This window comes from Pogona vitticeps, chromosome 5 (assembly GCF_051106095.1).
Source record: "Pogona vitticeps strain Pit_001003342236 chromosome 5, PviZW2.1, whole genome shotgun sequence".
NCBI classification, from domain to species: Eukaryota; Metazoa; Chordata; class Lepidosauria; order Squamata; family Agamidae; genus Pogona; species Pogona vitticeps.
The window spans coordinates 83,175,398-83,277,124 of NC_135787.1; the positions used below are offsets into that span (position 1 = coordinate 83,175,398).

The window sequence follows — 101,727 nt, forward strand, 5'->3', positions numbered from 1 at the left end:
GACTCAATGAGTCTTCTATCTTATTGCTACGAAACTTTATAGGTGCAGTTTGTAAAATAAAACCCTTTAAGGACTGAACGAGTGTGTACAAACACAAGATACACAAACACAGAGCTTTAAAATGCATTATAACTAGAGGCCAACATCCGTTTTGTCCAGAATATGCCTCATCACTATTACACCAGAACCAACCACATACTAGTTTACTCAGAAGTAACTGCATCCAGTGAGACTTGCTTCCATGTAATATTTGCAGCCTTGATTGTTTACCTGGGGCTGCTGGTGCACCTGTTCTCCTCACTGCATCTGTCTTCCCTTCAGCCTTTATACTACCTTCTTAAGGAAGCCATTTGTCATTTATACTGGAAGCAGCAGACTTAGCCGATATCGCCACCAGGATAAATAATTAATCTGTAACTATGGGTACAACATGAGAGGTTGACTGAGCAGAAGGTGTACTGAAACAGCCTTTTTCCACCTGGAGAATTTGTGAGGTAGCCATTGAACATGGTTCTTTGGGAGGAAACCCACCAAATTCCATACAACTTGCTTCCAAATAAATATAAGATTGGGATGTAAACACATTTCTCTCCCCCTTCCCAATCTCCTCCCAGGCTAATCTTTCTACTGCCAAGGCTTCACCTCCACAGGCGCAACAGAATAAAAGGAATATAATCTAAGGCCAAAATAGGAACTTCATCTGGGGATGGGTGGGCTCACAGAACATTCACAATGCTGTTGTAGCTCCTCAATATTGCAGTTTCCATGGAGAGAGAGAAACATTTCAGTTCCAGAAAAGGTTAGAGAGAGAAACCTGACTTCTGTTTCCGACACAAAGCTGCCACTCAGTCCCACATTTACAGTGTCTGAAAACAAGTTAAAACATCTGACATAGGAAAATACAAATATTCTAGACTCATCATATGCACAGCTTTTGAAAGGAAATAAAATCCCAGTAAATAGCATGATTAATAATTAAGTATTTTGTTTCAGAATGGAAGCAACTATGAAGCCATTTGGTCTGAAACATGTTGTAAGGTTGTCAGAGATGTATTTTAAAAATTCTACTCACTGAGACACATGTCTACACACTGACCTGTAGAAAGTATACACCAGAAAGTTTAACATTTACTAAACTGTAAGAGCAGTAATTAAATTTTAATCTTCTCCAGTCCAAACAGAGCATATCACTTATTCTAATTGAAAATAAAGCAAATCAGGCAGTGTGATCCCAGTCAGAATAGGAGGAACCCTCAACATTTCCCAGAAAAGACCAGGTTACATGATCAGCAGAATCAAGTGGTAAAAGTTCTTCCTAAATTGTACCATTGATGATGGCATACAGCCTGCTTCCTAGAAAGAAGGGCCCTCTTCCTTTACATAGTAATCTACCATGACTAGGCTTAACAAAATCTTTTCTCCAAACATGCTAGCCTTCTACAGGCTTGAAGATTCTGAATCTTCAAACATGCACTCCTTCCCACTTGCAGTCCAAAGCAATTTGCTGCCCAGAAAAATAATTATTCAGCCAATTGTACTGGATAGCCCTACACAAGGAAACAAGAGCTATGAGAGGACACTGTTTCAAATTCTGCTGGCTACAATTGTGAAGCTAGAATTGTCTTCCTGGTTATTTTGAGGCTGCCCATTTGGGCTGACAGGCTTATTCTAGAGGCAGACAATTTCAGAATGGTAGTTTTTTCATCTCCAGAATTATTTGAAAAAGGATTGAAAAGTTAGCTAGATGATTTAGATTACCAGGGCTCCTAATATAAGAGGTGAACGGAATACCCCTCTATTAAAGTGGGTAACAGGAAAAGGTTCAAAAGGAAATGTTTCTTCATTGAGAACCTCTTCAGCTGGAACACTACCGTCAATCTCCTAATTTTGCTCAGAAGGAAATCGAATTGTGAAAAATCTACAAGAATGATGCATTTGAAGCTTCCAAGCTACTGCTGACCATTGAATTTATGCCCCCTTTCCCAACATTCTCTCACTCTGTAGTGTAAAAAAGGAAGAACAAACTTAGATGTGATCTGCTAGATTCCTTAAAAGATACAAACACGAAATATATATACCAATGCAAGGCAAAGAGATATGCACAAAGTCAACTTGGGATGTTGAAATACATCGGGAAAAGTCTGAACAATTTCCTGACAGAGGGATCAATCCAAATTTTAGTCACTATTAGAATGCATCCATTGAATCAATCAATGGAACATATGTGAAAACTTAAGAAATCCTATTCTTTCAATGGGTCTACTCTCAGTAGTACAAACAATCAGACAGCCTATGTTCTGTGAAAGCTGAAAGGCTTGTAACAATTTAAAATTTTGATACTTATTTTCTCTGAAGTTACAGAACACCTGGAATATTATTTTGTGATCCCAAAGGTAGTTGAGTAAAACAAGTTGAACAGTACTGCACAACACTTAATATATCTTCAACATACACTGTGAAGCAATTTCTGTCATATACAGGGAAAATATTAAACACAGACAAGTATACAGGCTTGCAAGTAAATGCCAGTAAACAGCTTAAACTAGAGATAAGGCCACAATGATTCCTGCCCTTGGCTCACTGAAAAGCGAGATGAGGCCAGGCAGTAAAATATTAAGAATCAGCTGTATGCAAAAATGTTGTCCAAAAAAGTTTAAGCAGTATAAAAAAGTGGAGGAGCACAGAGAAAGGCCTACAATGGAAGAAAACATGCTTTAATACAGTGGCAGTGTTCAAACCAAATGTGTTTAGCAGCTGCACTCCTTTAACTATACAGTCTTCAAATGGGGAAAATATACTTCAGAGACACTAAACAAGAGTGCCAATAATTAAAATTGATAACTGTATAGAAGCAATGAATTATTTTCACCTTGTAACGAGGCATGGGTTCATATTACCCACTGCCAAGTGTCTTCTTCAAAGAACAATAAAGATTTACATAGAATTCAAACTTTTCATTTAAGAGTAAAGGGAAAGAGAAAGGGAGACAGAGGACTAATGTTTACTACTGAGCTGATCACAGTGCTGTACTGGTGAACAAACTGAAAATTTACCATTCTGAATGCAAAAAAAAACAGAGTAGATGATGAAGGGAAGATGAATTCCAAATTAAAAGTACCAATGATAGGCATGTAGTGCAACTCAAAGCCCATATTAACCACTTTTTCTCTTCCACTAGTGGGGTTTGGCAATCAGGTCCCTGGCAAGACTGATGTGAATATGTAGCCTTGTAACTAGGCCTAATGTTTGTGGAGTTTCGGCAGCATATAGCAGCCTATGAAGTTGGATCATTAAGGTAGTCAGAATTATAATGGCAGGGGAAGGTAACAACCAGAATCCAAAAAGTGATGCACCATTCAGACATGCACTAGACTTTTTCATGAATGTACTACAGTAAGTTGGGTCCTGTGAAAAGTGATGCCTGAAATTTCGAGGACCCTCCACAGTGGCTTCTGGTGTAGCCTGAAAGAATATATAGTAAGAGAATTTATCAGCTGAATATCTATGAAGAAGCATAGACATTATTGTATGTATATTCTCTTGGAGATTCTGGTCACCATGAATTGGACCCATTCACAAAAACTTCTCACAAGGAGGTTTCAAAAAGCACTTTGGAAAAGAGAAGCAAGCAGTGGTGTAAACTGACTATCTCTTAGCATGCATTTTGAAGATCTGAGCATTGCACTAGACTGTTGGCAAGGAAGAGAGAGAGGAAAAGTATAATCCACTTCAGTGCTTTTGTGATCAGCTATTACTAAATACTATCATTTAACTGTACAATCACTTTACACTCAAAGAAAACATACCATATAGAGGACTAGTTCATGAGTTTGGCCTAATGCCAGAGGACAGCCATGGTAGTTTCTGACGGGCCTCAATTCACAATGAAGAAGTGCACCTATCAATCCTGTTTGTGGCCAATATTTTTAAAATGTCATGTGCTGAAACAAAAAAAACATGCTGCCAAATGAAGTTTTGGAAACAGTCCACTCAAAGAAAAAGAAATCACACGCACATTTAACTTACACTTGATAGCAAATTATGTACACGATTAGCAACAACAAAAAGCCAACTTGAAGAAATCCTGAAAATATTTTCTGATGCAGGTACTGACTATGAAAGGGGAAAAGGCCCTTTTAAAACATCAACATATGCCAGTAGGAGGAGCAGTTTGATAAACTGCACAAGAGGCCACATTTGTAATGTAAAAAACCTCATGATTCAACACTATAAATACTTTTAAAAGAAACATACAAAAAGAACTATCCACAATGACAGAAATAGGAGCTCTAAACATACATTGCATGTATTGCGGGCAAGGCAGAGGCATTTTAAAGCTTTTGCACAAACTTCATATAATCTTAAAAAAAATATGCTGGCCTTTACAAGGTTCTACTTGCTGAAAATAAAAACAAAAAATTCAGTTCATAAAAAGTCACAAGACTTCAGTTTAAAAAAATGCAACAGTTCCAGCCACAGACCAAAAATATATATATATATATATTTTAAAAACTGGAAGAGTATGGTAATTAGATTATACAAGCATGGTCAGGCTTGGAACCTGAATATACTTCAGAGCAAATGCTCAGAGAAAAAAAATATATAAACTATTTGGTAACAAAAGTGTACTATATGTTGTGATACAAAAAGGCATGGTGAAAATGTACCTTTTATACTAAAGTGTTTCTTGGTCCATAAAAACTATGTTAATATCCATGTGTTCTAGTTCAACTCGAATCCCAGCCACTTTTGTTTTGTTTTTAATATCATGCCCATTTTTAAGAGACAACTGAAAACAGGTTTCGAATGTAGGGGCTTTTCTCTCCCCATGCACTGTTTTTTTTTTATTGTGGCTTCTACTGAGATCAGCACTTATAGGTGATAAATGTTCAAAGAGCAGTGAGGAGGTTTCCCCCATGAAACCACAAAAGTTGTTTAGTTTCATTCTTTGAAGCACTTGAATGTCAATATCAATTAAGAAGTTCCACACAAAGAGCAGTGGTTAGGAAACGACTGTTGCTGCTGCTGATGTGACATTGGTTGGGTTTGTGCTGACGTTTGTGTAACTTCCCTCGCTGTTTGTGTTTGTTTCACTGGATGCCAGGAGACTTGAATTGGCTCTGAGGATTGCTCCAGCAGCGCTGCAGTGGGGTCGTGGTCCTGGCTCTGGTGTGTATGTAAATGTAAGGCTGGTAGAGTAGATTATGCCATCATTGCGGACCAATGTGACTGGAACCTGGACTGGCTGACGGACCCACCTCCAGCCTTCCCGGAATGCAGAAATGTCAGGAACGACACACAGCATGCTCTCTGCACATCTGGGGAAAAGGGGGGGGGGGAGGGGAATGAATTAGTTTCATTCTAACGTCAAAAAAGGAACTGTGCAAATCCTGGCTGTCCCACAGGAAAAAACAAATCTAAACCTTGGCAACTTAAATTCTGCAACAAGAAAGGATGGTATTTTTAATCAGAGAAATAAAGGAAGTGGATATTAGCTTTATTACTTATGTGGCACCTTTCTTAGTCTCCAATAGCAAAAACAAAGAGTCTTGTAGCACTTTCAAGAATAACAGTTTTATTTGGCGTCCATTTTCATGGATTGTAGCCCATTTCCTCACACATTTGAAGAAGTAGTTTACTGTTCATGAAAGCTTATGCTAAATAAATCTTGTTCATATGTAAGATGTCACAATATGTCTTCCAGTTTTTATTGTTTTCATTATCAAAAACTTCAGAACAACATACATTTCTTCTTATTTTGCTCCAAATGGGGTGGGCAAATAAGAATTACCCCCATCAGGTTGCAATCACCAGTCATCTCGATGTTAAATTTCAGCAGCTATTAACTGAAATAAATTGTCACATCCCTTTGCAGCCAATAAGCACAAAAAATCAGTTTAAAAACATATTTTAACAGCTAAGATATTCAAGAACCTGTATGCTACTTCCCTTAACTCCATTCTATACTTCGCTGTTGTTCCACAAAAGCAAAGCATACATAAAACTAGTAATTATGTTTTAGGCCTCTTAGAGCTACTAGCTTTTTCAATTTTACACTGTAATATTGTGCTGTTTCCTATGAATTAAATCAAATTGGTAAACAAAATCACAACCATTTATTTTCTTAGGCTAGTTGGAGACTTCTTTTTGTAAAACAGAAATCCCCCCCAACATTTTAAAGACAAACTCCTGAATTACAATTCCAAAGAGTATTCATATACAGGTTTTGCAAACATGCAAATATTAAAATTCAATTATCCAGACTTAGTGATCAAAAAGCTTAAAATTATATAGTTCAGATTCTGCTTTAATCCAAAGGCAATCCACACCAGCATTTTGTGAACTATTACATGAAGGTTGCAAGGACAATACCACACCTGTACATTGTTTCAGCTTCCACATCCCCAAACCAGACACGTAAATTTGGAGTGAAGTTTTGCCCAGTTAGTTCCAGCATTGCTACATCACCACCACCATTCAACTGACAAAGGAAAGAAAATATAAAATTAAACAAAATTAAGAAAATATAAAATTAAACAATTTCATGAGCATTTTCAGGGTTTTCTACCTACTTGGAAGTAGGTTACTAAATCCTCCTACTGGGTGCCCTATAACAGTGGTCCCTAACCTTGGGCCTCCAGATGTTCTTGGACTGCACCTCCCAGAAATCCTGGCCAGCAGAGGTGATGGTGATGGCTCCTAGGAGTTATAGTCCAAGAATATCTGGAGGCCCAAGGTTGGGGACCGCTGACCTATAGGACCATGTAACTTGTCTACAATTATATAGGCTGGCCCTTCTCTTACGAGACACAGTGGGAAACTGAACTCCAAATTTCAAAGACATTGGTTTGGAAATAGGCTCATTTCAAATAAGCAATAGCAAGGTTAACTGCAATTCATAATTTGAAGATATACCTAACTAATCTAATTAATCTAAGAACTTCCAATATCCCCCTTGTAACTGAACTGCTCCTCCTTGTAACTACACTGCTCAAAGAGGAGAAAAAATTGCACAAGCCCAAGATTGACTGCAGTTTATTCCTATAATACTACACTATGGTCCAAACCAGTGGTTCCCAACTGTTCTTGGACTGCAACTCCCAGAAGTCTTCACCACTAACTGTGCTAATTGGAGTTTCTGGGAGTTGCAGTCCAAGAACACTGGGCTTCGGAACCACTGCTCTAGAGCATAAGACTCAGACTAAAGAAATCCAAGCTTGGCTGTGTAGCTTACCGGAGAGCCTGGGACAAATGATACACACTCTAACTAATCTCACAGAGTTGAGGATATCTGGAAGAGAAACCATTATGCCAGATGCATATATATTTCTTTGAAATATCTACAATACTTCTCAAATATTTTACCATAAACAATCTGAAACAAGGGGGCAGGGAAAATGTAACAAGTAGACACACAAACAATTCAAGTAACTAAATAAGATGAAGAATTGGCAGTTGCTCTTTGATGAGGTGATAAATGTGCAGTATGCAACTGAGCTCTTGAGTGTTCTAAAAACAAAGAACTGTCAGCTGCCTTTTTAAAAGGAAATTCTTGTTTACTTGAAAATGCCCTCACCCTTACTTCATGGATGCATGGATAGATGCATATGAGAATAAATATGAAGCAGAGAATAAGAGCATCGCTGAATCATGCAGACCTCTAAATAAATTTTCATGCTGAACTTCCCCACCAATTCCCAGGCTTAATTTTTGTGACCATATGCACAATGACTAGATATCTCATTCAAAGCCAAACATGTAGATCTCACTATAGCTCAGGCACTATATAAACACTGAAACCTGGTTTGTATTCCTTGCTTCATGCTGGATATTCCATCTGAAAATCAGTCGGGGGACTACTTACCTGAAGACTTTCTACAACAGGCACCGGTGTTACTGGAGCATGGACAGGTCCCATTCCTTCATAAAAGGTATACTCTGCTTTATCTGTGCTAATGATTGTCCATGAAGCTCCATCATTAATCATCTCTTTATTTGGCTCTTTGGGACATGGAGTGGCCTTTTTCAAGAAAAAAATATATGAAGTTTAATAATGTTGAGACCCTTCTCTTAGAAACTTGCCAGGAGGCGCATTAAGATGTGAGGTATCAGGAAAGTGTTTATTAATACTAGCAGGGAAATACATACAAGGCAGAAGTCTGAGTACGAGAATGCATTGGATAGTTTTTATAGGAAGTTAAACCAAGCATCATAAACAAAGTAAAATAAACTAGATTTTTTAAAGTAGTCTTTTCTTACAGGATGTACCCAGCTGAAACATTCTTTTGGTATCTGGTCTATACATCCAACATGACAGAGTGTATCTGGTGCCTTCTCAGGCAATGGTGTTCTTGGCATGTCTATTCAAAGAATAGCATGGCTGTGTTAATTGTTTTATGAGGCCTTATTCACAACAAAAAAGATTCAGGAATGCCTATATGTCTTCACACTTTGTAGAGAATTGCCGCTAGCCATAATACTTTGGACTTAGTTATATACTACAAGGAATATCTGTTGTCACCTGTCATCAACTCACCTCTAACTTATGATGGCCCTACACATGAGTTATCTCCAAAAGGTCCTGTCCTCAACAGCCCTGCTCAGCTCTTATAAACTCAAGGCTATGGCTTCTTTTAAGGGCTCAATTAATCTCATACTTCCTCTTTTCTTCCTGCCTTCAACTTTTCTAAGCATTCCAAGAAGAGTTCAATGGCTATTTTAGTACGTTAATATATTTGTTATATAACATATGGTTATACATTAAGTGTTACATTGAGGAGGGATTTTCTCAATAGAATAATGAAAGCACTTCATGTAGAGCAGGGGTGGACAATTAAGTTCTACAGGGGGCCACATGAAAAATCTGAACTGTGTTCGGGGGCTGAACCAACTTTACTTAAAAACAAAATGAAACAGTGATGTTATGATTGTTTTTATTTTAAATTTGTTAATCTTCACAAATACTAAAGATATTTTTTGCGGTATGTTAAAGATAAGCAACTGATCAACTTTAGACAAAAAGCTATAAAAGGTTTTGATGTCCGGTGGGCTGGACAGGAGCGGCTCGCAGGCCGTATGTGGCCTTCGCGCAGCACTTTGCCCAGGTCTGATGTAGAGGCATGCAGTTTGTTTCTAACATGGAAAACAGAAGGCTTTTTGAGCTACATATTCTCAATAGAGACAGAATGTTTTATTTGGGGGGTGCTCTTTCCCCCTTTCATACCCCACGTACTCTAACCAATCATCCAGTCATCCATACATAACCTTCTTGTTGTTTAGTCGTTAAGTCGTGTCCGACTCTTTGTGACCCCATGGACCAGAGCACACCAGGCCCTCCTGTCTTCATACATAATCTACTCAAGCTTATCAGCAGGGTGAGAAATTAATACCTCCAGGTGAAGCATATAGATGTCCAGTTCCCTATCTGTTTGTAATCAGTCACTCAACTTAGATGCAAAAACCCGTTAAATTGTGTTTATTTTCTTACATTTTTCAGTGATACATAAAGAAGGTACGGATCAATCAGAAATCCAAAACTATAGACCAATTTCGTTATTGAGTGAAGACCTTTCTTTAGCACTCTTGGACTCAGCAAGTTCCAACTACATCAGGAAGCATATAATGTGCTGCTATGCTCCACCAAAGCCAGCAGATTTTTCTGACTACGAGATACAACATCATCTGCACTAGCACAGCTGCAAAGAGAATACATTGCCACACACTACTGTGAGATTACGCTAGCATGCACACATATCTATCAAGTAACTCACTTGAAATTGGATAATTCGCTCTTGCGAAAGGCACAAGTACATTCGTTCAGTATCTTTAAGGTAGAATGCACATTTATGGAGCTGCGATACTGGATCATCTGCATCTAATAATGCGGTCTGTTTGTCCACTTTCCGAATTATCTGAGGATAGAAATACATACACATATTTTGAATTCAAATGTTACTTCTTAGCACTGAAAGGTATGAGTTTCACCACTTATCAGTACCTAATACAATTATGTATTTGACATCAAAATAGAGCAGTGATTTCCAACCTTGGCTTTCCAGATGTTCTTGGACTAAACTCCTAGAAGCCACTGCCACTAACTATGCTGGCCAGGATTTCTGGGAGTTGTCCAAGAATATTTGGAGACCCAAGGCTGGCAACCTACTAAATCAAATTACAAGAAGCATACATCATATAGATACTGCTGGTCCCAGTTATTACATAGTGGGATGTTACACCGGTATAATACAAATAACTTTTGGAGACAGATTGCCTCATGTTCAGAAATCATTATTAGCACTATCTGTTGTATGCCAAGTTGCGCAGTAGTACCTATAATGATTTCTTGAGGCATTTTAACTCCCAAAATTATACAATTTGTATTATGCTTGCAGGCACATCTAAAAAGATTTTGGCCCACCTGTATTTATTCAGGGCTTTCAGATATCATTAAACTTGATATACAATATATACAGATTTTCAGTCCTTACAACTCTGTAAGGGTGGCTAGTATTGCTATAAGGAGAGAAGGTCAATATCAAGTAGATAAATGATAGAATTCACATTTGAATTCGGCGCTGCTCATTTTAGACTTCATTCTCCTAAACATTGTGCTATTCATTAACAAACATTCCATAAAGTGCTTTAATTTAACCATATGAATACACAGGTTTGGACTTTTCACAGGTGCCTTCCATTGTACTGCATTAATGCACCTTACACAGAACTAATGATAAAGCAAAAGTATAGAATGAAGTTCAGTCACTAAACTTAATAGTTATCTGAAGATCAATTATCACTCAAAATCTATAATCCTCATTCTCTATTCTTTAATAAATCAAATAATTTTAAATATTTATAAAAGTGATAGTTGTTACATTTAGTAAATTAAATATACCAGTCTTGGGAGTGCCATGCCAGTAACTGAACACACAAGTTTGACAGTTTGGCCATAATGAATATAGCCATCTCGAACTGTGAATTCTTCTCCTTCTGATTCATCATCATCCACTGTACAGAAGAGAAAGTTTTAATATGTCAGAAAATCAAATGATCTCAAAAGCAAGTATGTAAATACTTTATTCATGGATGTACACAGCAAGGACAGAATGTGGATTTTCAGCAGTTTAGGCATTACTTACAGAGATGAATGTAAAATGCTCCCCACTGCTGTGAGCTCGCATGAAAGTTTCCTCCTTCTACATGCAAGTATCTGGTACTAACCGTCTGTGACCGAAGTCTATTAAACAGTGCCACTTTTGTCCCTGATGCAATGCATACTGCAAAAAGAAACAATAAAGAAGAAGTAGACTTAAACATGCCACTCTTTACATAGCCCTGCCAGTGGAAAAGTCTGCATTTTAAGTTGATGTCTATACAGGCTCCAATAGGAATTCTATGTCACATGCCAAAGGATGTAAATCTTTCAAAAGTGCTGCTCTTTGTCTTGATGGAAAGCTTATTTTGAAACCTTAAAGTCAAGCTTTTCAAAATAAAATATAAACCTCACACAATAATTTTAACTGTCTTACTATGGTCAATTATAAATTCCCACTGGCAGCTTTCAAAATCCAAACTCAAGCTTCAAACATGGTTCATATTGTTTCACATGAACCCACCTCGCTTACGTTAAGTATCTGTGGGTCTAGTCAATGTCTGGAAGGGAGATTACATTTGCACCACATAATCAGCAATTTCTTTTATAAGTTACAACACCCCAAATTCTGGTTTAGATGCTATTACAAAACAACTGAGTAGCAAAACGACAGCATCAGACAAGCATCTACAGATCCTATTTTGCTGGCAGCATATAGAATAGAATAGAATTTATTATGGTCAGGTGACCAGCCCACAAAACATATCCATGGCTAAAACATACAAAATACAGTTCAAAGATATACAAACAATTCACAAAACATACCATGTGGCCAAAATACACAAAATGCAGTTCAAAAGTGTATACCCAATCCATAAAACACACTACATGGTCAAAACACACAAAATGCAATTTAAAAAGTGCACAATGAACAATCAACCGTGCACTGATTGTAAAACAACAGGCAGAGTAAAACACAGCACCTCTACAGCTATCCCCCGGGCCATTTTCCGTTTGGTTGGGGCCACAACACCTCTTCATGCTAGACAATAAACCAACCCTATGCCAAAACCAGTCAACCCGTGAACTCAGGAGACTACAAGGGAGTGCTGTGCCATTGCTGCTGCACAAAATCTTGCTGCAGAGCATGTAGTAAGGGAGTCTTGATCAGAAAGAAGTAGCTTGATGTAAAATTCATCTGGTCTCCCAGGATATCTGAGAATGATTAGGCTCAGGAGGTTCGTGCATAGATCTCTATAGAAAAGACAGTACAGTAAAACATGACCTACATTCTCCATTTGGGCCATCATTACACAGACACAGGCAATCTGAGACAGGTATACAGTGGTGCCTCACATAGCGACGTTAATCCGTGCAGCAAAAATCGCTGCTAAGCGATTTCGTCGCTATGCAATTTTAAAAAGCCCATAGAAATGCATTAGAACCTGTTTAATGCGTTCCTATGGGCAAAAAACTGACCTTAAAGTGAAGATCCTCCATACGGCGGCCATTTTCGCTGCCTCTAAAGCAAGGAATCCGCACAAAAACACAGCGGGCGGCCATTTTGGAACCGCCGATCAGCTGTTAAAAAATCATCACTTTGCGATGATCGGTAAGCAAAACAGGGAACCGATCATCGCAAAGCGAAAAAACCGCATAGGAAACATCACAATGTGATCGCTTTTGCGATCGCAAAAAGTTCATCGCTAAACGGCGCGCCCGTTAAGTGAGGCACCACTGTATGTTGAAATCTTCCCTCCATGAGCTTAGAGGGTAAAACATTATGTCTCGCTAATGTGAGGGCTCTTCTGGTCTTTGTTGACATTGTGCTTGTCAAATATGAAGATATTATAAAGGCATTATTAGTCACAATACTGTATTTGCCTAACTGGCTCATATGCTCTTGAAGTTCTATGTCCCAGATTCTTTGTTTGAGTGCTGCTTTAGCGTCAACATGCCCCATTACCAAAAGAACATTGGTGGAAAAGCCCCTTTGCCTTATTTCTTTTGTAAGTTGTAGTTTCCATGCTGATTGAAAGGAGTCAAAAAGTGACATCTGTGCCAAGCCTTCTGAAGATAAGCTTTAGCCAGTAATTAAACATGTGGACTTTGACGCATGCTCTTATGGTGATTAGGCCAGCCTCCAGTCAAAGGGCTACATTAGGTGTACAGGGGGGTACAGTCAAAACAGATGTCAACAATTTGGTTTGAACTACCTCGAGAGGACGTAGGTCAGATAAAGCAAACAACTGGCGCCCGTAGAGCATTTGAGCAACAACTTTAGCCTTGAAAACCTGAACAGCTGAGGGAATATGGTGACCCCCTTTGGTGTGAAAAAATCTTATTAATGTCACTGCACTTTTATGAGCATTCAGTGCTGCATGCTTTATGTAGGGGCCCCAGGAACCCCAGGCATGAAGGATTATGCCCAAATATTTATAGCTCGAAACCTGCTCTATGGGATGACCACTGATAACCCAATTGTGCTTTACTCTTCTTCTACTGACCACAAGAACTTTCGTCTTCTGGTAATTAATTACTAACTGCTCTTGATTACAGTAGGAAGAAAGCTCCCTCAAGAGTCTTCTCAGTCCCACATATGTTAATGAGAGTAGAACCGCATTGTCTGCATAAAGCAGCACTGACACACAACATACTGTATTTTTCGCTCCATAAGACGCTGTTTTCCCCCCAAAAAAGTAGGAGGGAAAGTATGTGCATCTTATGGAGTGAATACTTTAAAAAAGGGTTCAGCCACCACCACCCAGAATACTCCCACTGCTGTGCTAGGAAGCCTCTGAACCAGCACCAGGGGCTGCTTGCCATGGCAGCCACATTAGACCTCACCACTCTGCCATCTGCACTGCTGACTTTCCAGGACCTGCCTCCTGGAAAACCAGCAGAGGGCAGTGAAAACACCCAAGGACCAAAGGGGAAAGAGTGATTCTAGAAAGACCAGGGGAAATCACAAATGCAGTCCCCCACTACCACAAATTACGCAGTTGATTTTCCCACATTTGGGGAAATCACAGGGATAAACACATCCAAAGTGCAATAGATGGGCCTTACCCTGGGAAAACCACTTTTATAATAATGGTATATCCCCTGCCAGGTATGAGTTTGAGTGGCCCCTGAACTTCCTGCCCCTTTCTGTGCCCTGCCCTCCAAAGGCATGGTGACCCCCGGCTGCATCTCCTGCTCAGAACAGGGCTGCACAGCCCCAGTCCCGCAAGAGGCCAAGAGAGCTCCTCAGTGTTTTGGGGTGCCCCGCAGGACCTCCATCAGGGGCTGGGTGTTCCTCACACAATCCTCCAGTGCACAGGTATTAGCATATCTGCCTGCTTGCATCACCCAGATGGCTTCTCTATTGGAGAAGCAAAGCAGGAAGGAGTCTCTTTCCCTTCACCTTCTGCGGAGAAGTTAGACGTGACCAGCCAGATGTGGGGAGAAGCAGAGAGAGAGAGAGAGAGAGAAAGAGACAGAGAGAGAGGAGGGGAACAAAAGCTTCTAAAACAAATTACCAGTAAGTTTAATAGGCCTGAGAATGGCGAGGGGAAGATAAAGTTACTACTAAGAGCCTGCTGGATGGGGGAAAGGTGGCTAGAATAGCTGTCTGTAGTTCAGAGCTTGGCAGGAAACTGCATCACTTCCCCATAAATTAAGCCCAAATAGAAGTAATTTTGCAGATATTTAAAACATTAAGGGACCTGGGGGGGAGGCTAATGTGTATTGTTAGCCAAATTTCATTCTGAAGCACAGAATGATTAAAAAGGCACTGAGCACATGCAGAATAAAGTTCAAAAGAGAAACCAGTGACCTAACACTCCTTTCCTTAATATATTACCACTAAGGCTACAGGTTTTATTTGGTGTATTAGCTAACCACAGTTTTTATGGACTCATCAGGAGTAAGGCAATTTGAATTGCAGAGGACAGTTCGTGTCATTCTGTCAACTCCTGCGACGTCGCTGAAACTAGTTGTATTGGCTCTTGCCTTTCCATTGGACTATTTCACTGAAGTGGAGAGGGGGGATTTTCTGCTTGGGTAACAGCCTATCCTCCATATTATTTTACCCAGGCTTCATGCCCTGGAGAGGATACTCCAGCTTTGCATACAATGTCAAAACACTAGACGCTGTTCCAAGTCCTCCATACAGAGCACGTTACCATAATCTCTCCAGACTGAAGGATGCCTATGAAACAAGGTGGGTGCCAGTATACAACCCTGTTTGACGCCATTGAAAACTGGGACTGGATTAGATAGAACTCCAGCTGAATTACAGCGGACTCTCAAGTGGGTATTTTCATACAGTCGTCTCATTAGCAGAAGCAGTCGTCTGTCTATGTTCACAGATTCAAATTTAGCCCAAATTTATTTCTTGGGATAAAATCGAAGGCAGACTTAAAATCAATAAAAGCTGCATACAAGACTCCTCCCCCTTGGGGGGAGGAGTATTTATGTTATAGGATAAAGCCCTGATCCAAGGTAAACTTTCCTGGCCTAAATCGTGCCTGCACATCGCTCAATATATTTTCTGCTTGAAGCCAGTCCGAAAGCCTCCCCAGTAGCTATCTTGCATACAACTTACTGATTGTACTAAGTAGGCTCATTGGATGGTAATTAGCAGGGTCTCCGCTATTGCCTCATTTAAATATTGGTACTATAGTGGCTAATTCCCAGTCCTCTGGGATACAGACTGTATAATTAATCCAGGAAAACAGGGCGTCCAGGACTGAGGCCCACCAGTCCAGGTTGGTCTTCAAAAAGTATACTGGGATATAATCAGCACCAGCAGATTTAGCCGATTTTGTTTGGCAAATTAAAGAGGAAATTTCACCTGGGGATACTGGGGGCCAGTTTGGTAAACTTTTGTAAGGTGTAAACGAATCTGAAGCACTCTCAGGATGCACAGCGTAAATGCTCTGAAAATACTGTTCACAGACCATGGCAAGGATGCAGCAGTCAGGTTCGGGAGAGTATTCCTGCATACCCCCTGCCACAATCCTCCAAAAGGAGGCTGAGTTCTTAAGTTCAGATGCTAATATCAGTCGTTCCCATCTCTCTCTCTAAGCTTGATACTTTTTCCTCCCCTGGCCTGTCGCCCTCAATGCACCCATTTAGTAGGGCTAAATCCAGGTTGTTGTCCAGCTGCATTATGCACAGACCTGCATAATTACAACCTAGATCCTTAGACTGTCTTGGGAATAGATATCAGGAGTGGATACAGTCCCGGGGGATCATATAAAATTGAGCATAGATAGCCTCATCATTTTTTTCCACTTCTGACATTAAAATCCCCTAGCACCATTAAGGAAGCTGTTGGATATAATAAAACCAGGCTACCAATATATTCTGTTAGTTTAGCCCAGTGGTCTTTAGACTGGGTACGAGCTGGCTGCGGGGGGAATATAGACATTGACAAGCAACAAAGGCTGTGTAGTAAAATTCAAAATGGCCACCAGTGCTAGGTTACAGCTTGGCTGGAAGTTTACAACTGATATCTGCAGCTTCATTGTTGTAAGGATGGCCATGCCACCTTTTAACTGGCCACCTTTCACACTTGGAGCTGCTTACTTCCCTATGGGACCACGTCTTTTGTAGTAATAAAATGTCAAAGTTAGAGACATACTCTGTAACGTATTTAACTGTATTTAACTTTTTTTGTAGTGTTGTCCAGTTTTACCTTGGGGAAGAGCACCTCATTTCGTTGCACCCACTTGTGAGCGCAATGACAAATAAATTTCTTATGTCTTATGTCTTAAAGGCAATATTCCCAACCTTGGCTTGCCACCCTGCAATATTTCAAGATAATATTTTTACAACAGACTTCCTGTGATGAATTATTCCAAGTTCATGAGTTAAGTGCTGCGGAGTCTCCTTATCGATGCCACACATTGGAGTTGATTCCTGACTGAGCGCTACGTTATGCGCTACCTGATTGTATAATCCCGCTTCATCTGTAGCATTTATATCCATGGCAGTTAAAGGAAGTACTTGTGTAGAGCTATCAGCCCTGCATCAGATCATTTTGTTTTGAACATAATTGCCACCACTAAATTGGTACTTCCAGGCCTCATTGAAATTAGGGACTGCTTCAAACTTTTGTTGATCTATGCTCATCAGATTGGCAGTGGATCTCCTCCTCATCTCATTGTTTCCTCTAAATCTTCTCCTTTTATTTCTTTTATACCTGCCTCTGTTCCCTATGAGAACAGGAATAGAGATGCCCACAATGGAGTCAGAATTCGGAGGCCACTGGCTAACAGGTTGTTCTTTGGAGCGCTTGGTGTGCGAGCTCTGAGTGCGCCAGCCAGAAAGGACAGGGTCAGCAGACGTTCAGTGTATATCATCCTGGGGTATCTACTTGAGCTGGTTGATGTTTCCATTTTGCTGTCCTGTGTCGTTCTTTCCTTCCAGTACTGTGCTGTTGACTCTCTGATCCCTTTTTGGTTGCTTATCATTTGGATGGAAATTATTGATGTCACGCTTCTTCTTTGGGCTGGTTGTGGTAGAGTCCAATAATTTGAATAGGGGATTGAATTTCAAGCCCTTGGCTTTCTTGCCTGTATGTTTATGATCCACTTTGAACTTTACTGTCTTGCACTTGGTTTTATGAAGCAGAATTACCGATCTGTTCACCCACAAACTTTGCGAGTTGCCATTCTGAATACTTTAGCAGAAGCAGGGAAAGCATGCTTCTGTCCATCACCATGGGTGTAACCAACTATCATCCAGTTCATTTTTTCCAGGTGCATCTTCTACAGTGACCACTCTACTTAGTCATTATTGTAAGTTAAGTAAAAACAATGAACACTTTTTTAATATGTTAAAACAAGTTTTACTTAGCATAAACTTCCATGGACTGTGGCCTACTATTGGCTGTATGGAATGTGATCTGAATAGGCAGATATTTATATGCTTGGGTGGGAGCAGGTATAAAGAAACAGAAATTCAAAAGATATAAACACTAATGATTATTTTAATAGTGGTTCATAAAGTTATTGTGAGGTGACAAGAACCATTAGTATATTCAAGTAATCCACGTGTGAATGGCAGTGACAAAACTCTGTATAATCCAAACTGAAACCCTATGGGTGTGGGCTGCTGAGATGCACCATTTCACATGCTGCAGAGGTGTACAATTTCTCAATGGGTGGTAGAACATGTCTGAATGCAAAGCGTGCTCTGTTATATCAAATATTCAACTAAGCGTACTGAGGATAGCAGCAGAAAAAAGTCTGGCATAGAACTTCTGATTGTTTTCTGTATTTACGAATTATCTTATATGGGACGCATTTAATTGCTTGATGTACCCCATAGCCTGAAAGTGATGCAACATAACAAGAAATATGTTCTAGATGGCTCTTGCATATAGGTTTCAACTTAAGATTTGACAGTGCGGTAGCAGCAGAAAAAAGCAAAATATTTTTCAGAAGTTAAAAAGTGTCACTGCCAAGGTTCCCTTTAAGGTGCATGCCTGCATATGCGTGCACGCCTCCAACCCCTCCACACAGGGCTCCTCCTCCTCCTCCATGCACCCACAGTAATTGTTTTCAGCCCCTCTGGTTCTGGCTGCGCGGTGGGGTGGCACTGCTTGTACAAAGGGCAGAGCCCCTCCCAGTGGGGTTGAAAATTAGAGGGAACATGCTGTGTTTGTTATAATGGTTTATGGCTAGGTTAATTTCCAAGTTCAAACCATTATTTTATTACGTTTTACTTCACTTACCAATCCCAAAATAGGACTGAAGGTACCTTTTCCTCATTGAAATCACAACATACACATGACGGCAACACTATTCTGTAAGAAACTTTAAAATACTTACAATCCGCATTTTTTAATGACTGCTTCTTTTTAGAAGGTTTGGAGATTACTTTGATCCGCTTACTCAGGAACACGCCAATATCGTCACTGTTGCCATAGAACATTTTTACAGATAACATGAAGTGCTTTCGCTTGTCAGAATCAGATATGTACAAGGTTTTAGCTGTGCAATAGTTCTGTGGATAAGGACAAAACAGCTTGTTTTGTATCTCCAAAAAGCAACCATAGATTAAATCACTCATGGATTAAATCACGGGAAGACTTTGTTAAACTGGAACAAAAGAGATTTCATTGACAAATTGTGATCTACTTCAGGTCATAATAAATGTGAATCTCGTACTATCACATGTGCTTATTATCCCTTTTCTTCCATATCGGGAGTGAACAATAAGTAAACTGGATTAATATCTTCTTTTGAATATATAGTGGTGCACCGCATAGCAACATTAATCCATTCCAGGATTAACGTCTCTATCCGGATTCTTCGCTATGCAGGGGGGAACCCATAGGAACGCATTAAACTCTGTTTAATGTGTTCCTATTGGGGAAAAAACTCACCAGTAAGCGAAGAATCCCCCATCCGGCCGCCATTTTCACCGCCTTGGTAAGCGAGGCGCGAAAACGCTGCGGGCGGCCATTTCCCCCCAGCTGGGCAGTGCAGGCTTCGGAGAGACTGCGGGGAAAACCCTCCCCCGTGGTTGCTCCGAAGCCTTCTCCCCCAGCTGGGCAGCGCTGGCTTCGGAGAGACCGTGAAGAAAACCCTCCCCCGCGGTTGCTCCGAAGCCTTCTCCCCCAGCTGGGCGGCGCTGGCTTCGGAGAGACCGTGGGGAAACCCTCCGCCGCGGTTGCTCTGAAGCCTTCTCCCCCAGCTGGGTGGTGCAGGCTTCGGAGAGACCGCAGAGAAAACCCTCCCCCGCGGTCGCTCCGAAGCCTTCTCCCCCAGCTGGGCAGCGCTGGCTTCGGAGAGACCGCAGGGGAGGGCTCCCCCGCGGTCCTTCTGAAGCGCCGGTCAGCTGGGGGAAAATGGGGCCTATGGGGAAAAAGGGAAAAGCGATTTTTCCCCATAGGAAACATCGCAATGCGATCGCTTTTGCGATCGCAAAATCCACATCGCTATGCGGATTTGTCGTTAAACGGGGCGCTCGTTATGCGAGGCACCATTGTATTATCTTTGCAATAATATAAAAACAACAAAGAGTTTCAACAAGGTAGTCAGTAACATTCTAGCCAAGTTCACACAGTTCACTGTACAGTAGTTTCCTTTCAATAACTAATGTTCATGCAGCCTGCTGACTCCTGCTTCTCACCTTACAAGAATGGGTCAAACTGTAAGGGTACAGACTACCATGAAATGAACAGAAAGCCAGGGTTTGCTTTTGGTTTATAAAGCCTGGTTTTCTTGGAGCATAAAACCAGAGTTATGGATTCTGATGTAACAGTAAGGTGTCAATTTCTGGTTAGATTCAGCCATACACACAAAGTAAAAGCAAATGTGCTGATTGCGCCTGAGTGCATAGACAGGACTGAGACACCATATGACTTTTCACATAGTACATAAAATGTTACCAAAATATAACAGCATACTAAAAATCAGAAAGTTAAGTACATGATGAGTCAGAAAAACTGAACAGGTAAATCTAGATACTGAGATTGAGCTGAAGGTTTAGCTCTATTCCAAGTGAGTGAAATGTAGGTTTCTGCATGTGTCTGTAGGTGTATGTCTGTGGGGAGGAACTCCCAAAATTCTGGTTGGGGAACTGTAAGAAAATTTTGGGAGCTGGCATTCAAAAAACACACACCACACAACTGAATGGCACTTCCCTTTTAAATTCTTTAGCAAGTTAGAATCACATAACCTGCAAATTAATAAGCAATTTATTCACAACCTCCATTGGTTGCATATCTGACAATAACATTATGATTTATCTTAATCAAGTTTGCACATTGCTGTAAAATATGCAATTAACTACTAAAATATTTCAGATATTTTTGTTGCTCAGACAGCTTCATAGATTTGTTGCAATTAAATTATGCAAGCTCCCAGTTTTTACAAGTGGCATGTTTGGCCACATTTTTGATCCAAATAATACCATCAGGAAAGGTCACAGCCACACATGCATCTGGAATCCCTTTTAAAATGTCATAACACCCAAAATTATTTTAATTGTAAAAATGAATAAGTATTAAGGTGTATTCACTGAGGTTTACAGTTGGTGTTTGTAACAAATGGAAAGTCTACATATATAGTTTGTTTATTCTGAGAAAAATCATTTAGTGTGGTGGTCCCCAACCTCCAGTCCATGACCCGGTCCAGGCCATGGCCTTGGCAGGACCGGACAGTGGAGACAGATCTCCCACCCCCCTGCATGCACAGATGCATGCATATCCCCCACACACATGCACACCCCCATGCACACATGGAAGCACTCATGCCCCATATGCATGCACTGACACACGCACATACTCCACACACCCCGCATGCACACACGCCCCCGCCCCATACACGCACAGACATACTCCCACATGCATACACGCACGGACGTTCAGACACAACCCCCGGCCGCACATTAAACCAGTCCACGGTGCCAAAAAGGTTGAGGACCACTGGTCTAGGGTAAGGAGGGAACAGGAGACTTGTGTTCAGGACATTAACTTGTCAACCTGGCCTAAAAATGATTCAGATGACCTTCAATACATAAACATATTCATAAAGTATGCAAATGTACCCAGCTTACCTTTCCTTCTAGGTTTAACTGTTGCATTTCTTGGTCACTATTTCCTATTCCAATAAAGGCGCATGGTTGAGATTCTTGCTCAGAGCACCCATCCCGTTCCATCTGTTCTTTTTTCTTCTTCCACCCACTACCCATAAGATAGACACATGGCGGGGGGCAAAAAAACCTGAAGGTTAAGTTCAGAGCATTAGAGTCATTTCTTATTAGTGGTCAAAACTTGTTCTCTGTGCAAATACACATTTAGAAAAATCTGCACCAATTAAAACTATAGCCTGCAACATATATACTTTAAAAAAAGAGGATCTACAGGTATTACCGTATTTTTCGCACCATAAGACACTTTTTTTCCCACAAAACAGGGGGTGGAAAGTCTGTGTGTCTTATGGAGCGAAGAAAACATATTATATTTTCCAGTTTTCTTCTCCTAAAAAATTGGTGCGTCTTATGGAAAGGTGCGTCTTATGGAGCGAAAAATACGGTACTTATTTTGTGCAATTTATTTGCTCCTGCCTAGTAGTCAAATAGCAGAAAATTATCTTTGACTGGGGCATGAAAGTCTCAGTTCAAGATTTTACAAGTGATTACTCATAACTTTTCTTACTCCTTTTAAGATGAAGCTGAGATTCTCAGGATGAATTTAGAAAAAGTAGTATGGTAGAATTATAGAATATACACAGTCCTACCCTTTCCCCAAAATAAGCCCTACCCTGAAATTAAGCCCTTGTATGATTTTTCAGGATGCTCATAATATAAACCCTACCCCCATAATAAGCCCCAATTAAGTGAAACCCCATCCTCCACCATTGTGCAGCAACCAGAAGAAGATGACATGACTGTATTTGCATAATTGTAGATTGTTATACATGAAAACAATAAAACATCCCCTGAAAATAAGCCCTAATATGTTTTCTGGAGCAAAAATTAATGTAAGACTCTTGTCTTATTTTCGAGGAAACACGGTAGCTTCATAACACAATACGAAATTATATGCACTGCTACATATTGCTAGTAAGTTGTGGTCATGATGCAGCTCTTCGGTAAACCACACCAAATTCAATGGGAGAAAATCAAACATGTTCTTACTCTTTTTCCTCTGACAAGATGCTTAACGTCATCTGGCTCATATCTAAATTTAAAGTCATAGTAAAGACATATCTTCTCTTACAGTAACTGCTTCTATGGCTCCATGAAAGGCTACATTATTGTAAGGCGGACAATTTTACATTGCAATATTTACATATTTTAAAGTACAGTGACGAATGGAAAAATCTGAATTTTTAGAACAAAATACAAAACAAAACATACACAAATTCATCTGTGACATGACTCATTTTGACAGGTTTTAAATGACTAGATAAAGAATTCCAAAGCACAACTGAATTTATATGTAGACAGATGGAGCTCCATTCAAAGCATTAGAGCATGTTTATTGCTAAGTCTCAAGCAACTTCTTTTCAGCCATGAATTTAAACACATACACACACACAACAGAATCAAATCTATGTGTATGAATCCTACAAAACTGATTTTGCTATTTTTTTACTGCACTTCATCAAATTCTATTTCAGAAATAAAAAAAGAACATATTTCAGAACAGTAAAATACCAAGCACCATTTGCAAAACACTTTTCACACAATTGCAAAACTGAATAATGGAATATATAGTTCCACGCACCAATTATGTTCCTTACCTCTTTTCATTTCCATAGGACTTCTGTGCAACTTTTGCATGAAGGATTAGTACTGTTTGATCACCTCGCTCCTTTAAGTAGTTTCTCATAGCTTCCCTAAGAATTTAAAACCACAATAAAATAGAAATACTTACTAAAAATCAAAACATGAGAATAAAACAAAAATACATAATATATTTAGACCTAGTTAATACCAACAGTGGATGAAGTTGCAAAACTGTTCCTACACTATTTTTTTCAGACTCTATGTGGTGACTGCATGGATAAATCCCTTCCCAATGGGAATACTGCTGCAAGTAAAAAAACAAGTGTATAGAGTAAAAGCTAAGCTAGAATTCTTTTTCAAGAGTTTTGCAATCTCATCTGCTTCTAGTTAATAATACATAATACAAATCTCACCTGGTGAGTCGTTTAGCTGGAGGTCGCTCACCAAATTTCCTGTAATTACAAATGAAAAGATGGTAAAAAGTTTTGCTGTCTTTTCAAATATGCGATTCTCAGTTCCCCTATTTCTTGAATCTTCCAAAATTTTGTAGAATACAGTGGTGCCCCGCACAGCGAGGTTAATCCGTTCCGGATTAACCTTCGCTGTGGGAAACATCGCTGTGCGGGAGGGAAAAAGCCATAGAAACGCACTGAACTTTGTTCAATGCGTTCCTATGGCTTTCAAACTCACCGTTCAGCGAAGTTCCTCCATAGGCGGCAGCCATTTTCGCGCCCTCCCCTCGCAGAACGAGGGCGCCAAAACGGCTGCCATCAGCTGTTCGGCGGGTCAAAAATGGCCGCCGGAACAGCCGAAAGGGGCCGGGGCGCAGCGTTTTCGCGCCCTTGGTAAGCAAGGGGAGCGCGTGAAAATGCTGCCGGAAGCCCCGAAATGGTTGCACGCAGCCATTTCGGGGCTTCCGCAGCGTTTTCGTGCACTCCCCTTGCTTACCAAGGGCGCAAAAACGCTGCGCCCCGGCCCCTTTCGGCTGTTCCGGCGGCCATTTTTGACACGCCGAACAGCTGATCGGCGGGTCGCAAAGCGAAGGTTGGTAAGCGAGCAGCTTACCGACCTTCGCTCTGCGATTTTCGCCCATTGGGGCCATCGTTGTGCGATCGCTTTAGCGATCGCAAAAGGGTCACCGTAGAGCGAATTCATCGCTCTACGGTGCGCTCGTTGTGCGAGGCACCACTGTATTTATGTCAACATGGTTTATTTCAACAAAAATATACATACAGGTGTTCTTATCCCATGTAGTTTTTCATTTTTATATATACTGTAATTTTTTTTTCTGACAAAGACTAAAGCAGAGTTTGGAAAAGTTGTGTTTTTGTGCTATGATTCTCAGAACTCCCCCAGCCAGTGGCAACGTTGGCTAAGAGATTTTAGGAGTTTCATTCTTAAAAATAAAATAAAATAAAAACTCTCCAAGCTTCATAAAGATATGAGCATTCCCACTGCTAGTCAAATATCTTCTAGAACTATCAATGTGAGTCAGAATGAGATCCACCATGCTACTACACTGACAGCAGTTTTTAAAACTGCATGGATTATAGATATAAACCAAAACTGTTGCATGACTGTTATATAATACAAGTAACCATATAGTAATTATAAAACCATTTTAGTAATTAATATGTTTTACTATTACACTAGAGAAAATGGTTCCAAATGTATTTTCAACACTATTTGGAAAATAATCATGTTTTTTAAAACCACATTTTAGAACTCATACTCCATTCACACAATCAGTAATTTTTTTCTACTGTGTATTTTCCTACTTTTTTCTATAGCACTTGGACATGAATGCATCCAGACAGAAATCCACACAGAGACCATGAAATCTTCCATGAGAAGCTCGGCTGCCTTCTTCACTGTGGCACCTACACTTGATATCAGTTCCCAGTTGTGCTTCGCCTGGCTCCCTCCCTCCTAACATTTAGAAGGCTGCTGAAGCTGTTGTTTTTCAGAGGCTTTTTCATGCAACTCTAGTTGATTCTTATGCCTCCTATTCTGCCTTTTATCTGGAACCTATGCTTCTTGTGATATGCTGTGTCTAGATGCTTAATTGTTATATTGATAATTCTTTTTTCTTGTGTTTTATTTTACCTAGTGTTGTAAACAGAATAGTGCTTTTCACTAATGGGGTGGTATATAAACAGTTAAAAAAAACCATTTACCTATCATCTTCCACTATATAAGATACATTTCTATTTTAAAACCAAAGTTTTTTTAAAAAAAGTGTAATACTAGAATTCATTTGCCTGTTGAGACAGCTGCATAATTATTCATTTTGGCATTTATCCATGTCCTGCTTCATTCGCAGTTCTGACAAAACAGATGTGTTTACTAGTCTCAATAATTTTTTTCTGTGCTCGTTCCCTGCATTTGATGCTTATATATTTACTGAGAATACATCTATTTTGTATATACTGTATACTCCAAAAATACAACCTATAAAAGCCTTACAATAATTTCTTACAATCTTTACAATTTTAAAATCTGTTCTTACCCTCGTTCTTTTCTCTTATTTTATACTGTGCTTGGGATATATGTCTAATCTATTATAATTCCTCTATTAAATGAAGCATAATCTATCTCTTTAAAAAAACCTAGCTACTGAAAAATCTACTGAAAATTGCACAAATGCAGCATTTAACTCCTTCACCAGTAAATCTTCACCAGCTTCAGTGTGTGTTTGGGTGTCCAAGTCTACATAACCATCTTCTAGTTGTTCTTTTACATGAAGCTTTGCACTCTATAAATATTATAATTAATAATATAATTAGCTTTGAGAAGAGAAGACAGGGGAGCAATAATAGCCTTCTTTCAATACAGTGGGCCCTCGACTTATGAACTTAATCCGTTCTGGAAGGACGTTCGTATCTTGGAAAGTTCGTAAGTCTTTCCATTTCCCACTGAAATGCATGGGAACGGAATTAATCCGTTCCAGCATTTAAAAAAATAATAATAAAATACAAAAATAAAAATAAAAAGAGCAAGTCCCACGCTGGGACTGCAAAAATAAAATTAAAAAACCACACACAAAAACCCACAGAAACATAACCCCCTAGTCCAAACCCACCCTCCAAAACCCACACAGAAAAGTTTTTTTAAAAAAGGACTTACCAGTCCGAAGCCTGCTGGTGCTCTGCTGCCTCTGCGCAGCCAGGGGCGAGTGGCCAGGTGCCCAGCCAGCTCTAGCCTCCCGGCGCTGGGTTAGCTTCGGTGGCTCCAAAGCCAAAAAGGTAGGGAGAAAGGGCGGAAAATTTGAATTTCCTGCCCTTCCTCCCTTCTTCCGTCTTTGGAGCTTTCAAAGGGCTTCCTCCAATGTCGGGGAAAGCCCTTTGAAACCTCTGAAGGCACCGATCACGGCGGCGAGGACCCCCAGGGAGGTCTCCTATGGTGGCATGCAAGCCCTGGGAGACCTCCCCGGGGGTCCCCGCCGCCACAATGGGCGGCTTTGGAGCTCTCAAAATGCTTCCTCTGACATCGGAGGAAGCCTTCTGAAACCTCCAAAGACAAAAAGGCTGGGAGAAAGGGTGGGAAGCCGGGCAGCCAGGGAGAAATCCTTTCACCTGATGCTGAGTCCCCTTCACAACAGCTGAGCTCAGCCCAGCGCGAAGGGGACTCAGCATTGGGTGAAAGGAGGGAGCCGATTTCCTCCGACATCGGAGGAAGCCTTTTGAAAGCTCCAAAGGCAGGGAGGAATTTGAATTTCCCGCCCTTTCTCCTTGCCTTTTGGGTTTGTAACCCGATCCGCGTTCACAAATAGGGTATACTACTTGCGATGAGATCGGGTTCGTAACCCGAAATGTTTGCAACTAGGGCTGTTTGTAAGTGGAGGGCCCACTGTACTTGAAGATTGTCATGCAGAGGGACAGGATCTGTTCTCAATCACCCCAGACTGCAGAACACATAATAAGTGGCTCAAGTTACAGGAAGCCAGATTTCAGTTGAATATCAGGGGGAAAAAATCCTGACAGCGTAGTACAAAAATGGAACCAGTTACATTGGAAGCTGGTAACTTTCTCCACTTCAAGACAACCATCTCTCAGATAAATTTTGATCTGGATTCCTGCATTGTGTTTGGACTCAATGGCCTTAAAACCCCTTTCAAGTCCATTATTCTATGATTCTATCAATAGAGCTGGATAGCTCAGCAGTTTAAGAATCTGGCTGCAGAGCCAAAGGTTGGGAGTTCAATTCTAAGATTATTATAATATCTTCTATTACTTTCCTGCTCAATGCCATAGTATTTGCAGCTCTTTGTTTGTGCTGAAATTATATATTTATTATATAAATAATAAATGTTCTATATCCACAATCAAATTCAAAATTCAACTATTCTTCAACACATCATTCAAGAAGAAACACAAAACAGTTGCTCTTTTGAGAGTCCTTCTCATTCTGATAAAGTCCACCTCAAAATATTTTCTACTGCATCTCTATATAGCATACATCCAGGATGTACTTATTTTAATTATTTTTCTTTCAGCTTTTCTTTTCCTCCCTTTCCTGCAATTTTTTCTCCAGTTCACTAAAATCCTATTAAAATTACTAATATTTCCTAGCCCTGAAATGCTGGCTGGGTTGTTCAGTAAGTTGGTAGTTCAGTTCCCCACTGTCCCTCCTACGAATCAGCCTGTGTAGCCGTAGGCAAACTGTACAGTCTGAGAGTGCTCCCCAAAGAAGGGAACAGTAAGCGACTTCTAAGTATTTTATACCTTTAAAAAACCCTAGAAAGGGTTGCCATAATTCAGAATTGACTTGACAACACATAAGTAGTATTATGAGTCCTGAAATATGTTTGCTCAGATGACAAATTATCATTTCTAATCTTGATTTTCATCTAGCTGTACTACCTCTTTCTCTCTCACACATATGTTTTTCTAAAGTTCTTGATTCCCTTCTCCTTCATTGTTGGACTCATATTTAACCATAAATTATCTCATTTTGTTAAGATAATTATCATTCTTTCTGCTTTTCATATGAATATAAATAATTTAGTCCAAACAGACTGGTGATGCAGGGATAGCGTGCTCCAACCACAGAAATCAGGCAGCCCGCAAGAAACAGTAACCATTTCCTTCATTGCCCAGCATAATTCTGAACAAGCTAGTGACTTTTTTAGGGTTATGTAGAAACTAAATAAGCCAGCTCATTACCAGTTATTGAAAATCTATAGGAATGGAGTTTCAGTTAAACAATTTTTTTAAAAAAAATCTGTTTTAATTAGCATTTTTCATAATCCAGCAATTACCCAATTTACTACCACTTCTAATTTGACATTGCAGCATACACAATAAAACAGAAGGTGGTTTGGATCCTAAGCTAGATTCCAGAACAAGACTGGCAAAAGAAAAGATAAATCAATGCAGGTAGCATCCTAAAGATTAACTGTTTTTATTTCAGTGTTAACTTTCATGGATCAAAATCCACTTTCTCAGATACAGGAGTGAAAATACTGTATAATGCTTGTACAGTGGCGCCCCGCATAGCGATGTTAATCCATTCCAGATTAATCGTCGCTATGCAAAAACATCGCTAAACTGATAGAAAAACCCCATAGGAGCGCATTAAACTTAGTTTAATGCATTCCTATGGGGCCCAAACTCACCGTTCAGCGAAGTTCCTCCATAGCGCCGCCATTTCCGCGCCCTCGGTAAGCGAGGGCAGGGCGTGAAAACACTTGTGGTGGCCATTTTGGGCACTCGACGGCCATTTTGGAACCGCCGATCAGCTGTTGTAAAAACATCGCAATGTGAAGATCGGTAAGCGAAACGCTTACCGATCATCGCAATGCAAGTTTTTGCCTATCTAAATGTCGCAATGCGATCGCTTTTGCGATCGCAAAAGCGACATCATTATGCAGATTCGTCATTAAATGGTGCACTCGTTAAGCGAGGCACCACTGTATATTTATACATGATGGTTGGATAAATCAGCAAGTTGAGTACCTAGCTGTGGAGTCTGAGATCAGGAGAGTGAGATTCTGAAATTAATTATGGAGGAGTACAGGGTCAGACATTACTTGCCAGCTATCTGTATAAGCCTTGTGATATAAGTTTAGTTCAAGAAAATTAAATCCACCTTTGGAAAACCATAGTTCCGTCTGCTTAAGTGAAAAATAGGGCAGTAAAAGGACATACAAAAACTTTCTAAATACAGTGTTAACTTGAGTTTGGGAAATGCATAACAGAATACCTGGAAAAACACACAAATATCCACTGTAATTCACACATCCTATTGAGAAGAACGGAGATCTATCTCTGGACCATCTGACTCGGGTCTCAAATTTTGGCTGCTATTTAGCGGCAAATCTCTACAGGAAAGTAGAGATTTAAGGCAAGTGTGACATTATCCAACTAGGCTTGGACCACCTCTAGTCATCCTTTAGATTAGATTAGACATCCTTCAGTCTCGACAGACTATGGTAACGTGCTCTGTATGGAGGACTTTGAACAGCGTTTAGTGTGGCTGAGAAGGCCAATTCGAGAGTGACAATCCCTTCCACATTGCAGACAAGTGCAATCTGCCCTGTTAGTGGCTGGGGGCTGCCCAGCTTAAGGTGGGCGGTAGCTACCTGGGGAGGTGCAATGGCCTCTCCCACCATTGGAAGTAGCCCCTGGCATCATGCTCTACGCCAACCGAGCAAAGACTTATAACCGGTAGCTGCAAGTTCCCGTGTTGTTTCGACACTCTATGTGAAGTTGGAGTGTCCTCTCCAGGGCATGAAGCCCAGGTAAAATAATATGGAGGATAGGCTGTTATCCAAGCAGCAACCCCCCTCTCCACATCACTGAAATAGTCCAATGGAAAGGCAAGAGTCAATACAACTGGTTCCAGTGACATTGCAGGAGTTGCCAGAACGACATGAACTGCCTCCTGGACTTCGGCTCTGGATTTAACCTCGAAGCCTTTTCCATCAGTGGATATAGCCACAAGGCAGTGGAGGCTTGAAATCAGAGTTTTCCTTCTCCTAGATGGGCTGCCTTCCAAGGCTGATGAGCCCCACCTATACGGCTAATTAAAAACACTTAAAATATCATGAGAAAGACCTTACATTTGTAAAATTTCCTGATTCCAAGATAAAATTGTCCTATTGTTAAAATTTAGCATCTCTTTAAAAGCAGGTAGTACTAGATCCCCTTTTTCAATTTCAGCCAGAATTTAATAGCATGGGTGTGTACTATAGACAGGCAAAATGTGACATCACAGCACTTTGTAAAAGCTAAAAGGACAATAACCATCATGTCCCAGAAAACCTCACTACAAAGAAGCTAAAAAGTCCAAGGCTCTATGTACATAAAAGAGTAATGTTTTGATCCAAACATCCCTGTAGTGCTAGCTTTACCATTTCCCCTCACTTAGGCACTACTGAGGTTACCATTACAATCTAACTATTTCTAATACAGAGTTTCAAAGGCAATAACTCCCTGAGTCCCCTCATTAAGAGAAAAAAGACTACAAAGAAAACTAAATAAATAAAATAAATAAGTTATTGAGCATACTTATTTTTCCTTGCTTATAATTCAACTATATGAGCTACAGCAGGAATGGACAATATGTAGCCCTCCACATGTTTGACTGCACCTTTTCACTGAGCATTGGACATGCTAATAGCAGTAATAGTCCTGCTAGATTTGGGGACATCTTAAACTTAATTTACAAAAAAGCTGTAAATTAAGTAAGTTTTGTCTGCTTGGTATTTAGCAAACGTGCACAGAATTAATAATCATTACTTAGGTGAGCCCTCAAGTACCTCGCAAATGCATCAGACACATCTAAAATCCTCTAATGAAACTCAAGGATTCCCTACCAGAGCTGGCAGAATGCAAAGCCAGAAGCTTGCTTCTTCTGCCCATACCAGACAGATTACTCAATTTCAACTGTCGGTATCTATAAGGCTCAGTAGGAAATTACAGTGGTACCTTGCTAGATGACGACCCCGCTGTATGACGAATCTGCAGGACGGTGACTTTTTGCGATCGCTATAGCTATTCGCAAAACAGTCATTCCTATGGGGGAATTCCGCTGAACGTCGAGATTAGGTCCGTGCTTAGCGGACCGTTTATTTGCAAGACAACAATCTTTACAGCTGATAGTCGGGTTCCTAAAATGGCTGCCCTGTGTTTTCCAGACCCATGCTTCGCAGGGCAGCCATTTTAACAGCTGATCGGCGCTCAGAAAATGGCTTCCCCATGGACGATTTTCATTGGACAACGAGGTAATTTCCCCATTGGAACGCATTAAATGGGTTTCAATGCATTCCAATGGGGAATTGTTTTTCGCATGACGACGATTTCGCTTAACAGCAATTTTCCCGGAACGGATTATTGTCGTCATGCGGGGCACCACTGTATGGGAAATAATAGGGATGGGCCTTTCACGTTCTTTTGTTCACTTCCAAAAAGAAAACCTCTTAAACACTACTGCTTTGTGTTAGCAACAGAGGGACATGAACATTTTGTCTTTTCTTTGTATTTCACTATTTTGTGTAAGTTTTTTTCATCCCTTGTTTGTCAAACTGCCCAGGAATTTTTTCATGTCATAGAGTTGTCAGGGCTTCAGTCCACAACAAACTAGATTGTCAAGGAGGCAGAAGTTGGAATTTTGAAACTGTAAAAGGGCCTGGATTGTTTGGAACTCATTATGAATGTTCCTTCTTTGTTTCACTCATTCTTTGCAAACTGCCCTCTGTCGTCTTGTACTACTTGCCTGCCTGCCCCTCTGTTTTGGATCCTGTCATTTTTTCTTGATGGGGGGGATTTTCCCCATTTATTTGGATTGTTTTTGCTGCTGTCACCAGGTAGCCTGCTTCTGCCAATGTGTCTCCTTGTGATTACAAGTGCTACCTTGACTTACGAACTTAATCTGTATTGGGATGGCGTTCGTAAATCGAAACGTTTGTAGGTCGAGGCACCATTTCCCATAAGAATGCATTGAAAACCAATTAATGTGTTCCAAGGAGAGAAAAAAATACAAAAAAATTAAAAATGAAACACTGCAAGTCCCACACTGGGACTGCAAAAAAAAAATCACCGAAAACCAAAACAACACAGCACAGAAACATAAGCCCCAGCCCAAACCCACCCTGCAAAAGCCACCCAGAACAGTTTTTTAAAAAGAAAAAAGAAGCACTTACCTGTCCAAAGCCTCCTGGATCCCCTCGCTGCTGCGATCTCCGCCACTGTAAGGCTTGAACCTGGCCGGGGTGCTTCGGCCGCTTGCCACCAGCTGCAGCGGGGGCAGCGGTCGCCCAGCGCTGGGAGACTTGAGCTGACTGGGTTTCGGATCAAGCCTCCTGGCGCTGGGTGACCGCTGCCTCCGATCGTGGTGGCGGGGGACCCCCAGGAGAGCTCCCCGGGATCCCCACCACCATCAGAGACCTCCTGGGGATCCCCTGCCACCGCGATAGGCATCTTCGGAGGTCTCCGGAGGCCTCCTGGGGCTCTGATCGCAAGGCAGGGGAACCCCCACGAGGTCTCCGATGATGGCGGTGAAGCCCTGACGGTCTGATCACAGTGGTGGGGAAGCAATTTTGAATTTCCCGTCCTTTTCCGCTGCCGCGATTGGACCCCAAGGAGGTCTCCCCGGGTTCCCCCGCCGCCATTGGAGACCTCCTGGGGGTCCCCCCCACCATGATTGGTACCTTCAGGCTTTCCCAGTGGGTAGACCGGGCCTACGTTTTCCCCAGGTAGGCCCGGTCTACCCCCTGGGAAAGCTTGAAGATACCAATTGCATTGGCGGGGAACCCCCAGGAGGTCTCCAATGGCAGTGGGGACCCCGGGGAGGTCTCCTGGGGGTCCCCCCCACCACGATCGGAGGCAGTGTCACCCAGCGCCAGGAGGCTTGATCCGAAACCCGGTCAGCTCAAGTCTCCCACCACCATTGGAGACCTCATGCGGGTCCCTTTTCCTAACTGTTGGGGCGAAAGAGCAGCCTCTTCGCCACCAACGGTTTGAATGGAATGAAAAAAGGCAGGGGAAATTTGAATTTCCTGCCCTTTTCCCCTGCCGTTTTTTTTCATTCGCAAGTCGAGGATCCGTTCACAAGTCGAAGCAACATTTTGCGAACAGAACCATTCATAACTCGAAACATTCACAAATGGAGACGTTCGTAAGTCAAGGTACGACAGTATCTTTTTGATCCTCACCACCACCCCAATTTCTTGGAGGACTTTTGGCTCTTTGTTTTTTCCTTTCTTCATGGTGTGTGAGTGTTTGCTCCATGCCTCCTGCTGTACTGGACTCAGAGAAGAAAAGGAAGGCATTTAGTGTTGATGGGCAAGAATTCTCCCTATATCTAGCCATTTTGGTTTGGTGGAGTTTTAATTGTATTGCTTTCATTTATTTGCCTGCTTGCTTTTCTTGGCTTTGAGGAGAGGGTCTCTCTGTGTGTGTGTGTGTGTGTGTGTGTGTGTGTGTGTGTGTGTGTGTGTGTCTGTGTCTGTGTCTGTGTCTGTGTCTGTGTCTGTGTCTGTGTGTTTGGTTTTCCCTATGTGGGAAAGTGTGTTTTATAACTGTTATGATTATTTTACTATGCATTTATTCTGTTAAAGGTGTATATTTTGGTGAGGGGTTTTGGGGGAATCTTTTTTATGGTGGTTATTGTTGTTGATTGTACTGTTGCCTGCTTTTCAAGTACATTAATTCTCTGTTGCTCTGACTTTGTTTTTGGGGATCAGTTTTTATGGGTTCTTTAGAGCTTTTTAGACTAGCACCATAAAACACAAATAAAAAAATATATAATGACCCAAAATAGGTGGTGCAGAGAAATAAGAGACACCAGGTTTCCAAAATGAGTATAACACAATCTGTTGCAAGCAACCTTTATCTTGTTATGTGGCATCAAGTAACATCCAATGTATGATGACCTTAATAGAATTTGCAACATATGCAACATATTTAAGGAATGGTTTTACTACTACTCACTCTCAATCTGTTTCCATGGCCAAGCAGGGACTTGAACCCAAGTCTCCTAAGCCCAAATTTTTCATTCTATCCACCAGATCACATTGGTCATTCCTCTGAACAATGGGACATAACAATTTTTTAATTTATTTCACAAGAGAACAAAAATATATTTAAAGATAGAATGTTCTTCTAATAAATAACTTATAATGTAAATCAGAGTTAGAAGGAAGCTTAGAGGTTCTGCTATGCTACCCATTGTTTATGGCAAGATCTATAATAAAGGATGATGCACCTGTTAGAAGGAGGAGGGCTCAACGTGCCATGTGAGCACACTTGGGAACCTGAGAAACTGTTATGGACACCACCATAAAACAGCTGCTTCAGTTTGCTTACTCACAGAGGAGGCATAAGTTATCACATGCCCACAGACTACAAAACAGATTTTGGTCTCAGCCTTAAATGCCCTAACAGCTATTTGGCCAAACTCAGCAGAACATTCTTATTTCACAGACAGAAAACTGGTGGTGTTCCTAATCCTTACCCCAAATGATCTAGCGCGCACACACAAACAAAAACACAAGGGAAATGGACAAAGCATCAAAGATAGCTCCCGACTACTATCAGCATCCAAATACATCAGACAGCAGGGCTCCTTCTCCACTCTCCTTAGCAGGTGGCCGGAAAGCAACATACTACAGTGGACCCTTGACTTACAGACGGCTTGACTTACAGACGGCTTGACTTACAGACTTCTCTGGCCGCAAAATTTAGGTTTGACTTGCAGACTGAGATTTGACTTACAGACCAGAAAAAAACCAAAATGGAACAAAAACGGCCTGTTACGGGATTAATCGGTTTTCAATGCACTGTAGGTCAATGGAGACTTGATTTACAGACTTTTTGACTTGAGAACCGCCTTCCAATACAGATTAAGTTCACAAGTCAAGACCCCACTGTATCTGCCAGGAGCCAGACATTTGTCCCATCCTTCTTGGGAGGAGAGGAAGGAGAGGAAAGAGGCAGGACAACTGGAAATCAGTGCTTCACATTCCAGACACCCATGGTTTTAAAAATCATAAAATACAAAATCAGGAAGTAAACAAGTGTGGTAGGGACCAAGTAGAGTATCTGGGAGCAACCCTGACAAATAGCCATCTAGCTCCTCCTGAATACCTACAGGAGAGAACCCACCACCTCTGAATGTAGAGTGGTGCTTCAACTTACGAGCAGCTCCGCTCACAAAATTTTGCATCAACTTGCAAGCAGAGCTTCCACTTACGAAGAGAAAAAGGCAGGGGGAAAGGGCTGGAAATTTAAATTTACAGTACTAACCGTTGGTGGCAAAGAGGCTGCTTCTTTGTACAGCTCTTTCACCCCAAGGTTAGGGAAAGGGATGCAGTGGTGTCGGTGGCAGGGGCTAATCGCCGGCAAACCCATCCCAGCTGGGCTCTGGCTCCCGGCACTGGGTCAGTCCCAGCTTCTTGGCTCCCGGCCGGGCTTCGGGAGCCAAGCCCAGGCTGGGCAGTGGCGGCTGGAGCCCGGGCTGGGCAGTGGCAGAGGTCGCTGCAGCGGTGGAAGCTCGGAAGGCTAAGGAGGCTTCGGACTAGTAAGATGCTGCTTTTTCCTTTTTAAAAAACTGTTCTGGGTGGGTTTTGGAGGGTGGATTTGGACTGGTGGTTATGTTTCTGTGCTGTGTTGTCTTATTCTTGGATTTGTGTGGATTTTTTGCAGTCCCAGCGTGGGACTTGCTGTTTATTTTTATTTTATTTTTTGGTATTTTTTGAAATGCTGGAACGGATTAATCCCGTTCCCATGCATTTCAATGGGAAATTGTGCTTCAATTTATGAGCATTTCCACTTACAAACATCTTCTGGGACAGATTAAGTTTGTAAGTCGAGGCACCACCGTAATTTGTTCCTCTCTTAGATAACTGTTACCATTTGGAAGTTCTATCAGTAAAAATATATGCAACCTCCTTCTTGTTCCATCTTCTGAAGGAACAAAGAACAAATCTGCTCCACCTTCTACTTCACAGCACATTAGACATTTGAAAACAGCTGTCTTGATGCTTCACAGTTCTTCCCCCATGTAAATATACCCAGCTCTTTTCATCATTCCTCAAAAGATTTTCAGAATTCTAGTTTATCAATTATCTAGTTTATTCAGAATTCTAGTTTACCAGAACTGAACACAATACTCTGGATATACCGTGTTTCCTCAAAAATAAGACAGGGTCTTATATTAACTTTTGCTCCAAAAATGCATTAGGGCTTATTTTCAGGGGATGTTTTATTTTTCAGTCATGTCATCTTCTGGGTGCTGCACAATGCTGCACAATGGTGGAGGGCGGGGTTTCACTTAACTAGGGCTTATTTTGGGGGTAGGGCTTATATTACGAGCATCCTGAAAAATCATACTAGGGCTTATTTTCAGGTTAGGTCTTATTTTCAGGGAAACAGCGTAGCCTGACCAATGCAAATCAACTTCCCTCTGTGATCCCTTGGGATTTTAGTACTATCCTTATGGAAATGCAGTCTGCTGATTCATATTTTGATTGTGATCAACTAGGACACTTACATACACTCTCATATCCTGCTTCCAAAAAAGTCTCCCTGATCTTGTACATATGCTTTTGATTTTTCTATGCAGCTAAACTCAGGCTTTCAGATTCACCTGTTTAACTCTTTTTGGTTTCAACCCAGCATGCCAACCAATATAGTTCTTAAAAGTAATTCTGTCTTCAATGCATTCTGTTCTAAATGTTCACAGACCAATCTTTTTTTCTATTCTAAAAATTTGCCCAGTATCAATGTTAGCCAGTTTCCTCTCTAGTTTCTTATGTTCATCCATCCACCCAACACTTTGAAGATAGAGATAACATCTCTCCATTTTTGCTCTTCTGGCAGCTCATGCTGTGAAGGAAAGCAGGAGGAAAGTGAGCCATCCTCACTGATAGAAACACCCAAAGAAGAAAAAGGAGCCTGCAGGGGTGAGATAGGAGATATGAAAGAAACCTTAGTAAGGAGAAAAAGGAGGTAGAGGTTTGTCCGGTGGAAGAAGAAAAGAAGAGGGAGGAGCTGAAACTCTATGTGGGAGGAGGATATAAAAGAAGGGGGAGAAAGGAGGTTCAAGAGCAGATTAGAGAAGGAGAAAGGAGAGCAATGCCGAGGCAGAGAAAGAAAAAAGCAAACTAGAATATGAGAAAGCACAGGATCTTCTCAAAGATTTTCCTAATCTAAGAGTTGGAGGCTTATTACCTGACCCAGAGACAAAAGGAGGAGAGACTGTCTTTGAAACACAGGAATGGACAGTGATCATCTTTCCTTGGGGGCAAGGACACAGGAGGAAAGTGATATGTCTAGACCCAATCTACAACACCCCACCGAAGGAGGGCGACTGGACGTGTCACCCATGCTGTGGAACGGTTTGTGCGATGCGGAGTGCTCCCCTTCACAAGATTACAGATAGTGAACAGTTTGGTCCAGCCCCGCAGTAAATTATCTTCGTTTACAAGAACAATCAATATTGTCAAGTTATGGACAGATACCTGATCTGTCATGTTTTGATACCGTCAGTGTCACAGTTGAGACACTAGCAGTTAATAAAGTTGGAATTGAGAAAGATTTAAAAAGATCGCCATCCTTTCTTCATGCCAAAATAGAGGAACTGCTGCAGTTTTCGAAAGAACCCAATCACACAAGTATTTTCCAAAAATTTGCAAAGATAATTTGTTTAGTATGTGCAAGGCCCTTCAGCACCATGGAACATAATTTGTTTTGGCTGTAAATACCCGAATTCAATTCAAAATAGGTGAGTATTCTCAATAATATCCTGAGGTGAACATTCCTCCTTATATTGTTTGCTCTGTTTCTCCCAAATTATATACAATCCATTTGCAGAAGAAAATTGGTGAAATAGGACTTTATTCCTGTGTCTCTTTGTTAGGTATTACTACGTAACCATTTTTTCTAAACAGATTAAATCCCTTCCTTGTTTTCCTTGCTCTTTACATGGCCTGACTTTTCCCCCCAGTATTTCATGTTCGGTTTCGACCTTTTTTATTTAAATCTCTCAGACTCTGGTCCAATACCCTAACACTGCCACGTACAAGTTCTGTTGTACTCTTTAATAAATGGCCATTCTCCTGTCCATGTTTTTCTTCCCAATTCAAATATTTCATCTTTGCTTATTTGGCTCTATTCTTCCTTCTCCTTGAAAGAGTTACAAACATATAAATAAATAAATAAATAAATAAATAAATAAATAAATATAAAAATAAAAATAAAAATAAAAATAAAAATATAATAATAATAATAATAATAATAATAATAATAATAATAATAATAATAATAATAATAATAATAATAATAATAATAATAATATGTTCAGTATCTGAATTTTCAAACATGTGTATCAGCATAAATTGCATAAGAGCCAGCACTGAATCTATTTGTAGAATAAAAATAATTTGCCGGATAAATGGATAATACAAGTGCACCTTCTTTGTTCAGCTTCACTTTTTAGTGACATGCCTCTCCCCCCATTATGTTTAAATTTAGAGACAAAATGAAATACACTGGTATTTCAAGTGTTACAAATCTCTTTTTTTAACCAGATTTATACTTACAATAATAAACTGTTTAATTTCATTTAATTTTTACTTAGAGACAGCAGATGCTCCAGAGAACTTCAGAGGTTTAGCTACTTGATTCATATTATATTTCAGGCTGAAATTAAAAAAAAACAACAACACTTTTCTAACCAGAAAGCATCACATTTTCTCCAAAGGATACAGCAGGACATCAGCTAAAAACACAACCTGTAGCCGGCTCAAGGTTGACTCAGCCTTCCACCCTTCCGAGGTCAGTAAAATGAGTACCCAGCTTGCGGGGGGGGGGGGGGCAATGTGTAGCCTGTATAATTAAAAATTTGTAAACCGCCGGAGAGTGCTTGTAGCACTATGGGGCAGTATATAAGTCCAATCAATCAATCAATCAATCAATCAATCAATCAATCAATCAATCAATAAAACTGCAATGACTGAATATGTGGGTATAGCAACACTGGTCAACAGCCAAAATGCTTTTGAAATAAATTCAGTCAAACTTTAATAATTCTGGGTCACTGAGAATGATGCTTAATATTGCTGACTGGCTCTAGTTTTCAAGATGTGTTATTTGGTCAGGATGGAATGGTGGAGGATGAGTTATAAAGGGAAGGGATCTCAATTTAAACCAGAAATGACTGAAACACATATTTGACTGGATCTATTAACAAATCTATGACTGAGTTTGGACAGTACTTGCTTTTTAGGCAGAAAAAAATTATCCTGCAACAACACTGATGGTGTGATCACAGCCCTCATGATCCAGATGAGTGGAGACTGTTCATTGATTCATCGAAGAAGAGTCTTAAAGCTGTTCTGCTGCATAATGGCAATGTTTTGCCATCAATTCCAGTTCGTCATGCTGTCCCTATGAAGGAAACGTATGACAACATGAAACAACTTCTGAGGTGCATAAACTACGGCCAACATCAGTGGCAGCTCTGTGGAAATCTGAAGGTTGTTGCTCTCTTGCTTGATCTGCAGACTGGATACACAAAATAAACAACGAAACCGCTATACAATGACTGTTTTGCAATCGCTTTTGCTGTTTCCTCTGTGAATGGGATAGTTGTGCAAGAGATTCCCACTACATCAAGACAGACTGGCCACTCAATGGACCTTGGGAGGAAAAGTATTGAGCATCCACACTTCCTTGTTGAATCAAGGAACATTTTGTTACCACCCTAAGACATCAAGCTGGGTCTGATGAAGAATTTTATCAAGGCCATGGACAAAACACAAGCAGCTTTCAAGTACTTCCATGCAAAATTTTGCCATGGAAAAAATTAACTGACGCTAAGATAAGGTTAAGTGAAGGAAAGTGATTTTGTTGGTCATCATATTCGTGAACTTTTTCAAGATGATGCATTTGACCATGCATTGTGTGGCAAGTAAAAGACAACATGGAAAGCCTTCTTTTGATTGTTGTTTAGTCATTCAGTTGTGTCCGACTCTTCATGACCCCACAGACTAGAACATGCCAGGCCCTCCTCTCTTCCACTCCCTCCCGGAGTTTGGTCAGATTCATGTTCGTAGCTTTGATGACACTGTCCAACCATCTCATCCTCTGTCTTCCCCTTCCCCTTTTACCTTCACACTTTCCCAACATCAGGGTCTTTTCCAGGGAGTCTTCTCTTCTCATGAGATGGCCAAAGTATTGGAGCCTAAGCTTCAGAATCTGTCCTTCCAGTGAGCACTCCGGGTTGATTTCCTTCAAAATGGATAGGTTTGTTCTCCTTGCAGTTCAGGGGACTTTCAAGAGCCTCCTTCAGCACCACAATTCAAAAGTATCAATTCTTCGGCAGTCAGCTCCCTTTATGGTCCAGCTGTCGCTTCCATACATCACTACTGAAAAAACCATAGTTTTGACCTTTGTCGGAAAGGTGATGTCTGTTTTTTAAGATGCTGTCTAGGTTTGTCATCTCTTTCCTCCAAAGAAGCAGGTGTCTTTTAATTTCATAGCTGCTGTCACCATCTGCAGTGATCATGGAACCCAGGAAAGTAAAATCTCTCACTGCCTCCATATCTTCCCCTTCTATTTGCCAGGAGGTGATGGGACCAGTGGCCATGATCTTAGTTTTTTTGATGTTGAGCTTCAGACCATTCTTTACGCTCTCCTCTTTCACCCTCATTAAGAGGTTCTTTAATTCCTCGTCACTTTCTGCCATCAGAGTGGTATCATCTGTATATATGAGGTTGTTGCTATTTCTTCCGGCAATCTTGATTCCGGCTTGGGATTCCTCCAGCCCAGCCTTTCACAGGATATATTCTGCATATAAATTAAATAAGCTGGGGGACAATATACAGCCTTGTCGTACTCCTTTCCCAATTTTGAACCAATCAGTTGTTCCATATCCAGTTCTAACTGTTGCCTCCTGTCCCACATAATAGATTTCTCAGAAGGTAGATAAGGTGGTCAGGCACTCCCATTTCTTCAAGAACGTGCCATAATTTGCTGTGGTTCACACAGTCAGGCTTTTGCGTAGTCAATGAAGCAGAAGTAGACTTTTTCTGGAACTCTCTGGCTTTCTCCATAATCCAGCACATGTTGGCAAGCTGGTCTCTAGTTCCTCTACCCCTTCGAAATCCAAATTGTACTTCTGGGAGTTCTCAGTCCACATACTGCTGGAACCTACCTTGAAAGATTTTGAGCATAACCTTGCTAGGGTGGGAAATGAGTGCAATTGTACGGTAGTTGGAGTACTCTTTGGCACTGCCTTTCTTTGGGATTGGGATGTAGACTGATCTTTTCCAGTCCTCTGGCCACTGTTGAGTTTTCCAAACTTGCTGGCATATTGAGTGTAGCACCTTAACAGTGTCATCTTTTAAGATTTTAAATAGCTCCACTGGAGTGCCATCACTTCCATTGGCCTTGTTCTTAGCCATGCTTAAGACCCATGTGATTTCACTCTCCAGGATGTCTGGCTCAAAGTCAGCAACCACACTATCTAGGTTGTCCGGGACATCCAGATTTATCTGGTATAATTCCTCTGTGTATTCTTGCCATCTCTTCTTGATGTCATCTGCTTCTGTAAATGTCCCTACCATTTTTGTCCTTTATCATGTCCATCTTTGCACAAAATGTTCCTTTAATATCTCCAATTTTCTTTAACAGTTCTCCGGTTTTAACCTTTCTATTATTTTCCTCTATTTCTTTGCACTGTTCATTTAAGAAGGCCCTCTTGTCTCCCCTTGCTATTCTTTGGAAGTCTGCATTCAATTTTCTGTAAATTTCTCTTCCTTGCATTTTGTTTCTCTTCTCTTGTCTGCTATTTGTAAGGCCTCGTTGGACAGCCACTTTACGTTCTTGCATTTCCTTTTCTTTGGGATGGTTTTTGTTGCTGCCTCCTATACAATGTTACGAGCCTCTATCCACAGTTCTTCAGGCACTCTGTCCACCAAATCAAGTTCCTTAAACCTGTTCTTTACTTCCAGTGTGTATACATAAGGGATTTGGTTTAGGTTATACCTGACTAACCCAGTGGTTTTTCCTACTCTCTTCAATTTAAGCTTGAATTTTGCTATGAGAAGCTGATGATTAGAGCCACAATCAGCTCCAGGTCTTGTTTTTGCTGACTGTATAGAGCTTCTCCACCTTTGGCTACAGAGAATATAATCAATCTGATTTCAGTAACGCCCATCTGGTGATGTCCATGTGTAGAGTCACCTCTTGTGTTGTTGGAAAAGAGTGTTTGTGATGACCAGCTTGTTCTCTTGACAAAACTCTATTAGCCTTTGTCCTGCTTCTTTCTGAACTCCAAGGCCAAACTTACCTGGTGTTCATTTTATCTCTTGACTCCCTACTTTAGCATTCCAGTCCCCTAGAGTGAGAAGAACATCTTTCTTTGGCATCAGTTCTAGGTGATGTTGTAAGTATTCATAGAATTGCTCAATTTCCGCCTATTCAGCATTGGTGTTGGTGAATAAACATGGATTAATGTGATGTTGAAAGGTTTGCCTTGGATTCATTTTGAAATCATTCTATCATTTTTGAGATTATATCCCAGTACAGCTTTTCCCACTCTTTTGTTGACTATGAAGGCTACTCCATTCCTTCTACGGGATTCTTGCCCACAATAGTCAATATGATAATTGTCAGAACTGAATTTGCCCATTCCTGTTCACTTTAGTTCACTGACGCCCAGGATGTCAATGTTTATTCTTGCCATCTCCTGTTTGGACTACGTCCAATAAGGTTCAACCATCAATGCAAAATATTACTGCGCTTTATTGATGAAGCCGAGGCAAAACATCAAGGGAAAACATTGAGGAAAGCTCTCCAAATGTGTCATCCTGTTGCATGACAACACCTCATCACACACTGCAGGTGAACAATGACAAAACTGGCTTCCGTAGGCTTTCGAGTGATGCTCCATCTACCCTATTCTCCTGACCTGGTTCCTTCTGACTATTATCTGTTCCCCAAACTCAAAAAAACACCAAAAGGGACAACAATTTGGGAGTGTTCTGGAGGCAACTAATGCTACAAATGAGTGGTTACACCAGCAGTTGGAAGAATTTTATTTGCATGGACTTATGAAGCTGCGGGACAGATGTCGCAAGTGCATTGACTTTCTGGGAGAATATGTAGAATAGTATGGCAGTTACAGCTTCCTAGCTCAATTTTTTCTGGGAAGGGCTCAATACTTATCAGCACCCCCTCATAGCAGATATGGTAATCGTCTGAATTGAATACACCTATTCCCATCCATTTTAGTTCACCAATGCTCAGGATATCAATGTTTATTCTTGCCATATCCTGTTTGACCACATCCAGCTTACCAAGGTCCATAGATCTTACATTCCAGGTTCCTATGCGGTATTTTTCTTTGCAGTATCAGACTTTCGTTTCACTTCCAGGCGCGTCCACAGCTGAGCGTCCTTTCGGCTTTGGCCCAACCACTTCATTAGCTCTGGAGCTACTTGTACTTGTCCTCCGCTCTTCCTCAGTAGCATGTTGGATGCCTTCTGACCTGAGGGGCGCATCTTTCAGCGTCATATCTTTTAGCCTTTGTATCTATCCATGCAGTTTTCTTGGTAAAGATACTGGAGTGGCTTGCCAGTTCCTGCTCCAGGTGGATCGCGTTTAGACAGAACTCTCCACTATGACCTGTCCGTCTTCGGTGTCCCTGCACGGCATGGCCCATAGCTTCTCTGAATTACTCAAGCCCCTTTGCCACAACAAGGCAGCAATCCATGAAGGGGGGAAAGCCTTCTAGTTAGTGGCAATAAATTTTCTCAGAAACAAAGCAGACAAGTACAGTTTCTTGGCAGAAAACCTCCTCAAGTCATACAAAAACCTTGGTTGCAACATGTCACTAAAGAGACGTTTTTTGCATTCTCATCTAGACACCCCCCCCAAATCGAACTATACAGCAGTGAGCAACAAACATGGTGAGAAGCTTCACCAGGACATTGCAACAATGGAGAAACACAGGGCAAATGGAGTCCACCCATGAATGCTTGCAGACTATTGCTGGACAGTGACAAGAGATGCTGTATTTAATGAATATAAGAGACACACCAAGAAGCACCAAGTAGACATTGAATAGGGCTAAACTATATACAGTGGTGGCCCGCATAGCGACGATAATCTGTTCCGAAAAAATCGTTGCTATGTGGATTCGTCGCTATGCGGGGCAAAAAAGCCCATAGGAACGCATTAAAACACATTTAATGCGTTCCTATTGGTAAAAAACCCACCTTAATGCGAAGCTCCTACATGCAGCCACCATTTTTGCTGCCCGGTAAGCAAGGAAAGGGCGCGAAAACACAGTGGGCGGCTTTTACGATCACTTTTACGATCACTTAAAACACATCGCTATGCGGATTCATCGTTAACCGAGGCGCTCGTTAAGCAAGGCACCACTGTACATAATAGGTTTTTTTGCCTTTTGCTTCATAATATATTTTATTAACATAAACCTTTTGCTAATTTTTAAAGTGTTACATAAACAAAAACAGGTAAAGTATTATCAAGTAAAGCAACCATAAACACATGAAAAGACCAAAGTTTACAATTTATGACAAAAACTCTACTATCTATACAATATATCTTGGATATAAAAAGTTTACACACCCGTTAAAACGTCAAGTGTCTGTGATGTAAAAAAATGAGACAAAGATAAATCATTTCAGAACTTTTTCCATTTTTAATGAGACCTATGATCTGTACAACTCAGATGAATAACAAACTGAAATCTTTTAGTTGTGTAGGCATCCTTCAGTCTTGAGACACTATGGTAACGTGCTCTGAATAGAGGTCTTGGAACAGCCTCTAGTGTGGCTAAGAAGGCCAATACGAGAGTGACAATCCCTTCCACACTGAAGACAAATACAATCTGTCCCCTGCCCAGCTTCCTGATTTTGCTGGTTTCGGGACTGCTTCTTTGCCTTGGCCTGCTGAACGAGTGTCTCTTCAAATTGGGAGAGGCTGTGATGCACCACCTGCCTCCAGGGTGAATGCTCAGTTGTCAGGGTTTCCCATCTGTTGAGGTCCAATCTTTTAGGTGGAGGAAAGTAAAAATAAAAAACTGAAATAATATGGTTGCATCTGTGTGCACACCCTTAAACTAATACTTTGTCGAAGCACCTTTTGATTTTATTACAGCACTCAGCCTTTTTGGGTAAGAGTCTATCTGTATGGCACATCTTGACTTGGCAATATTTGCCCACTCTTCTTTGCAAAAACGCTCCAAATCTGTCAGATTGCAAGGGCGTCTCCTGTGCACAGCACTCTTCAGATCACCGCACATATATTCAAACGTATTCAGGTCTGGGCTCTGGTTGGGCCATTTCAAAACGTTAATCTTCTTCTGATGAAGCCATTCCTTTGTTGATTTGGATCTATGCTTTGGGTCGTTGTCATGCTGAAAGACGAAGTTCCTCCTCATGTTCAGCTTTCTAGTAGAAGCCTGAAGGTTTTGTGTCAATACTGACTGGCATTTGACTACCCTGACTATGGTCCCTGTCCCAGATGAAGAAAAACAGACCCAAAACATGATGCTGCCACCACCATGCATTACTGTGGGTATGGCGTTCTTTTGATGATGTGCAGCGTTGTTTTTGTGCCAAATATATCTTTTGGAATTATGGCCAAAAAGTTCAACCTTGGTTTCATCAGACCACAACACTTTTTCCTACATGCTTTTGGGAAACTTCAGATGTGTTTTTGCAAAATTTAGCCAGGCTTGGATGTTTTGCTTCACAAGAAAAGGCTTCTCTCTTGCCACTCTACCCCACAGCCCAGACATATGAAAAATACGGGAGATTGTTGTCACATGTACCACACAGCCAGTACCTGCCAGATATTCCTGCAGCTCCTTTTAATGTTGCGATAGGCCAGGGGTTTCAAACATGCGGCCCGCCGGACAATAGTTTGTAGCCCTCGCCTTGCCTGCCCCCAAAGCACCCACGCATCCTCTGCTGTCAGAATCAGAAAAAGCCTCGCCTCACTCGCCGGCTCTCTCCCAAGACAGCGCCTCTTGCACCCTCCATCCAGAACTGCAGCCTGCAAGCCAGCCAGCCTGCCTGTTTGCTGGCTGCAGTTCCGGATGGAGGGTGCAAAAGGCAATGTCTTGGGGGAGAGCCAGCGAGCGAGGCACACTGCCGGCCCTTTTCCCCCAGCGCCCGAGCCACCACCAAGCGCTGCCTGAGAGCGGAGCTCGCTCCCGGCCCATCCACTGCCACTGCCTCTTCCAGGGAAGCAGCTCTCTGGCTCTCTTTCTCTCTAGGCACCACCAGCACCAGCCCAGCCAGCGGCCGCCTCAGCACCCAGTGGTGCTTCCTCTTCATCCTGCCTCAGCAGCCTCTGGCATGGTGGGGGTAGCTGCTGCTGAGTGCTCCTTTTTTTAGGGGGTCCTAGGAGGAAGGTTGCTGGATCTCCGTGTGTGTGTGTGTGTGCGCGCGCGCGTACACCTGTGGAGGGGGCATCCCATTCTGTTTAATTTCGCGGGTACCGGTGGGGGCTTTTCTCCTTTGGCAAGGCAAATTCTGTGAGGGTCTTTTTTTAAAAAAAAATTTATGTCGTGCCCTTCTCCCCCCAGCTAGGCAGTCGCCAACGCTCCCTCCCTTCTCTGCTTCTTCGTCCTGCTGATGGTGGTGGTAGTTGTTGTGAAGCAGCCGGAGAGGGTTATGACCAGCCACAAGGGCTCGCGCACTCCTCCTCGTCGGAGCCCCAGCCAGGCTAAGGAAACTCCTGGGCAGCATCCTCGGGCTCTTGCTCCGCTTGGCGGAAAATCTGATGCGGCCCAGCCTCACCCAGACGCTGCCTCCAGCGGCCCCCAGGTACTGTAAATTGAGTTTGAGACCCCTGCTGTAGGCCTCTTGGCAGCCTCCCTGACCAATTTTCTTCTAGTCTTTTCATCAATTTTGCAGGGACATCCAGTTCTTGGTAATGTCACTGTTGTGCCATATTTTCTCCACTTGATGATGACTGTCTTCACTGTGTTCCATGGTATATCTAATGCCTTGGAAATTCTTTTGTACCCTTCACCTGACTGATACCTTTTAACAATGAGATACCTCTGATGTTTTGGAAACTTTCTGCCGACCATGGCTTCTGCTGTAGGATGTGACTAAGAAAATGTCAGGAAAGACCTAGCACAGCTGATCTTTATTTGGGATTCCTTAGAGGCACTTTAAATAATGGCAGGTGTGTACTAACTCCTACTTAACATGAGTTTGAATGTGACTGTTTACTGCTGAACACAGCTACATCCCAGTTATAAGAGGGTGTGCACACAGATGCAACCATATTATTTCAATGTATTCACGAATGCTTTCATGGCCGGGATCTAATGGTTGTTGTGCTGTCCTCTGAAGATGCCGGCCACACAGACTGGCAAAATGTTAGGAAGAACAACCTTCAGAACACGGCCAAAGAGCCTGAAAAACCCACAACAACCATATTATTTCAGGTTTTTTTTATTTTTACTTCCCTCCACCTAAAAGATTTCAGTTTGTTGTTGTCAAGGAGGTCCAGCAGAGAGTGTGCCGTCCCATGAGGCAGAGGGTGGAGAGGGAGGAATGAAGCCAGAAAGCATCGGTTGAGAGACAGACCCAAAGGAGAACTTGACCGAGGAGGGGGCGAGAGCAGAGAGAAGCGGGAAGTTTGAAATATGTTTGGTAAATGAGCGCAGGAGTCAGAACGGAGAGGAGCAAGAGGTGTCAGTTTGGGAGGAGGGTATAAGTAGCCACGGGGAGCGATGGTTCGAGGTGGAATTAGAATTGTGGAAGCGTAAGAGAGAACTGAAAAGGCTGCGGGAATATGAAAAGATAAAGACCCAGGAATTGTTAAGAGACTTTCCTAATCAAGTTGGGGAGGATTGCTTCCAGACCTTACCCCTAAGGAATTGAGCGAAGCGAGACATGAGACTCTAGAATGGTCTGTAATAGTGTTTCCCAAGAATAAAGGGAGAGGACGACAGATTATCCACCCAGACTCCGGATACAACACTCTCCCTCCTAAGGGAGACTGGGCCTGGCACCTATGCTGTGGCACCATCTGGGCAGTGAGGAACGCATCCCTCTGGAAACCCACCAACACAGAGAAGTTTGGCCCAGCATCCCTGTGAGTTCAACAGACTTTGGACGGGGATTTGTGATGGACAGTTATGGCATGTTGCCTGAGTTAAGTGTCTTTGACCCAGTTACGAATAGTGCTGATCATCATGTAAATAATGATAAAGATGTTAGAATTAAGAAGACATCCCCTGTGATATTTCCCACGCAAAATGAGGAGTTGTCAAAATTTGAAACTGAACCTATCACAGTTGTTCAACTGAGTTGTACAGTTCATAAGTCTCATTAAAGGTGGGAAAAGTTCTGAAAAGATTTATCTTTGCCTCATTTAAAAAAAATCACAGACACTTGACATTTCAAATGGGGTGTGTACACTTTTTATGTCTGCTGTACTTACACCTACAATGTAACAACTTAAATATCTTGGAAAGAGCAGCCAATCAGTTGTTTTAATTGTCATATCTGAATAGCACATCAAAATACAAAATAAACAGCACATTTTATCTCTGAAGCAGACAACTTCTAAAAAATTATAGACCCGTTTAATTAGAAAGCCCCTGCAGACAAGTTGTACATTCAACAAGAAATTCTGAGTGAAAATGAAGAATTATTAATACATACCATAAAACTCTATATTTCAAAATACTGTAAGATTTTTTTTAAAAAAAAGAATTTTGTGTATCTATTTTCCTTTAATCTGAGCTTGTCAGCTTGGCAAATCATTAAATGAATTTTTTATTTCTTATTCAGATAGCTATACATTAGGACTCCCTTATCCACGGGATCAGTATCTGCTGATTCACCTATCCACAGTCTGAAAATATTAAAAATATTAAAAGGAGAATCCCATAAATATAAATTTCTAACAACAAAGTTACCAGACCTGGCTACTAGAGGGAGTCAGAGACCATGCTATGTATAGTGTTCATTATTGTAATAATGTTCGCTATAGCCACGTTTATCAGCATCCAGTGGGAGGAAGAGCTTGGAACTGTTTTCCTGTGGACACAATTGTCCTGCTGTATTTTCAAGCAATTAGGAGTGTTGGACTAATACCCATATGCCATAGAAAATAATTTCCATCTCGTTTTTTTAAAAAATGGCTAAAATAAAGGGATGTGCAGCAAACAAAGCTGTTTTTAATACATGACACCTGCACTTTCTCCTCCTGGCCAGTGTTCATAGTGCATCACTACTGCCAAAACCGTAGGGCAGGCACTGCCACGTCTCACACATAAGGTGAAGGTGCTGCATCCAGTGAATTCTAGTAGGGAAGAAAGACTGTCTAGTAGGTAATAGAATACCTCAACTGCCTTCCACAACAGTAACGTTGAAAAAAGATTAAGAAGAAAGAATCTCTGCTGCTGGCAGTGGTACTAACTCATGATCATCACAACTCTACCCAAAGCCAAAATCATTCCACAGATTTGGCACACCTAATGAAACAGTAAATGAAGGAAACAGATTTCCTTCAGCTCTAGCTCCTTGAGTCCTTGGGTTCTAAGAACATCTAAATGACTGTTAGTCCCCTGCCCAGCCAACCTACCACCTGAAGCAGCAGAAAAGCAATTTTAAAGGTATTAAAGGTAAACACCATATGAAAATTTATTGGCATTTCACCCAACTGTACAGGTACAGCTTAGGACAACTCAAAGCAGATAGGAAGAGGATTCATGCCTTAAAAAGTTCAGTGTTGGTCCAGGTCATTTTTTTTATTTTTTATTTTTTTGGAAGTGGCATGTAAAAGACATATCTTCTCCCTCCAGAGCACTGGTTCCCAACCTTGGATAACCCAGATGTTCTTGGACTGCAACTTCAAGAAACCCTGGACAACACAACTTTTGGTGAAGGCTTCTGAGAGTTGTAATCCACAAGGTTAGGAACCACTGCTCTAGGCCAAATGGTTTAAAACTCATTCTGAAACAGGCACTGATTACTGCATTAACTTACTTCTTCCCACTGTCGAACCTGAAGTGAATGACATCTTCTTGCAGTAGGGTCTCTTCCCTATCATAGCCAAAACGTTCACTGAACTTGTTAAAGTACTTTGAATCTGTAAGGAATTGGTGTAAGAAATAGTTCATGGCACAACTTACATGTAGGTACGGAATCCTATAAAAAGGAATGCACTCTCAAAATACTAAAAGATGAACAAAATAAAAATATACTACCCAAACAGGGGTGCTTTGATTTCAGAGAATGCCAAGAAAAGCAACTACTTGGAAAGAACTGTCTTCATGAAAACAGTAGTAACTTTAACTATGAAAACTGGTCAAGAATCGAGCTGTGTGGCTGGTGAGTGGTGGGGCCACTAGGGGACATATCAAGCCGATTCTGTTTAAATTACACTGGCTACCAGTTGCTGCCCGGGCCCAATTCAAAGTGCTTGTTTTGACCTATAAAGCCCTAAATACCTTGGGCCCTGGACACCTGAAGGACTGCCTCCTTCCATATGAACCTACCAGGCAATTAAAATCTAGCCGAGGGGGGGGGGCTTTTGAAAGAGCCATCCCTTAAGGAGGTAAGAGGGATGGCTTGTAGACAAAGCCTTTTCGGCAGCTGCCCCCAGACGATGGAACACCATCCCAAATGAGATCCGTCTGGCACCGATGCTTGATGGTATTTCAGCACTAGGTCAAAATCTTCCTGTTCCAGAAGGCTTTTAATTGAAATAATATCAACTGTGGGTTCTGATGGCAATTTTTAGAATATATATTTTAATTATATTTTAATTGTAGTATCTTTTTATTGTATTTTAATTGCTGTAAGCCGCCCAGAAACCTTTGGGTAGAATGGGCGACATATAAGTTAAATAAATAAATAACTAAATAAATGAACAAATAAATAAAATGATTCCAACCTAAAACAATGTGATTTATTCTTCCAAACCCCAGTACAAAAGCTACTTAAGATATTTTATTTTAAGCAATAAAGGTTCCTTATTAAAAATTATGTCAATTTGAAAAATAAATACAAATCGTATTTCCACAGACAGCAAAATGAAGCCCTGATCTTGCACTGCATAATACCAGGGAAAGAAATATAATAAACTAAAAAGTGTTAAGAAAACAAGAAAAGTATTTTGAGATATTCTCTTCATGAATTTTTCAATGGACAAACAAAGGAATCAACACCAAAGATGTAAACAAACTGAAAGTCTTCAGTTTCCACATTTTAAGGCAAAGTTAACAGGTGCAATTCCAAGGCCATGATTTCTAGTTAAGAAATTATCTAAAGAGTTGCATTCCTTTCCACATGATATTTTTCTTACCATTAACAAAAAAATTGAAACATTATGTCTTAGAATTTAAAAGATTACCATCCACTATTCAAGTTACCTAGATGTGAATCCAACTGAAAATCAACTGTAACCAGACTTAAATTGCATATATGCTAGATTAGGCATATGCTGAATTTGGCTAAAACAAACTCAAATGAACTTAGACCAAAACAAACTCAGCTTTGTCTTACTTATAGACAGGAATAGCATGAAATATTACAGATCAGAGCTGATACTTTGTTAAAAGAAGTCCCTACCATGGCCAAGAAAGTATTTACATATTATTCAACATCCCAATTAACTAGCAACATACATTTCACAAACATTATGGAAAGTGTTGACTTTGTACTACAAAACTCTAAATAGTATATGCAGAGCATACTTAAAATATTATGCAATGATTAATACTGGATTGAGATTTGGACAATCCAGGCTCAACTCCGCATTTAACCATAGAATTCATCTTACTTCAATGGCTTTATGACTTTTCATTCTGTTTTATGATGTCTGTAAGCTGCCTTGAGCACTACTCTGCAGTGGAAAGGAAAGGCAGAAATGTAACAAATAATCATGATCAGATGACTCTCTTCCTCTCAACCTCATCCAGCTCCACAGGTTGTTGTGTGGAAGCAGAGATATCTTTACCTTCTTAAGATTACTGTAGTAAAAGTGGTTTTATTTATTGTGTGCTGTCAAGTTAATTCTGATTTATGGAGATCCTTTTCAGTGTTTTCCACACAGAGAATACTCAGAAGTGGTTTGCCATTCCCTTCTGGGGGTGTCCTGGAGGTGTGTACCTTGCCCAAGGCCACATCAGCTGACTCTTCTGTGATGCACATTGGGGAATTTACCTCCCGGCCTCTGCAGTCAGATACAGTGGAACCTCTAATTACGAACTTAATCCGTACCGGAACAGTGTTCGTAAGTAGAAATGTTCATTAGTAGAAGCACAATTTCCCATAGGAATGCATTGAAAACCGATCAATCCGTTCCAGCCAAAGGAAAAAAATCACACAAAAAATGAAAATAAACAGAGCAAGTCTCACCCTGGGACTGCAAAAAAAAAATAATAATAATAAAACATTGGAGCAAGTCTCAGGCTGAGACTGAAAAAAAATCACTAAAAACCAAAACACAGAAACATAGCCCCCCAGCCCAAACCTACCCTCCAAAATCCACCCAGAAGAACATTTTAAAAGGAAAAAGCAGCACCTTACCAGTCCGAAGCATCTGCAGTGGCTTTCCGGGCTTCCGAAGCTGCCCCGACTGCCCTTCTCTTTCCTCCTCCTGCACCACTGTCCCGTCCACGAGCCTCGCCCAGGGCCTTCGGCAATGCTTACTCATGAGTAGACCCACCCTTTGGCAGCACTTACTCATGAGTGCACCCACCGATTACGGCGGCGCTGGACGTCCGGGAGACTGAACCTCCCTTTTCTTGACTGTTGGGGCAAAAGAGCTACAAAGAAGCAGCCTCTTTACCACCAACAGTTAGCAAATTTAAATTTCCCAACCTTTTCCCCTGCCTTTTTCCGTTCATACCTTGAAGTTCCGGCCACAAGTAGAGGCAAAATTTTGTGGCCGGAGCTGTTCATATCTTGAAATGTTCGTACTTAGGGACGTTCGTAAGTAGAGGTTCCACTGTACTTACCTCACTGAGCATTCAGCCAGCTGCAAAGGTGGATAAGTCTAACAAAATAATATATATTAAAATCAATCATTTTCCTCCTAGTGTTTCACACCAATGACTGTTTCAACATAACACGGGAGATGTGTGTAAAAATTGTATCACAAAGGAAGTGAGGATGTTCGTGATGTGGCTTTTCACTGCAAAGAGAAGGCAAAGGCACAAGATCAGGATAATAAATTTTCTGTTTCATGAGATGATGTGGGCAGCATCTAGTGAATAGACAAAAACTCCCAGAAGCCTTCACCACTAGCTGTAGTGGCCAGATTAATAAATTTTCTGTCTTGAGATGATGTGGGCAGCATTTAGTGAATATACGAAAACTCCCAGAATCCTTCACCCCAACTGTACTGGCCAGAATTTCTGAGAGCTGTAGTCCAAGAATATCTGGAGACCCAAGAGTGGATAACACTGGTCTGTAAGATCCCCTCTACTGCTGACTACCATTTGTGCTTGTTGAAATACAGTCCTGAAAATAGCTTCTTGTATGGGTGAAAAGAGGTTAACTGATGAAAAAAGGAGTCAGCTTCTGGCATTTTCTTTTGGTTGGTGTCACTTGGTGAATGGTAGTAAGTACAGAAGTACAATATCCCACATTAAATTTCAAAAACATTGTTCCCAATAGCTGTCTTCATGCATGTCACAGGATAACAAAGTTAAACATATGTTGCTGACTGATCTTTTCAATTCTTTTAAGAGAGGTTACCTAACTGGCTATTGTTTTTCCTGTTTCCAGAAAAACTTTTCTCAAAATAGTGATGCTACTTAGGAGGCATAGGGAGCCTTTGATCCTTCAGATATTTCAGATTTAAACTTCCACAACTTCTTACTGTTAGCCATGCTGGTGAGGCTGATGGGATCCACAGCCTCAAAAACCTACATACCAAAAGTCTGCAACCTTTGCTTTAAGCACTCAATAAATGTTTCACAGAAAACATTCTGAAAAATATCATATTTATGAAGAAATTATTTAATTTCAATGGGAAATTTCAGCTTATACATATCACAAATTATTCCAAAATTATTTTACTAAAGCCACACCATGCTAGTAACAAACTCATTCTTTTCCTCATTGAGAGTTCTGAAGACCCAGGAAAAAAATTGGGAAGGAAATGGATTTTTCCCATGACTCTTGATTTTTTTGTTTTTTCCACCAGTAGAAAGGACGTGGGACGTGGTGGCGCTGTGGGCTAAACCGCAGAAGCCTGTGCTGCAGGGTCAGAAGACCAAGCAGTCGTAAGATCGAATCCACGCGACGGAGTGAGCGCCCGTTGCTTGTCCCAGCTCCCGCCAACCTAGCGGTTCGAAAGCATGCAAATGCGAGTAGATAAATAGGTACCATCTCGGTGGGAAGGTAAACAGCGTTCCGTGTCTAAATCACACTGGCCATGTGACCACGGAAAGACTGTCTTCGGACAAACGCTGGCTCTATGGCTTGAAGAGCGGGATGAGCGCCGCCCCCTAGAGTCGGACACGACTGGACAAAAATTGTCAAGGGGAACCTTTACCTTTAGAAAGGACTGAATTTCAAGAGTTGCCGGGGGGGATGGGTGGAACAGTGAACAAATCTTATATGGAATTATTACTGGGAGAATGCTTTAAAATTTCTGGACGTTTTCTCTTTCATTCTGCAACTCCACACCCGATATTTGCTGTAATATTGCTTCACATGAAAGGGGTGGGACATTTATACCAAAATGACTGACTGAGCATCGGCTACTATGTCGCTAGCAGAACGTTTTAAGGTCAGAATTTCAGAAGCCAATCTAAATAATCTTTTGTACATTTCATCACACAAAACAATAAGAAAAAAGAGTACATGGCCTTTTCAATATTAAGAATGAACATTTAAGAACTGAAAAACCCACTTAGTATGTCTCTTCATAATGTGGACCACATGTCTACTGCTACTACTTAATCCTTCACTTTCTCAACTTACTTTATCTTTCTCCTGCTATACTCAGAAATGTTTCCTGAATTTCTACCACGTCTAACAGACTGAAAGCCCAAGCAATTAGAACTTTTAATAAGTCAATTTGGAAATCACTCCTCTCACTTAAAAACAAAGAAGGACTAATTTGTAAATTCAGATTTTTCAGTTTCTCCATCACAAACCTCCATGGATAATAATACTGTGTTTCCCCGAAAATAATACAGGGTCTTATATGAATTTTTGTTCGAAAATACATTAGGGTTCATTTTCAGGGGATGTTTTATTTTTTTCATGTACAACCATCTAAAGTTATTCACATCTAGTCCTGTCATCTTCTTCTGGATGCTGCACAATGGTCGAGGGTGGGGTTTCATTTATTACGAGTACCCTGAAAAATCATACTAGGGCTTATTTTGAGGTTAGGTCTTATTTTGGGGGAAACGGGATATATAATTTGATAATGAATTCCAATTGTACCTGGGATTTTTTTTTCACAAAGAGACAATAGTACACATAAGTAGTATCTACCATATTTGTCCTCAGTTTACCAAATAACAGATTAAGAAAGAAGATTTAACATACTTTTGAAAAGTACTTCACTTGAACTGCAATGGGTTCTTCTTAGGAAAAAAACAGAAGAGTGATTTCTAGCTATGGAACAAACAGAATTCTCTAAACATAGCCCAATTTCATGGCAAAAAAGATGATTCACAGTCTTGCAGAACACAATACATGAAGGAAAGGCATGTCTTCAATATGCTAAGCATCATCCATTAAGAACCCAGTATCATAATTAGGCTTTACAAAACTTTTACGAAAATTACAAGACTGCTTTTCCATCCACACAAATGTAAGTCATTTCTGGCAAAACACACAACACTTGGTTTTATGTAGGCTACAAAAGTTCAGAAGAGCCACAGGTGTGACTGTCTCTAAAAATATGTCAATAAAGACAACGAAATATTCCAAAATGTACACACTATGCACAGAATCTAAAACTATGAAACTTTTTCCTCTTTTTGTGGATGCATAACAGATATCAGTATGAAGCCTAAGTCTGCAGTGCATCTTCATCTGCATCATATATGCCCATTTGTTTACAGAATCAAAAACATAATTTACTCTCCAAAAATACATTAAAATAATCACAGGAGTAAAAATTTGGAAGGTTGCAAATACTCAGCCCAAATCACAGAATTCTTCGAGACAGCTGCTTGGAAGAACCACAAGTGTAACAATATTTTAAACTTTTACTAATTGTTTTTCTTCACTACATTTTTTTTAAATAGACCATTTTTTGTAAGATTATAACAGTATTCCACAGCCTGATACCCTACACACATGCCTCCGGCACTAAAACTGCCACAGCAATAGTAACCAATAGGAAGTTTTGTAATATTGCACTGACATAACTGTTGGCATGCTATGTTGCAAGTATGGCTTTACAGCTTTCCTCCTCAGTACTACATGACTGAAAAGAAGCAAACTAGGGATTGGAAGCCATGCTTCTTTACTGTAAAACGTAAAAACTGAAATCAAAACTTTATTTTCCGGAATAAATCAACTATTTTTCACCATAACGCATGAAGTCAAGCCTTTAAAAAATTCTCCTAATAGAATAAGACAATATTTTGTAGAATAAGGCAAGATTCTATAAAAGTTGAAGCCATGGCATTTCCTTTCACTGTTTCACAAACTGCAGTATCAAACCACTCTCCCTTAAGCTATTTAGCAAGATGGTTTCCAGAATTATGCTCCATATACACAAATGACTGAGGACAGCCAACCGCTGTCAAGAAGTTACACTGACAATCTCATCCTAGATTTCTTCCTCTGCTGACCTCTACTAAGGATGGCTCACAGAGAAATGAAACTAAAAGCAGTATACCCTAGATGGCTGAAATTGGACAGTTTCTACAGACTCAGAGGATGGAGTTGCCTTACAGGCAGATGTATAAGACCAGTGTTTCCCAACCTTAGGTAACCCAGGTGTTCTTGGGATACAACTCCCAGAAGCCTTCACCATTAGCTGTACTGGCCAGGGTTTCTAGGAGTTGCAGTCCACTAACACCTTGGCTGCCCAAAGATGGGAAACACTGGTCTATGTCCTCTAAATGCTTGTCTCCTACCTGCAACATGACAAAGCTCTTCTCCACAATTTCCAGGGAGACCACCATAATGTTCAGATTAGCAAATGTAGATAATTTAGTTTTAATCCTTTTATCTGATTCCAACTTGTTTTCTCATATAGCAGTCTTACAATTCACTTTTGCTGATAATATTTTCTAAAAGAAACACGGAAGGCTGGACAGTGCCAAGATGAAACCAATCTCAGGGAATAACTCAACAACAGAATGGGGAAAGTAATTACATTATGCAACAGACAATGGCCAGTTTAGCCATGTAATGACACCTTTCACTTTAAAAGGCTCTTCCTCATTAGAGATTGCAACATACCCAGTGTCAAAAGTATCAGGTACGCCCACCTGATTTTTTTCTTGTGTTCTCTATTATCCCATCTTCCCTTCGGTAAGTGTGAACAACACACATCCACTTCCCAAAGGTAACGAGAACAAACACACACAAAAAGTTCTTGCTGGCCCTCTCGTAATGGGAACTCAGGACTTCTGTTGCAGAGGACCATTCGGTAGGCACGTCACAAACAACGCCGTGGTGAGCCGAAGAGACCCGCAGCCTAACACAGGCAAAGCCTGTTCGTGTGTTCTTTCCTTCACTTGCTGTCGGGAAAGCTGCCCTTCGCTCTTTTCAGCCGTGGGCGCTCGGAAAAACCCAGAGCTTCTTCCCACAGCAGAGACCCAACCTACACAACAGCGCGTGCTTAAGCAGCAACTCTCCAGCCGCCACCCTCACAAACCGAACTCCTCAGCACTCAGTCACCGGGAGTCGCGGCCTCCCCCCCTCCTCCCAATCCCGGTCCCTCGGGCGAAGCAGCTCTAGCGGTCCAACGGAGAAAGAAATTCCGACTCAAAGCCACAGCCGACAAACCACCGTGAAAAGATAAACGGCCGACCAGACGCTTAACAGGGAGAGAAAGCGACCCCAAAGGAACTATGCCGCGAATCCCCCCGCACTTACCCTGTCACAACAGGCGCCATCTTCCACAAACTCTCGCCAAAACTCCTACTCTCGCGAGACTAGGCAATGTGTCCACCAGGCAAGCGTCCGCGCGCGCGCATCCCAACCGTTCCCCACCCATCCACCCACCCACCCCCAGCCAGCAAGCGCACGCGCAAAAGTAACCTCTTGTCACCACTACGAGAAGCAAGAAAAACAAAAAACAGAGGGGCGGGGCTACGGAGGGAACGGAGTCGGCAGTTTTGCCTCGCCCACTTACTCACTCACAAACCAGCTCTCCGTGTCTCAAGAGACAGACACAACAGGCGTGGGAACCAATTAGGATCTCTCGCGAGATCGGAGGAGCTGCACGAGAAAGCAATAAATACGAAGGAAGGAAAGGGAGACCCTACTTCCAGCCTAGCGACTTTGTGCCATCTGCCTGAGAGGTTGCGGAACAAACCATTCAAAAGGGGAGGGGGAGCTCGGCATGGGACTGGTCCAGATAACATAAACAGGGGAGTAAATGGGAAAAAAACTCGAGTGTTGGAAGTAGCGCGGAGGATTTTGGCGGGAGAAAGCAATCCAGAATGTTTAGAGACATTTAAAAGCAGGGTGGATTGATTTAAATCACGAGTCAGTGATCATTTTGTTTTAAAAAAATATTTAAAATTTAAAAACCAATTTAAATTTAAAAATCCGTTTTTTTAAAAAAATTGATTTCTGATAAAAATTCTTACTGATTAGTGATTCACATGGTTTTGATTTAAATCAAATTCACTCTGTTTAAAAGCCAAATTCTTTTAAATGAAGTGAACACCATTTATTTTGTTTCATTTAATGGCTTTTTAATATCAGATTTGTTCGCATACCTGTGTGGCACATCACACAGTCAGTGGTGGAGAAGCAATTAATAAGCATTGGGCACATTTCAGCCAAAGGTCAGGACTTTTAAGCCAACCTTGCTGATCTAACTGGGAGAGACCCTAGTACTGTAATCCTGGATAGGTTTACTCAGAGCAATTCCACCATGTTTAAAAAAGACTTACTTCCAGGTAGATGTTTATAGCATTCTACCACCACCACCCAAAAAACACACCAAGGGTTGTTGGTGTACTTATTAGAAAACTAACATTTCACACATGAGCCACTTTGAGACTTGAAGGACTTTTCATCAGACCAGTACAGAACTGAAAGAAGGGAGGAGAAAAAGAAAAGGCCCCAAAAATCATGGGGGCCAGATGATAAGGCCAGGCTCTCTTGTATGAACTGAATTCCAAAGCAGAGCTGAAATATCTCAGAATAAGCTTGAGACAGGAATTTTCACCTTGGAGGATACTGATCTTATTTAAAACAGCTACTCTATGAGTTGGGTACTTCACTGAAGAGTAATCAATTGCAAGTTCAATTCTACTCTGTTTTCTGGATATAGTTAGGCTGTGTAGCCTTGGGCAAGCTGCATAGTCCCAGTAAACGATTTCTAAGGAGTCTATGCTGTAGGGTCCTAACCTGTGGTCTGCAGACCCCCGGGGGGGCATGAGGTCTTCATAGAGGATCCAAAAAGGCTTAAAAATTGTTATGATCTTTTGCAGGAAAGAAAGGAAGAAAGAAAAGGAAACATCGAAAAAAATGTAATTTCCTTTGTGTAGAACTTGGCTTTTCTAACCTACCATCTCCATTAAAAACAAACAAAAGTAAAAAAAAGTTATGAAAATAACTGTTTGGTAGCAAATAACTGTTTCATGTTTCTGTACATGGTGATAACATGCAAGTGAATGACACTGAGTGGCTGAGACACAGCTCGTGACATTTCTTGCTACTGCGCAGTCAGAAGTTACAGGAAGAGGGAGTCGGTCAGTGTGAGTGAGTGAGTGGATGGACCTCATGATCATGTTTCATCTTTGATTTCTGCTAATAAAACCATTTGGTTATTGTCGGGTAAAGTGATTTTTCAATATAATCACAGTTAATTTTGTAATAATGTATTTTGGCTGAGCCTCAGAATGGATCTCTGGGTGAATTTGAAGCGTAAAAGAACTGATGATATTGATGAGGGTGCATCCTGCTCAAAGCAAAAAGAAGCTTCTTCTATTCATCTTAAAAAGTGTCACAGTTATAGCAAAGAATATCTGTTGATTGGCTTCACATGTACAGGTTCCAAGGACAAGCAACTGCTACAGCGGTGTGTTATGAGATATTGTCCAACGAGGCCAAGAAACCATCAAAATTGTGAAGACATCTCAATAATAAACATAAAGAACATGCCACAATGAGCATCATTTTTTTCCAGAAGCACGAGTTTTGAGAAAGTAAGAAAATGGTAAAAAGAGATTGCAACTGGTTGTAACATTTGAAGTCTGTCAACTAATAGCAAAACAAAGTTGGAATTGTGGCATCATCACTTATCAAACTGAAACTATGAGACATATCCAAACCTCACAAGTTTTCTTGATTTCACTAACAAAGAGTTGTCTAAGGAGGACACATCCCTTTTTACACACAATTTGGAAGACTTACATCATTGTTTCCATCAATTTCCAGACGTTTCTTCATTTATTTACTACTATGTTTGGTGTGGTATCTTTGAGGTGTCTATCAGTTTGGATCTGGAAATCCCACAAGATCTTGACCATAATTTTTTTACATTTACTTTACCCGACGTTCCCGTGGGTTTTTGGAAGCTGACGAGTTATATTTTTTGCATGATGACCAGTGCACTAATTTTGCCATTCTTATTATGGGTAATTTTGTAATCTGTTGTGCAATCTTTGGACATTCGCAGATGAGGTGTGACACAGTTTCATCTTTTTCTTGGCAGAGACTACATTTTCTGTTAGCACTAATTCCTTGAATCTTAGTTTTCATCACATTGGCTTGTTCTTCTGCAGCCAAAATCAAGCCTTTGGTTCCTTTCTTAATGGTCTCTAGTTTTAGCCATACCCATGATGAATTATTATCATGCCTTCCATCAATATTTCCCAGGTGTTGTCCATGTAGTGGCTTGCTTTTCCAACTGTTTAGTTTATTTTCAAATTGTTGTTTCTTATATTGAGCCTTTCTTTCTGTCATTTTCAAAATATTCTCCATTTTCACCACCTTAAGTAATTTTTCTCAGCTTGTAGTAATATAATCATTTAGACTTCTTTTTCCCTCCTCTAGTATCTGCTGTATTTGCAGGAATCCACTCCCTCCAATTTTTCATGATAAATATAATGTGTCCACATCATTTTTTGGATATAGTATGTGAACCATGTTAATTAGTTTCCATGTTTTTCAGTCCAATTCTTCTAATTCATTTTGGGTCCAATCTGTTATTCCAGCTGGGTATCTAAATACTGGAACTGTCCATGTGTTTATGGCTCTGATTGTATTTCTGCCATTCAATTTTGATTTTAAGATTTTCCGCAGTCTTTTGGTGTATTCCCTTGCCAACTCTTTAACTTTTGTGTGCAGGATGTTATCTGCTTCTAGTATTCCAAGGTATTTATAATGTTCATCATTTGATAGTGATTTTATTATACTGTATCACAATTTTAACTCTATTCCATCTAGTTTTTGGATCTTACCACATTGTATAGATAGAGCTGCACATTTGTCATTTTAAAATTTCAGTTGAATATCTTCACTAAATAATTGCACTGTGTTTAGCAGCGGTTTTATCTCCATGGAACTTTTTGCATATAGTTTTAGGTCATCAATGTATAGCCCTGCTTGTTCTGAAATTGGGTAGCCCAATCCAGTTTTATTTAAAATTATTGACACGGGGATTTTTGAGATATTAAGCAATATTAAATTTGCATGGAATCATTCCAATAAAAATACAGTGGTGCCTCGCATAGTGACGTTAATCGGTGTAGCAAAAATCGTTGGAAAGCGAATTCGTCGCTATGCAATTTTAAGAAGCCCAATAGGAATGCATTGAAACCCCTTCAATACATTCCTGTGGGCTTAAAACTGACCTTTAAGCGAAGATCCTCTATACGGTGGCCATTTTCACTGCCCGGTAAGCGAGGAATCCGTCCCTAAACACAGCGGGCAGCCATTTTTTTTACCCGGTGGCCATTTTGGAACCACCGATCAGCTGGGGGAAAATCATCGCTTTGCGATAATCGGTAAGCGAAACAGGGTGCCGATCATCGCAAAGCGATTTTTCCCCATTTAAAACATCGCAAAAGCGATCACAAAAAGTTCGTTGGTATGCAATTTTGTCGTTAAACGGGGTGCCCGTTAAGCGAGGCACCACTGTATTATAAAAAGAGTGTGTGCGTTAAAAGATTAACTTGTTCCTTCTCTCCAATTTGAAAATCTTTCATGAGAATCTTGAAATATTTGATGCAGTTTGGGGTTTTATATCGTAAGTCTTGGTGGTCTGTGGCAACAAAACTTCTGTATAAGGAGGAAATGTGTAGTGGAGTGTGAAGGTAGGAGAGCTTTTATTCTGAGCAGGAGTAACGGTGAGTAAAGCTGTGCAGTTTTATATTTCAGGATTGTAACTCCCAACATTCCCCAGGTATGACACGGTGTAATATGTCATGTGTTTTTGTTCACCTGATGTTGTATTTACCTAATTTTCAAGCCTGCCAAGGTCTGATGTATAAAACCATAGAATTCAAAGAGGGTGTGCTTTGTTTTTCACATGACTGTAGTAGAGACAGCACTATTATCAGCAAGGTTCTACTTTCATAGGTATAACTATAGTTTGATCCCATTGTAGTTGGTGGGCAAGATGCAAGAATGTCTTCCTTTTCACCAGAATGTTGCTTCATAGGTCAGGCAGTTCTCTCCTTCTGCTGACCTGTGAGGTAATATATACTGTACATTTGACCATTTAAGGTCTGTGGTGTGGTGACCTACTAGTAATCCAGTCCTCTTCTTTTGCTTGTTTCTCTTCTTATGGGAAGACTGGAGAACCAGCCCACAGAGTTCCCTATAGCTTCTGTAGGGTTATGGGCATTAGGAACCAAATAATATCCTAAACCGGTGCCTGGTTTCAGTAATGGGCTAGATCGGGGTCTCCAAACTTTTCAGCAGGAGGGCCACATCGTATACACTCCACATTTTTGAGGGCCAAAGGAACATGCATATGCACACATTCCCATATGCCATTTAGGGTTTTATAGGTTAAACCAGCACTTGAAATTTTGCCCAGAAATGGCAGCCAGTGGAGCTACTGTAATGGGGAGTGGGGGTGTTAATGTTGTACCTATAACCTGCCCCAATCAAAAATCTAGCAAGAGCTGAGACAAAGCCTCTGGCTCCTGATCAGGAAAGAGAGGCTCACTCTTCGCCGTGTTTCCCCATTGCATCATTCTTCTGACTTTGCCTTAACCTGTCAAAATCCCTTTTGAAGGAACCAGCTGGATTGAGAAGTCAGCCAGTTTAAAGGCTTTTAAACAGTAAGGATAGATAAAAATAAAAGAAATGAAATCTCTGTAAAGATTATAGGAGTTGCTGGAATTAGTGCCAGGAATTTATATCTTGATATGCAGCTGCTTTGTGGTGTGGTGACCCACTAGGCTACAAACCTCTTATCTCCCCAAAGCAATGTTCCTGGGTACTGGAGCATTTCGATCAACATAGCCCGGTCATTAACCTTCATAAACAGAAAGGGCTATAGAGACTTTCTGTTCAAGCTTGGGCAATGATTCCCTTTCTTTGATGTGTTCTGATTCATGGTGTGCTCCCTGGCTTGACCTCCCGCCGTGACACTGTCAGCTCTGACTCTTAGTGTGACCCTTGGCTCCTCCTCAACAGCTGCATAGAGCTGAGTTCAGCTCTGACAGATAACCACTTCAGGACAGAAAATTGTCCAGACAACTGAGCACTACAGATGTAGAGAATGATAATGGAGGCTTTGCTGAGCACGTGGGGAAAATGTCCTAGTGAGAGGCTGATGGCAAAGGAAAGGCTGGGGGGGGGGGGGGAAACACAGATAGCAGGAAATGGTCTCCTGCCTGCCTCCCTGCTCAGATTCAGACAGAAAGTAAACCTTGGACAGCTCTAAGGGCAGTACATGGAGCACAGCTCAAGCTTTATATCTGAAAATGGACCTTTATGACCGTTCTAAGCCCTGTGGAGAGCAGGGGTGCTTTGACCTTGTACTTTTATGATACTCTGCTGCTTCTAGGTAAGTCTGATGGTTCTTCAGGCAGAATTAGGTAAAATACTAGCCTTCTGGACAATGAGCATGTGCATTCTCCTGAGACAGTGGTTCCCAACCTTGGATAACCCAGATGTTCTTGGACTGCCAATTCCCAGAAGCCTTCACCACTAGCTGTGCTGACCGGGGTTTCTGGGAGTTGCGGCCCAAGAATGTCTAGGTTTCCCAAGGCTTGGAATCACTGCCCTGAGGGTTCAAATACACATATAAGTGCTGTTGGGTAACCTGTTGGTGGTAGCACCACCCCCTCTGATCCACACACACTCACCCCATTCAAGAAACAAATGATGGTGAGCTTTGAACACCTATTGAAAACGTATTTGCTTCAATGGGTATTGTCTGGATCATAATGACTGTGACTACTCTGTTTATGTATTGATTTTATGGGATTTTTAAGTGTATTAGTTGAAAATAGTTTTTAAGTTGTTTTATATGGCTTTTTAATTGTATTTTATTACATTATTAATTTATATATGCATTTTAATGTAAACTGCTTAGAGATCTTATTGTATCAGATGGTCAATCGATCAATCAATACTACAAGTAGGTGAGTTATTATTTAAAATATTCTAAAATATTTTTACTTTATTTAAAATATTTAAAATGTTTTTATCCTGCCTTACTCCTAAGAAAGGACCCAAGACCGCTTACATCATTAAAAACACAATAGTAAAAGCTAGAAACAGTAAATTATTGAAATATTGAAAAATAATTAAATAAACATATTGAAAATGTTACTAAAAGAGATTTAAAAGCAGCAAAATTTACAAACCATCCTGTTTTAAAACCTTGCCTAAACCATCCTGTTTTAAAGCTTGCCTGAAAAGAAAGGTCTTTGCCTGCTTGTGGCAGGACAGCAAAGATAGAGCCAGCCTGGCTTCCCATTGGTGGGACTTCCAGAGTCTGGGAGCAGCAACAGAGAAGGCCCTCTTCTGTGTCTCCACCAAGTGCACCTGTGAGAGTGGTGAGACCAAGAGAGAGACCTCCTTTGACAACGCTATCATTCAGACAGGGTTATAAAGGAAATGCAGTCTTTGAGATTGCTTGGACCCAGGCAATTTAGGGCTTTACAAGTTAAAATCAGTGTTTTGAATTGGGCCCAGAAATGGCTCAGCAGGCAGTGGAGCTATTATAATAGAGGCATTATGTGATCCTTGTAACGAGTTCCAGTTAACAATCTGCTTGCAGTGTTTTGGACCCAGTGAAGTTTCTAAACACTTTCTAAAAGCAGACCCACAGAGGGCATGCTACAGTAATCCAGCCAGATCGTAACTAAGGCATGTGTCACCTTGGCAAATCAGACCTCTCCAGGAATGGGTGCAGCTGGTGCACTAATTTTAACTTTGTAAAGGCACTCCTGTCTACTGCCAAAACCTGGGCAGCCAGAATCTGAGATGAATCCAGGAACACCCCCAAGCTGTCCACCTGTATTTTCAGAAGGAGCGTAATTCTATTCAGAATAGGTTGAATTCCTTGATCTGTATTTCAACTGAGCAAGAACTCCTCTGTCTCATCTGGATTAAGTTTCACATTAATTGCCCTCATCTAGTCCATTGCTGACTTCAGATACTCATCTAGAACTGAAATAGCTTCACAAGCCTTGTTTCCAGGCTCCTTGCCTCAAGTCTCAAACCTCGGTATCAAACAGGTAGATCTATGGGGAAGCATCTATGAATATTCACAAAGAATCTTAAAACAAGGGAGGGCTCCCAGTCACAGTGCAACCTCTACATCCCTTCAAGTGAATGTGAGCAGAAGACTTCTGTAGACTTTACTTCTCAGTGTATAGAAACCATGGATGTGTGGGCATTCTTAGCCAAGCTTCTGAACAAGGCTTCTTGGGGTCCTGGAGTCAATATGTGGCTCTAGTGACTGTGAATTATAATTTTCTTTACAGAGTGCATCACTGACTCCTGGAATGTGCGTAGTTCCAGAATCTGTCTCAGAAGCTGACCTACTGTGTCTAAACCACTAATCAAGAATGGAAATAAATGCAGGAAGCAAGGGTGCTAACATATTTCTTGTTTTAAAATATATTATTTTTCCATTCTATCAATGAAGTGTTATTGGACAGTCTTTTCTTGCTTGCTTGTTTTCAGCTGAATTCACACCCAATAAAGTAGGATTTTCATCTGGCAGAACTGAATTCAAACCTGAAATTCCAGTCTGGCCACTGCTATCTCAAAATGAGGCATAGTACCTATGTTGTGAACATATAGAGCAACAGTGGACAGTCAGTCCATTTTTCACCATCACTATTTTTGAAACCAGAAGTAACCACATGTTCTAAAATTGTATGTGGGCCCACCAAACATGTTGTGAAGGAGATAACGTTGAAATGGACAGTCACACTCTTGGGAGGCTTTTAGGGCTGCATTTGTCCAATGTTAGGCCAGCATTTATTTCTCTTTTTTTCAATAAGTTCACATCTGATATATAGTAACAATATAATGTTATTATATATCATATGTATGATCATATACATATGATATATAATAACATTATATAGTTACTATATATATATATATATATCTATGACTCCAGCAACTGTGATGTTTGTAACATTCAACATGTGCAATGAGAAATCCATGTTTGTGTTTCAGAACTGTTGTAACATAACATGTTTAGTATTTGTATGCACCTTTTAAATTAATCAGGTCCCCCTCTTAAGAAAAGCTCTTATGCAAAGAAGTTGTTCTAATTAATTAACAAGCTTTGGATGCAATCAATCCTCTCTTCAGTGGAAATAGTTAATTTAGTGAAGATGTGATGCCTCTTTGAGCCAGATCAGAAAGGGACTGAGGTTGATTTTATGCTTAGGAACAATTGATAAGGATAACTTGTATCAAAGGAAATGATCAGAATATTCCATTCCAGGAGTAAAATGACTGGCTAGTAACATCATCATATTTTGGGTAGCACTTTTAATAGTCAAGGCTCTGAAAAACTCATGCACACAAGGAATGCTGTAGCTAGATAAGGAACCTGAATAGCAACCCAAATGCATTTAATGATAAAGGGAGCTTACAAATACACACATTAGCATGGTAACCTTTCCTAAAATGCAATCCCACACTGCTGAATAACTGCTCTGTGAACTGTTGAATGGAGGTATGTATGTCTACCCTGGAGAATATCAGGCTCCAATTTAAAATGTTACACATGTGCCCCTAATGTATGTCTCCTGTTTCTGATGGCAAATCTTGTGGGACCTGCTACCCTCTTTGGGACTAGAGTTGCTGTGCCATATGGGATGCCAGGGCAGACTCCAAGTTTGAGCGGGATCTCAGTAAAGTGCATTCCTCTGCCATTGACTCCTGGCTGATGTATCTGAGAACAATAGGCAATAGCAATGGTAACTCACCCTCCAAGTGATGGTCTGAACATTTCCAAGCAGCTGGATCTTCATCGGTTTCTCTACGATAATGCTCTAGAGGGAGCATTTTGTAGGAAATAAAAATATTGGGTAGACTTGGCACTAGTCCTTTTAGAAACAGAACAGCTTGTGGGAATGAATTGCCAGTACCCAGCATTATCATCAAGGAGCTATTTCCTGGGGCAGATGATAAGAAGAATCATGATCCCTGGGGAGTCTTCCCTTTCATCATCCGCAGAAGCTTCTGTTGGAAATGGTATTCCACAAGTTGCTTCATGAGATGCTCTCTGCAGGGAGATGGTCCCATATTTATACTCTGCTTCAGAAGTGTCTGAATGGGGATCCTGGGCCTGTAACAAAGTTAAATCTTGATTTTGAGGATCAAATGGGCCAAAGGACAGGGCAGTATGGGGGAAGTAAAAAAAACTAATAAGATTGGTTGTAATTTAAAAAAAACAAAGCTAAACATGGTATGGCTGTTAACAGATACTTATGAAAAGGTTTTAACATATAGCTTTTAAAAAGAGTTTCTCCATTTGTTTAATTGTCAGGGAAACTTTTGAAAAGCACAGCACAGCTAGTGCAGAACTGGTCTCCTGTGGTCTTTAAAGACTGTAAAGAAATATCAGTTGGGGCTGAGGGGATTGTATATTTGTCCATGTATCATTTACTGCTGCCTTTTATACTTTATTTAATGTGTGCCTTAGCTGGGGTGGGGGCGTGATCCCCTTCTAGACCATGGTGGAAAGAATCTTGCATCAACAAATCCTGAAAATTTAGATTTTCCCTGCCCAGGAGTTGTTATAAATGACAGAGGAGGCACTCTTGAAGTGACAGTTAGCATTTTGCCAGCTTGTAGCATGTCTACAGCTGTTGCCACAGAAAAGAGGGAAACACACAATCTGGCTGTCTTGTCGGAAACAAGAAAAGAAATATCACAGGCTATTAGTTCCAGATCACTGGAGACCCTGTCCCACCATCTGCTGGGGGGTCTGAGCAGTTGTCCAGGTCGGCATCAGTCAGGGACAGAATCAGCGCCTTCTGTTGAGCTGCACCCAGCAGTACATAGTTGCAAGAACAATAAAGCCAACCTGCTCCCCCGACACTAGCAGCATAATGTCCTGTCACTTGGCAAACAAAAGAAGCACAACCCCCAGCGTATATGCATCACAAAAGAGGAACTAGAAGTAGGGACAGGCATTGAGGTTTGATCACTTCAAGTTGCTAAGAGAGGATCAAAGTGTCGGGCTGGGAATGAAGGGGGTCCTCATTAGCCAGAAGATGGCAGGAGCTGCGTGATAAGTGGGGTTTCACAGGAAATGTGAATCCAAGGTGAATCAAGAGGCAGGAAATGCCCAGTTTGTATGGGTGGTCTCCTGCCTGACCAGCACACTTCCCCACTTGGAAGGAAATTCACAGTATTTCCTTGTAAAGAGAGAATATGGAGGGCCAAGCCAAGGCATTTCACTGCCTGAATCAAAGAGCACCCCTCTGGTCCCATGTTCAGAAGCAGACTGGAGCAGCAGGTCAGTCTTTCTTCAACACTGGCGATGGAACAGTATCACCACTGCACCTGATGGCACCAAGGTTTCAGGGAAACAGCCTGTACTGTATAGCACACAGCGGTCTCCTTCAGCATTATGGTGACACCTCCTGTACCTGCTGCCTAAGGCAACTACCTTCCTTTGTCTAATTGTGAGAATGGACTTGTGAATGGTAAAACCTGAGCATGGCATTTCTGTGGGATCTCATTATTTGTCTACTTCACTTGTAAGTGAAACCAGGCAAGCAACGAGACTATGTTCAGAAAGCAGCTTAAATTTGAAGCAGCAGCAACAGCAGCAAACCATCATGATCAGAGGTGGGATTCAGCAGGTTCGCACCTATTCTATAGAACCGGTTCCTAAATGTACTGTTGGTTCTTAGAACCGTTTGCTGGCTTGAGATGAATGAAGGAGGAGGGGCCAGGTGACCAGCGACGAGCGGGGGGGAAGGGGGCACAATTAGCTGCCTCCCTTCCCGTGCCACACTGAGCCATCTGAGGTGGGGTGGGGGTGAGAGAGATAGAGCCCTGGAAAGAGCAGAGGCATCACTGGGGGGAAAGGGGGAGGATGACTCCTTGAGGGGTGGTGATTGACAAGGCATATGGGCAGGACACAGAGGGAAAAAGTTGTGGGGTGAGACCGCTTCAGTCAAACACCCAACCGTCCTCGTTTTACTATGATTTTTTTCAAGTTAAAGGTACCACATAAGACTGTTGCTCTGCCTAGAAACAGTTTTTTAAAAAATATCTGAGAGAATATCCAATGCATGAACCAGTGACGGTCTCACTGATCCACGCCAGCAAGGTATGCAATAGAAAAGTCACTCACACCACAAAGAGATCAAACCTCCAAGCCTCATTTAGAATAGCAAAGAACTTTTCCTCCTGCCCCAAAACTGACAATTTCGGGAGACAAATGGCACACATATGGCCCACTCTGTTAGAAGGAGGAAGACAGCTATCAGTATTTTAACACTAGTAAGATTTACTATTCTTGAAGGCCATATATCCAGGTCCAAGAAAGGAAAACACATAAACATATCAATAGATAAGGGGAATCGAAACTCTTCTCTCGGAAGCTGCCGCTGAGGGTGAGTGGGGGAGGTGGAGCCTGCCAGGGCTCTGAGGGAAGCCATCATCACAACCAGCGCCTCCACCAACACCAACACCCCTCAAAGCGACTGGCAAGGAGAAGCGATGGGTGAGGGGTGGAGGGGAAAGATGGAGGAGGAGGAGACCTCAGAGGAGTCAGTAACTGAAGGACTGATTGAGGTGGTGGGGTTGAGGTGGTGACAGATTGAAAAGAGACCATACCTTCCAAGCCAGAAGGAAGTGTGTGTGTATAACTCCACAACAGGTGCATAAAGGCGGCCTCCAGGTAACAACAAGCAGGGCTATCAGTCATTTCAGGAGCAGGAAAGGGGAGGGAAGCAATTTTTGCTGGTGAGCTATAGGGAAAAATGGGAAGTAAAGGGAAGGAGAGATGTGTCAGTTCTCTGTCAAACTTGGTCATAAGCACCCACTGTGAGGTGTGTGTTTGTGTGTGTGTGTGTGTGTGTTTGGCACATGCCCATAGTGAGGGTAACAGCAGCGGTATGCCCAAACAGATACACTGTTTGCGCATACCGCTGGGAGACCACTGTGGAAGAAACCCTCATCGGATCCCACTGTCCTGGGCATTTATTTATTTATTTATTTATTTATTTATTTATTTATTTATTTATTTATTTATTTATTTATTTATTTATTTATTTATTTATTTATTTATTTATTTCTCATTAGGACATAGAACCTGTTAATGTATTTGAATCCCACCACTGATCATGATAGTAATTGAAACACATCCAGTAAAATCAGATGAGAGAAAGAACTGAATGCCTTGTTGATTTTGGAACATCAGTGGAGCCAGAGAGCAGGTATGAGTAATTTTATCTGCAAAACCAAAGGAAACGCTGCAAATTAATCAGAATTAATAAGCAAGGGTTCAAAGCATACTTTAAAAAGTGACCCTGCTTGACAAAGCCCTTTTAGCACATGGAATGGCTCTTCTGGATGCAATCCTGTGCATTAAAAAAATGACACAGAAGTACAATTTCTCTACTGCCATCATTGCCAAGATATAGGCTCTCATTTATCTGTTTGTCCAAAGCTATGACTGCCTTCCACAGTGACTTGGCTTTGGAAAAGAATCAATAGGGTTGTGCACACTAAGGAATATAACAAGGCCATCAAAACAAAATACAGAAGCCTCCTGGTAAGGGAGAAATAAACCGCAGCTACACCACTGGCTGGGTAAATGATTTGATAATGACTATGCATTGTGTGACTGGAAATGTATGTGACAACTGAAGAGGGGTATAACTAGAGAACATTTTCCTGGTGTGACCACAGCCTAAAGAAATGCACCACCAGGAAGGAGGCACTAGAGCCACAGTGAACTTGGCAAAGGGAAGATTGCCTTTAGTTTTAGTACAGTGCACACTGGATACCTAAAAGTCCAGGTGAATGAGACCCTTACCCAGAAAACAAGCTAAAGGCACTAACAGCCTGTGAAGTATTTGTGACATGACCCTCTTTCCTGCGTGGCCCCAGGTTGTTTCACTAACCCAAGGCACACGAGCCAGGTTTCCTTTTTACTTCACCTTGCCACCAGTTGGTCCTTACCAACACAATTTACTCAGAAAGATTAAGGTCCATATACTATAGGACTTTCAACACAAAACAGATTTACTGATTACAGTTCCTTTAAATAAATTGTTAAAAGATATTAAGGCATTTATTGGCTTCTTAATAACTTATTCTTTATTTAACTTTCTTTAACATCCTTATGCTCAACTGCCACCTTTAACTCTCCGCAGCCTAACTCCCCACTTCACAGTTAACTCTCCAACTGCCAAGCCTTTAACTCCAACTCCAACTGTCTCACTCTAACTCACCCCTCCTTTCTGGTTTCACTCTGGCTCTGGCTCCCAACAACTCCCATTGGTGTAGGCTAATGCCACTACATATATGGGAAGGCAGGGTGTTCACTACATACCTCCCCCCTTAATAAGTTTGTTTTATGAAGGAGACTTACCATTGTGAAATAAATAAATAAATAAATAAATAAATAAATAAATAAATAAATAAATAAATAAATAAATAAAGGGGTAAAGGTTCCCCTTGACAATTTGTCCAGTCGTGTCTGACTCTAGGGGGCGGTGCTCATCTCCATTTCCAACCCATAGAGCTAGTGTTTGTCTGAGGACAATCTTCCATGGTCACGTGGCCAGCGCGACTAGACACGGAATTCCGTTACCTTCCCACCGTGGTGGTACCTATTTATCTACTCGCATTTTGCATTTTGCACAAGTAAATTCAATACCTTTCCAGCATTCATAAATACTTTATGTTCAAATTTCCTCTATAATACTTATCACTTTAACAAACTTGCCAGTTTAAACATTTAAGACAATTAACAGAATTATAAACATTTGCATTTAACATTAAATTTTCCTAATCATTAGGTCTTCAGAATAAAGTATCTGCAACCATGTTCAGGGACCCTTTGATGCTCCTGATTTTGAAATCAAAGTCCTGTAGGATCAGGGCCCATCTGGTCAGTTTACTACTGTTTGATTGCACAGTCCTAATCCATTTCAAAGGTGAATGATTGGTACAGAGAGTGAACTTCCTTCCCCATATGTAGGGCTTTAGTTTCTGCAATGTCCAGACAATAGCTAAGCATTCTCTCTCCATGGTCAAGAAATATATCTCGCTAGGTAGGAGCTTTTTGCTCACATATGTTACCGGATGTAATGTCCCACTGTCATCTGACTGGCACAGCACGGCTCCAAGTCCAACATTGGATGCATCGGTGTAGATGGTAAATTCCTTGTTGAAGTTCAGCACAATCAGAACAGGTCTCGAGGTCAGTGCTGTCTTAAGTCAATTGAAGGCTTCCTGGCACACTGGAGTCCACGAGATGCTCTCCACTTGCTTCTTTCTGGTCAGGTCTGATAAAGGTGCAGCTATTTCACTTAAGTTGGGCACGAAACGCCTATAATATCTGGCTAATCCAAGGAGATCTCATATTTTCTTTTTTGAATTAGGGATGGGCCATGTATCAATAGCCTCTATTTTTTCATCTAGGGGTTTGATAGTCCCCTCCCAACTAAATGTCCTAGGAACTTTATTTCAGAGTTACCAATTTAACATTTGGCTCCTTCTATGGTCAAACCGGCACTCAGTATTCTTTGCAGCACTAGTTCTAGATGGGACTTATGTTCTTCCCAGGTCTGCCTAAAGACACCTATGTTGTCCATGTAGGCCATGGTTAACTCTGTCAGGCCATATAGGGTTTGTGGTGATTGTCCCTGTCATTCCTGCCACTCAAGCTCAAGAGCTTATTTGCATGAGTCTATGAGAGCGCTGGAGGGGCAATGAATATATATGAGGCTTGGCTGAAGGGAGGTTCAGATAGAGATAGATAGAGATAGATCTGGTTAGTCAGAGAGAGGGGGAACAGATACTGAGATAGATAGGGTTAATCAGAGAGATAGAGCTTATTAGGAAAATAGAGAAGATGGTAATGATATTGCAAAAGAAAAGAAGTATGTACTGAGAGAACTGTCAATGAATTGCTTATGCATAATGTGTATCTGAGGAACTTCTGTTATTATTCAGTCTGCTTCACTTCAATAAATACATTCTGTTTCTGTTCACAAGACAAGTGTTTTGACATACGTCATTTATATTGTGGATTGAAGTAATCCACTGGTGGCAGCAAGAATAAAACACGACATGAGCCTTTGTGAGGGAAAACAAGCAGGGCCACGAGGCACTCAGTATTCTTTGCAGCACTAGTTCTAGATGGGACTTATGTTCTTCCCAGATCTGGCTAAAGATACCTATGTCATCCATATAGGCCATGGTGAACTCTCTCAGGCCATATAGAGTTTTATCCACCAGCTGTTGAAATGTGACTGGGGCATTTTTGAGGCCGAAACTCATGACTCGGAATTCATACAATCCTGAGGGACTGCAGAAAGCATTTTTCTCCTGATCCCTAGGATCCATGGGCATTTGCCAGAACCCTTTTGTTAGATCTAGGTTAGAAATAAAAGGGCATTGACCTAATGTTTCATTTAGGTTATCCATGTGAGGCATAGGTTATGCATCAGCCTTTATAACATGATTTAATTTTCTATAGTCCACACCGAACCTGACAGTCCCATCAGGATTATTTACAAGGACTATAGGCGCAGCCCAAGGACTCCTGGATGGGGTGATTATATTGGCCCTCAGCATCTCATTTAGTTCTGTGCAGATTTATCCACATAGGGACCAGTGACTTGATAAAGGGTAACAGCTATAGGCATCCCCAGTATTTATCTTGTGCACGACCCCTTGTGCTACTTCTTGTTTGTTTGAAAACACCGCTTTGTATTTTTGCAGAAGAGTGGTCATCTCTTCTTTTTGTTCCCAGCATATTAACTTTTGGTTTTCCTCTGGGTTTTCCTTTACAGAAAATAAAACCAGGTTTTCTTTCCTATAATATGGTTTTATCATATTTATATGAACTACTTTGTGGTTTTCATCTCCTCTCTGGAGAATGTAATTGACTGCACTCACTTTGGAGACCATACGCTCCTTCCCAAGCTAATTGAAGCTTACTGTCTTTTATAAGTCTTACCATTAATATGTCATCTCCAGGATTGAACGTTCTTTCTCTGGCATTTCTGTCATAGCAGGTTTCCTGCTTATTTTGGGTACCCTTCAAATTCTCCCCTGCTATTTCTAGAGATTTTTGTATGTTCTATGTATTCTACCACAGAATCTGGGTCCATTTCTTTGTAATCCTCCCAGTTCTCCCAGGTCTAGCGGCCCACGTACCTTTCTGCCAAACAGATGTTCAAATTGGCTGAACCCTGTGCTTTCTTGGGGAACAGCTCTATATGCATAGAGTAGGGATTGTAATTTATGGTCCCAATCAATAGGGTTTTCGGCCACATACACCTTTAACATCCTCATTAAAGTCCCATTGACTTTTCTATTAGCCCACTTGTTTGTGGATGGTAAGTGGACAATGTTATATGAGAAATGCTACATACTTGCCACAGTTTCTTCATTAACGTAGATGTAAAGGAGGTTCTGAGATCAGTGACTATCTCAGATGCAAAACCCATTTGATACATGTAGCTGATTAAAGCATCCACCACTGTCTCGGTCTCAATGTTACATAAGAGTACTGCTTTGGGGTATCTAGTGGCAAGATCCATAATAGAAAGAATGTACTTGTTTCCCCTCCTGGAGGCTGAAGGTAAGGGTCCTACTACAGTGGTGCCTCGCTTGATGACGATAATCTGTTCCAGCAAAATTGCTGTAGAACGATATCGTCAAGTGAAAGTAAAAAGCCCATTGAAATGCATTGAAAACCGTTCAATGTGTTCCAGTGGGCAAAATACCTCACCGTCCAGCGAAGATCCTCCATAGGACGGCCATTTTCTGGTGCCTGTATAGTGAGGAATCCATCCTTAACACAGCGGAGAGCCATTTTGCACAGTGGGGAGCCATTTTGAGAGCCACCGATCAGCTGTTTTTAGATAATTGTTTAGTGAAAAATCGGTTCCCGAAGCTGGGAACCGATCATCGTCAAGCAGATTTTCCCCATTTAAACATCGTTTTGCAATCTAAACCTAGGCATTGGAATGGGGTTGAAATGACAGGTAATGGGCACAGCTTAGCCTTTGTTTTGTAATTTCTGGTGCCTCTCCTTTGGCAGGTATCACACATCTGCCAGTATTGCCTAATTTGCTGACCATGTTCTCTAGACTCACAAAGAGAGTATGGCCCAATAAGAAGCTGACAACATATACCAAGATCCAGGTCTATAGAGCCTGTGTCCTGAGCACACTCCTCTGCTGCAGTGAGTCCTGGTCCAGCAGGTTGAGGCAAAGAGGAAGTCACAAAAGCAGCAAAATCAGGGAGCTGGACAGGGGACAGATTGGCTTTGTCTTCAGTGTGGAAGGGATTGCCACTCTCAAATCGGCCTCCTCAGCCACACTAAACGCTGTTCCAAGTCCTCCATACAGAGCATGTTACCATAGTCTTTCGAGACTGAAGGATGCCTAACTCCCATCCAATAAAAATTTTGTGCAACCCTTTGTTTCATGCGGGAGACCCCCATGTGTGCCCCAAACACATATTTATGAGCTTTGTCTAAGATCTTCTCCCGATACTTCATGGGGACAATTAGCTGTTTGTGGGGTCCTCCCCCTCTATGAGGTGCCATGAAAACCTCTCTATATAATAAACCTTTTTCCACACAATACCTCTCTGGGTATTCAGGGGTCGGTGGAATGGGATTCTCATTAGCTTTTCCAAAACAATCCTTTAAAGTAATATCTTCATTCTGCTCCTTAATAAAGGAGGAACTATTAGGATTTTTCATTAGCCCTAAATCAGCTATCTCTCTCGTTTCGGGATGTTCATCTAAAGTCGGTCTTTCATCAAGAGTTTCAGCTCTTCCCTCAGAGGTTTCATTTTGTCTCCCCTGAGAGTGGGTTACTATCAAAACACTCTGCACATGCTTGGCTAGATCTAAACTGATTAAACAAAGAGCTGGAATCTGATCGGATACAGCAACTTTCCATTCTCCAAGCCATCCCTGATAATTTATTTTTACTCTAGTCATAGGTAAAATTACTGGATCAGAGCCTTTGATGGTTATAGTTTCATCTTCTATCACTTGTTCCCTGGGAACTACGTCTGGGTGACATAAGGTGACATGCAAGCATGTATCTCTAAGAGCTAGATATTTTGTATTATTGACACTAATCCACTCTCCAGGGTTTTGCAACAATAACTGATCTGTTTTTATGAGGAAACATTGTACCACACAAGCCTCTGGCAGTTCTGGGTTTTCTGCCAAGTCCGTTGTTATGGCAACAGAGCAACCATTACTGTTTCTAACTATCCCTGGCTCTACAGGTTTCAGGCAGAACACTTGTTTGTGCTGGCAATCAGCTTTATAATAAGTTTTATTTTTGTTAATTTTCACACAATCAGCCCTAAGATGTCCTATATCTCCACAGTTAAAGCATTGTTTATTAGCTCTCCTTTCATAATAAAGAGACCTATCCAGTTTTCCTTCAGGTTTTATTTGTTTTTGTGGATCTTGGTCTGGAAATGCATGATTAGGCTTAATGTGGGCTTCCCTATCTTTCTTTTGTCTGAGATAATTTCTATCAGGCCTCTTCTTGTTGTCCCAACCCTGTCTGTACAATTTTACCTCAGAAAACCTAGGTTCTCTGATCCCGCTAATAAAGTCAGCATATTCACAGGCTTGATGTATATTTTGGGCTTTTTTATCCTTCACTAAATATCAAAGTTCCCCTGGTAAAATAGAATAAAATTGCTCTAACCCAAGCCTCTAACTCTAACTCCAACTGTCTCACTGTAACTCACCCCTCCCTGCTAGTTTCCCTCTGGCTTCATCTCCCAACAATTCCCATTGGTGCAGGCTACCATTACATATGTGGGAAGGCAGGGTGTTCAGTACAGTATTATTTCATTTCCTTGTATTTTCTCTAAAGACAAACTATTAGAGAATATGGGTAAATTTAAAAAAAAACTGAACTCAAAATAATTGAAAGTTAAGTTTTCTCCTTTATAAAATATAGCAAAAAATGTGTATATCAGATTCCAGGCATATATTTTTAATATAGAGAGAGGCTTCTTGTCCTTCATTTACATTATATCATTATGTAATGTTTTGTGTAAATAAATAACTTCTGCAAGAGAAAAGGATGTGCTTTGTCTTGTAACGCTTTTTATCATTTAATAGCTTTTTATCATTTACGTTCAGTTTCAAAGCTATAGATTAGAAGATGGGAAAAATGGTGGTGGCACTTTTTCTCATAGAAAACTGGAGCTAACAAATAGAAAGGGCCATTGGAAAAGGGATGTGTGCTCAGGTGGAACAAGGAATAGCTGCATTCCACTAACAGAGAAAAAGTTATACCAGCTAGCATAAACCAGATAGCTACAATTACTGTATGCACATTTTAAAACTTATGAAATTAATTTGAAAGCACATTTTAATAGTTGTGTAATTATTAATTTGAAATCTTATCCTAGAACTACTGGGTATTAAAAGATATAAATGAAAAGTAATCATCATCATCATCATCATCATCATCATCGTCGTCGTCGTCGTCGTCGTCATCATCATCATCAGTTTAACGCAAAATTAACTAAGAGAGGAGGTAAAATATATTCTTATTTAAATCAAAGAAGAATGAGCTGAATCATAGTTGTGTTGAAGGCTAGATGTTAGTCTAAAAAGTATTGATTAACAGAGCAGTTTTTATCATAATCAGACACCAATCCTCATACAAATGTGATGTGGGTTTCTTTATGTAATGGCTCTTTTTACAAGTGCAGAAGGTGCACATGTGTAAACTTCCAATATTAGAGGTCAATGGCAATTTCCAACGCCAAGGGGAAAACTAGATGATGCAGTTAGCATGTTGTTAGAAATGAGAAATTCCTTAAATGGTGGGTGAAAATTATCTGTTTGTCCCAACACTTGCTTTCACTCAGCTCTGCACCTTGCATTCCTGCAAGCTTTGCTTTGTGATTGGTCATTGAAAGGTGAACATGAGCTTGATTTGCAATTCTAATTGCCCAGGCTCATTTCTCTGAGGAAACCATGTTGTGGGAAGAAAAGCAGGCTATGTATGTATGTATGTATGTATGTATGTATGTATGTATGTATGTATGTATGTATGTATGTATGTATGTATGTATTTATTTATTTATTTATTTATTTATTTATTTATTTATTTATTTATTTATTTATTTATTTATTTATTTATTTATTTATTTATTTATTTATTTATTTCCATTTATATACTGTCCAATTAGTCTTAGTACTCCCATACAATAAAATTATACAATTCAAAACACTGTATAATAAATACAATATAGTACAGTAAAGAACAATAAACCCTGTCACTAACTAAAACAATGAACCTACTTTTGAATAAAAACACCCAATTTTCTAAATTCAGGCTGAGCATCTGACCCTGAATTGGATGAATATTTGTTCTGATGCAACAGTGCTCTTGGTATGTTCAATTGCCAGTTCAACTGTGGCTGCACAAGAGGTCTGTAATTGCATGGGAGGGGCAGTGAACTATACGCAGGTGGTTGGACTATGTGAGGCAATATGGCCTAAGGGCAGGTGAGCTAATACACAGAGTGTAGTCCCAACACAAAATCTTGGGCCAAAATCCTGCCGCATATGTCCTGTTTCCCAACACATTGTTGTTCATTCTAATAACTTCCGAACTAATGGTTACATGCCACATATTTATCAATGACCATTAATTTCCATGCTTGTTAGTCACAGTGGAACATGGTAGCCTGTTCAAGCTTTAACTGTGATGCAGATGAGTATCTTAGTGTGAGGTCAGGATTTATAAGTTGCTTCGTAACTTTACTTAAATTGACAACATGACGTGTGCAGCATTTACTTGTCAAATAGCAAATTTATGTAAGAAGAAAGGACTGACAAGAAGTCACAAGTTATGCCTGCAACCATGATAAAGTTTTCTATCCTGTAGAGATCGTACAGGAAGAAAAGTTGGGAGAGTTTTCCACAGATGAAAAACTAAACCCATACTCTTAACCTGCACATTCAGTTTTGCAACTGGCTAGAGCAGATGAGTCAAGAGAACATAGGAAAATAGAAATCTGCCCTATAGTGAGTCAGACTGTTGGTCTGTCTGGTCCCAGTATTTGTCAACTCTGTCTGGCAGTGAGTTTCCCAGGATTTCAGGCTGGATTTTTTCCTGAGACTAAGCAGAGATCCCTGGTGTTCCTCAGTAGTCTCTTGTCTAAGCATGAACCAAGCCCAAGCCTGTTTAGTTTCCAAAAGGAGACAAGAGAAATGTGTTCAAGGATGGTATGGTGGCTGAAGACAGTTGACATGCAGACAAACAAGGAATATTTACAACAAAAGATGGGTCTTACCCAGAGCTAAGGAGGTGCACTTTTTGGCATTAGTACACCCACTGACCATAATAGCTGAGGGTTTCAGGCAGTTATTATCATCCCAAAGATTTTTTTTTTCTAAACCTTGATCCCACTCACCATAAATGGCTCAAGATGCTGTGCTCCATTAAGATATTTTGTATGACTGATAATTATGAAAATAAGTGCTGTCAGAGGGTATTATGGACCACTGCATTTTGATCTTGTACCTTGCCTGCTTCTGAAGCCCTGTTTGTGCTGTCAGCTGCTGGAGTATCCATAAATGTCATTAGCAGGTGCTGCATAAGATGCCATTTGTTCAGTAACAAGGAAACACTGTGGGGATGGCCACCAGGGCCCCAAGCTCTTGGGCAGAAGAAGGCCAGAAGAAATAGGAGAAGAACCCCAACACAGCCAGCCATGACTGTGGAGCAATGATGCAGAGCAGAAATGTGTTGGAAAGGAATACCTGGCCACTAACCTCCATACCAACCTCAATATGGTCTTAAGGAAGAAGAGGGCCCCTCTGTACCTGAAGATTCCCAGGTACGCCCTCCAAGCAGGGTCAGATCTACCACTAGGCGAACTAGGTGACCGCCTAGAGCGCAGACTGAGAGGGGCGCAAAACTGACCTCAGAGGGTCACAGAACTCAACTCAGAGGAGCGCAGAACTGACCTGAGAGAAGCACAATTTTATACAAACTAGTTTCTTGAAAAACACGCAAAATAAAGCAGAAAATTTTAGCAGATATAAAGTCAACCAAATACTATTCAGTTATTCTGGATTGCACACCTGATGTTAGTCATACTGAACAAATGGCAATGATTGTACGTTTTGTTAATGTGATCAAACCATCAGATACTGAGATGACCAAACCTGAGGTTATGATAAAATAACATTTATTGGGATTTGTTCCACTAAAGGACACTGCAGGTGCCTTTATGACAGAAACTCTTCTTGGACAGCTTTAGCAAACGGGATTACCAATTGAGGATCTGCATGGTCAAGGTTGAGATAATGGGAGTAACATGAAAGGCAAAGAAATGGTGTACAAAAGAGAGTCCTAGACATGAATCCACGTGCCTTTTTTGTGCCCTGCAATGCACACTCTTTAAACTTGGTAGTCAATATTGTCTGGAAGCAAAACATTTGTTCAGTTTGATTCAACAGATCTATAATTATTTCTCTGCATCGACTTGGTGTTGGCAAATTCTAACTAGCCAATGTATCAAGGATAACTGTTAAGCCACTGAGTCAAACAAAATGGGAGAGTCAGATCGATACTTTAAAACCCTTGAGATACCTTGGAAGTATATATAATGCTTTAATAGAGATCTTTGATGAAACAAGCCTAAAGAATTTACCTGGAAATACTTCTTGAATTGAAGCTAATGCCCTTGCTGATGCAATTTGTAAAGTTCAAACTTGTGGTATCCCTCATTACATGGTAAAACATTATTTTTGAAATTACTCTTACAAGCAAGCTGTTACAAAATAAGGAAAATGATTTAAATTCAGCTACAAGCCATTTGGAAGTGACTAAGAATTACCTTGTGAATTGTGGGTGTGATGTGGGTTTTCAACAAGTTTTGATGGGTGCTACTGAGATTACAAAGGAGCTAGAAATACTACCAAACTTTGAGACAGAACAAGTTAGAAAAAGAACAAAAAAGCAGTTTGAGTATGAAGCACAAAAGGAGGTACCACAAGATCCAAAGCAGAAATTGAAAATAAGTTTCTATTATGCTGTCTTAGACATGGCCATACAATCTTCTGAAGAGAGATTCCAACAGCTACAACAATATAATTCCTTGTTTGGCTTCCTGTATGACGTATACAAGTTCAACAAAAAATGCACTGAAGGTGTACTTAAGGCCTACAAGAATTTGGAAAAATCATTAATGCACAATGGAAACAAAGATATTAATGCTGAAGATCTGTGCTGTGAACTTATACCAATAGCTCGAAGATTTCCAGAGTCTATGCCACCGCAAGGAGTACTTCTCTTCATGGCAACAAAAGTAGTATAAGGGACTAGCATTCATCACACCCCCTTTAAGGCAGGACATAGTGTGTCTAATGTTTCTGTTGTTGTAAAGATCCTTCTCACACTTCCAGTGTCAGTGGCTAGTGGTGAACACAGTTTCTCAAAGCTCATGTGTATAAAAACATATTTACGCTCATCAATGCTGCAAAGTAGACTAGTTGGTTTGGCAACTATATCAGTTGAACATGCTGAAGCATCAGCCATTGACCTGAAAGAATCAATGACAACATTTGCAAAGGAAAAGGCATGGAAAATGAGATTTTGATGTGGCAATAATAGAAACATTTAAGAGACATTACAGTTCATAGGATTATTCAAAATGATTTGTGTGCTAAAACTTTTGTATTTGAGAAAGAAAATTGAAGACTGTTCTATTACATGTTCTCTCAGTTTTTTAAAATAAAATTTTCACAATTTCAACTTTTGTACTTTCAGTTTTTTCTACAATTTGTCCTTTCTTTCTTTCTTTCTTTCTTTCTTTCTTTCTTTCTTTCTTTCTTTCTTTCTTTCTTTCTTTCTTTCTTTCTTTCTTTCTTTCTTTCTTTCTTTCTTTCTTTCTTTCTTTCTTTCTTTCTTTCTTTCTTTCTTTTTGAAAATTGTTTGACAGGGGGTGCAAGTAGTTAGTCTTGCCTAGGGCGCAAAAAAGCCTGGAACCAGCCCTGCCTCCAAAAGCTCAGATGAGGCTCAGGCCATTTTTTATTATGAGTTCATCTGATTGCTTGGGAAGAGAGGTTAAAAAAATTGTGGATCAAGACATTCTTTTTTAAACTGGTTGAATGTGATAGTCATATATCTTTGGCTGAGGTGAGACCCCTGTGAGGAAAGGCCTGGGCCAAATGGCCCTGTTGCGCGTGCACGAACACACGCACATGCACACACACACACACGCACACACACACACACACAACACCACTTGTAGGTCCTGCTCCCAAAAGGCCAGTGAATTGAGGAAGCTTCAGGTGGTCTCACTGGACTTAATGCAGGACTTTCACAGACCATAGAAAGGTGCTGCTAGAAGGATCCAGCAAGGAGCAGGATGCATCATGCTGCACTGGACATGAAATCTATTTCAGCATTATTTTCTTTTCTCACATTGGCCGACCATATTGCTACATGAAGCTCATGAGCAAGACATGTACACAGTGACTCCTCAGCAACTGGTATTCAGAGGCATGTTGTCTTTAAGCTATACATATCTACAACTGGATAGCTAGGACCTGCCACCATTCTGGATCACAGAAGAAGAGGATGTCTCGATGACTCTCACCTCCCCACCAAGAGGTTGACTTGGAGGGTCTCCTCAACCATAGTTCATGGACTCTAGAAGCTCTTATAAGTTCCAGCTAGCTTTTATTGGGGCAGGAAGATGGAGTACATTCTCAGACTATGCATCTTGGTCCTCCTTCCCCATCAGTACATGTGTGGGCTCAGTTCTTTGCACTAAACCCCCACTTGCCCTTGTCGGCAGTTAGGGTTTAGTTTCCCACATTAATCCCTCACCCTCACTCAGTCCAATAACCATGACTGAGACTGTGCTGCCTTGCAGGAGGAGGAGAAGTGGCAAGTTTTCCTTAAGAGTGCAAATGATAGGGGTCAGCTCCTCCCATGTCTCTGAGCAGCATTCTGGCCCCAACACTGCCCCATTTGCCTTTTCTGCCCTTCTTTCCCCTTTATCACTAGCCCTCACCATCCAGCTCCACCTGTGGCCTCTCCCTCCAACTGGGGCTCTTCTTTCTCACTCATACTTGGACACCCTGCCCTGCCCTGATGCTGGGGTGTATTCTTCCAAGAAGCACAGGGCAAGAGAGGTGACCTCCTGGGGCTGATGAAGTCATGCTCCTTATAGTCCCCAAGAAGTTATGGGTACCTTGTACATATTAAAGAGAAACAATTGCAGGGTTTAGGACCAGAAACCAAAATCCTGACTTGCGCTAGTCGAGGAGTTCTATCATAATAAGAATGCTGACACAGCTAAACAAACAAGCAAACAAACAAACATGAAGAGACAAGAAGAGAAGAGAAAGTTAATGCCAGCAATACTTAGATTGTTTTCCTAGAAAAGAATCCTGCTTAGAACATTTGGGAATAGAAGAATGCAAAAAAAACCACAAAAAACCCAAAAAACGAAAAAGGAAAAAAGAAAGAAAAGCACACAAGAAATATTTTGGCCAAGAATGTCTGAGCAATGAGAGAAAATCAGCCAAGTGTCAGCAGCTCTTACTAAGTTTCAATTGCAATAGTAAAAAAAAGAGAAGAATATAAAAATGTAATCCTTGGAACAAACGGACGTATTCTGCTTGTTTCCATGTCACCTACAGCTAGTTCTGGGAAAGATATCTATAGGGAGTGTTCAAAGACATTTTGAAACTTCATCCCAAAGGAGCAGTAGTGAAACTGAGGGATGGGCCAAACCTCCTTGACAGAGTTGTGCATAGGGATGATACCAGGTTCAACTTCTGGTTTTTCTAGTTTAAAGGGCAGTGCTATGAAGACTTGAGTAAACCATTGCCAATTGCAATATGCCAAATACAGAGAACTTTATTTCAGGTTTGGAGCCAGATGACTCCTCAACTGAGTCCCTTGCATTGGATTGCATCAGACGCTGATTATTATACTGTAATGCCTTCTGATATCAGTGGGTCAATCTGGCTTTGCTACCAAGTACTTTCCCTCATGGGAGAGGACAGCAGCCTGGAGAAGCATATACCCAGTTATTATTTGTGATCAGAGATGTAACACTGAGGATCCCACACACAAACCACTGGCATTCTTGTTTGGAGGATAGATTCTTGCGGTTACCTCTGATTGCTAAGAACAGTAGAAGTCTCTGGCATACATTGTCTTCTCTGTTGGGAAGGTCAGTAGCAAGGGTGGGGTGGCTTCCCTTGGACCTTTGATGGGCCAGATGGAGAACCAACATCTTGAAATTAGGCTCCAGGGACAGAGGTTCTCTTCACTTGTGGTATATAGTCCTAGGCTTGATCAATATTTGTGTTGGAGGACATAAGTATCTTGCAACAAGACTGACAGTGTGCCACAAGAAATAATTCATTAATTAAAGACTTGTCTGAGTGCAAAGGGCCACTCCCTGCAACAACATACATAAAGTGACATAATGTAATGCAATTATATTAATTATGTGTAGCAATCACTTATGTATATGACATACGGTACATTTCCATCCAGAAAGTACACCTACTCCAGCGAGTTAATCCATGTCTCATACCACATGGTAGGCTTATCTGATGCGCTTCTAATCCAATGTTTCCTTGCTCTTACAAACTAGAAATAAATGTATTCAGTATGAGAGTTAAGTATGCCTGCAGGCAATGAACCTTGATAGTAGGATAGTGGGACAAGTTATTGTGTAAAAAAGTTATTCTAATGTTGTAAGGTAGGTGCCTCCTGACAGTGCTGGTACCTGGCTGAGAACAACCTTAAAATCTTAAAAATCTTAATTATATCAGTTTATGGAAACACTGGATTCAAAATAACAAGTTCAAAAGTTCTTCATTTGAAAACCACATCCAGAGTGTATTTGTCGGTAACAATATCTCAGTGAAGTCTGGAATGCCAAAAGATATTTGTCATATAGATGGTTCACTCCAATAACGCTCAACAGAAGCTCAAATATTCTGCAAAATATTTTCAACTAGAAATGTATGGCGGAATTTCTTTTGGTTTGTGGAGTCTTCATTTGTTTTCCCAGACTCACCACTTTGAAAGGAAAACAAATTAGTGAGAATAATGTACCACTGATGAGCTCTCCTCGCTTGGTCCCAGTGCAATCCATCTAACTTGCAGTGCAGGACTGTAGATTATTCCTGTTACCTTTCCATCCCCACCATGTCTGATATCCTTCTTTGCTTATTGGGCAACATGATTAACAGCAGTAACATAGACTAATAATATATTCAGGATACATAGGAGGCATTATGAATGCTAAATAAAATATTATTTGGTATGAAGGATGTAGAAAGCATACACACCAAGAGGAACAAGAAGGGGAAATAGATCCATAAATAATTCATAGTACTCTTAAAATTCTATTAGCTATTTGCTAGTAGGATCGTGTTTAATAGGTTGACCCCATCACATGCCTTGTCAGGATTAGAAAAAGGCTCCCATGTTCTAGAATGGTTTCCTTCATCTTGGAAACATGGGTGAATCCTCTGTGGAGTAGCTGCAGGGCCTGCAAATTGTGTCTTTCACAGGAATAGAATTGGCTACCTTTATTTAAGGTTTGGAGTTCTAGCGGAGCCTGGAGTGCTTCTTTTACTTTTCACATTAATATCAGCCACTTTATGCCTCAGCTAGTACAATAAATCATTTGAACTCTTTTAAGATTTTAAATAGTTCAACTGGAATGCCAACACCTCCACTGGCCTTGTTGTTTTCCATGCTTTCTAAGGCCTACTTGACTTCGCTCTCCAGGATGTCTGGCTCAAGGTCAACAACCATATTATCTGGGTTGTCCGGGATATCCAAATCTTTCTGGTATAATTCCTCTGTGTATTCTCACCACCTCTTTTTGATGTCTTCTGCTTCTGTAAGAACCCTGCTATTTCTGTCCTTTATCATGTCCATCGTTGCACAAAATGTTCCTTTAATATCTCCAATTTTCTTGAACATATCTCTGATTTTTCCATTCCTATTATTTTCCTCTATATCTTTGCACTGTTCATTTATCCTCAGTAAGATACCATAGTCAGTATCAAAGGCCACTGAGGAGGACCATCAAAGACATTTTGCCCTCATCAACCTCCCTCAAAAGGTCATCTTGCAGAACGACCAATGCCGTCTCCATACCATGATGGAGATGGCATCTCAACATAGTTCTCTACTAAGACACAACTTAGTCTCTACTTCTATATGTGTTGTGTCCTCCTAGTGTCCCTTGTTTGTTCTCCCCAAACACAGGTCCACCCTCAGGATGTGTTGCCTTTTTGCGCTGCCACCAGTGGATCTAGTCCACAATATACATCTTAGACATGTGCTGCCAACACAACAGGTTTTATTGAACATTGTTAGGAAAGAATTGATAGGGGCAGAGGAACTAGAGATCAAATTGCCAACATGCGCTGGATTATGGAGAAAGCCAGAGAGTTCCAGAAAAAAAATTCTTCTGCTTCATTGACGACGCAAAAGGCTTTGACTGTGTGGACCACAGCAAACTATGGCAAGTTCGTAAAGAAATGGGAGTGCCTGACCACCTTATCTGTCTCCTGAAAAATCTATATGTGGGACAGGAAGCAACAGTTAGAACTGGATATGGAAACACTGATTGGAGGAGACTCTTGAGAGACCCCTGGACTTCAAGGAGAACAAATCTATCCATTCCCTTGACAAAAATAACATGACAGGAAGCTCGATAAGATCCATTAAAATACAAATGATACAAAACAAATTGTCATAAAAATACACAGTAGAACATAATAAATAAAATAAAATAAAGAGAAACAGGGCGGTAGGTTAGATGTTAAGTTATTGGAGGCACTATTGCATCAAGGTGTTTTTAGATCCGAGAAGGCCTGTATAAAGGCCCTGCCTGAGACAATTTTACAGGAAGGGCAGACCTGATCAGAAGGAGTCAAGACAGGGAAGCAGCTGGGCAATCCGCCTTGGATGGAAGTAGGTAGAATGGACCACAGATGCTATCTGGGATTCCATTGATCATTTAGTTGGTATGTAAATCACAGTTGTTGAAGATCATTCATTAAATTGGATTTGATTTCACATTTACTTGTACGTGTTTTTATTCACAATAACCTCTTTAACAATATTCTTTAATCCTCCACCTATTCTCTATTCCTTTTAACTCTTTCCTATTCTCCATATAACACTCTCTGTCTTAACTCTCTGAATTCAATGTCCTAACTCTGTCACTTCCATTTCCTATCTAACTCTCTAACTGTCCCTCTAACTCCCCAACTGTCACTCTAGCTCTGCCCCTCCTGTCCTATCATAGGCTCCTGCACTTGAGCTCCAAATGATGGACAGGAGTGATGTGGGCATTCTGCCACACTGTGTTTTATACATGAAAGGGACTTGATCAACCTTCTGTCCTATCGCTCATTGTTATAAAAGTGAAGCATACATTCCATTCTGGGTACTACTGGGACTGTCTATGAGTCAAATATTATACACTTAGCCATATAAATTTTATCTTGGCTTATACGCATGAAAGTAAATTAGGCTAGTGACAGCAACTTCCACTTTAGGAATAACAAAACTTTAACCTCAGAGTTTCCTGTCAGCTAGTTTCCTCTGAAAGAAACACAGTTTGTGATTAATTAAAGGAAAACCAAAGATTGTTCTTGCAAAATTTCAGCTTAAAGCCTGGACAGAGAGGAATAAATGTCAATTCCATGCTGCATCCTATACTTCTGCATTACTGGGATCAGGGGATATTTTTTTTTCCTACTCTGCTGAGAGTTCTAATGTATTGATGAATATAAGAATTAAAAGAAAATGTGAAGAATAATCTAATACCAAAACACCTGGAGCCGGAAAACACAAGGTGGAATTAATTCAAAGTGGGGGGAAAATACTAGCAGTGTGGGTTATTTTCATACTAGAATGAATTCCAGTGTCTGCAGTCCCTCCTTGAAAGGCCTTTTTTTCATACCATTAGACAAGTGGAACACTTCATTTAAGCTTCCCGGCATTCTATTTGCCCCAGAGGAGGAATGGGCTATTTTTGTCCAAATACATCACAGTGGATGGGACGAATACACAACCCAAACAGATCCTGTATTACAAAATGTTATTCCCTTTTGTAAAATATATTTTTCCTAAGACAGATTGTTGAAAGATAAGTGGCAACTTGCATACATTTGAGGACATTGTTTGCCTTTGTACAAGTGATGATGTTTTAGGACAACATTGTTTTGTGTAAACGTTGCAGCAAAAAGTGTATCTGGGAGACAAAATGTCTCATCCTACTGCATCAAATCCCACTGTTTAAAATGAACAAATGTTCTAGCCGATGCAAGGATTGCCTCTGAATTAGAGATGCAGAAAATCGGGAAAACAATGTAAACATCTTATGTGGACATTGACTGTTCATCTTTGCCACAGAGCTTTAATTCAGAATCATAGAATTACAAGGCTGAATACAAATCTGGAAGAAAACAAATGTATATAAACTGGAAAGTTGGACTTGCAATGTTTACTTGCAATGACCTGGCATACCCACAGTATCTGAAAGCAACCCATAGTTCTTCTAGAAAGCTAAACCCTCTCATTTTTATAATTTTCAAAATCCTTAGGGCTTTGCTTTGAACTTCAACCAAGAAAAATCCTATCTTATAAGTAAGGGCATTTGTTGATTGGCTTAAGGGTTGGGTTAATATTGGTTTTGGCAACTGTTTTTGGCTGCATTCGCATGCTGGTCACAGTTCTTCAAAGTTATGTCTGTGTGTGTTTCTATTTCTCAGATCTATGTTGTGGAAAAAAATAGTTCTGATAGTTCCTACAAGAAATGAATCTAAAGTCTGGGCTGAACATCTTAGCATAAACTGTTGGATCATGGTCCTTCCCCCACTTATGCTTATTTTCCAGGGATGCTCTCCATTTTGGAAGCATTTTCTTGACAAATTAAGAGAGAACTATAGTTTAATGCTGTTAAGAAGCAGATTGATAAAACTCTACTTTAACACTTCAGTTCAGGGCTTATATGGAAAAAAAAAAGCTCAACACTATGATAAAACCTCTTCCTGGATGCACGTCTTATTCTGGTGAATGTGGCAAAGAAACTGAAAGCAGTTAGGTCCGGAAATAATTGGAGACTGACACAAGTTTTGCTCAGTACGCTAGTGAGCTCTTTGGCAGCACAGGCTGCCATTGTCCCATTCCCAGGATAACACGAGACATCATAGTCTCACAAGAGCGATTGGCGATAGAGGAGGGGAAGAGTATTTAAAGGAAAGCTCCTCCTACCTTGGGCCTCTTCCTTTTCGGCATCCCACCCACCCACCCTGTAATCCAATGTGAGTTTTTATGGTCGCCTTTTGGAGCCAGATAGGAATTTTTGACCCGCATCCTGATTGGCCTTTGGAAGTGGGGATTTTTTGCCTATCCCACACTGGCTGAGGTGTGTGGCATTTTAGAAGTGTGCAATATGGTCACACATATTCCAGGACATCATGAGAGGGGTCACGCCAGACCTGGCTAGCGCTCCTGTCAACACTCTGGTTGATGGCTGGTCCACCTTCGCAACCAGGGCTATAGACTCAATCGCACCTAAACGCCCTCTCCGTCGTAGAGATCGGCCAGCGCCCTGGTTTAACCAGGAGCTTCGAGCACTGAAGCGACATAGGAGAAGGCTAGAGCGTAGGTGGAGGATTATAATAGGTAAAGGCTGTTTGTCGCTCTTACTTCGCTAACCGGATAAGCGAAGCCTCCAACCAGCAGGCGGAGTTATTCCGTATGGTGCGTGACCTATCCAGAACTGGTCTGGATGATAGGCCTCCCCCTAGTTTTTCACCTGACCAGTTTGCAGCCTTTTTAAAATCTAAAGTGGAGGCCATCCAATGGGACCTCTCTCCTTTTTTGAACACAGTGAGTCGAGCAGAGAAGTCCAGTGCTCCGTCTTGCCCGGTAACCCTTGACTCCTTTCAGCCTGTCACGCCTGATTCTGTGGCCAGAGTGCTTGACCGCTGTCAAGCCACCACCTCCTCCTTGGACCCTTGCCCGGCCTGGCTAATCAAAGCAGCCAGGCCGATAACAACAAAATGGGCCACTGCAATAATAAATGGGTATTTCCTTGAGGGCAGGTTTCCCTCTGCCCTCAAGGAGACACTCATTAGGCCCATAAGAAAGAAATCTAATATGGCGGTGGACGAAATTGGCAATTATAGGCCCGTAGCCAATGTTTCTTTCATGAGCAAAGTGGTCGAGAGGGTGGTGGTTGACCAGCTTCAGGCACATCTGGATGAAACAGATGCCCTGGATCCATTTCAGTTGGGCTTCAGACTGTGCCACAGTACAGAGGCGGCATTGGTCACCCTGTATGATGACTTGTTGAGGGAGGCCGACAGGGGTAAAATTTCTTTGTTGGTCCTCCTCGACATCTCGGCGGCCTTTGATACCGTTGACCATGGTATCCTCCTGGGGAGGCTCTCTGAGTTAGGTATCAGTGGCTTGGCTCTGGCCTGGTTTCGTTCTTTCTTGGAGGACCGCCCCGTGGAGTCTCACATGTGGGGTTCCACAGGGGTCGACTATTTCCCCAATGCTGTTTAACATCTATATGAGGCCGCTGGTTGGGGTCATCAGGGGATGTGGAGCATCGTGTCATCAATATGCTGATGACACCCAGCTCTTCATCTCCTTTTCACCAACTGCAGGTGATGCCGTCCTGTCCCTCCAGCGCTGCCTGGGGGCCGGACAGCAATGGATGCAAGAGAACGGGCTGAGGCTGAACCTGGACAAGATGGAAGTTCTGAGGGTGGGTGGCCCTGTGGATTGTGGCTTGGGAAACTCCCTCATGTGTGGGGGGGTGGCCCTGGCCACGAAGAGTGGGGTCCGCAGCCTAGGAGTACACCTGGACCCGACGCTCACCATGGAAACGCAGGTGGCGTCGGTAGTCCGCACCGCCTTTGTCCACCTTTGGCGGATTGCCCGGCTGCGACCTTACCTAGACATGGGGGCGCTCACTACCTTAGTACATGCGCTCATAATCTCTAGATTAGACTACTGTAATGCGCTCTATGTGGGGCTCCCTTTGAAGCTGATGCGGAAACTTCAGGTGGTGCAGAATGCGGTGGCCAGACTCCTTACTGGAGTGAGAAAATACCAACATATCTCTCCTACTCTGGCCATGCTCCACTGGCTGCCCATCTGTTTCCGCATTGACTTCAAAGTGTTAATGCTTACATATAAGGCCCTAAATGGTTTAGGAGCCCGATACTTGGCAGAACGCCAGCTCCCACCTAGATCTACTCAGATCACCCCCACGAGCCAGGAGGTGAGGCTGAGGAGCCTAATGCCGAGGGAGGCCTGGAAGGAAAGGACACGAAACCGGGCCTTCTCGGCAGTGGCTCCTTGCCTCTGGAATAACCTTCCTCTGGTTATTCGTGCGGCCCCTACGCTGGGCACTTTTAAGAGTCAACTAAAAACATGGTTGTATGTTCAGGCCTTCCCTCCTGTCAATATTTAATTCTTTCTTTATTTTTTCTTTCATTTATTATTTGTTTTATTATTGTATATGTTATGGACTGTTTGTAAAATTCTTATGTTTTCATATACACCTTATTGGAAGCTGCCCAGAGTGGTCGACCAGACCAGATGGGCGGGATAAATAAATAAATAAATAAATAAATAAATAAATAAATAAATAAATAAATAAATAAATAAATAAATAAATAAATAAATAAATAAATAAATAAATAAATAGGGCAGATAAAACAGGTTTCGGTGAGTCCCCTCACAACCACAGGTAAGGTATAGCTCATCTGATCTCCCAGTGCTGCAGATCATGCAATTACAGTGCTTGGAGGAGAAGATCAGCTGGGACTGCTCCCAGACCAACAGTCAACAAGAAGGAGGGGACTTGAGGTCTGGGGGTGGTCAAATTTGGGCTGGCCAACTGTCGACTGCAAGATCCTGAGGCTTTGGATTCGCCCATAGTTTGGTAGGGGTCCAGTGAGATCTCTCTGCAGAACCTGATTCTGCACTACAGCAGGACCCACCTTTTTCCCATTTGAGGATGAATATAAATGTTTAATAAAGTGTGGCCCATGTCTTATTCCATAACAGTTGTCTCGTGTCTTATTTTGGGGTAAGGGGATAATGTTATTTCAGCTGTTTACCAAAATTAATTCATCTTAAAGTTAAATAATGGATATGGGCTTAAAGTGAAATCTCTCAGCTTTAATTTGAGGGTATTCACATTCAAATTGGAGGAAGGGTTTGGGAATTACAGCTCTTTAATTTACATCACCCCCTCTTTTTCAAGGGACAAAAAGTATTTGGACAATTGACCCAAAAGCTGTTTCCTGGATGGGTGTGGGCTCTTCCTTTGTTATTTCATCATCAGTTAAGCAGCTAAAAGGTTCAGAGTTGATTCCAGGTGTGCTGTGAAACCACAACAGGCATTAAAAGGAACTCTCAATGCAAGTGAAACTGGCTATCGTTAGGCAGCAATAAATAAAAAAATAAAATAAAGATAAATCCACCAGAAATATAGCAGGAACATTAGGAGTGGCCAAATCAACACCCGGGTGCATTCTGAGAGAGAGAGAGAGAGAGAGAGAGAAGGCATTGGTGAGCTCTGCAACACAAAAAGGCCTGGACGTCCACGGAAGACAACGGTGATGGATAATCGTAGGATCCTTTCCATGATAAAGAAAAAACATTCACAACATCCAGCCAAGTGTAGAACACTCTCCAGAAGGTAGGCATATCATTATCCAAGTCTACCCTAAAGAGAAGACTTCAAGACAAGAAATACAGAGGATTCACGACAAGGTGCAAACCATTCATAAGCCTCAAGAATAGAAAGGCCAGATTAGAAATTGCAATAATAATAATAATAGATCTAAAAAAGCCAACTGAGTTCTGGAACAGCTCCCTTTGGACCAGTGAAACTAAGATCAAGCTGTAACAGGTTGTTGAAGAGAAAACTTAGGACAGAAAGACCCCTGAACAACAACTGAAGACAGCTGCGGTAAAGGCCTGGCAAAGCATCACAAAGGAGGAAAACAGCGTTTGGTGGTGCCCATGCATTCTTGTCATTGCTTGCAAAGGATTCTCAACAAAGTGTTAAAAATGAACATTTTATTTATGATTGTGTTAATTTGTCCAGTTACAACTGAGCCCCTGAAATAAGGCTACTGTGTATAAAGGTTTTTGTAATTCCTAAACATTTCAAGTCTACCCCAAAGAGAAGACTTCATGAGAGCAAATACAGAGGCTTCACCACAAAGCGCAAACCGTTCATAAGCTGCAAGAATAGAAAGGCCAGAGTAGACTTTACAAAAAACTAAAACAAACAAACAAACAAAAAATCCCTATAAAGCCAGGCTAGTTTTGGAACAGCATTCCTTGGACAGTTGACTTTTTTTTAGATAACTCCAGGGGCTCTCTTAAAAAAAAAAAAAAGACCCAATGAATTGACAAATTGGTTGGTGGTTCATTGGTTCACCTGGGGGAATTTGTGGGTTGTTGGTCATCAACAACGGTGGTTTGTCTTGGTTCATAGGTCATCAACTTTGATGACTCATGAACCAAGACAAACCACCATTTTGGCAGTTCGACCCCATCTCTGTTCTATACTATACAGTGGTGCCTTGACTTACAAACTTAATCCGTATCGGAATGACGTTCGTAAGTCAAAATGTTTGTAGGTCAAAGCACTATTTCCCATTGAAATGCATGGGAACGGGATTAATCCGTTCCAGCATTTTTAAAAAATACAAAAATAAAAATAAACAGAGCAAGTCCCACGCTGGGACTGAAAAAAAACCCTACAAATCCAAAAACAAAACAATAACATCCCCCAGTCCAAACCCGCCCTCCAAAATCCACCCAGAACAGTTTTTGAAAAGGAAAATGACCTGACCTGCTGCCCAGCCCAGGCTCCGCTGCCACTGCCTGGCTGGGATGGGTTCTTGCCTCCCGGCTGGGTTCCTACCTCCCGACGTGGGGTCCGTCTCTGCTGCTTGCTTGCTGGCCGGGTCCTGGGAGGCAGAGCCCAGCCGGGAAGCAAGCAGTATAGACAGACCCCGTGCCAGGAGGCAGGAGCCTGGGAAATTCAAATGGCCTCTCAGCTGGGCTCCTGCCTCCTGGCATGGAGGCTGTCCATGCTCCTCGCTTCCTAGTTGGGCTCTACTTCCTGGAGCCCAGCCGGGAAGCCAGCAATGTGGACAAACCCCGGGTCCAGGAGGGTCAAAACCACCACCCCCCTTGCCCTCTCACACCCTTCCTAGCCTTCCTGCACTCCCATGCAGGCCCAGCAGGGCCAAATCTGCCACCCCCTTGCCCTCCCGGACTCTTCCCAGCCTCCCTCCACCATGGTGTGGGCCCACTGGGGCCAAAATAGCCACCCCCTGTAGCCCTCCGAGAGCCTACCTGGCCTTCCTCCACCGCCTTTTCCTAACTGTTGGGGCAAAAGAGCTACCAAGAAGCAGCCTCTTTTGCCACATACAGTTAGAAATTTGAATTTCCCACCCTTTTCCTCTGCCTTTTTTCTGTTCATAGGTCAAAGCTCTAGCCACAAGTCAAAGCAAAATTTTGCGGCCAGAGCTGTCCATATGTCAAATTGTTCTCAGGTCAGGGTGTTCGTAAGTCAAGGTACCGCTGTATTCTATACTCAGTGTAATTTATACACTGAACAAGAAGCTATTTTTAGAATATGGAGAACCAGTATGGTTTCTTTTGGCTGTTTTACACTGTACGTACACTGTATTTTGTGTATAGTTTTTGTGGCAAAATACTGGGATACTGGGATTGACTGATTTTGTGATAAAATACTGGGATCCCTAGCAAGCCAATTGGCCAAGCACAGGGCAGCCAGAATGAGGACAGATTTTCCCAGTCCCAAGCCAGCGGGAGGGAGTTCACATAAGAGAAAGAGAGGTGGCTACCTGACAAGGAATGGCTGGAGGGGGTGGGGGGGTCAACAGGAACAAAAAGGCAGGGTTGGGAAGGCACAGGGTCATCGCCTACTTCTGAAGAAGAGGACATCTGGGAAGACGCCACAGAGGGAGGACAGGGACCCTGTTGGTGACATGGCTGCAGGGACGAGGGAAGAGAACCGATGAAGCTGCCTCCCCTCACCCAGTTTGTTTACAAAATACTGGCTGTTTGCCTGGGTTGATAATAGAAATAATCCATAAAAAGGAATCATTGTTCATAGGATTAAAAGGCAAAAGTTTGGGTGTGATTGTTGTTTGGTCAATGGGACACACTGAATATAGAAAAGGTGTCAACACTTCACCTCCAGTTGGCAAAGATGTTAGACAAGGGTGGATTTTTTAAATCCCTGTGAGTTAAATCCATTTGACATGGATTGCAAATGAGTGGTGGACAAGTCAGACATCACCCCCACCCCCCCATAAAAGCAGGAACACTTTAAATGACAGCAATCTCCACTGCCAACAATGTCATCATCTCCCTTACATTAACATAACTTGCTCAACAAGATTTGTAAGTGTATTGTTTGTCACATCGATGATTTCCCTTTTTAAAAAATTGGCACCAACTGATTTTTAAAATTTATTCCATTCTCAGAAGAAAGCAGATTTACTTCAGGGAAACAGTTTGGAAGGAAAAGTTTAAATCTCCTATGCCCATATAAACTCCTGATCTGGATTCTGCCCTCTATGCTTAATTTAGAGTAAACAACAATAAAATGAGTGAACAGCAGCAACGACAAAAGACATGAGCAACAACTGTAAAAAGGAATCCTTTTTATTTGAACAGTAATGAATATTTGAACAATTAGAAAAATGGAAAATCTGACAATGAATTTGTAAGGACCATTTGTTATGTGCAATAGTTATTTTTTATTATATTTATTTATATATATTTATTATTAGGAACATTTTGTGTCCTAATGTTGTGCAATAGCAAGTGGCTTTTTGAGTTTTCTAGAATTTCACATCAGGCTAGAAGGTGATCCAAAAAGCAGAGCCGGGTGCAAGCCTAGGCCACAGGTAGCATTTTTGATCCAGTCTCAGGATACAGAATTCAGTGCTTTATTCTTCCCTTGTATCCTTCTTATAGGAACTGGAACAGCATCATGGCTACACTGGCTCTGGATATTACGGTGTGCTCTTCCACTGCATTTAAACCAGTGTATGAGATTCTTCAGCTAATATATTTCTCTTATTTCTGCACTTCTTTTTCAATTTATTTTTTACCTTGAATGATCAGCTATATAAATCTGTACTTCTCTTTTTTTAATTATGTGTTCATACTATTCTAGTGTTTTACATTTCATGGTTTTTATTAATTTGTGGTCATTATTCATTTTTCTTTACATCTATTCCTTGGTCATCCACTCAGTGCAAGAAATGCTTAGCAGTTTTTGATAAATTCATATTTCAACTTAAGTACAGATTGCTAAACTGATCATTCAAGGTAAAATAAAAGGAAAAGAAGAATAGAAAGAAGACTCTATTGACTGAAAAATCTTCATTAACTGGACATTAACTGTTTAGCTAATCATAGTGAAATCACAATTAGCTAATCATAGTGAAAATCTAACAGGCTACACTGCTGGCTGAAAAGGCCTCCTCCCTCCCATGAGTCTCTACTGGCTCTCCACCTTCCTGCACTTCATCCCTCTGCCAAAGATGGAAGATTTTGAGCAGCAAAGTTTACAGGCAGACTCAATCCTCTTTCTGTCCTAAGCAGTTAAATCCTCCTGCACACAAAATATCTTCAGAAATGTGTGCATTACTGAAAAATAAATATGTTTATAGAAAAATTAAGTATTTAGAACAAAGATGGACCATAAATCTCACTGATAACTATACATATGAGTAAATGCAAAGCAAGATTTATTATTCAGTAAATTTACATTGATTTGCACTATTAGCCAATTGGAAACCTATGGACTTCTGGGAGTAAGTCTCTGTGAATACTGAAGGTGATGCATTGGCATCTTTTTCTTTCTTTCTTTCTTTCTTTCTTTCTTTCTTTCTTTCTTTCTTTCTTTTTCACTAAATTTAAAGTTAATGAAAATTTAACAATCAACTGAATACAGAAACCTTTTTACCCTCCAATCCAAACTTAATTGTAAGTCTAAGTTGTGCAGCAGAGCAAACCAGCATTCTAAAAGGCAATTTTAAAAATAGAGAAAGTCAAAGCAAAAACTTATAACTTTAAAACTGGACTTCAAATTAGCAGCAAATTCGGCACATTTGTAGCAGACAGTGAGCTCTTTCTGTGCCAAATCTGGGGACACTTGGACAAAGGAGTTTTGAGTTATGAATCTTTGAAAGTAAAACTATTTGCCCATTCAGAAATAGATGACCCTAAATGTCTACAGATATAAAACAGATAAGATAAATTGAAAAGACCAAATCTTGCTTACCTTCACAGAAAATTGTTGGGCCCACTCTTTTTTTATTTGGAAGTAATCCAGGTTTCAGAGGCTGAAATACTGATTCTCAAAAGCAGAGGCTGAGTATACATGGTACATGTTTCCCAGCAAAAGCTTCATAAAATCGTACATTTGTGGGGTAGGGGGAGAGAGATATTTGGAGACCTGCAGGACACCTAAATGTCATAGAAACAGAGTCAAAAGAGAGATTTTCTTTAAAGTTAAAAAACATAGAAAAAATATGGCACATTAAAGACTAAATGTTATATTTTAATGTGAGTGCTTTGGACAAGTCCACTTGTTCAGACTTATCCATGAAAGCTCATAGTACAATCCAGAAGTTAGTCTTTAAGGTGCCACAATATTTTTGGCTTCTTTATTTTTATTTTGCTTTTTTTTTCTGATATGCTAGCAGAGACTAACACAGCTATCTCTTCTTTAAAAAAAAACAGACTTGCTTTAAAGAAAGTAAGAGTGACAGCCCTTCAGAAAGGGGGGCATTTTGCTGTGTATCTTTGGGGAATCAGCATACAATTGTGTTAGGCATATTCAGTGTAATTCCCCTTACCACACACACACAAAAAACAGATAGCAGTTTTGTTTTGTTTTGTTCTAGCACTTTCAGTATTTTTCTCAGTCATAGGGTTTAGGCTGAGAGACAGTAAGGAGATCAAGGTTATTTATTTTTTATTTTATATGGCTGAAAGGAGATATGGTTGCCAGATCTCAGGATGCCAGCTACAGACTCAGGGAATTAATATACAGTACTTCACAGGGTTTTTAGGTGGAAAAACAAACATCAGACAAAAGATTCTGGAGGTGCATTGGGGTCTTGAAAAACTTCACCCATATCATATGTGCTGTATTTGACATAGTATAGTATGTAAGCCTTACTAGATCTGGCAGCAAAGGCTGAAGCTGCTGGAAATATTTTGCCACCTGGACAGCTGCTGAAGAATGACTGTTTCCCCCCCAGCTCCAGATTGCTTTATTCCTTACTTTGCTGGCTTTACTCAGACTATTTAACCAGACTCCCCTTATGACTGTTTCCTCAATTAACTGGTCTGGAAATAGTCCCCGTTCCCTTTCCAAACATTATCTGCTCCTTCCTGTGAAATCAGAAGGATTCATCCCCAAATTTCAGGTTTTCCTCTGAAATCTCAAACTGACCTGACAATTCTAAGTAAAGGCAGAACACGGCCTTCTCAAGTAAGACACAAATGATAATAAGCAAGCTTCCTGACATTGCATAATTATGCACTTGGGCCATTTCTACTGCATGTCTTCATATTGATAATAGCTGCCTAATTAAATCCAGATTAAAACTATGTAATAGTCATTTGGAATGCAGCAAGAAATCAGGCAAGGAGGAGAAACCAACTCAAAGGCATTTTGTTTCAATGCACAATCCAATATGGAATGTTTTAGGGATGCTGTTATTGTACTCATTACAAACTGTTTATTTTCCTTGAACAGAGTGCTTTGAGGCCTGGCAAAGTTTTGAAAGAAAGGACATTTCTAAAGCAATTGGCTTTGTCTATGGAACTCCATACTGTGCTTGGACAGTTTGCCTTATAGCGTGCGTGACAGGGCTACATGCATGTTTCGTGAAGAGTCAGGAACAGTACTCTATTTAATTTGAAAAGAATTCCAAACACTGTGGTCATTTCTTAGCTGCATATAAAGAGGAAAAGAGAGGGTTCCCAATCTCATGTTTTCCTAGTGAGTCAAATCCTATGGTGGGGGCACTTGCAAGAAGAATCTGCTACTGGGAACAAGATTTTATTTCTCCCATGCTTGCAAACTTCCCCCCACAAAGTATGTCTCAGATACCACCCCTGCCCATGTGAAGATACTGTAAATGTAAAAGGTCAGCTGGAAAGAGGACATGAAAACATCTGGGAAGGATATTTACACTAGAGGATTGGTGGGCAGTGGAAGGTTTGCACATCCTCTTCCTGCTCTTCAATTGCCAGCCAGAAGTAGTTACCATTAGGCAGGGTGAAGTGGTTGCCTAAAAGTAGTACCCCGTTTCCCCGAAAATAAGACCTAACCTGAAAATAAGCCTTAGTATGATTTTTCAGGATGCTCATAATATAAGCCCTGCCCCCAAAATAAGACCCAGTTAAGTGAAACCCGGTCCTCCGCCATTGTGCAGCCACCAGAAGAAGATGACATAACTGTATTTGAATAAATTTAGATGGTTGAACATGAAAAAAATAAAACATCCCCTGAAAATAAGCCCTTATGTGTTTTTAGAGCAAAAATTAATATAGGACCCTGTCTTATTTTTGGGGGGGGAAACATGGTAATAATAATAATCTTAGAACGGCAGAGCTGGAAGGGACTCTAGATGCTAATAATGTTTGTTCTTTTGACTTTTGTACCACCTCCTAGTGCTAAAGCACGCTCTGAGCAGTTTACATTGTAATTATGCAAACTTTGCGCACGCGCACGCGCACACACACACAGAGCAAGCTGGATACTCATGAGTCAACCTTGAGCCAGCTATCTGACTCCATCAGGTAATTGATAAGTCTTCATTGCAGTACTGCTGGCAGTAACTCCTAAGTGCTAGAGATTATACAGCTGTGAGTGTAATAAGACCTGTTCCCATGTCTTTCCATAGCTGGGGCAAAGCCACAACTTTCTCTCCTAAGCTTCCCTCTGCTTTCTCACACACTCGCCTTCTATTGTCCACTTCCAACACTTGATCTATTCTTTCAGAGGCCATGTCGTTCCCTTTTATTTTCTCAGTTGATGGGCCTCACTGTAATTTTACTGGGGCATTTACCTGGGGAGTAGACAAGGAAATCTGGATGCTGGTCATATTTTCTGTACCCTGCCATTGAAGTACTGTTGATGGTTTGAAGAAAGACTGCTTATACAGGGCTCCTGGCTTTCTATCTTCCGTTTCCAGTAGTCAATTTAACTACAATGTCCATCATGTTCTTTCCTCCTTTGGGCTCTCCTCCTGTGCCAAAGAAACTCTGTGATTAACTAGGGCTTTGAGCCTCCATGTTACTAGCCCACCATTCTAACACTATGCTGACTCTCTCAGATCAGTAGCTGTTATATAAAGGGTGCCAAAGATGAGACGTAAAAGTGGAAAACCAAAACAGCCGTCAGTATGCAAATTGGCATGATATGCACATGACCACCCTATTAGCAACCTATGCAAATAATA

At 41.1% G+C, this 101,727-nt stretch overlaps 1 protein-coding gene and 1 non-coding gene across 6 annotated transcripts; both read right to left on the reverse strand.

The window, feature by feature from the left end:
* Positions 1-1,139: 1,139 nt before the first annotated feature.
* RBPJ (recombination signal binding protein for immunoglobulin kappa J region) lies at positions 1,140-58,646 on the reverse strand. Of its 5 annotated transcripts, none has more exons than XM_078394042.1 (11): positions 58,624-58,646; positions 23,740-23,778; positions 23,341-23,436; positions 21,650-21,815; positions 18,916-19,090; positions 11,139-11,276; positions 10,895-11,007; positions 9,771-9,911; positions 7,865-8,020; positions 6,378-6,481; positions 1,140-5,318 (listed from the first exon to the last, which is right to left on the reverse strand). In XM_078394042.1, exons 3-11 carry the CDS (start codon positions 23,427-23,429, stop codon positions 5,003-5,005), a joined length of 1,398 nt encoding a protein of 465 aa, XP_078250168.1. In that variant the 5' UTR covers positions 23,430-23,436; positions 23,740-23,778; positions 58,624-58,646; the 3' UTR covers positions 1,140-5,002. The 5 variants fall into 5 exon arrangements, with proteins under 5 accessions (XP_078250168.1, XP_020636070.1, XP_072857214.1 ...); XM_020780411.3 differs by lacking the exon at positions 58,624-58,646 and adding an exon at positions 58,365-58,495; XM_073001113.2 differs by lacking the exon at positions 58,624-58,646 and adding an exon at positions 38,871-38,965.
* On the reverse strand, positions 14,049-14,212 carry LOC140707948 (U1 spliceosomal RNA). The gene has a single exon (XR_012088077.2). It is a non-coding gene; the product is annotated as a U1 spliceosomal RNA (small nuclear RNA).
* Positions 58,647-101,727: the final 43,081 nt, after the last annotated feature.

Bases quoted from the DNA above. Each gene is read 5' to 3' on its own strand.
- RBPJ (XM_073001113.2), bottom strand. From the start codon at position 38,893: ATGAAATTAAACAGTTTATTATT. The intron at 11,277-18,915 runs GTAAGTATTTTA...TTCTTTTTGCAG, and splicing joins GTCATTAAAAAATGCGGATT to TATGCATTGCATCAGGGACA. The intron at 9,912-10,894 runs GTATATTTAATT...TTCTATCCTCAG, and splicing joins GCATGGCACTCCCAAGACTG to ATAATTCGGAAAGTGGACAA.